Source organism: Phoca vitulina, unplaced genomic scaffold (assembly GCF_004348235.1).
Source record: "Phoca vitulina isolate PV1807 unplaced genomic scaffold, GSC_HSeal_1.0 scaffold13, whole genome shotgun sequence".
Classification (NCBI taxonomy): Eukaryota; Metazoa; Chordata; class Mammalia; order Carnivora; family Phocidae; genus Phoca; species Phoca vitulina.
The window spans coordinates 10,770,134-10,914,312 of NW_022589716.1; the positions used below are offsets into that span (position 1 = coordinate 10,770,134).

Consider the following 144,179-nt stretch of genomic DNA (forward strand, 5'->3'; position numbering starts at 1 on the left):
GTCTGGGTGACCCCCTTTCTCTGGAGTGGACAGTGGGAGCAGGAGACCTGGCCTGGGGGGCCCCACTGAGCTGCCACTTGGGGCAGGGGAAGGAGCCTTAGGATTGTGCCTTCTTCCCACTTCCTGTGCTTAGTTATTTTCTGTGATCTGTACTTCCAATCCGCAGATCCATAACCCCCAGATTCCCGAGGGTCAGTGATTTCTGGAATCCTGCCCAGGGCACTTGCCCAGTGTCCCCTTGATCTTCTATTACCTCTCTCCGTTCCCAGAGGGGGACAGAGAGGGCACAAGGGAGCCCCAGGCAGGCCATCCTCTGGTGGGGGGTGTAGCTGGAGACTGCCTCTGAAATGCTTCAGTTATTAAAGTAATACCTTCCAAAACCCTGGAGCCTGGAGCCTGGGAAGCAGGAGAGGCTGTTTGAGGTGGTGGTTTTCCTTATAATGGGACCTGAGTCCCTACCTACAACACGCCATCTGGTAGGGAATCTTCGGAGGGATCCAGGGGTACCGCTATGACCCCAGCTCTGCAGCAGGAGGTGTCTGTGTGATCTTAGGCCCAGGAAGCACAGGGTCTTCACTGGGGGGAAGGAGCATGCGGCCCCCCCAGCTGCCGTGATGCACCTCACAGCCCTGTCTTCCCATCCTCCTCACAGCAGAGAGGAGAAGGGAAAAGCTTCAGGCCCCATGAATGAGAAAGGCATGAACGCTGGTGAAAGCTGGGAAAGTCTGCAGTCACCTGAGACATTGTGAAAATGTCTATTTCCCGGTTTGGAAATGGGCTAGTTCTGTAAGATGCCACCATTGGGGGAAGCGGGGCGACGGGTCAGGAGACCACTACACTTTCCTTGTAACTTCTTGTAAGTCTGTAATCCAGAAGAAAAAAAGATTTTTAAAAATGACAGACCCAGAGGATGGGATAAAATATTTGCAGACCATAAATCTAATAAGGGACTTGTATCCCGAATATATATAGAGCTCCTACAATTGGCCAGTTTGGGTTACCATAACATAGGACCATAGACTGGCTGGTTTGAACAAACATTTCTTTCTCCTGGTTCTGGGAAGTCCAAGATGGGGCTGTTGGCAGATTTGGTATCTGGTGAGTGTCCTCCGTGTTGCATGGCTCTCTAGTTACATCTTCACATCGCCTTTTCCTGACGGGTGCTTGCAGGAGGGTGACGTCAGCCCTTCCCCTTTTAAAAGGGCATTAATCCCGTCCTGAGAGCCCCACCCTCATGACCTTATTGAGTTGTAATTACCTCTAAAATTCCCCACCTCCAAATCCGTCACCCTGGGGATTTTCAGAGTTTCAACATACACATTTTGAGGGGACACAAACAACCGAATAATAAAAAGAAAAATGACCCACAAATGTTGGCGGTGAGGATGTAGACGAAGTGGGCCCCTCACGCGTTGCCGGCGGGAATGCAAAAGGGTGCAGCCACCGAACCAGTCCTCAAAAAGTTAAACAGAGGGTCACCGGCAATTCCACTCCTAAGTATATAGAATCTAGTTTATATATAATTCTACCGTTAGAGAAGTGAAAACCCCCCACCACAAATACTTACAGCAGCATTATTTATAATAGCCGGAAGGGGGAAGCAACTCACGCGTCCACTAACTGGTGGATGCAGCAATAAAATCTGGCCTCGCCGACGACAGAGTAGTATTGAGATGAGGAAACTGAGGTTTGGGGAGATGAGCCCCGGGGGGAGCAGAACACTGGCAGGGCTTCGGCCAGGCTTTGTCACCCTTAGTTAGGCTCTGTGAGTTGCAGCCTCCTTCGAGGTTGGGGACTGTGGAAAGGACCCCCCACGCCCCCTCCAGCCACGTCATGTGGTGACTGTGTGGTGTGAGGTAATGGGTCCCCCGCCTCCCGCCTCCGCCAGCTGGTTGGGGAGGGCCTTTCACTGGGACCAGGAGTGTGTCCTGCGGCAGGTGTGGGGCCAGCTGACCTCAGCCAGTACCGGGCAGCGTGGTACCAGGCGGTGCGGTACCAGGCATGGCCACCAGGTGGCGCACCCACCGCCGCTGTGCATTTCCTCGTTCTATGGTTTTACTGTTCTTAGTTGGATTATACAAGAAGGGGTATTAGAATTGTGTCAGGACCCAGAGCTCTGGCTGTGAACTGTCCTCCCCTCTACCTCACTTTCCCATGCAAGAAGAGCGGGCTTGACAGCTGCCCCCCAGCCCCACGTGGGCCTTGTGCGGCGCCTGGCACCCTGGGCCCGCCTGGCGCTTGCCTCGACCCCCCTGCCTAGTGCTGGTCACCTCCAGCTAATGCTAGCGGGCTGGGAAGCCCTGGCCCCGAGGTGGACAACAGGCCAGCCCTGCTCTTGGCTCCTTCTGGAACCGGTGGTGTTGAAGGCGGGCACATGGCCCCCAGTACAGCCGCACCAGGCTGAGGGGCTCTGTGAGGGGCTGTTCACCCTCTGTGGGTTTGACTGGTTCATATTGCTGGAGCAGATAGCTGGACGGGCAAGCGGACATGTCTACAAATGCGTCTCCTCCTCCCCAAGGGTGCTAATTTCCTGGCTCCCCCCCCCCCCCCCCCCCCCGCCGGGGTCCTCCCCCCCCCCCCCCCCCCCCCCCACCAGTGGCCGGGAGCATCCAGTCTTTCCCCAGCGTTGGTGCGTCCTGGGCCGGGTTCTGTGCGTCTGGCCACAAGCGAGGCCTCCGGCGGCGGAGCGCGGCCAGCAGAGGGCGCTATAATCCTGCGGTCACAGGAGTGAGACCCGGCGGCGTCCAGCCCCTCTCGGTGTGACAAGCTCCTGGGCCAGCTGTCCAGGCAGCAGAGGCAAGGCCCGGGGACCTGCGCTTTAGCAAATCGAGGGGAGGCAGTTCTGCACACGGGATTGAGAACTTCTGGGTGGTGGTGCCAGGCGGGAGCCGGGCCTCCCGGTTTCCCTCGCCCCCTGCCGCTCTGATGCCACCCAACCTGAGGGTCCCCTTCCCCAGGATGGGGACTGCCGTTTCCCTCTGCTCCTCTGAGGTCACTGGTTCGGGAGGCTATGGGGAGGAGCTGGGCCTATAAGCAAATGCACTTCCCTGCCCGGGGGGGACCTCTGACCACAGGGCTGTGGGGCCTTGAGGAAGGGGAGGCGGGGGCCAGCCGGCTGAGGGTGAGGCCAGAGTGGGTTCCAGCCTCTGCGGCCGAAGGTCTCCCGGTGGTGCTTGGGGGGGAGCAGCAGGTCTGGTGGTTGAGGGCAGACGCTGGGCCCAGGGGAGGTGACCGCCCAAGACTCGGACGTCTCACCTCTGCCTCTTCCAGCACCGGCTGCGTTCTCCTCAAAGAAACACTTCCGGGCCAATTCATTTTTCTCAAAACATATATTTTATCACTCCTCTCCGTACATCTTTGAGCACCTTTGCCAGAATTTCAGGAATGTGGAGATTCCCCCCTCTCGATCCCCCTACCCTCCCTAGGCCTTGGCGACAAGGTCCCTCACAGCCTGTGCGATGGCGTCCCTGTCGATGCCAAACATCTTCAGCAGCTCGGCCGGCTTCCCGCTCCTCGGGACCTCGCCCACAGCGAGGCGGGAGACGGTGACGCCAGGCTCGCCCACTAAGGCAGAGCACACCGCCTCGCCTATGCCGCCTGCGTAAAGGAAAGGAGACGAGTCAGGTGACGCGGCCGCAGGGTGGGCAGTGGGTGCGGCGTCCTCGGCCCTTTGCCAACCCGAGTTTCTTCCCTTACCCAAGGGGGGCGGACACAGCACATCCACCACCCTCCCCCGTGCCCGCAGCCAGAGCAGACATCATCAATCGATCATGATACTTATGCGTCCTCCTAAGCCCAAATGTGGCCTCTGAATCATTCTGAACCCCAAGCTCTGGGAAGCTGTCCTGGATGAATGAGCATTTGTACCTGACCCCACAGTCTGAGCCCATCTCTCTCCCCAGATCCTGCCCTGGAGGAGGGGCGGTGTGTGCTTGCGGAGGGCTGCTTTGCGAAGGACCCGTAGAAGACAGAATTTCTGCACAACGGACTGAACGCTCAACTCTGTCAGGCACACAAGCTGCCCTTCTCCTCTTAGCAGCCAAGTCACGATCCTTCTGGGCTCCCAGGGCAGCAGGGGCTCCAAGGAGCCATGCCAGCAGCCAAGTTTGCTGGGTCCCCGGCCAAGCCTGGGGCCAACAGGAGGCCAGGTCCCAGCTGCCGTCCTGGGGCAGGATGGAGGAGGGACGTCCAGCCCTCTGCGGCCCTTTGCCTGTGGCCCTGTGCCCCCAGCCCTTCCCTGACCCGTCTGCCCCTGGCTCTCTGGCCCACGGCCTGTTACCTTCGTAGTAATGGTCCTCCACGGTGAGGATCCTGCCCTTGGTAGCACGGGCGCTTTCAAGAATGAGATTCCTGTCCAGGGGCTTGATGGTGAAGGGGTCCAACACACGGATGTTGATCTTCTCTGTGAGAGCAGAAAACACAGGGGCGTGGCTGAGGGGGAGGCGCTGGGTGCCGTGGGGGTGTCCTTGATGGGTGAGGTCGGTGGGGGTGTCCCAAGAGTTGTCACACAGTTAAATGCCTGGGCCTATCCCTATCCTGGGGAGACCAGCTGTCGTTCTGTTCCCATCATCTGGGTGGTGTTGGGCAGCCCCCCCAGTGGCTTGCCCCCTCCCTCTGCCTATCTGTGATGCCCATGTCCTCCAGCATCCTGCACCCACTGATTCTGGTCTCAAAGAGAAATGCCCTTCTCTCTCCCCTCACATCCGGGGCCAGAGGATCTCAGCCTTTGGACCATCAAAGAACACTGCGTGGCCTGGCAGGGGCCCACACAGCTTCACTTCATCTTCCCAGACGCCTTTGAAGATGCAGGGGAAGCCGGAGGACAGTTCCCAGTGTCTGATGTGAGACAGGGCCAGGGGCTCGCCGGAGGAGGGGAGGGGAGCTGCGGCTACAGGTACAGGGGCCAGGTCGGGCGAGGACCCAGCCGAACGGCCTCAGAAGGACGAGTCCGTCTCTGCCATGCCTCCTCAAGCCCTCCCCCGGGATCTCCATCCCTGACAGGGCTGGGCCTCCCCTGGCTTCTCTCCAGCTCCCTGGAGCTCTGGACACGTGGTTCCTTCTGCCCGGGCCTCTGCTTATCATTCCTACTCGCATCTGAGGTCATTTTCCCAAGGACACCCCTGTCTGCCTTCTCCTTCCTGCTCAGCACGGCTACACCGTGGCGGCCGCTGTGACTCTGTGGAGCTCCTACATCCCCTACCGTGTCAGTACGTGACGTTTGTGAGCCTGCAATGCTGATGATAATAATAATAATGCTAGGTCACATGGATTAAATCCTCAGGACAGCCCTCCTGGGAAGGTGACATTATCTCCACTTTATGGATGGGGAAACTGAGGCATGGAGATGCTGCATAATCAGTTCAGGCCTACTGGCAGGCTCTAGGACCGCTGATCGGACCACCGTGCTGGGGCACCTCAACCCCAGGGCCATGGGGCAGGGGCAGGGCCTGTGGCCACCGCAGCCCCGGCTCTCCCCATCACACTGGCCGCACAGTCAAAAGTGCTCAAAAGGTGGCTTCAGTGGGGCGCCTGAGTGGCTCAGTCAGTTAAGCGTCCAACTCTTGATCTCAGAGTCGTGAGTTCACGCCCTGTGTTGATACAAGGTGCCCTTTATTACTATCAGCATTTAATCGAATGAAATTCCTTCTCACTCCCAGGACCGTGTACGCCATCGGCCCCTGATCTAAGACCGGCTGGGTCCCCCCTCACCTTTCTTCAGCAGGTCGGCAGCAGCCAAGGCCTCGTGCAGGGTCACTCCGGCCCCGATCACAGTCACCTGGTCATCCTTGCTCTTCAGGACCACCTGGGGAGGACACCGGGGCCAGTGAGGCTCAGGGACTGGTGGCCGGGGGCGGGCCCTGGCTTCAGACGTGCTTTGGGGTCTCACTGGGGCGAGAGCAGGACTGACCTTGGCTTGCTTGACTTGGAAGTCCTCATTGTTGTTATAGATGATGGCGTTTTCTGGGCGGCTGGTCCGGATGAAGCAGATGCCCTAGAATGAAACACAGTGACAAAGGATGACAGGACATGGCATGCATGGGCAGCCTTGGGCAGTGGATTCTTTCTAGAAAGGCCACTGCTTCTCACTCGCAAACGTCCACCACGCCAGCGTCCCCACCTCATGCCGGCTACCCCCCCCCCGGAAAAGGGACAGTCTTGTCCTCTGTAGCGTGCACCCCCTCCGGACACTCGTCCTGAGGGAGAGCAGCCCCGCGGCTTTGCCAGCCCCAAGCCCCACACGGAAAACGGCTTTTCTTTCAGGTACACTGGTCTCTCAGTGGGGCTGCGCCCCGCACGGTGCTCTGGTCTGTGACATTGTGGCTCATAGTTCCCAGCTCATTCTCTGTCTTGGAGAACCCAACTCCGGGAGGAGATAGGCATCAACAGCCAGACAGACACGGGCTGCCAGGATCCTCATGGGCTCAGCGATCGGTCGGCAACGTCTGCCACGCAGCAGAAAGCGTGGCGTGTGTTTTGTGTTTCCTGGTCTAACTTCCACAAGCCACAGGCACCAGCGGCGAGGTCAGGAGACACCCCGTGGGGCAGTGAACGGCCAGCGCCGCGCCAGCATGCTGACCCCCAGCCCCACGTCGCGAACGGCCATGTGACCAACCTTTGTATTGGCTGCTAATTCCACCGCCTTCTCTGTAGACACCCCGTCACTTGGGTAAAAGACCGTTGCAGTGGGGATTGACCGGAACATGGCCAGGTCTTCCAGAGCCATCTGAGAGGGCCCATCTTCCCCTGGGGTACGGGACAGGACACAGCGGAAGTAAGCCCCTCACCCATGGAATGGAATCCGGCCCGCCCCCACCCCCCCAACCTCCTGGTCCAGAAGCCTGGAGAAGTTACAGGTGCAAGCCTCCTGGCCCCGTTCAACTCACCGATGGACACACCGCAGTGCGAACCACAGAAGTTGATGCTGCTCCCAGAGATGGCCGCCATGCGAATCTGATCGAAGGTCCGTGTGAAGAAGGCCCCAAAAGTGCTGCAGAAGGGCACCGTCCTGTTGCGCGTGGCACAGCCCACCGCGACACTGACCTGGGGAGCAGACGGGGACAGCGTCAGCCCCAAAGAGGAGGGAGAGGGTGGCCGGGGAGCCCAGGAGCTCACGCCCCTCCTGAGGGTTGGGGGATTCCGTCATCCTAGGGACTAAATTCTCCTCTTCCCATGCGGGGGATTCCTGTGCATGCATGGATTCCACAGTCTGTCTGATCTCAAACTCCTTTGATTTGAAATGACCACTTCAAAAATTCTTTAAAATTATATTCCTGGGGATCATTTTTTTTCCTAGCAAACAAGGAAGGCCTTTCACAGAGTAGGCTAGGAGGCTCGGACATAGATGTTCCATCCTTCCCAGGCTTCTGCAAACCCTGTCCCCATCGTCCTCGCCAACCCCAGCCCTCTGTGGAGACCAGTCCTCCCTCTGCACTTCTATGCCTGAGGAAGCTCCAGACCCAAATCCCGGCAGGCCATGGCTCCAAATCAGCTCTGGAACCTGCCACCTGACGTGAGCCACCTGCTGCGGCCTCCCCAGCCCACACACCGTGCCCATTTAGTCTGAACCCTCCAGCTGCCAGGACCAGAAGCCCCAGAGAGACAAGTTCAAGTACAGCTGGAGAAGGAACTCTGGATATGGTAGGGCCCAGCGGCCTCCAGAGAGAGGAAGCTCCAGGTGCTAGGGGCCTGCAGGCCAGGCTGGGCTCCTCGGTGAGACGACCATGGCTGCTGGACCCATTATGTTCCAGCCTTGTGACTGGGGCTGCCCTACCACCTGGAAGGCCTTTACCCCAAGAGACAGCCCACCGACCACCACACGTGGCCTACAGACAGCACTTCCGGTGTGCACGTGCAGCCCATTCAGCTCTCCTGTCTGTACACTCATCTAGTACGTCTGCTCCGAGCATCACACATACACGCCTCTCCGTCGCCGCTGCAGTGACTTGGGGTCAGTGCCGGGTCCCAGCTGTTCCTGGGGTCTCCCCGGGCTCGCCTCCACCACACACCTGGCATTGCCAACAGAGCCCAGAGGAGCAGGAGGACTTTAGCCCTGCCACGCACCCATCGGACCTCAGCCCCAGGCTGTGGCTGGCCCTGTGCCCACCTGCCCACCCCTCGCACCCACCATGTTCTGTTCAGCAATGTAGCACTCAATGAAGCGGTCTGGGTGCTCCTTTCTGAAGATGTCTGAGAAGGTGGAATTCTTGGTGTCCCCATCGAGGGCGATGATGCGGTCGTGGGCACGGCCCAGCTTGGCCAGGGCCTGTCCATAGGCCTTGCGGGTGGCTATCTGTGGGGAGGAGAGCATGGGAAGTGCCCTGAGCACTGGGGTAGGCATGTGGCCTGAAGCCTGGGTCAGCCCCTGGAGGTCACAGCTTTTAGGGAGGAAAAGGATTAAAAGAAGGGTAGAAAAGGGCAGTTCAACAACACCCAGTCCCGGGGAAATTTAAGTTCTGTAAGGTTGCCAGTGGGAACTTCTACGCTGGATGTCTCCGAAGTCCCTAGAGGCCCTGATTCCCAGCCCAGCTGTGAGCCACTGGAGCTGCAGAAGATGTTCTAACACCCCTGTGACAGAGGTCCGAGCTCACCCCGCCCTGCACAGGAATACACAGAGGGCCAGGCAGTCCGGAAGCCTGGTGTGGGTTCATATGGGGGAGGGCCCTGGAGCAGGACAGGCCTGCCTAGGCTCTGCTAGGCCAGACACGGGGCAGTCCTGAGCTCAGACCTAGGGACTCAGGCTACAGGGCCAGAGATAAAGGGATAAGATCAGGTGCTGTGGGCTTTGATCCCAGCGCTGCCAGTAGCTTGCTGTGTGACTGTGGGCCAGTCTCTTGCCCTCTCTGAGCCTCTGCAGGTATATAATTTCACAGTTGGCTGTCCCCACGGAGGAGATGGCAGGATCAACACCTAGGATTCCTCCTCTCCCTGAACTAATGTCTCCTCTCTCCCTTTCCCAGCCCCCCAGAGACACATCTCGGCCCCAGCCTCAGGGAACCAGAGAATCATGGCCACTCCAGCCAGACCAGAAAAGCAAGGCCCAACTCTGTACCTTCTCCCCAACTTTGTAGCTGGGTGGGCTGGGCATGTGGATGTTGGTGATGTTCACTGAAGGGGCATCCTCTTGCGGAGGAGTCACGAGGATCTTCTTTTTGCTCTGGATCTGGTTGTGTATTTCCTGGACAATCTGATCAGCCATGTTTTTGGGGAGGGGCTTCCCATGCCAAGCCTCCTTATCCTCTATCCCTGCGGGTACGACAGAGGAGGGCAGAGGGCCCGGTAAGACCGTAGCTCCCGAGGACCAGGAAACTGCTCTGTGGGGCTGACTCTCCAACAGTTGAGGGCAAGCCAGGAGGCCTCGGCCAGGGCAGGAATGCTGTGAAGCAGAGCCCTGTGTTGGGTGACCCTGGTCGGGTGACCAGGAGTCTGTGTGCCCGGCACCCACCGAACAGCTTCCAGGTCTCCAGGAGCTGGCTCACAGCCAAGTGTGGGGGGGGGAGGGGGGCACGCACGAGCCTCTGCACCACCTCCCCACCTGCAGGGAGGGACCCGCTGAAGAAATCCCGCTCAGTTTGTTGAATGGGTTGGTCAGGAGGGAGCCTGGCCATTAGAGGGGAAGCTGAGGCCCAGAGCGGGGTGAGCACTATCCAGGTCCCCCAGTGCACTGGTGTGCAGCAGAATGGCATCCAGGGGCATCCCTCACCACGCTGCCTTGCTGTGTTGGGACCAGCAAGCCCCCTCCTCTGAGGTCACCTCAGCCCAGGCAGAGCCGAGGACTGACTCTCCCACATAGCACCCAGCCCCCCTATAGGCCCCCAGGAGCCCCCAGAAGCTTTGAGGTTTCCAGACCCTACCTGGCGCTAACACCTGAGGCATCCGTGCCAGGTGGTGACAATACCCCAGAGTCCTCTCCTCGACGTCCGCCCCCTCCCTGGAAGGTTCCAGAGCCATGTACCTTCCCCCACACAGCAGTGCATGTCCTCATTTGCCCCAAGTCCACGTGGGCAGGTGGGCCAGAGGGGGGCGTGTGGCACAGAGAAGCTGGGTCTGCACGTGCCTGACCCCTTCTAGCCATGTTTTCCCATGTGTAACGGGCTGGGGCCGCCTCCGCCCGAGGGGTTCGGAGTCCAAGGGGCCTGCGTGCTGGGCGGCAGCACCACTCTCAGGCCCAGCCAGGAACCACCCTCCAGACCCTTCAGGGCTCTCTGCCCAACAGGACCTTGGAAGCCCCTTACCACGGTGTGCAGGGTACCCCGCTTATCTCTTCGGGGAGAACCCGGTCTTCCCAGGTTCTCCGGACTCTGTGTCAGCCCTTCCGCTCAGGGCAGACAGCTGGATGCGGTGCAGAGGACACCGAGGAGGGTGTGGGGGACTGTGTCACACCTGTCCTTTCTCCTTACCCGCGGGTCCTCCCGCCCAACCTGGGCTCCAATCCTGGCTCAGCCACGCGGACCGCTGAGTTACCTCACGGGGCACAGCGTCCCCGGCCCCCCCTTCCCCAGCCCAGTGCACCTGGTGTAAGGTGCCAAAGGCCTGGCACTTCCCCAGACATGGGACCTCAGAGACGCGCCCCCCAGGGACACCCCCACCACCTCGGTTGGCCACAGGGCCCAGTGGCAGGGGTCGGGTGGGGGAGGAAGGGCATGGGGACGAACCTGGGAGCCCCCGGCCCTTGAAGGTCTTGGCAATGATGGCCGTTGGCTGGTGCTTGGCCTGGCCGAAGGCCTTGCACAGTTCCTCCACGCTGTGTCCGTCCACGATGACGGTGTGCCAGCTGCGGACAGATGGGTGAGAGTGAGCGGCAGGGGCCGGGCCCCCGGGAAGGGCTGCCCTCGCTCTGCCACACGGCTGTGGCCTGGGAAACACTAAAGGGGCGCCTGGGGGGCTCAGTCGGTGAAGCGTCTGCCTTCAGCTCAGGTCATGATCCCGGGGTCCTGGGATCAAGCCCCGCATCGGGCTCCCTGCTCAGCGGGAAGCCTGCCTCTCCCTCTGCTGCTCCCCCCACTTGTGCTCTCTGGCTCGCTCTCTCTGTCAAATAAATAAATAAAATCTTAAAAAAAAAAAAACAAAACACTGAAGACTTTGTTTCCACTTTTGGTTTTATTTTTTCTTTATCCTTTTTAAATTATTTTACTTCCTCCTACTTGCCTCTGAACAGATTTTCTTTCTCTTTCTTAAGATTTTCTTCTCTTTCAAAGCTTGGTTCATTTATTTTCTCTTTTGCTCCTGATCTACTTGTGTTTCCTGAATGCTGCACTGGGGACAATGCCCTGGGTCTGGAATCTGTCTGCTGTTAGATTCTTCAAGAACGTTTTGGCCTGACTTTTGTTGAGGGAACGCATCTGGTCACTCCACAGATGCTGGATGTGAGGTGCTAGAAACATTTATCAAATGGCCCAGGGTGCCTGGGTGGCTCAGTCGGTTAGGCGTCTGCCTTCGGCTCAGGTCATGATCCCAGGGTCCTGGGATTGAGCTCCGCATCGGGCTACTTGCTCAGCAGGGAGTCTCCCTCTCCCTCTGCCTGCCGCTCCCCCTGCTTGTACTCTCACTCTCACTCACTCTCTCTCAAATAAATAAATAAAATCTTAAAAAAAAGAAAAGAAAAAAACAAGCCAGGCCGCCAAACATGTAAGGGAAGGAGCCGGGGCAGGGCACACTTTCTCTTTAAGGCAGTCCTTTCTGGGCCTCGGTCACATCCAAGAGTAATAAAGTAGCAGCTACTGTGTACTGAGCGCCCGCTCTGTGCAGGCCCCGGGCCGAGCGCCACACACACACACACGAACCCACCGAAGCCTCAGTACGACCCCTGGGGCGCTGTGGCTGCCCCCATTTTATAGACACGTAAACGGAGACTGACACTGAGGTTGGGATAACCTGCCCAAGAACACAAGGCAAGCTGGTGACACAACCAGGACTTCAGGACACAGGTTACAGACCCAGGGACGCTGCCAGGGTTATGCTCCAGGTCCCCAACCGGTGTGGCCTGAGGAGGCTCCTGGGACACCGGGCGGCCCAGTTTCCTCCCCTGTCGACAGAGTATTTCCTCTCCTCGCTTTCCCTATCAGGTCAGTCATCAGAGATAACAAACCCGCGGCTGCTGTGTAACCAGGGACCGCAACCCCGCCTCGACCTTCTCCAGGCAGACTCATCTACAAAGGGTGGCCCCGGAGGCCCAGGGTCTTTCAGACTCCTCAGCTGAGGCTGAGCATGGGGGCCCAGGTGCCCTGGAGCCCCAAGAGCAGCTAGGCTTTTATTTGGGGCAGGAGAGGGACACTGAGGTGAGGGCCCCTCTGGCTAACACCCACCTAGATGACCTCCCTGCTTTGTAACATGGGACTCTGAGTTCTCAACCACTCACGCCCCACAGCGAAGGTCGGAAAACCCCGTGTCCCACTTAGAGAGGCGGCCTGTTCTGCCCCCTCAGGCTGGCACAGGGGGCGGCCCCCAGACGGAGGCTCAAACCCTCAAGAGCCACATGTCCCTTAGCCTCACGGAGCTGGACCGGTTCACATTGGGCCCCTCGTCCCACCTCAGCCAAGGACCAAGCGAGGAAGGGTGCAGTCACGTTACGTGGATGTGGATGCTCTGAGGACTATCCTGTCCCACAGCCTCACCAGTAAAGGAACTCACTCACACTGGCTCCGCCCACAGCTCCAGGCTGGTGGCCTGGGTCGCCACTTTTAAGTCTGAAATTATGAGCCAAACGCTGAAGAACAGACCCCTTCTTTAGACAGGGTGTGGCCTCCTGCTGACTCAGGCCCTGAACCTGAAAAGCTCCCAGCTCGGGGCACAGCCCCGGACTTACCCGAAGGCCTCGCAACGCTTCTGGTAGACGTCCACCTGGTGCTGCAGGGGGGTGGGGTCGCTCTGGCCCAGGCGGTTGATGTCAAGAATGGCAATCAGGTTGTCCAGCTTGTAGATGCTGGCGAAGGCCATGGCCTCCCACACGGAGCCCTCGGACAGCTCCCCGTCTCCCAGCATGCAGTAGACGCGGTAGCTGTGGAGAGGCGGCGGGTCAGGGGCTAGCCCCCCTCACCCGGGGCACCGTGCTGCCAGACTGTCCCTCCCGGAGAGCCTGTCCCCCTGGGGACGGGAGTAGCAGTGACATGTGACACGCAACAGTGCCGTCAGTCAGGTCCCTGCTGCCCACCCCGCGTCCACATCCAGGGTTCTGCTCTCTAAGATCCAGAGAACAGGGGTTATTAGGGCGCTAGTAAAATGAGCAAGAACTGGTGGCGGGAGGGGGCGACTACTCTCACTGTGGGGACAGGGCTTGAGCCACCTGCATGGGGTGGGTCTGCTTCTCTCCACCCATGTAGGAACTAGGAGTACTGGGGAGCCCTGGGAACTTGATCCCAGGAGTGGGCTGGGGGGGCCAAGATGTGCCACCAGGGGCAACCCAGGGTAAGCTGTCAGTTGGGAGATGGGTCACTAACAAGGGCAGCTGAGGACCGGGATCATGGTGGGGACGGTGCCTCATAGGATGGGCTGTCCCCAAGGTTCCAAGGCTGCCTCTCACCCCAAGATTCATGCCCAGCCCTACTTCCACCCCAGGGGCCTTGTCCTGGGTCAACAAGGCAACCACGATGGCTTCAAAGGCAGTGGGACCTGGTAAAAAGAGCACTGAACTTGGGGCAAGTTACCCAGTGAACAGAGCCTGCTCTGGACCCTAGGGAGGGTGTCAGACATGGCCCCATCATCCCCAGGCCGGCGCGTGGCACCCAGGGGCTCCCTGAGCCGAGCGGCCCTGTCCTTGAGGTAAGTACAGTTGTTACTCCCAAATCACAGAGATAAGAAAAGAGGCTCAAAGGTCAAGGGACTTGTCTAAAGGTCACACAGCTGGGGAGGAGCTGAGCGGGGATTCAAACACAGGTCGGACCGCCTGGCCCGCGCGGTCCACTCCTTGCTGTCCAGGAACGCACACAGCTGGGGCAGTGCAGGGCCTGGCCGTTCTCCCCCTCCCGGCCCAGCGTCCAGCTGTGTGGCCCCACGGGGTGAGGCTCGTGCAGGGACAGGGACAGGCTCAGAGGGGACACAGCCGCCTTGCCGCTGCAGCAGGCAACAGCCCTGGAGCTGGGGAAGAGGCGGGAGGGACCGCCAGGGCACGCCGTCAGCATGACTCAGCACTTCTGCGGCTGCCAGGTCAGGGAGGTTCCTGCATCCTCCCTCCGCCCTGCCCTCCCTTCTGTGGCCTCCAGCAGGCCAGGCCCCCGGGGCCTGGGCCGAGAGCAGGGGTCTCGGGGCCCGCACTCGCAGGGGCCTGTCCCCGCGGCTGGTCTCCTCTCCCCTCTGCACGCCGCAGTGGGGGCCCAGGGACGCTGCAGGGGGTTGCGTCTGGCACAGCAGCTCCCCAAAGTGAGCCGCCTAACGGCACCAAGGCCAGAGAGACTGGAGGGAATCCGATTTACCTGGGAAGAGATTCCAGGGAAACACACGGCCGCCTTCCCAAGCCCGCACCCCCTGCTGCGGAAGGCAGACTGGGGCCAAGGGTGGACACAGCCTCAGGCTCCGGTCAGGAGGGCGTGCTAGGGTCCCCGAGGAGACGCCGGGGAGGCCTGCAGAAGCTGTGTATTAAAGCTGCTGGATTTGGAGCGGGGGCTGCCAAGGCCCACAGTCATGAACTACCCTGAAGACAAGGGACCCTAACGTGTGCCCCAGACGTGTTTGGAAAGCACCTCAAAGTCCCACCACAACAGGCCTGCCCAACGGGTTATAGCAGATCCATAAAACAGAAAGACCATCACGCAATCGTTAAAACCAGCTCTTGACAGTTAGGGGAGAAAATGTGCACCATGTTTAGACTTTTCTATTTTTCTAAAAAGAAGAATGTACAATTGTATACATACTAAGCGCTTCGTCAGACCATGGGGCCATGGGGCCCAAGAGGAGGTACCTGGCGGCAATGGTTAAGGCTTGGCCACTGAGGAGTTCACGAGGTTACCAATCCGTAAGTTTCTTCTCACAATAACACGGAGGAAATAGGATATGTTAAGTGAGATTCAAATGGCAGGTAGTTGAGAATAGGAAAACGTTCATTTCCTTTTAATGCGTTTCCGTATTTTTCACACGAGCTGGTATTCGATAATTCAAACAAAATTATTTCAAAGAGAAAAGAAAGAGAGCCAGCTTGACCTACGCTCCTGGTAGGTGGACAGGAGAGACGTGACCAGAGGCCAGATCTAGCCTATCGGGCCCCCAGCTCCGGGAGCAGGTGGTTCCCCGGACAGCCCCGCCCCCTCCTCCCTGCAAGGTAGTCCAAGGGCCTGAGCCTTAGCCAACCCTGGCTGCTGGGAACCCAGCTAAACTCCTCCCTACACTGGCTTGTTCCATTATGTTAGGGTCAGGAAATGACCCTTCACAGGGAATTACTTCAAGCATCTGTAGGGAATAATTAACTCACATCTCTGGTTCTGTGCCAAATAAAATACTCTTAAACATACATCCCATTCTTTGTGCCTTTCTTCACTTCACGGTGAATCACTTCTGGTGGAGCTGAGCTTGGCCCCAAGAGGGTCTGGAAGGCCTCACAGCCTCAGCTCCACTCCTAGAGAGCGGTCTCAGGATTCCCTCCCCCCCCCCCCCCATAAAGTAGGTGCTCACTGTGGTCCCTCTCTTCTCTGGGCCCACGGTCACCACCACACCATCATGACTGCCCTGCCTACGGCCCTTCTCTTGCCAGTGGGGTGGACTGTAGGGCACTGGGGAAGCCCAGCTGCAGAGCTGGGTCCTTCCTGCCACCTGTAGGCCAGGCTTCACTAGCCCCTCTTCCAGGAATCCTCCTACTCACGGGTCCCTCAGAGCAACCTGGGGACTCTTATTATACTCTGGATACACACCCTGGGTTCAAATCCTGCCTCCACCACGAGGCAAGCATTTTACCTTAGTTTCCCATCTGTGAGAGGGGTACGTGTACTCATGTCACCACCCAGCCCTCAGGGGGCTTATCGGGGTGAAACCCTATAAAACACTGAGCGCGGGGTCCCAGTCAGTAAAGGAATGAAGGAGCCATCTGACGCATGCTTTCCTTAAGAGTCTGCGGCCAACTCTTCTCCCCTCCTTACCAATAAAGATCCCTGTCTGCAGGCCAAATCTTGCCACACCACACAGCCTCGTGACTGAGATCTGCCACAACAGGGTTCTCTTCCAAACTGCCCCGTGCTGGACCAGGCTGCCTGCCCACCCTCTGCTGGTCCTTCTCCCCAATGTTTGTCTCTTCTCTGACTGACAGGTGGGGCTCGGGGATGCCCAGAACCCTGCAGAACACATAATCTCCTTCCCCAAGATAAAGGCAAGTGGCTCGAGCCCGGGCATGTGGCGCTTCGTTAGACAACGGGGCCATGGGGCCCAAAAGGAGGTACCTGGGGGGCAATGGTTAAGGCTTGGTCACTGAGGACCCCTCCCAAAACTACTGAGGGTAGGGTTGGGGAGTGGAAGCCTTACCTGGCTTTGTCGAAGTATTTGCCCGTGTAGGCCATCCCACAAGCAGCCCCAAGGCCCTGGCCCAGGGAGCCAGTGGCCACGTCGGTGAAGGCTTGTTTCTGTCATAGCAAGAGGGCCACAGTTAGTCACAGCCAAGAGCAGGCAGGAGCATTGACCCACCCACCCCCGCAGGTGATCCAGGTGCGGGCTGGGTGTGCAGAAGGCCCAGCCCCAGGGCAGCCTGCACCCGGACTGTGAGCTCTCACCCTCCAGGAACGGTCTCGGTGGGTGCGGTTCACATACCAGCAGTGCTCACAAGGGAGCTGGGTGACCTCAGGCTCCCACATCACCCACTCACCCCCATCCATGACAAGACTCACGAAACATCTAGCCCCACCGGGTGCCCAGATGGAGGGTGAGTTTTCATGGTAACCTATGAACTCCAAACACTTGCAGGCGGCAGCACCTCAGGGAGTAAGCTGGGCCCCTTCCCCGGGGTGTCCCCAGCACCTGCTGCGACCCCCTTGCTGACCTCGCGGCGAACCTCTTCTCCCCAGCTGTGCTGACGAGGCCAGGGCGGCCCCGTGGGGGCAGGGAGGCTGGGCGTGTGGGGCTGGGGAGAGGTCTTCTCTGCAGCTGACCCCTGGGCTGGGGCCTCCAAAGGCCTTGCCCTTAAGCACCAGCTTGGGGTGAAGAGTGTGCCCTGGAGACACCGACTTCCTTCCTTCTTCACCTCAACGCCCTCTTCTCCCACTTTCAACACCCTCAGTTTCTCAGCGGGCACCCCGCCTCCCTTCCCACATGCCCTGAAAAATAGGAAGTGGACACAGAGGGCTGTGCTGCCCCTGGTGGGGTGTGCTCACCGGGACGGGGTGCCCGTCCAAGTCAGAGGTGATCTTCCTCAGGTTCAGCAGCTCCTCCTCGGGCAGGAAGCCGGCCTCGGCCCAGACGGCGTACAGGATGGGAGCCGCGTGGCCCTGTCGGGGGGGGGGGGGGGGGGGCGGGGGGGGGGGCGTCAGCTGGGGCGCCGATACTGGGGGCACACTGAAAGTGGGGTCTGGATGAGCCCGTCAGCCCTTTCAGGGAGGTGGCAAGTGAAGGCCACATCCCCCTTCCGTCCCTCTGCAGCCCGAAGCTAACCACAGCCAAGGCCGAATGGGCCCTGGGACAGGTGCGGGGGGCGCACAGCTGTGAGGCCCGCCGATGCCAAAACCCCAGCAGGCAGCCGGCCGCCCTAATCCCCGGTTTCTGGCATGGGAGCAGACTTGGACAGACTTCTAAGCTCTCATGCCTGCCCCGGGAGCCCAGAGGCCACGGGGCCAGGCCTGGGCGCAGGTGGATTTCAGGGGTCCGTGGCATGGTTTTTGGCTGGGAGTCTCATGCATGAGCGGTGGGACCGGGCGCCTCGGCCCAAAGCCTGCTACAGTGCTCCCCCACTCCCCAGCCAGCAAGCGCGGGCCCTGGGGTGCCGGCCCGGCCCAGAAACACATGTGCACCAAGCCTCAAAGCTGTACCCCAGACCTGCACTTGAGTCCTGCCTATTCATATGAAACAGGGGCAGAAGATCTGGCAGATCAGTCTCACAGTCCCCGGTGGATTCAGCTGTTTATTTCCTAAGTATAGCGGCTGGGTCAGCACAGAGTAAGGCACCAAGGAGTGGGGCCGGGCCGGGCCGGCAGACAGGGAGTGCGGGTGGAAAGGGAGGGCTGGGGCCAGGCTGACACCAGGGGGGAGGTCCCCTCAGAGATCCCTCGCTGCCAGCACCTTCTCACTGCTCCAGGCCCATGCGCCACCTGGGCCAGGTGAAGGGGGGCCGGCTGGGCTCCTACCTTGGAGAGCACAAAGCGGTCGTTGTGGGGGTTCCGGGGGTCCTGGGGCTTGTAGCGCATGGTGTGGAAAAAGAGAACAGCCATGATCTCCGCGGCACTGCAGCATGACGTGGGGTGGCTGTGGGCCAGGAAAGAGACAAGATCCATGCATCACGGCCCCGAGCCTTGGGGAGACAGGGCTCACCCCAGGCCCACATACGGGGACCTAGGGGTGCATATGCCAAGGAGCCACAGGCCTGGCTAATCAGAGAGCCACACACTCCTGCTCCTGGGACGGCTGCGTGGGGTCCTAAGGACGCTACTATGGGTAGCACGGGGCCACCCTCTCCCAGAGCCCAGAACGGACCCCGTGCAAGGCAGCGCGGAGGCTAGAGGTTAGAGCCTAGATCCTAGGCTTCTAGCAGCAGCCGAGGAGCGGGGGCCCCGCTCTGTCTGACCAGCAAGCTACGTCCCAGGGGCCCTGCTCAGGACGCTGCCCACTCGCGAGGGGCACCCTGCCTTCCCAGCCGCCAGAGGTGCTGGTTCTCTCAGGCCATGGGCAGGCGGCAAGGGGGAAGGCTCATGGAATGGCCACAAAGCTCCCAGCAGCCTCAGTACCTGGAGTTGGCAGCCGGGAAAGTGGGGCTTTGGACTCTCCGAGGCATCACTGAGCTACTTGGCCGTTTTTCAACTGGCATGGGAAAGGCTAGCCATTAGGAGCCAAGCTTTTGTGCAGAATTTAAAAGGCAACACATATTATCTCATCTTCCACAAAGGCTCCGATCATGGAAAAACAACAACCCTTTCTGCCTGTCACAAGGGCAGAGGGGCTGCTGACAAAAGCAAGAGGCTGCCCTTCCAGCCCTGGAGTGGTGGGGTCAAGGGGTCTCCTCCTTTTTTTTTTTTTTTTGCCTTTTGCTCTACTAAATGCAGTTCCTTGCAAATAACAATTTGCATGAGCAACAGAAAATGCAAGGGTCACACCTTAGCGGAGACTCGATGAAGTCTCTTAGGACCCTTGTGAGTCAGCCAGTCGGGGGGCCAGGACATGCTGGAATTCCTGGTCCACAGTTCTGTGAACAGGTACAGCCTCGGGGCACGGGCCTCCCAGCCGCCCGCTCCATGCAGCTTAGTGCAGCCCTCGGCGCTGCTCGGGGGTCTGACACGGAAACATGCCCGATGCCAAACCCAAGGGCACATGCAGCACCTGGAGTTCACGCGCCTCCCTCCTCCCCTGCCAGTCGGCCCCCCATACTGGGTTAGGGGGTGAGTCACTCCCAGCGCAGACACATTAGTAGAGAAACCCAGAACTGTCCATGCTGGTTTAGTACCACGTTCCCAGCACACACTCAGCTTATACTTAGCCATCTCTATGAACTCCCGGTCATGGGGAAAAGACACTAGGCCTGAAAGAGGGAGGTGAGGACACATAAATAGAAAACCTTGCTCTGCGGGGCTGGGACCCCTCCCCTCGTCCCTCGTGCTGAACTTAGCTGGAGGACAGCCCAGTCAACACCAGTCAGGCTGACCTCCTGCCTCCCCGGCCTCCCAGGGCAGCCCAGTCTCTGAGGCTCCTGTCTCAGAAATGTGCTGACCCCATAAGGAGAAGTTGGGGAAGGGGGTGGGTGGAGAGTGGGCCAACCTGCACAGGGGAGAAGGCGGGCAGACAGACGGCAGACAGACGCAGGAGCTCCCCTGCCCCGCCCACCCGGTGAGCCCAGGGCAACATTCCCCCACAGGGGCTTCAAGGATCGATGATGTGGCACAAGCCCTTTCTACACGTGGTGGAAGCATGCCCAGGCCTGGCCAGAGATGTGGTGGGAGGGAGAAGGTCAGGTAGGAAGAGACACCAGAAGCTGAAGAGTAACCCATCCCTGCTAGGCCCATGAGGGGCGAGCCTACAAGGTTATTCCCTCCAGAGCCCGCATCCTGGCCTCACTGCTTGCCTGTCCTCATACCCACAGAGACAAGTCATACAGACCAAGTGCTTCACCTCCCTGAGGCTCAGCTCCTTCATTTGTAAATGGGGATGCTAGGTGGGGGCATGGGGAGGCCCTCTAAGATAATGCATCTGAAGCCAGTTCATCACTGGCCACCACCATCTCCTGGAAGACCAGATGCCAAACCGCTCGGTGCTTCCAACTCTTCATGTGCTGGTGGGAACCGTGAGGCCCTGAGGATGGGAGGGAGGGAAGAACCGAGCCAAAGACTGAGATGGTTACTTGTAAGCTCAACCTACTACAGGGCCTTCAGGGCCGAGAGCGCATGGGGCCTGTGGCTTCCCCTGCGACCCCAACTTGTCTGGGGGGAGGGGGACATCTGTGGGTGGAGCCCCCCCCCCCCGGGGTTGTGGCACCCCCCCGGGTGCAAACAGGCGCCCCAGCGGGGGGGGGGGGGGGGGGGGGACGCAGCACGGGGGATGTAGGACACTTTCCGTCCTACCCTTTGTGATGTGCAGGGGGCTACAAGTTTGTCCCAAACCTGCACTGGCCCGAACAGTACACTCCCAGTCCCAGCTTAGTCAGTCTGTGAAGGGGGCACTGATGGGGAGAGCAAGGCCTAAGTGTCTCAAAGGTCTCACCTAGCGGAAGACACATTCTTCCAGGCGTTCCCACTCTCCTCCCTTTAGCACACACTCCACCTGCTCAACAGCTTCACTGCAGGAGTAGAGAGAAGGTCCCTTACCCCTTGGCGAGGCTGCTCTCCATTACCAGGACATATGGCTGCTAGCTCCATAAAATGACCCCTCTCCTGCCATACTCTAGCTGGGCCCACATCGCAAGGAGCCACAAGGCTCCTCGGCAAATGAACAAACCAGGGAGGCCAAGCACCTACAACAGCCTCACGGAGGCAAGCCTCAGTGTGTAGAAGCACAAAGAGAAATAATCTGCTGTGAAAAAGAAATATGTAGTACCCAACGAAGAAAGTAAAAACCACAAGAATTGAAAACCCATAGCTAAGAAACAACTTAAAAAGACAGTAGAAAGATAATAAAGAATAGAAACTCATGGAATGGGAAGCAAACATACAAAAAAAAAAAAAAAAAAAAGCAAAGAGTTAGCTCCTAAAGAAAAAAAAAAGAGAGTATAAATTTAGTAAACTTCTGATAAGGCAGGATCTAGAAAAAGAAAGGGCAAGTCCCAAAAATGGAAGGACAGGCCTAACAGATGATAGGCTACTCCAAACAACCTGATGCAAATAAATTTCAAAACAGAAAAATGTCTAGGAAAAAATAACTTACCAAAAAAAATAATAATAATAATAACTTATCAAAACTGAATCAAGAAGAAATAGAAAACCCGAGTCATCTTTTAACGGTTACAAAGAAACCAATCAGCAGGGGCAGATGCACATTCCCTAAGGCCCAGCAACTGCATCACAGAAACCCTCCCCCAGCCAAATGTGCACGTGCCTCGCTTCAGATGTGCTCCAGGAAGGACAGGGGCCGTCCTTGCATTGTCTGCAGTGGCCACACCGGGAGGCACCCACGTGTGCATCAGCACAATAGGGTAATCACACTCCGCTCACAGAACAGAATGCTCTGCAGGGCAGTGACAATGAGTGAACTACACAGATCCAACACCAGCCTTCTCTCACAACTACACCATGTGAGCAAAGTGCACTGCAGAAGATCTGCAGACCGGAGAAGACCATCCTATTTATGGAAATATACAAATGTTATAAAATGAGAAGGAAAACAATGGAATGAAAATGCACAGTTCAGGGTGTAGCTCTTTCTGGAGGAGGAGGGACACCCAGGAGTTTTAACGCACTGCAATGTCCTAGTTCTTAAGCTTGGTGGTAGGCACATCCAGGTGTATTATTTATAACATACGTGCATCATTTACACTCTTTTTGAGGTATATATTTATTTAAACAAAAATACTCAGCAGGGAATCCCAGCATGCAGGGTGGAAGTGACCCTTGGAAGCAGTCCTTGTTCTTCCTGTTCCCGGAACTGCCCTAGCTGGAAAGACTCTGCCTCCAGACCTCACAGCGATTCTTCCGAGGTTTAACCCCCATGCCACCTCCTCTGAGAAGCCCTCCCTGACCACACTATCTACAAATACCTCTTCTTCCTCTCACTTACACTTGCCACCACCTGACATGACATGGCTATTTACTGCCTGTTTATCCTACTGCAACACAAGCCCCACAAAGGTAGGGACTTTGAGCCTTTCCATTGTTGTAGTCTTGGGCCTGAACAGCACCTGGCACAAAGTGCACAAATGAATAAATGATGTATCTTGGCTCTGAGATCCTAGGGATGTGACCTCTCTGAGCCTCAGTGAACTTGGGAATACTAACAGAACCTTGCCGAATGAGGGAGTGTGTGTGTGTAAAGAGCTTGGCACAGTTCCCAGAAAAATGGCAGTTGTTCAGTATTTTCGTTTAATGTATCAGAGATTAAGTCTAACCTCTTCCTCATTTTGAAGATGGAACCTCTAAGGCCCACAGAAGGGAAGTGACTTGCCCAAGGTCACAAATTCTACCATTAGAAGAGCGAGGACACAAGCAAAATGCTAAGAGAAACTGATGAGCACATAAAATGAGGTATATCCACACAATGGAATATTCAGGAATAAAAATTAAGTACTGCCACATGACCATATGCAGGACCTTCCAAACATGCTAAGTGAAAAAAGTCAGACCCCAAAAATCCCATTCTGTATGATTCCACTGATATGAAACGTCCGGAAGAATTAGATTTACAAAAAGTAGATTAGTGGTTGCCTGGGAGCTGGGGATGGTACAAATGAGCACGAGGGACCTTTCAGGAGTGATGAAGTGTCCTAAAAATTGGATGTGGTAAATTCCCTAAAACTTATTGTAAATAACTGTTAATTTACTAAATTTATGGGGCACCTGGGTGGCTCAGTCAGTTAAGCGTCTGCCTTCAGCTCAGGTCATGATCTCAAGGTCCTGGGATCGAGTCAGGTCTCTGCTCAGCAGGGAGCCTGCTTCTCCCTCTCCCTGCTCGCACTCGATCTCTCTTTCAAAAAAATAAAATCTTTAAAAAATTTACTAAGTTTACTAAAAGCCCCTGAACTGTACACGTAAAATATTATGATTTGCATATTATACCTCAACAGAGCTGTTGCAGATTTGTTTTTCAAAGGAGGATAAAAGATGGGGAGCAGCCAGCAGAGGAAGTTCTCAAATGTCCACATTCCCCCGTCCAGTTGTGCAGCCCTCAGAGATTCATTCAGGCTCCAAGTGCAACTTCTGAGCAAGAAGCCCAAACAGTGCACGCCCTAGTCAGCCAGACCCACCTGCTGCTGGAGTCTATCACCTCGGCCCCCACAGGCCCCCCTCAACTCTGAGCAGACCCTGCCTCATCGTTCAGGACAAGAGCACAGAGACCGCCTAAGGACCCACCTCTGGGCAGGTCCCAGCCCTCAGAGTGCCCCGGACATCCAGGGCAGATAGCGGTGGTCTGTGGCAACAAGAAAGTTCCGGGTTTTGTGGGACGAGGCTCTAGTGACCACAGGCCTGCCTAACGAAGTCCAGGGATCAGCGCTCTGACAGGGGCCACGATGCAGGCAGGGCTGATGAGAAACCATGAAAACATCTCAGCCAGACCCTAAGCAGATTTCCGGTTTCAAGAAACACGGACCACCAGCCCTGCTGAGTTCAGAGGTCACTCAGGCAAAGAACTGAGTCACTCTAGGACAGCCTCGTGTTTTCACACCGAGTTGGGAAATGCTGCTGCTGGGGCAATCTCAACGGGCTGTACTCTTGCCTCAGTCAGCACCAAGCTGGGGTAGAAAGCAGCCCCAAAGGAGAAGGAGGCCCTGGCAGAGCTTTCTGACCAGAAAGACAGGGCTTCCATGGGGCCAGAGACTCAAAGGGGCCTGAGCCATGAAGGGGCCCTCTGAGCACTCAGCCAAAGCATCCCCAAAAGCCAGAGCTGGGGAGCAGGTGCTTCCAGCCCCTTCAAAGTCACATGGGCCTCCAGGATGTGAAGCCCATAAGAGCAGGTGGCAGGACCCCAGAGCTTGCTCATTCCACTCCCCCAGTCCCACTCCTGAGGGATCCACTTGGAAAAATCACCTATCTATGGACTTCTCCTTTAAAGATGGAGAAACTTCCCTGGGATGGGAAGGGCCTTCCTGACAAGGGCACAGTCACTCAGAACAGAGCTGGGGTTAGGTTCCTGTCTCCTGGTGCCCACCAGCCAGGTCTGGCCAGACATGACAGCCCCGGGCAGCCCTCCCAACACTGTGGGTCAGAGCCCTGGGGACTCGTTAAAGGCACGGCCCCCACGGCCATTCAGGCCTAACTCTGAAGGGGTCCACAGCCAACACTTAGCGCTGTCTGGACAACGCCACAGCCGAGCCCGGGTGGATGAGAACTAGAAAAGCTTCATCACCAGCCTCAGCAGCCGGGCCACTTCTGACGAGGCCACCAGGTTTCACTTTTGTGAAGCCTGGACGAGCTGGCCCCTGCCACCGTTCCCGCAACACGTGGAGGGACAGGACCCCGGAGCAGCTCCGGCCATTGTCAGTGCTGCCCCCACAAAGGGCTCTCTGTAAGGGCTTTGTCCCTCAGCTCCTCCGACACAGAGGCCGGTGTCCTCACTGCCGAGGGCCTGCGGAGCTCCACGGACATCGGGTCAGCGATGGCACAGGAACGGGAAAGCTACCAAGAAATCGGGACCTCCCCGCATCCTGAACCCGGAATGTGTGAGCGCAGCCCCTGGGGGGGACCACGGAAAGACCCCAGGGCGTCAGCTCCCCACAAAAGGGGCATCCTAGGGGAGGCTCACTTTGGCTGTGGCTACTGCCCAGACTGGGCCAGGGCCTCAAGGTGAACACCCAGGGACCGGAAGAGCGCCCTGCCCCCAAGTCCTCTGTGGCCATCTCGGGCGCGCACACACCCCTAACCACCCCTCTTGTGACACTGGTTGTGTAGCAGCATTACTTCCTACTGGAAAAACAAGGTTGTTCTCTAAGTCTCTCCTGCGTCTTTATACACTGGCAAACACACAGGAATCAGTCTCAGACACTCTCTTTCTTTTGGCGACTGGACACTTTTGAGCTCAGGGAGCTCCTCCAAAGGCATTACAATGTAAACCTGCATGTAACTCTCAGCCAATACAAACTGTATCTTTTGCCTGTAGGTTTTTAACTACCTAACAAAGTCCCAGGAGACCCACTCCACACCCCTTTCTTTGGGAGCCTCCCCACAGCTGTAATGTTGCGTTATTTCTCTCCGAGTGCCCCCAGACTGACTGACATCTGCTATTGCTGCACCTGGTCGTCCCCTCTCCAACTTCCCTTTGGGAGTCCCCTAAGGTTGTAATGTTAGGTCATTTCTCCGAGTGCCTTCAAGCTGACCCGACTGATACCCTCCATCACTGCACCTGTCTTCTCCTTTCCAACTTCTGTTGTCCAGCCTGGCCCTGCCTGGCCAGCTCCAGAAGTCTTACAATCAAGACAAGCCCCTCGCTGGGCAGCGCGGAACAGACAGCCACCAAAGACCAGCTTGGGCAACTCGCCGAACACCCTGGTCTCAGGAAATGTAATAGCATCTCCCTCAAACAGTTATTCTCAAAATGCACGAGGCAAGATTAGCAATAAAGGATGCTCTGTGTCACGCCAGGGATACCTATTTGGGTGCTTGGTGACCCTGTAATTGTCTGTAGGTCATGTCTAGCCCTGCAAGATGCTCAGATATGTAACACTACTTAATCAGGTAACCGCTGTCTCTCCAGCTAGATCCCCAAGAGCCTGGCTAGACAGTTCCTAGCACACAGTAGGGCTCAATAAAGCCCTTCGGGGTGAGTGACCCCCTGAAATGGTCAAGGGAAGGGGACCCAGTAGTACCCAGGAAGCAATACAAGGTATGCGGACCTACTGTGTGCCAGGCTATGGAGAGGGCACCGCGAGTAAGCCAAATCCCTGCCTAAGCAAGCGACGCCACAAAGAATGGGTAAGTTTGACAAAATCCCAATGGAGATAATGGATCCAAAGCATTCATGGGGTTGGGGTGGGAGAGAAGCCGCCTGCCAGGAGAGGTCTAACCCCTTCTGAGAACTGGATGTCTTAAAGGCACAAATGGTGAGTGAGTACCCATCCTGAAAGTCAAAAAGGATTTACTCATTAATAATATATCCTGTATGACACTGGCCAGAAGCTAGAATTTTGTCATTGTTCCAAGGACACAGCTTGGTTGGAAGGATTCCTGGAAATCACCCCCTACCCCCTATCACTTCAGTCCCACACAGTGCAGTCTCCCAGGCCTCATGCCAGGGCCCAAGGGTGGCGCTGGAACCCTTGAAACCATCCAGTGCATGGGAGCTACTATTGTTCCCATTTTACAGAGTGGGAAACAGCCTCTGAAGTAACTCACTGGCTCACCCTCCCAACCACCTCCCCAACAGCGTCCCTGCTACCTTCAGAAGAGGCTCCTCGGGATCAGGAGCTGCCTTTCTGCACCTTCTGAGCCAGAAAGGCTGGCGGGAAAGGATGTTGGGGGATGGGCCTCCTGTCCCTCCTTTGGGGAAAGTGCATCTGGCAGCGGGCCCGGCCCTGGAACTCGGTCCTCGGTTCTCTTAGCCTTGCAAGTCTCCCCTCCCACTCCTCCCGCCTCCAGCCGCAGGTCACATCTTCGACCTCCCCTGCACGCCGCGTGCCCGGGTTCTGCACCCACATGGCCACCTTCCTCCCCACTCCCCAAGCCTGGCATCTCAGCAGAGGCCCTGCTCCAGACTCGGACCCCAAACCAAGGCTGGCAGGAACGTGAAGCGGCGAAGGGGCGGAGTCGTGTGAGGTGGGGAGAGGACCGGGCCCCAGTCTCCCTGCAAAATGAGGGATTAAAACAGGCGCTCTCGCGTCGAGCAGCTTGCATTTCAATTCCAGCTCTCGCTGTGTGTCACACTGGGCAACTGACTCAAACTCGGGGCCACGGTTTCCCTCCCCATCCGCAAGGTGGAACGTTGGCAGTGGCGCCCACACAGGGCCGCGCGTGCAGAGCGCACCGCGCAGGGCCGGGCTCTCGGCGACAGCGCAGTCACGGTGGGCCTCCCCGCCCGGGATTCCCGAGCCCCGTCCCCGCGCCGCGGAGCAGCTGGGGAGCCGGCGCCCGGCGAGGGGCAGGGCCGGCCCGAGGCGCAGCGGGAGCCCCGCGGCCCACCGGACGGAAGCCCGGCGAGAGCGCGCGCCGCAGCGGAAGGCGCCTCCGGCCCAGGCCAGAAGGGGCGCGCGTCCCCGCCACCTGACCGCGCCCCGGCCGCCTCCCTCGAGGAGGCTTCGTGCAGCGCGACACGGAGCCGGCGCGCCCGCAGTGACCGCGGCCTCCGGAACAGCGCCCTCCCGGGCTCCGCGGCGGGCACTCACCCCGAGCCGGCCGCCGTGGTGGCCTGGATGGAGCCGATGCGCAGGCGGTTGGCCATGTCCTTCAGGGCCTGCAGCTTCTGCTGGTCAGGCTTGTGGTAGCCCTCCATGGCGCGACCGGGAGGGCAGGAGGATGGGGAGGACGAGGACGCGGAGACGGACAGGCGGCGCGGCGGCTCCGGGGGCGACTGGCGGCGGCCGAGGCCCGGCACCGCGCGGGGGCGCGTTAAGACTCCCCGGGCCCGCCCACGGGGGGCGGGGCGCCGGCATCACCCCAGGCCTCCGAGCAGCGGCGGGCCGCCCTCGGCCCGCCCCCGCCCCGCCCCGCCCCGCCCCCCGGCCGCCCGAGCTGCGCCAGAGCCTTCCGGCGCGCGGTTCCGGGAAGCCCAGGCCCGGGCGCGCCTAGGGACCCAGCCCGAGTCTATCCACCTGCCTAACTTTCCCTTCCCCCGGCCCGTCCCCCGGCATTTGCTGGGCCCGTCCCCCGGGCTGCCAGGCTCCTGAAGCAGAACTGCCCTGCTGGAATTGACTACACATACAAGTAATAATAATAGTCACTCCAGGTTCTAGGCTGGGCTCAGAGTTTGCCTGACTTGCATCTTCACTGCCTTCTTCCCCTCCACGCAGCCCTGGGTGGAATTGAGACGGGGAAAACCCTCATTGGTAACCCATTTTACAGATGAGCAAATTGAGACCTGCAGGATCAATCAAGGTCACAGAGCTGGTGGATGTGGGGCTCTGTCCTAGCAGAATGGCTCCATCTACAAGCCCCAGCCCCAAGAGAGCAAGCCCAGGGCTTTAGGGGCCTGTAAGAGGGATGGGGATTATGAAAATGAGAATCACAGCAGTGGTAATGATACTACCAGCTGACGTTAACTGAGAAATTACAAGTGGTAGGCCTTTCACAAATTATTAGGGCCTAATAACACTGCTGACCCTTAGGGAGACTATTGGGTTTGGATCCAAGTCTGTAGGGACAGGTGCACCCACCTCTGCTCTTACCAGACCCTTTGACCCCCAGGGCAATGGGGCTCCCCATAGTGGCGGGTAGGGAGGGGACTGCCATCACAGACACTGTTTATGCCCAACACCCATGCCCCATGAGGTTGATACCTTTTAGGGTGGATGCCTTACACAGAAGGAAGCTCCATTTTACAGAGAGATAAAGAGGGGCCCCTCAAATTGGTGGCTGGGCAGGGGCGTGCACCAGAACTGCCTGATGCTGAGCCTCTGAGAGAGCCAAGGCAGGTACCAGTGGACACGCCCTGCCTGTGTCCCCTCTGTGGCCTTTGCCTAGTCCACATTCAGAGCTCTGGGTCATGGGGGACAATGAGTCCCCCACCCCACCCCAGATGCTCGTTGGCTGCTCCTCGACTGGTCTGGTTCCCAGATGCCTCGTCAGACCCCAAGAGGGGCATGTCACGGCAGCTAGCCTGCACAGGTCCACCCACCCAAGGCTGGCCCCATCGCTGGTGAGGGCTGCAGAATCAGGGTGAGGTATCCCCAGGGTGTACCATGGTCAGAGGCCTGGAAGGGGCCACCTTTGCCCTCAGGCTGCTCACAGTTTGTTAAAAGAAGACACAGCTTTGAAACCACTTGAGAGGGCTGTGTCTTCTAATTCTATTTTCCGTAGAGCACTGATTTCCAATCCCAAACCTCAGTTTCCCCATCTGGCCGAGGGGGACTAATCCTTGCCAATCTGCACCCACCCTGGTCTCTGATGGTGGCAGGAAACTCAAAGTGGCTCTGGAGACCCAGGAGTGATGGAGCCCCTCCCTCCCCCCGGGGACAGCTTCTTCTCATCCTGGGTCCATATGAATGAGACCCATTCATCCTGGCTTCAACCATATTTCAGGGGCTCTGGGCCCTCCCCAGGGTCCACTTCAGAACCAGAATCCTAGGCCGACTGGAGGTGTTTCCAACACTCTGCATCTCCAAGGTGGTACTCCTGACCCCAGGTCCCGAGTCAGCTCACTCCACTGAGAGTCTTTTGCATGTGTTATTTCCTGAGCTGGTAATGCCATTCCTGAACCCTTCACATGGCCTGGATCCACAGCAGTCCTCCTTCTCATCCGCCTTGTCCTCTGCCACCTCCAGGAAATCTCTATCCCAGAGACTTTGACCGTGTCTCCTACAGTAGGTGCTCAGTAAATGCGGGATGGAAATATAATGTTGCAGCATTTGCCCAAGGTCACACAGCCAGCAACTGCCCTAGCTACACCCAGGGCGAGAGCAGCAGGGGGACCGCAGGGGAGGGAATCTGGCTGCTGAGGCCCACGCCCTCTATCCAGCCTTTTCAGGAGTTGAGACACAAAGGGGCTCTGTTGGAGGCCAGAAGGTGGTGCAGACATCCTCCTGCCAGCAACAGGTGTCAGCAAAAGGCCATAGTGACCTGAAAGCAGAGCCCTGTACAGGAGGCTGGGCCAGCATCCCCAGGACCCACACAGCGCCCAGCGAGAAGGCACCCTCGGGGCAGCCAGGGCAGAGCAAGTCCTCATAGGAGTCCCCACAGCCGGCTCCCCAGGGACCTCCAGGATCACCAGAAGGGGCTTGAGAGGGAACCTGGCGTGCTGAGGGATAACGTAGAGCCTAGCCCTATCATCGAGGCTAGTAGCTTTTGGTCACGGTGACAGTGCTGATGGATTGTAACGGCTGCCTGGAGCTGAATGCTGACCACAGAGTTCTGAGCTGCATTTCAGAAGGAAATCCCAGGACCCATCAGCAATGCTGGGCAGAGGCGCTTGGTATGGGAGCCTGGCCGTGTGGGGCCAAGCATTTCCCACCTCGGCTGGGTACTGCGGGAGCCGGGCCAGGCATGAGGGAGCTGTAGTTGCCAGAACCATGTGACTCACACACACACACACACACACACACACACACACTGAGCTCCCTCACACTCTTTCCCTCCTATCTTGCCTGCCCTGGAGCGTGCGGGCAGCATCATCACAGCACCTTCGTGGACCCCTGTAAAACCTGTGTGCCTTGGCCAAGGTCCAGGTCCAGGTCCTCCAGCTGCTCAGCCCGTGGCACGCAGCAGGACCTTCTAGGACAAAGGCCCCCCCACAATGCTCATGCCCTTAGACTTTGAACTCCGTGCCTGGAAGCTGATCCCGAGGGAAACCCCGGCTACAAACAGGTCTGGAGGCAGAGGGCAGGGGTTGGCAGGGGCCCGAGTGGTCATTTTCCCAGATCAGTGAAGACTTGACCTCCTGAGCAATGGGCTCACTCATTTACTCAAACTATATTGACTGGGGGCCGAAATTGGCAGCACCTTGTGAGGAAATGTAGCTCCTTAATGGCCCCAATGACTGGACACGACAGTCCCCCAGCTAGCGAGGTCATCTGAGTCGCCTGACGTAGTTATTCCGAACGCAGATCCCCTGGGTACCACATCTCACCTTCTGAATCAGAGGCTCTGGGGTGGGGCCTGCAATTCTAAGACTCTCAGGCAATGCTGTTTGGGGGTTCTAAGACTCTCAGAGGCAAACATGGGGAAGACCATTAGGACTTGGGTTCCGGAGCAGGACAGACCTGGGGTCCATGCCTTGCTGGGTGCCCTCCCCACTGCCCCCGCGCTGGTGTGTTACAGCCGGCCACACACTGAAAGCTCAGCACGGGGTGGGAAGATGTTGTGATGCGGAGGAGAAGCAAGGTAGAGAACAGCAGGTAGAGCGTGATCCTATTTCCGTCAAAGATAAATAAAAAGCATGCCCGTGCACGCATTTGTGGGTGCATGCATGCCCCCGTCCGTGTGTGTTTGCAGGTTTGTGTGGGTGAAGCGAAGAGCCTATAAGGACAGACCCGTCGGGGATTTTGCGGCATGGGACTGAGGAGGACTCTCAGTTTCTACTTTACAGATTTCTCTTCTGTTGGAATTTAGTGCCAGTGAACATGGTCGACTCTTACAAACCAAAGAAGGCAAAACAAAATTCCATCTTGAGAAAAATACCGTCGAGGTGGGGGGGATGCATTTTTAGGAAGGCACTTTTTCTCATGATTTCCCATGATTATGTAAAGCTGCCCCCGTGTTTCATAAGCCTGGCTGCCACCCTGGGATGTTTTTGGGTTGGGAGCGAACCCCCAGGCGTTGGGTGCTCCCCCTCCTGTCCTAGCTTTGCTCTCCGTGTGACGTTGAGGGCAGAGCTCCCCTGAGGTGCTCCTGCACGTCCCCTGAGCGGGCACTGATGAGGCGTGAACGGCCGCGAGCAGTTGTGTTCCTGAGTGACAGCGTTGGGCATCGCTTTGGCAGGGCCAGGCCTGCGGGTGTCTCCTGGGGCACGCCTGGCCCGGGCATGGAGGGCCACAAGCCAGCACTGGGCTTGCAGTGGAACCGGCATCCCAGTCTGGGTCCTCGGGACACATTCCTTGACTGCAGTCCAGGGCTGTGGCCTTCAGGGACCTGGGATAATTCCTGTGTGAGTTTGAGTCCAGCCTTACGCCCCCCAATGTCAAGTAGAGGGCCCACTCATGGGCACTCTCTACAGGCTTGGACCTTTTTTTTTTTTTTAAGATTTTATCTATTCATTTGAGGTAGAGAGTAAGAGCAAGAGTGAGAGGTGGGGAGGGGCAGAGGGAGAAGCAGACTCTCCCCTGAGCATCAGGGAGCCCGACTTGGGACTCGATCCCAGGACCCCGGGATTATGACCTGAAGGCAGACGCTTAACCAACTGAGCCACCCAGGCGCGCCTACAGGCTTATAAATTGATTAAGTTTTAATAAATCCATCTCTTCTCTCAATGCCCAAAATTTCCTTCGGCATTTTTGGGAAAATGCTTCTTTCAATAATGTTGCCCCCCAGGAAGGTTCAACTCACTCACGAGAACTCTGAGGGTTTTTTTTAGTTGACTTTTGTTTTTGCTTTTGCTTTTAAAAACAGTTTTTTCCCCTCCTAAATATAAAAGTAAAACATGCTTTACCTGGAAGGTATAGAAAATTTAAAAGTAAACTAAAATCATGTGTAATCCCACCCAAAGAGGACCACTGTTGGAGTGGTTCGTTCCTTTGACAAATACTGATTTATGAGGATTGTTATGAAGAAAATAAAACAGGGTCAAGGGTGAAGATCTGGAGAGGGGCTGGAAAATGGGAGCAGGGCACATCTGGACCTCAGGTATCAGGTGAGGCTGAAAATAGGTAGTCATTGCTCAATATATGTTTGCTCTTGTGGGTTCTTTTTAAAACATTATTATTTTTTTTATTTAAATTTTTTATTGTTATGTTAATCCCCATACATTACATCATTAGTTTTAGATATAGTGTTCCATGATTCATTGTTTGTGCATAACACCCAGTGCTCCATGCAGAACGTGCCCTCCTCAATACCCATCACCAGGCTAACCCATCCTCCCACCCCCCTCCCCTCTAGAACCCTCAGTTTGTTTTTCAGAGTCCATTGTCTCTCATGGTTCTTCTCCCCCTCCGATTTCCCCCCCTAAAACATTATTATTTTTAACACATTGTCAGGATCATATACAATTTGCCATTTTCTCCTACATTTTCCCACTAGCATTCTAAAATTCTTCCAAGACATCATTTTTACTAGCTGTGTATTGTCCTATCATAGAGCTAAGTCCCCATTTACTAGCCATCCCTCAGTGATGGATGTTTGGAGTGTCTCCATTTTTCACCATTATGTATTATCCTGCAGGAAACATTTTGGCACCTAACCTTTGCCCTCCTGGCAGGTTGTCTCCAGAACCAGAGTTCTAAATGGGAAAGTGCTGGGTCAGAGGGTGGTAACTCTTCTAGAGCTCTTGATACATATTTGGCAAAGAGCTCTCTAGGAAGTGGTTCTGTGACTCAAGTCACCTTTGTCTCTCACTGGAGAGGTCCCAGGGTGTGATCAGGGGAGAGAGTGGAGGAGGGAATCGGAGACCTTCATGGCCTTGGGTGGATCCCCGCCCTTCTCAGGCCTGTGGTTTCCAAATATCTAGAAAATGGGCTCATTCTTGCAACACAGAGGTTGAGTTCTCCCTTTGCGCCAGGCTCTGAGAGCTGGGTCAGAGCCCCGTGGGGCTACTCTCTGCCTGGAGGACGCCAATTCGACTGAGTTGAGCAGGGCTGGACAGCTACTGTCATTTTCACAGGCTTGTGAGCTCCTCCTGGCAGTGTTGTGCTGGCGCTGAGAGGTGTTGGACCCTCGTGGCCCGGATGCCAAGGGAAGATCGATGAGAAGAGAGGATTCTGAATTGAATTTTGCAGATGGCTTTCTCCAGGACATCTGCAGAGCCTGGGGTCCTGGGCACTGGGGGAGAGCACCACGTGAGGGAGGCACCTGTGGGGAAGGGAACTTGGAGACAGGAGGTAACTCACCCAGCACGTGTGGCTCCTTCCTTTCTCATGTATGTAATGCTTCTTTTTAAAAAATCATAGCTTCCCTGAGATATAGTTAACACATCACAAAATTCGCCCTTTTAAAGTGTACAGGTTTGTGATTTTTGGAACTGTGCAATCACAGAATTCTAGAATTGTGCAATCATTACCACCATCTAGTTTTAGGACATTTTTTATCACCGCAAGTAGAAGCCCACACCTATTAGTAGTTGCTCCCTACGTTCCCCTCCCCGCCAGGCCAGGGCTACCTCTAAGCTACTTTCTGAACCCATGAACTGGCCTATTCTGGACATTTCAGATAGAAGGACTCCTACGATATGTGGTTTAGGGGGACTGACTCCTTTCACTTAATGTGATCAAGGCTCATCCGTGTTGTAGTCCATAGTGGTGCTTTATCCCCGTTTTATTGAGGAGTCATTTTCCATTGTAGGGATCCACCACGTTTGGTTTATCCATTTATGGGTTGATGGACATTTGGGTTGCTTCCACATTTTTGCTGTTATGAATAAACGCTGTTTTGAATGGTGATGTAAAAACGTCTGTGGATATGGGTTTTCAATTCTCTGGGTTTACACCTAGGAGTAGGTTATATAGCAATTCTGTGCTTACCTGTGTTAAAAAACAAAATTCACCTGAGTAAATTCGAAGATCTAACTGGCTCTATTCAACGAGTCATGAGTTGGGCAGTGTCCCACCCAGCAAGTAGAAAAGAGCAGAAGGCTCTTATAGGAAGGTGGGGACAGAGACAAGGAAGTCATAAACAAAACAAAGGATCATTTCAGGCAAGGTCACCCTTTTGGTGGAAGGGGGTGAAGGAGTTTATTTCACAGACTACCTCACTAGTGCTGATCAGGAAATTCCAGACGGATTGGTTTAAAATTCCACTCGTGAGGGAGGCTGACTCTGCAATTAAGTTAGGTGTCAAGTCTTGGTTTGCTTATATGGGGTTTAGCACAAATGACTCCTTTTTGAGTCTATTGTGTCTTTTTTAAACAAATATTTGAGGAACCACCAGACTGTTTTCCAAAGTGGTTACACCATTTTGTGGTGGATGAGGGTGGATGAGGGTTCCAATGTCCCCATATCCTTGTCAACATTTGTTATCATCTGTCTTTTTTTATTTTAACCATCTGGTAGATGCCAAGTGGTATCTTGTGGTAGTTTAGTGATTTATTGCTTAAAAAAATTATATAAGTAACACATGTTCTGTATAGAAAATGAGGAAATTTAACAGAAATACTGTGATGGTTGGGGCGCCTGGGTGGCTCAATCGTTAAGTGTCTGCCTTCGGCTCAGGTCACGATCCCGGGGTCCTGGGATCGAGCCCCGCATTGGGCTCCCTGCTCCGCGGGAAGCCTGCTTCTCCCTCTCCCACTCCCCCTGCTTGTGTTCCCTCTCTCACTGTGTCTCCCTCTGTCAAATAAATAAATAAAATCTTAAAAAAAAAATACAGTGATGGTCCGTTTTATGTTCAGTTTGGCTAGGCCACCGTCTCCCACTTATTCAAACAGTAACCTAGGTATTGCTGTGAAGGTGTTTTATAGATGTGATTAAAGTCTGTGATCAGTTGACTCTCAGTAAAGGAGATTATTCTAGATATAACCTGGGGTGGATCTGATGCAGTCAGTTGAAAGGCTGAAGAAAACAAGTGGGGCACTTGGCTGGCTCAGTCAGTAGAGCATAAGACTCTTGATCTCAGGATTGAGTTCGAGCCCCACAGTGGGAGTAGAGATTACTTAAAAATAAAATCTTAAGGAGCACCTGGGTGGCTCAGTTGGTTAAGTGTCCCAATTTCATTTCGGCTCAGGTCATGGTCTCAGGGTTGTGAGATTGAACCTTGTCCACGCTGAGCATGGAGCCTGCTTAAGAGTCTCTCTCTCTCTCAGGGCGCCTGGGTGGCTCAGTCGTTAAGCGTCTGCCTTCGGCTCAGGTCATGATCCCAGGGTCCCGGGATCGAGCCCCGCATCGGGCTCCCTGCTCAGCGGGAAGCCTGCTCCTCCCTCTCCCACTCCCCCTGCTTGTGTTCCCTCTCTCGCTGTGTCTCTCTCTATCAAATAAATAAAATCTTTTAAAAAAAAAGATTCTCTCTCTCTCTTTCTCTCTCTCTCTGCCCCTCCCCCACCCCACTCTTACGCACTGGCATGCTCTCTCTCTCTCTCTCTCTCTCTCTCTCAAAAATAATTACATAAAATAGGGGCGCCTGGGTGGCTCAGTCGTTAAGCGTCTGCCTTCGGCTCAGGTCATGGTCCTGGGGTCCTGGGATCGAGTTCCGCATCCGGCTCCTTGCTCAGCGGGAGCCTGCTTCTCTCTCTGCCTGCAGCTTCCCCTGCTTGTACTCACTCTCTCTGACAAATAAATAAAATCTTAAAAAAAATAACATAAAAATAAAATAAAATCTTAAAACAAAGTGGTTGCACCGGGAGCAGCAAAGCCTCTGGTGCCTGAGAGCCCAGCCGCCCTTCTGGATGCCTGCCCGCATGTTTCCTACCTGCCTAGCCAGCGCCCACGACGGATGAGCCAGTCCCTTGCAACAAAGCCCTTAATATAGGTCTCCTTCGAGTTCTGCTTCTCTGGACCCTGACTGATACACACACAGAAGGAAACCTCAGGCCCCCATAATCTCACCATCCAGAGATCACCACAATCAACATATTCTGTTTATTTCCTTCCAGTCTTCCCCCACCCACCTCTTTTCTACCCATGAACATAAATATTTAAAATAAGGTCTCAGGCTGCCTGGCTGGCTCAGTCAGTGGAACATGCGACTCTTGATCTTGGGGTTGTGAGTTCGAGCCCCACGTTGGGGATAGAGATTACTTAATAAAAAAACACAATTAAAAAAAAATGAAATAAGGGGGGCGCCTGGGTAGCTCAGTCGGTTAAGCGTCTGCCTTCGTTTGGCTCAGGTCATGATCCCAGTGTCCTGGGATTGAGTCCCGCATCGGGCTCCCGGCTCAGCCGGGAGTCTGCTTCTCCCTCTTCCTCTCCCCCTGCTTGTGCTCTCTCTCTCTCTCAAAAATAAATATAACCTTTAAAAAAAATTAAATAAGGTCTCAAACCCTTCATACATCTTGCTTTTGTTTTCATCACTGTGCATCTTAAATCTTCCCGCACAGTCTGTGTGCTTTCCTCCCTGGTGTGGAGGAAGGTCAGCTGCTGTCCCCTTTGGGTGGACACTTGCATTGCTCCTGGGTTTACGCTGGAACAGGCCATAGTGGTGCTTTTGCTTCAGCCAGCACTGTGCTTCTGGGAGAGAGGCCTTTGTTTGGGCTGCCACTGCAGACGGGATCCTGGGTCTCCTTGGCCAATCCCAGGACCAAAATGGTGGTGGTGGTGGGGGGTGGGGGGGTTGACCCTCGGCGTCACCCCAGAAGGCCTGGGGCTGGAGAGACCTGGCACTAATGAAAGGTGAGCACTGGTGTGGCTCCCGGCCAAGTGCCGCCAGGCCTGCTTTCCTTGTGCACAAAGAAAAGGTGCCTCGTCATTGCAGCTTGCGGTCTGAGCAGCAGGGCCCGGGCACCTCCCTGGGTGGGGAGCAGGGAGCTGCCTCGACAGCCCTGTCAGCTCCTTCCCAGGGGTGCCGTGCCAGGCCGGGCTTGGGCGGTTGTGAGCACTCAGGGCGTGTTTAGGGCAGTTGGGCCCCGCCTTGCATGGTCTGCAGGGTGGAGTGGGGAGAACCTTGTCCTTTTCTGGGCCAGCCCCTGGTTTCCCTGAGCAAGCCAGGCTGGTGGAGGCACCGTATTGTTCCCGTGGATATTCAAGATGAACGTTTTTGTTTAACGGTGGAGCGATTAAGTGGATTTTCCCCTGGGCGGTTGGGGGATAGCTGAAGTGAATGGTTACTTAGGGCAGGACTAAAGCTCTCTGGAGAAAGGCATGGAGAGCTATAGCTTTCCATCCTGAACCACAGCTCCTCCTGGGACACGGGACACCCTAACAGTGCCTCCCTCGGAGTGGGGGGGCAGGAGGGAAGATTCGTGAGGAGATACATAAAGCCCCAAGCCCCCCAGACACAAAGGCTTTTACCATGTCTCTCCTCACCCCGCCCCCAGGATCAGCAGTGGCACCCAGTTAGCTGCCCTGTTCTGGTGACTTAGCTGAGACCTCGGGAAGGCATGTGCTCTGTAGAAAACACGAGTGCTGCCGCAACCGGTCACCCAGTCGGGACAGGGAAGTGTTGTGTCATCCCTGGCCCTCGATTCACTCACCAATTCATTCCCTCATTCCATTTACCCAGGCCTGTGTGCAGCTGCTGTGCGAGATGCTCGGGGAAGGAAGGCAATCCTGTCTCTGTTCTTGGCTCTGAGGATGTCACGAGTCAGCGGGGGCCATGCGCGCACCTTGCACTGCGTCGTGATCTGGACAAGAGTTGCCTGCTGAGGCTGCGGATCAAGGAAGCCTCCAAGGAAGAGATGAGCATGGAGATCAGGTTTTGAAATAGCAGCTTTCCCTGCAACAAAACTGTACCCGTGTCGAGCTGGTGTTTGTTAAAAAACAAAATTCAGCTAAATTTGGAGATCTAATTGGCTGTATTCAATGAGTCAGGAATCAGGCCGCTTCCCATCTCGCAAGTCATAAGGAGCTCTAAAGAGCTGTACAAAGTGGAAGGCTTTGGTAGGCCGAAGGGGGCAGGGACAAGGAAGTCACGGACAAAAGCAAGGATTATTGCAGGAAAGGTACTTTCCTTTGCAGGAAAGGGGAAGGCTAGGGGTCTGTCATTACGGTGACCTCCCTAATGCTGGTCAGAAAATTCCAGGCTGCTTTAAAATGCCACTCCTGCGAGAGGCTGGATCTGCAGCGAGGTTAGGTGCTCAGCTGGGGTTTGCTCATGGGAAGCTTCGTATAGACGACTCCATCTGGGGCCTGTTCTTTCTTTTCTTAACAATTCCCTCCTCCTTTTGATCCGAACCTCAGCCTGAGGGAGATGTGATCCAAATTTATGGCTTTAGAGCTGATCTCGGCTACTGCTCAGCCATCTGACAGCGTTTACTGATCCTCGGGGGCGACATTCATCGGTCACGACGTGTCTGTCTGTCTGTTTGCTGGATCTTCGTAGTGTTCACAGGTTACAACCTTAAGCTCACCAGTTTTTAGTCCATTATTCTCTTTAGTCCTTTCATGACATTCCAGTTTTAGGGGAGGTCGCTGGCTTGGTGGTTAGCAGCTGCGGACACGCGTTTACAGTTTTCGAGAGACTACAGTATGCCAGGGAGATAACTATGACTACTCTAAACAGATAATTCCCAATGAGTGGACTTAGGTGCCAAGACCCAAACCAATCAAATTAAGATAAGTCAGCTCCCTTGAAGGAGTTATTTTTAAATTTTTATTTATTTATTATTATTTTTTAAAAGATTTTATTTATTTATTTGTCAGAGAGAGAGAGAGAGAGAGAGCCCAAGCAGGGGGAGCGGCAGAGGGAGAAGCCGGCTCCCCGCTGAGCAGGGAGCCCCGACACAGGACTCCATCCCAGGACCCCAAGATCACGACCCGAGCCGAAGGCAGTCGCCTAACGGGCTGAGCCACCCGGGCATCCCAGGAGTTACCTTTTTTAAACTGAGTGGCTCGCTAAGTGATCTTATGTAACTGAGTTTCAACTTCCCCGGAAGTGTGAATCCATGTGCAGGAGGTGGGCCTGGCCCCCACGTAGACACCTCCTTGCTCAGCTGAAAGGTGATCAAGGGCTCTCCCGTAATCAAGAACAACTTTGGCCAGAGTGTCTAAGGATTTTTGCCGGCCAGCTGTTGCCTTAGCAGCAGATTCTGCAATATTTTCAAGACTGAAGGGGAGCTGATGATAGCCTCATTTACGTTGACTCCTGACTAGGGAAGCAGGACTCTGCCAAAGGAAGCGAAAGCGGACTCATGAATGCCTCCTGGCAATTCCCACTTGACTCGGTGGGTCAGGACTAGAAAGCTGCCGGCCACGGAGCCCAGTATAATTTAAAGTGTCAGTAGACTACACAGGCAGTTTTATTTCGGTTATCCTTGCCTTGTGTCCTTTTTTTTTTGCATAGAGCCTGGACACAGTGCTCCCCAAGTTTGCGGTGGTTAACCAGAGATAGGGAAACAGACCAGGGGGTCTCTAACATCATGGACAGATCAGAATTTTTGATGACAAATCCAGCAGTCTGAACGGTGACCTCCTCCTAAGCCATGACCTGGAAGATACAGGGTTCGTACAGGACCAGGAGTCAGGTGGAGCTCCTTCAGCTGTGAGAAGTATGCCCGAGGGGGGGCGCCCGGCTGGCTTAGTCAGTGGAGGGTGTAACTGTTGATCTCGGGGTTATGAGTTCGAGCCCCACGTTAGGTGTAGAGATTACTTAAAATTTTTTTTTAAATCTTAAAAAAAAAAAAAAGTCCCTGAAGTTTGGCTACCATCTGGGTGGTGAGGAGAACCTGATAGACTCCGTGCTAAGGAGCTCTAAGGGCAGTTTTTGTTTTTAGTGATTCCAAATTCGAAGGATGGGAGAAAACTAATGGAAACATTAGTTTGGGACTTGGAACCAGATAGAAGAAATTAGAAGCGTTCAGGACTCAGTCTAATTATAGGCGTGTCATAACAACTGTAACCATGCCCACCAGTTCAGTCAGTCTCATGTTATTAACTCTTGTTCTGCTTGGATCCAGGCATTCCATCCCTTCTGGAAATTCTTACCAGTTCGGTTTTACGATCTGCAAGTTACCAGAACCTGTATTCTAGAGCACGTTCCATGAGTCTCCCTGAAGAGGGAGCACTTCCGCAGGCACACTTTAGTAAAAGCATCAGAGTAAATGACAAAGACTTAAAAATGTCCGTTGTTAAAGATCTGATGAGAATTCATTCTCACAGAGTTGAGAAAGAAATTTCTGTGACACACAATATTTTAAAATAACTGAAATTATGATAGTAACATTATGCCAGGATGTATCAGACTTGAGGAATTTCATGTAACACTTGCAACATATAGCAATACAAAGACAACATCTGACCTTTAGTAAACTGAGGTAGAAAAAAAGTATATTTAATGCTGATAACTCTAGACATGCCTGTTTTAATTAAACCAATGAATTTAAACTAGCTTTAATACCAAATATTTCCCCAGATCATGTGAACCAGAAATTCACTTGGATTATGTTTCTCTTATATTTGTTTTTTTAAATTAAAAAAAATTTTTAAAAATTTTTTGGAGAGGGAGAGAACGAGAGCAAGAGTGAGAGCATATGCAGGGCTGGGGAGAGAGAGAATCTTAAGCAGGCTCCACACCCAGCGTGAAGCCCCACGTGGGGCTCGATCTCATGACCCTGAGATCATGAACTGAGCTGAAATCAAGAGTCAGACGCTCAACCGACTGAGCCACCCAGGCACCCCTCTCTTATGTTTCTGAGAGTTGAATTTATATAAACCCTTAATTTTCTTTGAGCCAATTAAATAGAGCTCTTTTACAAATTAATTTTGGCAATACTACCTGGAGGTATAAAATTCCACACATCTCCAACACATTTGTGTTGGACACACGTGAACATAGACGGAGAAGACCAAGTAGGACATTTACATCTCAAAGGCACAGGGGGACAAGCCTTTTGAGATAAACAGGTGAAGTTTCGGGACTGCTCTAAAGGATTGATAGACTCTGAATTTGTTTCTGGAGCCACATCTCTGGTCCTGTAAATACTAGATTGATAAAACAAGTATTGCTGCTTTTACTTCCTCAAAAAATTGTGTTACTGTCTTCATCGTATGACAGGACTGACGCACCCACCCACCTACATGGGGATGTTTTTATACCCACCTCAGATACATTTAGCTTAGGGGAGAATGCCTACTTAAAAGAGTTATTATCAGACTCTGAATATCAGCTCCCCACCTGGCTAACCTCCGACCACAGAGCTACTTAAAAATTCTTTTAAATATCTTGTCAGTATTTAGCTGGGACAAACAGTGACAGGGAGAAACTTAGCATGTCTGACTCCATGTTGCTTCGATTCCCCTTGTTGCTGTGACCTATAGTTTAGAAACCTCTGCTTAGTCCCACACACGGGCATGGTAATCATCAAAGGAATTTTGCTTACAGCTGAGATTTGCAGAAAGTGCTTTTTACCAGAAATCAGTCTCATTCCAGGAAATAAGGAAGTACAGAAATGATTATGTTATGTTTAATATTTACAGGAGTGACACCACCAGATTCCTGTACACAAAGATCAAATGAACAGGCATGGAGAAGTTATAGGACCTTCCTTGGATGCCTACAGACATCATTCACCTTTTGACTCCAGCGCCCTCCTGCTCCCTCCTTTTGCTAACATAAAAGAAGCTCAGAGTTCACGCCCAAGGGAGATGGTCCTTGGGACAGTAGTCTGCCATCTCCTTGTTTGGCTGGCTTTGGGAACCTAGTTGCTTTCCTTAACCCTCGTATCTCGCCTCTTGACTTCCTGGCCTGTCGTGGGATGAGCATAATGAGGCTGGACTCGGTTACAAAACAGCAAGTATTTTTGGCCGTATTAAACAGGGCCATGGGCCCAAGAGGCAGCCTCAAAGAGGGTGCAGAAGATATCATCTTTATGAGCTCTAGAGTCACTCCCCAAGATCAATAACCAGTGGCCTGGATCTGGAAAGAAAGGGACAACGTAACTATGGCCCTTAGGTTGGCCTTTGAGGAGTGAAAGATGCCTCAGAGCATCGTCTGTAGCATGAGGTGGTCTAATTTCAGAAGATAACTGTTGAATAGACTCTTTGGAGTGGAAAGGCCCTTCAGAAAGAGGATTACTAGACTGAGCACTCAAAGGAGGACAGAGGGGAACAGGAGGAGTTATGTCACCTTGAACCAGCAGACCCCAACAACAGGGGATGATGGGTCAGGAGCTGTGCATGGATGGGTGAAATAGTTCCTGGTGGATCTTTGGACAGAACTACCACCTGGGGGTCTTCCATTCAGAAACCTGGGAGTTTGGGTCTGAAAGGCTAGGGGTTTGGTTCCAGGCAGAACCGTCTGCAGTTCCAGCTGACCTGGTCTGTACTGGAAAGCCAGTTAGATCAAGGGCTCAACGCAAAGAGAGCAGAGCTCAGGACCAAGAGGAACTTACCCACGGCCCTCGGAAACGGCAAGAAAGACCAAGAATGCACAATGGGGTTTGTGTTTCTCATCCCCCAAATGCCGATGGAAGTACACTCCAGATCCCACTGCTGCCACCACATCTGTTTAAAAAAAACCAAACAAACAGCAGAATTCAATGGAGTACATTTGAAGACCTAATTGGTTTTATTCAATGAGTTATGAATGGGGCAGCATCCCACCTAGCAAGTAGAAGGTGCTCTGAGGAGCGGTACAAAGTGAAAGGCTTTTATAGGCAGAAATGGGCAGGGACAAGAAGGTCACTAACAAAACAAAGGATTATTTCAGGCAAGGTCACCTTCCTTTGGGGAAAGGGCCGGGTCTCTCATGAAGATTACTTCACTAGTGTTGATCAGGAAATTCCAGACTGATTGGTTTAAAATTCCACTCCTGGGAGAAGCTAAATCTGCAGGTAGGTTGGGTACTAAATCCTGGTTTGCTGACTTGGGGCTTGTTCTAAACAAGTAACTCCGTTTTGGGCCTGTTTTCTTTTGTTTCTTTTCTCTTTCTTCCTTCCTTCCTCCCTCCCTCCCTCCTTCCCCCCATCCCTCCCTCCCTCCCTCCATTCCTTCCTTCCTTCCTTTCTTCCCACAATAAACCCATTTCAAATTCTAAAACACTGAACTGGAAAGCAGCAATGGCTGTGAAGGGGAAAAGCAGGCCGTGTCTACACCTGCCTCCTGCCCTGGACCTCAGTTTCCCCGCTCGGCTCGGGCAGTGTCCTGACAAGATGCCTCTGAGCCTCCCCTGTCCCCTTCTGGCCTAGGGCTGAGAAAGCCCTCTGAGAGCCACGTCTGTGAGGGTAATTGGCAATAATCACCGTAGGTGAAGCAGTCCTTTAACCGATTAATGGCCCCGTCAGGGGGAGCAATGCTACTGTCATTTCAAAACGCTCTTCAAAATGCTCCAGGAACCCACAGGCTCTCTCCACAAACCTCAAACCCGGAGGGAGGTGGCATGAACAAGCCCAGTTCAGCCCTTGCTTCTGCTGCCCTCTATCTGGGTGAACTTGGGCGGATTCCCTGAGGCACATTCCTCAGTCACCAGTTCCCTCATCTGACAAATAAGGTAACAACCTGTATCTCCCAGGTGGTCCTGAGGGTACAGTTCACTTTATCCCACAAAGAGGGACGCGCACCTCTACCATGTGCCATACTGTGGGCACAGCCGGGCTCGAGCAGTCCCAGCTCCCAGGGAGCACGGTGTAAGGGCACAGGCACGCGTGGGTGTGTGCGCTACACGTGTGTGTGTCAAGCACGGCGTCCGGGACCGCACAGGCGATGCCCCCGCCCCCCCAAGGGTCAGATGAGGACTAACGAGTAGCGTCTGTGTCTCTCCTCCCAACTTTCCGACTCCCTTCCCTGGGAGGGAGATGCTGCTTGATTGGGAGAGCACCAGCCAGGCACCGACCCATCATTTAAGGACCGCTGAGTCCTGGGGGGGAGTGGGGGGTGCTAATCAATGACCTCGCTCTCTCCAGCTGGAAGAGAAACGGCTCTCTGGCCTCCTCTTGGGCAGAAGCACAGTGAGTCAGGGCACTGCGGGTGATGGAGGGGTGGAGGAGGCTGGCTCCTGGCGTGCTGGGCCCTGGACAGGCCCTTTGCTCTCCCTTTGTGGGAGGGAGGCCATCATTCAGAGTGGGGTGCGGCGGGGCGAAGCGTCAGAGTGAAGCCCGGGCTTCTCTACAAACTTTGAGAATTTGTGTCGTTGTGCCCAAACATTTACATATTTAATAGGGAGCATTTCATTGCAACTTAAGATTCCTCCTTTCTATCACAATTAGGATTTTTTTTTTTAAAGATTTTATTTATTTGACAGAGAGAGACACGACTAAAGAGGGAACACAAGCAGGGGGAGTGGGAGAAGGAGCAGCAAGCTTCCCGCGGAGCAGGGAGCCCGATGCGGGGCTCGATCCCAGGACCCCGGGATCAGGACTGAGCCGAAGGCAGACGCTTAACGCCTGAGCCACCCAGGCGCCCCACAATTAGGATATTTTTAGAAATTGTGTGTGCGGGCCGAGGTCACATTCTCTGTGAATTCCAGGTCAGGAGAGTCAAGGAGTTACAAAATATTTGTTGAAAAACGGGGCGAGCTGCCTGCTGAGGTGGAGGCCCTGGCGCAGACACACATTAAAGGGGGGCGACGGCCCGCCCACCGCTGCTGACTCCTCCCCCCCAGAGGCCCGCTGCGGGGGGCGGGGGGTCCGACCTCCATCTGGAGGTCTCTCACGAGTCGGGGCCAGCAGGACAGAGGGGCTGTCAGGCAGCTCTGCTCAGGGGGCGAGCCCCGCCTGGGGGAGGTCTGGCAGGGGGCAGTCTCTGGGGGCAGGGACACCTCAGAGACACCACAACAAAGCATGGCTTGGGTAGCAAGTTTTGGGGTCCAGGTTTTGCACCTGTTTCGGAAGCCAGGGCCCCGGCAGCGCCACTCATTTTTCTGGAATGACAGAGACCAGGTAGGAAAACAGTTCCTGTGGACTGCGGCTGCCTTCTGGGCTCTGCCTTCTGGCGCCTGTTTCAGAGCGATGGACTGACGTCAGGGTCACCACACCCCCTGCCCGGGGCGACAGGGAGTCCCCGGGGTCACCGTGGGGCTGCGCTCTGAGCCAGCTGCGGCGCTTGGGCTGGGGAGAGGCTCACGTGTGCGGACAGAGCACACGGCAGGGACACACTCGTGGAGTCCCAAAGAGACGCTGCTGGAGCTTGAGGCCTGTCGCGCTGACTTCGTGTCGGCTCCTTTGAGCCCATTCCACCTCTGCGGCTGCAGGAGCCCTTACACGGAGCTGCCAGCTGATGTCGCCTGGCCAACCCAGAGGAGCCGCGGAGGGCTGGCTGGCGCTGGTGTGTGGCCGGCCCAGGTTCACCGCAGGCCCGGGCTGAGGGAGCCTGGCAGCTGCCCTCTCGCCTAACTCCGTCTCGCAAGCTCGAAGAGGTCGAGGATCTTGGACCCTGCCAGGCCTCCTCACGTTGCCTGTAATAGACAGCCCAGGAGGTACTGTCCGAAAGGTGACAGGGAGGGTGAGCTTCAGGGCGTGAGCCAGTCCTTCGGGCCCTTCCCTTCCGCCCTCCAAGGACCCGGCTTCATGGAAAGTTGGCCTTCCCTTGCAGGGACGGCACAGCTGCTGGATTTCTAGCTTCTCCTCCTCGGGCTGGTTCCAGAGAGCTCTCCGAGACAAACTGCTTCCCGGAAGCCTCAGGATGCTTATTCACACAAGCCTTTCTCAAAGATCGGGTTTTTAGCGACCCGATCCTTGAGATGGAACCAGGATCTACAGAACCAGGTTCCATAAACAGTGAGTGAAAACGTCGTTAGAGACAACCAAGAAACCTAAACCCCATCGGCTACAGCTCTTATTCAGGACCCACTGACTTTCATTCTCCATGAAATTCATGAAATTCCAATGAACCCACTTAGCTGGTTTCTTAGGTGCCGGCACACGCGAACCAGCGGGTGAGCAGACCCTGCTAGCTTTTAATAAACAGTGGTAACCTAAGAAACTACGAAAGAGCAATCCAGGACCATCCATCATGGAGACAGCAGAATCAAGAACGGAATTCTAGACCAGCTCTCTGGCCTGCTTGGCTTCAGGTCTGTGACCCCACGCTGGCTTAAGAAGCAACCTTTGGCACAGACCTCAGTCGCTCTCGGCTTCAACTTCCTTCTCCCTAAAATGGCTTGCTGCAAAGATCAAAAAAGTAATGGGACAGCAACCCTTCAAGTACTGAATGAGCATGCAGCTGTAATGATGACTGTCCTAAAGCCTGGGTTAGCTTAAGCTCTGCCCTAAGGAAGCAGGCAGATATAACAAACATGTCGAATTTTGTTTGGATTATTAACATGTCAACAGTTGTTAGGGAGAGAGATGATTAACCATTTTTTTCCCCTTGAAACTTTTCTCTATTTCCCATAATGATCAGATTTTAGTTTCCTCCCTCTTTCTTTTCTTCCTTCTCATCCTAGATGCCTGGCCCGTGATAGCCCGATACACATGAATTGCGAGACTGTGGGAACTGGCCCAGACCGTAGTCTCCTACAGAACAGTGTTTTTGGCCATGATTAGACATGCACCGTCTGTCTGGGGAAACCACAGAAGAGTCAATGAAGCTCTTTAGCTGTCCACTCACAGCAGTTACACACTCAATGTTTAGCTACCAGGGAAGGAAGTGCTCAGTCATTCAGACGCCAGGCCTCAGGGGCTTCAGACCCAGGAATCCGTGTGGCCTGTGGCCCGGGCCCAGGCTGGAAACAGGCAGACAAGGGCCTTCTCCAGCAGCTTTGTTCTCTCACCTCACCCCATCTCACCAGTGTGAGGTTCTGGCAAAGCGTAGCTATGCATTTAGAAGTTCCGTTTCTCTAAATTAAATAAAAACACAATTAAAATTTAGTAGGTGCTAAAACTTGGTTTTGAACTTTTATTAAAAAAATATATTTGCAAACATATAAAATTTAGGATGAAAAATGCTCATTTGAAAACATGTAATAACTTAATATTTGCAAACATACACAGATGGTATAAAATCCATACCATTAAAAATGTTAATGATGCAGTATTGCGCTCATGGAACAAAAATCTTGCGGTAATTCCAGAGCTTCTCAGCCCCATACTTCAGGGAGCTGAGAATCCAGTACACTGAAAGTCATGAGAGCCACACGGCCAAAGCAGTAATACAGAATAAAAAACCACTGAGAACACATATTGTAAAAACACATTTCTTAAGGAATCACACAGATAAAAGGGAAACACAATTTTGCATTTTCCCCATTCAAAGTGAACGATATTGCATCTTAGCATTTCAAATGAAGATGTCAAATAGAAAACCGAGTGAAACATTGCACACCTCTCTCCTGCTGAATTTGCTGGAAAACAGGCTCCTTGAGGCCCCGGCCCACTCAGGGAAATTTTCTCAAACACAGCTTTTAAAAAGCCCAGTGTAAGTTGCCTTCCTTGATTTAGATCTTAACATTTTACACACCTGAAAATGCAGGGCACTATTGGTTCCAGAAGGTACTTTGAACACAACCGAAGAAAACCAAAGATAGGTAAGAACGAAACACGTGCTCAGCAGCAAATACACAGCAAGAAGGCAGGACCCATGTCCCTGTGATCCCTTGTCTTCACTCCCGTGGACTGGGCCCCCTTGTGCCTGTTGCCCCCTCTCATTCCTCTGTTTCTATGTTTTGCCCAGTTACTGTGTGATGGCTGATTTTGTTTTTTAAGCAGTTAGGCACCTTCAAATTCATGTTGCATTATTAGTTAACACAATGGCGGTTATGGCCTCTACTACCCGAATGAGAAAACTTCAAACTACATTCTTGGAGGAGGGGTGGGGAGAGAAATAAAGCTGCATGGTTTAAACATATTACCTAGTACAGGATTCGATAGGGTTTCCGATTTTTACAAGGAAAGCTAGGCAGAAAAAGAACAGATGCTTGACATGCAAAATTGGGCCAGACACATTCTAAATGAGGCCTGTGTGGCCTTCAGCAGAGAAGGATCCATCAATTTGGGCTCTTTGAAAAACCCCACTCTGTGATGGCCACCCCAAAGGCTCGCACGGTGAGCTGAGGACACTCCCATGCACACAGTATGAAATGCTTCTTCTAACACTGACAGTCGCTTGAAAACTTAAGGATTCAAAGTCCCACCTTACAAATCTCTGGAAGAATGCCCTTGTTCCTGCAGGAACAGGGCTGTCTGGGAGGTGCGGGAGTCTATCCAAAGACGTCACGTTAACTACAACAAAAGAGCAGTGCTACCCACTGCGGTTGGGGGTGGGCCCACGGACACACACGGTGGTCTAACTGCAAAACCTGGCAAGAACCATCTGCGTCTTGGTGTCCACTTTGATTTAACTAAGATTTGAAACAAAGGTTCCAGTAAAAGTCATGGCAGCTATGGACACATGCAACCTAAGCTAGCGTGAGGTTCTGAATAGGAAGTCTGACCGAGGAATAAGGCAACTGAACTGTGACTTTCGGGCCAGGGTCATCCGACTGCGACGAGTCAGGCTTGGCCTGACTTTTCAGGGACTCATTCTGGCCCAAACCTCCTGGAAATCATGATGGTGAACTTCTGGCTTCTGAATTTTAAGTAAATCCCTTGAATACATAAATTTGGGAGTTGAAACAGGTTGACCCTTTTCAAGTCTCCATGACTTGGGCACTTCAAAGTTTATTTTCCCACTAAAGAAAACTTATCATAGATTCTCCTTCCTGTCTATCATATTCATTCCTTGGATGAAAGGGCGAAAATTAACAGATTTGATTACAGACCCTCTTGAGGATATTCTCTCTTAACTCTCTCATAATATTACACATACTCAAATCATTTCAAGTCAAATGTCTATTACAACAAGAATCCCTTGATTCTTCCATGTACCAAAGCCCACCGAAACCACACTAGGGGTGCGATCAAACCTGTTTTCTGAGAACAGTCACGTGGCTCCCCCAACACCATCTCCTGGTGTAAGCAACACTCTGGATCTTACTTCAACATTCTCCTTCCTGGGTGATGTACGAGCAATTCATTTTTGGTTGCTGGATTTACACACTACCTTTGAAAACAAACTCTTCCCCATCAACTATGAGAACTTATAAGCTTCCCTGACTGCTGCACAATTCACAAATAACTACATAGACAGCAAGAGAAAACTGCCCAGGAAGCATGTTTAGATTAACAAAAGCCAATCAAAGTATTCTTTATGCTAAAAAAACTAAGGCCAAACTAAAACAAGCATGTAATTCACAAGTAATTTTCTAAAATCTCAGCTAGAAAAAAAAAAAAAATCTATGGATTTATGATTGAGTTACCATTAAAGCTTAAATGATTGTTCCCGAGGAACCACCACATCCATCAGCATTATTCACAGCTAATCCTTATGCTAGCTGGTTGAGCCAACTGGGGTTTTTACCCCATCATTAAATAGTGCTCAGAAAAGTAAGCAGTGCATCTTAATTGGTTAAATACTACAAAATGATCTGTATCATAGAAACGAAGACACTTTCATTCAAAGAGTATCTTAAAATTACTATTGCTGAAATAAATCAAAATCTACATTAAAATATTACTAATCACCATTACATGCCATAAAAGAATAAATATAAATCATGGCAGGTCAATAGCAGCATAACAAAGCATCTTTACATATTTTCACACTTTGGGCTGCAAAAGTACTCACAGCCTAGGAATACATTGGTAAAGTATTTCTGATTTTCACACTTTGTTTTAAACTCCATATTCTATAATAAAGTAAGGGCAGTGTGAATAACAGCTCCCTTTTCTGCATAGCTTTAAAACTACTCTCAGTAGACTCGAGGAATGGAACCAGAATGGCTTTGTTAGATTGGTCCACCGGTCCTTTTGTCAAAGTGTTAAGGAAAACAATCAACAAGGACTTCTGTGTTTAGACAGAAAAGGAAAGTAAGGCTATACTTCACACAAAACATTTTCAAAACCACTCAAGAGTTTAACTTAAAGTGAAGGTTTCTGATGGAATTCAGTCTTCACCAGCCCCAGCCTTTGCTTCAAAGATGCTACTCCCATACCATCACAGAGCCTGGCGGGGCCCTAGTCACATGGTACCACTGCCCTGGGAGCCTGCTGCGTGGCAGCACTGGGGACACTTAAGAACAAGACACAATTGAGAAATTTCAGAACTCTTAAGGCCCAAAAGGGGCATTCATAAAAATACACCTCACTTGAACAAATCAGTCCTAATTTGCCAACTTAAACTCTGATCCTTAAAACTCAAAGCTACTTTGCGCAGAGCTGACTTCTGCTCTGTTCAGAACTTGACTATCAGCCTAAGGCTCAAATTTCTAGGAGGGAGGAGCAAGGGAAGGGTTGCGGGCTGGGCTGAACTCTGCTGCAAGGCTGGTGACCTCTCCTCCCTAAGACCTTGAGGGTGAAAGCAAGCTGAAAACCAGACTCCTTATTTCACATCCTTTCTAAGAGCTGATGAAAACACCCACACAACTTAACACAATGTTTTTTTTTTTTTTCTTGTCAAAACAAAGGTCTGCTGGTGATGCTTCACAGTGAAACCTCCATTATCACTGAGAACGTCACTTGGAAAACATTCTTAAGGAATGAGTCTATTTCTCATAGGCTCAATTTCAGGATTCTCAAAACTCAATGTTCTGTTTAGAAGTTTCCATGATGAGGCCTATTTGTTTCTGAGGTCGACATTCTGCCTTCGGATTTATTCTGCTCCAGTCATAAGTTGTGGTTGTCTTTGTTCTTGGTCAGAACCTGCAAGTAGACTTCGTGAAGTGTACTGAGGAAGCTGGAATCATTCTGGAAGAGATGGTAATGTTTCATTTACCTCAGTAGAACTTACTTCCTTGACAAAAGCTTAGGAAAAAAGCTGTATAAGTGATCTGTGTAACTAATTAGCCAAAGAATCCCACCACCCAGAGACAACTGCAATCAGTATTTTGGAATTCACTCAGATACTTTTCCATTGGGAGTGTATGCTCAGAAAGAGAGAAACATTAGTCCCGGCTAGTCTTGAATTCACTTTATGAACTGATTTTCTAAGAACTCATACGTTCCTTAAAATTAAAGAACAAAAGTTTATAGACTCAACTGCTGGGATGGCCTGCATACCTTTATTAGATGTATTAATGTATCCTGGAGCTGAGACTTGCTGAGAATAATGGAAGGCTTTCTCTGATTTTCTGATGTTCCAACAGTCAGTGGAGAAGGGGCGCTTGTTTTCCTCTCGAGGTCTGCGGACCTTGTAACTGTCTGCTGGAAAACACTTGGGGACAACAGGACTGAAGACACTGCCATGGTTGTTGCAGTAACCAGTGTGGGGCCTGCGACCTGCAGGGGAACAATGGTCATGAATGAAGCTTGTTAGCTAAAGGATGAAGGGCCCATTTATTGGGAAGCCAAGTCTGGTCATCACAGAAAGGAAGTATCACAGCAGGGTATACACAATAAGAACAATCCTATGATAAATTAAAAATGTAAAGTTCTATATGGAGAGCAGGGAAATGACTGGAAGAGGGCATGAGGGAACTTTCTGGGGTGACAGAAATGTTACATATCTTGACTGTCACCCAAGGGATGTTATGTATGTTAAAACTCATGAAACACCTGCATTTTATTATATTTATTTCACTTCAATAAAATTTTACTTAAAAAAAAAAAGAGAAGGGGTGCCTGAGTGGCTCAGTCTTTTACACATCCAACTCTTGGTTTTGGCTCAGGTCATGATTTTGGGGTCGTGAGATCGAACCCTGCCTCAGGCTCATGCTCAGCACAGAGTCTGCTTGAGATTCTCTCTCCTTCTCCCTCTGCCCCCACCCCACCCCCGCTCTCTCGCTAATAAATAAAATCTTAAAAGAATTAAAAAATCCAGTCACGTGAAGCATTAGTTTCTTTCGTAGTGTTCAATATATTTATTATACCACTACAGGTATCAGGGCACAACTTCTCACAAATGGAACTAACACCTACCTCCTTCCCCCACTGAGTTGTGCTTCTCCGCTAACAACAGCTAACCATCAGAATACACGAAACCAGAAATACTAGCATTTTTAATAATTCCCACATTTGATACAATCAACAGACATCTTGATTTCTTTCTCCTGGCCCCCTCTTCATTTACAAACACCACGGCGTTGAGGGTGTGGCTTCCGGGGTCTGAGCCTTCCGGTCGGCTTGGTGCTGGCGCCGTGCCAGGCTGAGCTACGGGGAGACCAGTTACCGCCACCAGGCGGGAGATGGTGCGGGCTCAGTTCTGAGACTGGAGGAGAGGCGTGAAGGCTCAAAAGTAAATGGGCGGGTCAAAGTTCAGGAACTGAAAAAACTAAGTGTGCACTTGAAGGCTGGTAGGTAATGGAGGGTGGGGACATCTCTGAAAAGAGTGAGGCCGGGGAGAACAAGCAAGGGGCAGAGTGCAGGCCCGGAGCCCGAGGACCGCAGTGCTTCTTAACCAGGCATCACAGCTCTTGCAGGGCAAAGAGTATTTCCTCCTCACGGAAACCAGGCTGACACGCTCTCAGCTGACAAACACTGAGCGAGCGCCCAGCCCTCGGTACGCTCAGGGAAGGCGTTGTTCCAGAGAGGATGACCGGAAGCCCACAGGGGCCGCAGCAACGAACTCTGCCGGGGGAGCAGGCGGCCTGGCCTAGGAGGCGCATCTGCGAGGGCTCTGGGCTTGGAAGCTCCAACTTTCCACTCAAGCGACAATGTTTTACTTCACACCCAGCGGTGTGAAGAGAATGTGTTCTTCAGAAAAAGGGAGTCCTTACCGGGATGGCACTGGATAACACCTTAGGCTGGGCAAAGACTTCAGGATCCTGGTTTTGCTGCATAGACTGCAATGTTTAAAAAGAAAAGATGAACAGACCTAGCAAGTTTCAATGAAGATTGCCTAGCTACTGGGGTAAATCCACTTTAGCAATAAGGAATAGTTTAGACACTAACTAGTTCTGCCTCAACTGCAGGGTGAAGGCCCTGGGACAGCCTCCGACCCCCTCAGTCTCCCCAAGAACAGGGCTGTGTGCAGAACCTTTAAGGCATCTCTAAGGATAGAGCAGGGACAGCCCACGCACAGTTTTGCTGTTGAATCTGTAGAGACGCCATATCCTGGCAGCACGACACCTCAATAAGGTGGTGTGAACTCCGGACAGGTAGCGCTAAACTGTCTTCGTCTAGGCTCACACCTCCACATGCTAAATTTTGTCCTTATTTGTTGGGAGACAAATAACTTCTTGTTGTAGAGCAAATATATTTCATTTAAAATTCAGTGAAGCCCCAGATCCTAAAGGAAATGGAATGTAAATAAAAATGCACATGTACATAAGTGTCCCCTGGAAGGAGGCACAGTGGAGAGCAGAGGGCGGGGAAGTTCAGACTGCTGGCTGGGGTGTGATACTCATCTGTTAGAACCTTCTCTCTCCTTATACTGCAGAAAACCTCAACAGAAATGGCCCCAAATGACAATTTCATGATATAACCAAAATACTAAGTTTTCTGTCTTTCTGTACAGAACTTTAAAGGAACAGAACAAAACTGTCCATTAATTATGAAATCACATACAATTATTATGATGGACTCTTCTGTACGATATTATTTGGTGAAATGTTAAGATTGCAGATTATTATTAAAGGGCATGGAGCTGAAATCCTGGAAGGCAAACAACACTGTTGTTGTGATCAGCTGTGTGATCTTGCAAACATCACTGCAATCTGAGCTGACTCATCTGTAAACTCGCCAGCCTCTCCATCACTGAGGGACAAGCCTCTTCTTCACGCCTCACCCCCAACTGACCAGTAGGTCCCACCGCTCGCACTTGTTAACAAACCCACTTGTCCATACTCCCAAAGTCAGGCCCCCACCAGCTCAAGAATGGGTAACTGCCTGGCCTCCTTCCTGAGGGTGGTCCTGCTTCCATTTTCTCCTTGCCCTGCTCACCACCTCAGCTCAAAGCCCTTAAAAGACAGCACCGCACCGCAACCCCCCCCCCGCCCAGGACTCTGAGAACAAGCCTCAGACTCCTTCACACAGTTTTCAAAGCCCTGCTCATTGGCCAGCACCTTTGCCCCCAAGCACCTTCCACAGGAGATCCAGCCACACTACAGGTCTTTACGTTTAGCAAATGCCACTCATCCCCAGGCCTCTGCACACAGTACTTTCCTTGTCTCAAACACTTTTCTCTACCTCTAGGAAAGGTCTGGCTAACTTCTGCCGAGTCTTCAGATCTCAGCTGAACATGAGATTCACCAGGAAGCTTTACTTGACCCATATCTCCAAATCTGGGATGCTGTTACGGTACCCCAAGTGTCTCTGGCCCAAGGTGGGCCCCAAGGGAGCTGGGGATGGGACAAAGCTGGGGATAATCTGGATCTATGGTCCTGGTCAAATGAGGACTCCTGGACTTGTCAGGCAGAAACAAACAAAACCCACTACAATGCATGCCCTGATAGGAAAATACTGGTATTGTTTCTTGGCTTGTATCCAGTTGAGATACCTGGGGCAGTGGAACTGAGTAACACCACCACGTACCAATGATCTGGCTGTTCACTACAGGGTTTCTTACCTCCTGTCTTCTGGCCCCGGATGTACCTAACAGCTGTCCCTTTGAAGGGACTGCCTCCTGGCAGTCACCATCAAGGCCTCCGAAGCTTCACCCCACCCAGTTAGAGCCACCCAGCCTCCTGCCAGTACCTGAAGGGGAGCAAGCACCATGTTGCTCAGCGATGCTGAGGCTCGAGCTGCTGCAGTCTTAGAGGGGGGCTCTATGAAGCTCTCGGGTGTGGCCAGCTGGCCAGCTGCTGGGGAAAAGCTGGGTGCCACGGCACCTTTCCCAAGTGACTGTGTCTGTATTTGGTCATGCTGTGGGGTCAACCTGAGTTTCTGGAGAAGATCCACGCTTGGGAGGGATGTACCAGCTGTGTTTGTCACGCTCAGGGGGGCCCTGAAGGGGCTCTGGGTGGCAGTCAGATTGGCGTGGCTCAGCTCAGGGACTGGCTGGCTCAGGAGTGGAGACCTCTGTCTCGGCGTGGTCTTCACCGCCTGCATCATGGTGGTGTTTCGGGGTAAGCTGGGGGGAACCTGTGCCGTAGGAGCTTCTGCTGGTAGAGTGGGACTGAGCACAGGGCGCAGTGGGATGGCATAGCCTGGGGCCTGTTTGTCACCGGACTGTGTGATGGAGGCAGGAGTGATCAGCACCGGGGTGGGGACTTCAGGTGGGACTGAGTGGTGGGCAGCAGGATGGACACCCAGGTTTTCCGACTGAGGGGCTCCTCCTGACTGCTCGAAGGAAAATGGTAGGAATGAGCTGGACTCTTTCTGGGAGGCATCTCCTGGCAGCTTCTCCACTTCTTCTGAATCCAGACCCACAACAGCTGGCTGTTCCTTTGGCAAAGAGGTTCCAAATAATTCTTCCACTGTCAGATGTTTGTGTCCAGATGGAGTAGACTGAAAAAACAAATCAAACCACCCAATGAAAGAAATCTCTTGCAAACCAGAGTCACCAAACTTCTTTCCCATCAACCAAAACAGTTTGCAGAAGCAGGGATGGATGGAGTCTGAAAATAAGGAACCAACAAACTGAAGACATGCTAGGGACTAGGCAGAAATCTGTATTCGTAATAAAATTCAAGTTCTAGGGAATCCCAGTATAGTGTTAGAATTCACCTTTTTCCTTGGCAAACGGATATAAGGTAAAGGGGCGAGTATCTTATTACAAAGTTAATAGTGCTTAATTGCCCTACGTCAGTAACGCGTATAAGGAAATAATACTCAAGAGGACAGAGGCAGCAAATGCTGAGTAAGCAATCCTACCTTCGTTTTCATACTTCATAGTTCTTTTTTTTTTTTTTTTTTTTTTTTTTAAAGATTTTTTATTTATTTATTTGAGAGAGAGAGAATGAGAGAGAGCAAGCACATGAGAGGGGGGAGGGTCAGAGGGAGAAGCAGACTCCCTGCCAAGCAGGGAGCCCGATGCGGGACTCGATCCAGGGACTCCAGGATCATGACCTGAGCCGAAGGCAGTCGCTTAACCAACTGAGCCACCCAGGCGCCCCATACTTCATAGTTCTTGATAAAAAGCTAGGCATTGCACCTTAGGGACTAAGTTCCAGAAAACAAAATTAACCATTTTGTAAATTGCAGGCCATTCCTTCCTACTACCAAATCACAGAATCCTTAAGAAAAAGCAAAGCACTTAAGTCTGAAAATGTTAAAGTTCCATCTATGATAGTGATCTGGCTTACTGCTACCACTGCAACGATCTGAAGGAGAAATACTGATGCTTGTCCCTCCTGAGCTTTCCCGTCCCTGTACTGCAAGCAGCACGGCCACACGCACCTACTCGTCACTTTCTGAGCACCTACAGAGTGCCGGGGCCTGCGCTGACCTGGGCCCAGAAGACACCGCAGGAGTAACAAAAATAGTCTAACCCCCAAAAGGACTTGTGTTCTAGTGGCACACTAACCTAAGTACTTTGAAAACACAAGCAACCTCAAAATATGGGTTTTGTTTTTGTTTTTGTTTTGCAGTAAGCTCCACGCCCAGTGTGGAGCCCAACGCAGGGCTTGAACTCGCAACCCTGAGAGCAAGACCTGCACTGAGATCAAGAGTCAGATGTTTAACCAACTGAGCCACCCAGGTGCCCCTTGATATATGGTTTTATTTCTAAAGTGTGTGGACTACTTAGTTGCTCGGATATATGTTTATGTGGGAAAAGACAATTCACTGAAACACATGGCTTTCAGTACCTCAGAAGGCCTATAAAGACCTGAAACTACACTGCATCTGAAGCACAAGCACAACAGCAGTATAGTACGACATGGGAAAAGAGCGCAGTTTTCCTCAGGCAAATGTTTGTTTCACTCGTGTGATCAACAATTACAGGTTTCCGGGGGGAGGGGCAGAGGGAGAGGGAAAGAATCTCAAACAGACTCCTCCTCGCTGAGCATGGAGCCTGACATGGCTTGATCCCATGACCCTGAGATCATGACCTGAGCTGAAACCAAGAGTTGGACAATCAACTGACTGAGCACCCAGGTGCCCCTCTCTTCGGCTTTTCTGATACTTTAGCACACATCTTGCTAACAGATGCACAGAATAAACCGAGACAAAGCGTAGGTGCTCACAGACCAAGGGATGCTGACTGCGGTTCCTGGGACAGGGGCTCGGCAGGCCATCCTCTCTGTGCAGGGTGCTGCTGCCACACAAACGCCAAATGCTATTTTTACTTTTTACCTTTTTTCATAAAAGCAAAAATCCTCTTTAGATTTCTTTCGGTCAGCAAGATAGGTACTGATACAGGTCTTCCCTAAAAGCAAAAGTGGCTTCATGAGAACTTTTGAAAAGGGTGGGGGTGGGGGTGGGGACACCTGTATGGGGTTTAGCAGGTGCCCCAGGTACTGTGCTGGGATGGGCAGGGTGGAGAAAGAAGGCCAGCACCCAGGACTGAGGATGCAGGGGAGCTTACTTGTGAGGGACGGAAAGGTGAGGGAGTGCCCCTGTGTAGTCTCTCTCGAATCACCTGCTGGGTAAGCGGGGCCAGTGGGGCTGGTGGGGCTGAGCAGAATGTAGGCGGGGCAAAGTTAACAGTGGGGAAGAGGCGGAAGCCTCCTCTAGTTGTAAAAAATTGTAATTTCATACCAAACCATTTCTTCTTAGAAAATATTCAATAAAGAGAATTAATGTAATATATCTTGGCAAGTTAATGTGACAAGAGGCTTTATTTAAGTGAGGGAATTCTCAAATGGCAGATTCAGACCCCCCATTAACAATGCTGTAGTGAGACTAGTAAGACTACCTTGTCACAACACTTCCTAGCACCTGAAGGGATTTTCCGGATTCAGGATCTTGCTTCAAATACAAGGCAGCACTAAACTCTATTATAAACTGTGGCGGTAAAAAAGAGCGAAAGAATGTATATGGTTTAATTTCTTTATGTTTTTACTTCTGAAAAAGTTGTAGAGCTTTGGATCTGAAATCAAAGATACCTAGGTTCAATTCCCAGCTGTTAATTGGAGAAATGACAGTCTCGCTATTGAGTGCCCTTATCTGAAAAATGGGGACAATTGTGGCAATTACCTCACAGAGCTGCTGTGAAAATGAAATTCTCAACATGATGTCTGGTGCCCAATAAGCATTCAATAAGTGGAAGTTGGCTGTTATCATCATTACACGAACCCCATATAGTCTTAACAGCAATCATGATAAAGCTGTTTGCATATGTTTTAGGAAACATCAAATAATACATTGGGATATTAAAAATTCATCAAATCCGGGACACCTGGGTGGCTCAGTCGGTTAAGCGGCTGCCTTTGGCTCAGGTCATGATCCCAGGGTCCTGGGATCGAGTCCCACATCAGGCTCCTTGCTCAGCGGGAGCCTGCTTCTCCCTCTCCCTCTGCTTGCCTGCCCCTCCCCCTACTTGTGCTCTCATCTCTATGTCAAATAAATAAAGTCTTTAAAAAAATTTCATCAAATCCTTCCGGAATATCATAGCCCCATAATGTAAAATAATAACACAGTATCACCTGATGGGCTATCAAGGCCATCAGGTATTATAAATCACCCTGTCGTTCCCTGATGCAAAGAGTCACTGAAGACACAGTTGTTTAACATTTCAAATCCATTCCGTGTAACTCAAAATAGACAGTGAATTCTTATTTGGGACACACTTCTTCTCTGTCCAGGCCACATAACTAGAGTAATATGCATGGGTTTCATCTCCCCAGTCGAACACTATGTTTTATTCACTTCTGGATCTCTGGCATCATGAAGGTCTACTGATGAGCACAAACATAATTCCTTCCCCCCGCCCCCCGATTTCTAAAAGTTATGGTAGGGGTGCCTAGGTGGCTCAGCCAGTTAAGAGTCCAACTCTTGATTTTGGCTTGGGTTAGGATTTCAGGGTCGTGAGACAGAGCTCTGTCGAGCTCTGCACTCAGCAGAGAGTCTGCTTAAGATTCTCTCTCTCCCTCTGCCCCTCCCCCCACTTGAGGGTATGTTCTCTCAAATAAATAAATCTTAAAAAAAAAGGTTATGGTAAATCATATGTACCAAAATTTAGCACTGTAACCACATGGAAGTGTAGAACTCAGCGGCATTCAGGACACTCACAATGCTGTGTAACCACCATGTTCTTTCCCTTACCCACAACCTTGGTAATCTCCATTTGACTTTCCGTTCCAATGAATCTGCCTACTCTAGGTACCCCATGCAAGTGCCATCCTATCATATCTGTCCTTTTGTGACTGGCTTCCTTCGCCCAGCATCACGTCTTTGAGGTTCATCAATGCTACAGCACGTGTCAGAGTCTCCTTCCTTTTACAAATGCTGACTGGTACTCCATCATGTGCACACCCCACATCTTGTTTATCCATTCATCTCAGGATTGATACTTGGGTTGTTCCCACCTTTTGGCTATTGTGAATAATGCTGCTGTGAATATTAGTGTAAAAGTATTTGTCTTTATCCTTGTTTTCAATTCTTTTGGGTATATACCCAGGAATAGAACTGCTGGGTCATATGGTAATTCCATGTTAAACTTTTTGAGGAACTGCCAGACTGTTTTCCAAAGCTGCTGCTGCACCACTTTACATTCTCACCAGTGATGCAAGAGGGTTCTGGTTTCTCCATATTCTGCCATTTCTAGATCTTTTTTGAGAAGATGACTATTCAAGTCCTTTGCCCATTTTTGAGTTGGGTTAACTCTTTTATACACATTATGTTTAGAACAAAATGGTCAAGATTGTCTGAAAACTATGCTAATTGTTATTCATTAATACAAATTATGTAGATCTTTACCACCACATTCTATTTCATATAGATGTATATACATACAAAAAACGTTTGGATAGACATACTTTGAAAAATATGGACCATATTGAGGCTATTTTGCAGAAACTTGAGTCTTTCCCAGGTAAGAATACAAGTATTTTTATGTTTTAAGAAAAGGATGGGGGCACCTGAGTGGCTCAGTCGGTTAAATGTCCGACTTTTGATTTTGGCTCAGGTGGTGAACTTGGGGTAGTGGGATCCAGAGCCCCGAATTGGGCTCTGTGCTGAGTGTGGAGCCTGCTTGGGATTCTCCCTCTCCCTCTGCCCTTCAATTCCCCCCATTCCCTGCTCAAGCGCACATGCATGCTCTCCCTCAAAAAAAAAAAAAAAGTAAACAACGGGACATGGAGAAAATTCAGTATGAAATATACCTTAGGCTTCAAAAAATGGCAATGATTCAAGTAGCAATTTTTACCTGCCCAGTGGAACATAAATCGACTTTTGAACAATTAAAACTACCTATGTGTACACTTGGAATGTTTTTACACTTAAAAAAAGGTTATTTCTAATGGTTTAAAATTGACCTCACATTAAAAAATGAATCCATATGGTAGAGCCCTGAACCCTGACTGCAAAAGCAGCAGAGAGTTTCCAGATTTCTCCATGGGGCCTCCCTACAACTTCTGCTAGGCCAGAAATATTCTCAGACCTTCTCTGGAATAGGATGCGTGGTAAGGCATTAGGGTTTCAGGGGAATCTCACATAAGGGATAAATGAAGTTACGATGGCAAGCAGAGTGACCAGAGACAGAACACTCACCATGTGGGAAGCCCTGTGCTAAGCACCTCACACGCATTACTCTATTATAATAATCAGTGAGGGCCGTATTATTATCACTGCCATCTTGTAGGTGACACTCAAGTATAACAGAACCAGACTCAACCTAGTCCTAACGGTAAGTCCACGTTCTTAACCATTACGCCCCTGTACTGACGCGTCAAGTAAATATATCCTAGGTTACCTAATCAACTGGATGGTGATAATGGCTTCTGGAAAACAGAGATGTGTACATCTATGGCTTGAATAACCAAGAGGCAGCAATAGGTCAAAATGTACCCACTTTTGGAAATATGTATAACTGGCTGAATCAGTCACGAGAGGGAAGTGAACAGAGCGTGCTTCTCCACATAAAAGCTTTAGTCTCTGCATTTGAGAGGACCCTCTCTCCCTTCTCTACCCACGACAAGAAAAAATGCCACACTGCTCTAGTAGTTGGCCTTATTTATTCATGGATTCATCTTCCCTCATCCATAGAAAAGGTGAATTTTATTCTTCCTTCAGGTCTGAATTCTATGTTTTGCAATGCCCCACTTACATCAAGTGTTAGTCTCACCATTCCCCTTGTGGAATGGAATTCGGGGAGCAACAGTTATGTATGGTGCACAACAAAATTCTAGTACACTCTATCAGGCTTCACACTGCTCCTTCTTCACCCCACAGCACTTGCCATTTAGGGAATTTCCTATTTCTGTCTGGATCTATGGTGTCCATGTCAAATTTCCTACCTGGTCAGTGTAACCAGGCACACCAGGAGCTATGTATTCTTCTTTTCTTTTCTTTTTTAAGAACTTATTTATTTGAGAGACCGAGAACATGAGCAGGGGAAGGGCAGAGGGAGAGGGAGAAGAAGACTCCCTGCTGAGCAGGGAGCCCAACATGGGGCTCAATTCCAGGACCCCAAGATCATGACCTGAGCCAAAGTCAGACACTTAACCACCTGAGCCACCCAGACACCCGTATGCATTATTCTTAACCTCGGGAACAAAAACAAAAACAAAAAAACCCCACAACAAACCACATACTAGGGAAATAGTCCCAAGGGAATTTTAGCAAGTGAACTATGACACTGAAAGGGGATTTGGTACGACGAAGACTTGACAGCATTACTCGCTCCTCAGCACCAGATGGCAGTGTTGCCAAACAAGCGTACTACCTGTGCGTAGGGACTGATTATGGATTTAAGCTATTTTAGTCAATCACAGGGCTTCTGACAATATCCAGATCCCAATATTCTACAAAATTCTGTCACCATGGCCTATAAAATGGACTTTCAGAAGGATGTGTGAATGAAGGAGTAACAAACATCAGCACTCTGCTCGTTAGAGGGTCTAATTCTCCACGTGCCCACTTCAATACTGTGCGTCCACAGATCCATCACTGGCACTTCTGCTGAAAGGCCGAGCATGCACAGCTCATCACACCCTTCATCTTTCAATGGACACTGCTTTATGGCTCTTAAGGCTTTCTTCTGGGTCCATTTCTCCACCCCCGCCCCCACCGTCTATTATTAACTTGGCTTGAAAGCTTATTACACAAAGTCTTTAATGTATAATACAATGGAATCTGTACATAAAAATAATTGTCTTTCAACTTAATGATTAAGATTTCTTTTCCTTTCTGTTGCAGTTGCCCTATTTGTGACAAATGAACTCAGTTTTTATTGCATTTAAGATGGTGGAAATTTTGTATCTCTTGATCTGGGTGGTAGTTACAATGTTTAAAAGTTACATCTACAGAAAGTTACAGTGTTAATTACACCCCAGTAAGAAAATGCTCCCATCCTAAAGCAGCTAGATTTTTACAAAATTACCCTGGGTCTCCGTTTTCACACACATACAATAATGATATTGATGCTACCTTCATCTCACTGTGTTATCATGTGAAGAGCTATTTTCTGTACAATAAAAATGATGCTAACACCAGGTGTCACGGAACTTAAGAAACACAGCCTAAGAGCATTTTTGCCTGTTTTCAGTTGCCTGGAAACCCGCCCAGTTATCACTCCCTCCCTGCCCTTCCTCCTCTCCCCTGGCCGCAGCAACAGGCATTGCCCAACCTACTCCAGCACCCATTTAGCCAAGCAGCGCACGGCCTGCCACCTGTCGTGCTCTCGAGACGTGAGGCTGCTCTGCTGCGGTGCTGAGGGAGGCCAGACTCGGAATCCTGGGTACGGTGCTGGGGACTTTCTTACTGGTCTTTTCAGAAAGCAGGCACTGATGCCCTGAGCCTAGTTTTGACTGCAATATGGGTTTGTAACAGGAAACCTCTTCTATCCCAAGGTCTATGTTCTAAATGGTTCTCTGGGGGCGCCTGGGTGGCTCAGTCGTTCAGCGTCTGCCTTCGGCTCAGGTCATGGTCCCAGGGTCCTGGGATCGAGCCCCGCATCGGGCTCCCTGCTCCGCGGGAAGCCTGCTTCTCCCTCTTCCACTCCCCCTGCTTGTGTTCCCTCTCTCGCTGTGTCTCTCTCTGTCAAACAAATAAATCTTTGGAAAAAAAAAAAAAAATGGTTCTCTGGGTCTTGGGTCTGCTCCTTCATTTGGTTCTCACAATCGCCCCGGGAGTTAGGCAGTACAAGAATCCTCAACCCCAGGATTCAGAAAGGAAAGGGGAAGTGACTCATGAATCAGAAAGGGGATGTGATTGGCCCACTGAACACTTGGGGCTGATACACCAGACAAGAAGGAACACAGGGATGCTGTTCCTTCTCTCCCTCAACATTTATTTTGTAAAAATTACATTTTACATAGCACCACTCTTAATATATGCTTGACCTTCAGGCCTCTAAATGCAAATACGGTAAAAATGGAGCATGGGAAAGCAGTATACAAAATCTGGCTATCACCTAAATACTTAAAAACATTATGGATACATTGCTGATGGGAATGTTAATGGTATAGCCTCTTTGGAAAACTCTATGGCAGTTTCTTAATATAACTAAAACATGGAATTACCAAGTGACCCAACATTTGCATGACTTAGCATTTATCCCAGAGAAATGGAAATCTGTGTACAAAAACCTATGCACAAATGTTCACAGAAGCTTTACTTGTAATAGCTAAAAACTGAAAACAACCCAGATGTTCTGTCAACAGGCAAATGGTTAGAAATGGTTAAACAAATCTTGGTACTCCTACTTGACTGGGCGGCAGAAAAAAAGAGAACACAGTACTGATAAACCCAATAATTTCAATGACATCTCCAGGAATCATGCTGAGTGAAGAAAGACACTCCCAAAAGGTTATATATTATATAATTCCATTTACGTAACTTTCTTGAAAGGACATTATAGAATGGGGGACAGATTAGCGCCTGCCAGGGTTAGGGATGGGAGGAGGGGAAAGACAGGAAGGTGTGATAGGGGAGTCGGTGTGACAATACAAAGGCAACATGAAGAACCCTTGTGTTGATGTGTTTGTTACCTTGACCGTGGGGGTGGATACACAGAGCTATACAGGACATAAAATCGCACAGAGATACATACCTGCACATACACACAGAAATGAATGTGAATACAACTGAGGAAATGTGAACCACATGGGTAGATTTTGTCAATATCCTGGTTGTGATATTGTACTTTATTTTGCAAGTTGTCATCAGTGGGGAAATGGGCAAAGGGTACATGGGATCTTTCTGTATTATTTTTTTGTAATTGCATGTTTATCTATAATTATCTCAAAGTAAAAAGATTAGTTAAAAAACTATGGGTTTTATACTTGGTATCTGTTCATTTATTAAACCATCGGCTATAAAGAAATCTAATTCAGTCAACAAATATTTACAGATGCTAGGTGCTGAGAATACGGCAATGAACAAGGCAGATAAAACTGCCTGTCCCTATGGAGCTTACACTTAGGTGGGGAGGAGACACAGTGTGCCTAGTAAAAAAAATCATAAACCATGTTGGCTGGTGAAGCCGTAGGGAGAAAGTAAGACAGAGCAGGACAGGGGTAAGGAAGGACTGTTACTTAAAACAGGGTGACCACACAAGGCCTCACCTGTATGGAGGACGCTCGAGACTCGAAAGAAGTAATAGAGAAAACCCTATCTGGGAGGAAAGTATTCCACGCAAAGGGAACAGCAAGTGCAAAGGCCTGTCCCGAGGCAGGGGTGAGTCCGGCACATTTGTGGAAAGGCAGAAGAGCCAACGAGGCTGGGGCCAAGTGAGCAAGGCAGGGAGAGAAAAGATGAGGCAGGGGGCAGGGGCCAGAGCAGGTCAGGGCTGGTGGACCACTGGCATGGCCTCCTTGGCTTTGATTCGAGTGAGAGGGGGCACCACTGAACATTTTAAGCAGAGGAACGCCATGACCTAACTTATGTTGAATCAGGATTACTCCGGCTGCTGGGTGAAGAAGAGGTAAGGGGGTGGCAAGGGCAAAAGCTCTAAAACCAAAGTGGAGGCTCCTGCAAAATCCAGATGGAAAGACGGGGCAAATGGCAAGAGTGGATGTTAGCATGTTGCTGCCTGTATGCACCTTGACAGATAAATAACAAATCATATTTGTACTGCGTTAATATCTTTACAAAATACTACTCTGTGTTTTGTTACCCTGGACAAAGCTAGAGCTTTAGCTGTACAGACCTTATCTTGTGACCCCGATGGCATCTCTTCTAGAGTCTCAGTGCTTCCCAGATTGGAGAGCTGAGTACTTGGCTGTAACCCAGGGCTGGAGATATTGGAGTCGCCCATCTGATTCTGAAATTAAAAGGAAAAGTATATCATGTGAAAAGTTTGCTGACTATTATTTGGTTAGCAAAACATCGTATGTACTATGCTATCAAAATTAACACGTCCCTGGACTGAAGTTGGGGCTTTTTTTTTTTTTTTTTTTTTAAATCTGGTCTCCTGAGTGTTCTGAACTGTTTGTGGTGTCTGTTTTGACATGGATAATGCTCACTAGATGCTGGATCAGATAGCCCAAATATAACTTTAGATTTCTAAAATTTATAATTCCACGTCCATCTAGTGATCTTTTTTTAGCGTTTTTTTTTTTTTTTTTAGCACAGTGTTAGGCACTCCAATGTTAAAGGAATGGCAAAGAGGCATTTTTTTCTATTCAAGTGACTTAATCCTTATTTCAGAACACCTTTTACTCAGTGTTACCCATTTACATAGAGGTGAAAGAGCCTGGGGAAGTCTATGAAATATCTTTTGAAAACATCTGAAAACTACTGAAGCATTAGACAATTCTCCACATCACATGGTGCCTAGGAGGGTAAGTGTGGCCAGCAGACAGTCACTACATTACTGACTATATTCCCTGTGCGGTACTGTTCATCCCTGTAACTCACTCGTTTTCTAACTGGCAGTCTGTACCTCTTAACCCCCTTCAACTATTTTACCTGCTTATGAAATATCTTATTTTCCACCTCTTTATGCACCACCATCAATCTATATTAACACATTATGGAGAGTGCCTGGAATTAAACTGTATTAGAGAAAAGCTCAAAACACTGTTCACAAGTTCCTAGAACAGAAGGTATAAAATGTTCAGAAACATTTTAAAAATTGAGCGTTTGCACATAAAAATCCCAGCTTCTTATTTTCAGAGAGAAGCTGGATACCTTGGCAACAACGGCTGGAGCTGAGCTGCAAGTGACCCTCTGATGCAGGGCCAGGCTCTGTCCTCATCGGGTCCACCCTGACCCACTGCATGCACTCCCGTGGCCCATGTGGTTTTGGGGGTAGTTGAGTCTCCTATACTTAACATGAGCTACAAGATAGGTTATGCTTTAAAAGGTCTCTAGAACTTCAGACATTTTTTTATACATGTGTAGGGCCGTTCTTGGAAGGTTTCCTCTGAGTTTGTTTTTTGATGACACTCTAGTATTTATTTGTATGGATTGGGGGAAGTGAACAATCACAAACTTCCCGGAAGGTAATTTTACAATATCTGGTAAAAACCTTAAAAATATCAAAATCCTTTGATCTACCAATTCTATTTCAAGTAATTTATCTTAAGAGAAAATACTGAACATGAAAACTTAGCTACAGGATATATTTCTGAATTCTTAAGAGAATCAGAAAAAAACAGCATATTGTTTATGTAAGGCACGGAAGGAAAAATATGTAGCTATTAATATCACTGTTCTCTTTTTCAAAGACTTTTCATTCTACCAAAAGAAATCTCACAGGGACTCCCTATGAGATGAACAGCCACTGTCATAAAGATACTGCTCTTTGGGAAAAAACTGGTTACAAAAGAGTTAATAAAAGCGACTTTTAAGACTAGTTAATAAAACTAATGTAGAAAAATGTACCACACACACTGGGACATATTTATACATATATTTGGAAGGATACATAATGAAGTATTAACAGTGATCATTTCTAGGTGGTGGGATTATGTCTTTTTCTTCTACTCTAATCTTTAAATATAAAATAAAAATAGCCCCTACAAAAATCCAGGATTATATCCTGTGACTAGAAGTAACTCAGCAAGGAGCAACTGTAAAGGACTGTGGGTTTAGCTATCTTTCTTTACATTAAAAAAGGTACGCTGGTTAAAACAAACTATAGGACTCAGGGAGAAAATGTTTATATAGGCAGTTCTTATTTCCAAGTAGTCTCTACTATAAATCCTGCACCCCAAAGTCTGGAATTTCATTCATTATATGACACACAGTGGACGGGGGAGATTTAGGGTTGGGAGTACATCCCATTGCTGAGGTGTGGTTTGTACCCCTGCCCTTGACTCTGTCAATCTAAGTCTCTACCTAAAGATAAACAAAGGAGCCATCTGGAACCATGCGGCAGCTGAGAGCACCCACGCAAACACTGAGATATGAATTCATGGGTCACTGCTAATACCAACTCCATTTGGTTAGATGACAGGCAAGTGCAGACAAGAAACAAAACTGTTCTTTCAGGAAGCTCCGCCTATTTACAGATAGTTTTCAAAAACTTTAGAAAGAACACATTATAAAGTAAGTACCAAAGATTTTACTAAGTTCCCAAAGATTTTAGTTCTAGACATCATTTTATTTATTCCACACCATTGGGAACATTTTCTTTACAACAGTTATTTACTGTGCTCTCCATATTCTTACTTTCACAATGCATTAACTAGAAATCAGGTCAGATTTTCAGATTGCCTGTTTGACCTAAAGCTCCTTTATAGCTTTGTGTACAAAAACTAAGCTTCAGTTCCTGCTTTCGTTTTGCAGTCACTCGCTACTTAGCCTGAGGAGTAAGCGGGCCACCTCCTAGAGCGCCAGCTCTGGTGTACAGCCCCTACACTTTCTGTCCCGTGTGGCACCACCACGATCTAGTCATCACTAGGCATATGTGACAGAGCCCTGGGTTTATTAGTTACCTGCTATCAGAACACAGAAAGGCCTCTATAAAAACTGAACAAGGCATCTATAGATAATCCAGATCTCATTAAGGATATGAGGGAGTCTGGGGGAATATAAGGTGACCTAAAAGTACAAAAAATGATTCTTAAAGTAAATGATTATTAAAATTTATTCTCATCCAGTTTCCTAAAAATCAATAAATCTACTATAGAGATGACTGCTTCTCCTATATTAATTTTCACAGATCCAGAAATTCCTCCTAATTCTCTATGAGACACTGAGGAATTTGGTATAATTTGAAACTTCTCATGGACTCTAATGTATACTTCTCTACCCTGGGTGGGACTTCCTTTGGTGTCTAAATATGACTTCCTTTGTTAGAGGAAACTACCTTCCAGAGCACTGTTTCCAAAGTTTGTTTCCTAAACTCTAGATTCTTGAGATGCTAAAGGGGAATATGTGAAAAACGGTCCTGTGGTTAAATCAACTTGGGAATTACAGGGCCCCTCAGAGTCTTGAGCATTGCAAAGCCCTAAGAGGATGGGGGAGGAGGAGCCACGTAAACAATGTTTCCTTAACTCACTTGACCAACTGGAACTTTTCCTTAAGGATCACTTGCTAACCATGTAGAGACTAGTGACAGAGCAGAACTGTTTGGGAAACACATCAGAGAGTGCTTTTCATACCTTGCTCCTTAAATTTTTGGTGAGGTGAGCATCACATAGAAAATAAAAGAAAGTACTTAATCAAACATGAGTAAAGAGTAAGGTGACAATTACAATGCCACTAAAACAAGGTGCAGCGGTGGGAACCTTTGGTCTTGCTCCTAGAAGTGTAGGGCTCTGAAGTGCCCATGTCAAGTGAAAAGCCAGGACAGTTTCACAGCCACACGGTTTGACGATCACCAAGGAAATGTCCACTGCTTGACCCACAGTGGACAGTTCATAAGTGTGTATTAAATAAATTAACAAATGCCCTACAACTTCCATTTTATTCAACCTTGGGGAGAAAATATTATCATTTAACTTTTAAACTAACACACAAAAGAGAAAAAAAAAAAGAATTCTAGAAAAGCTTCACATGTGGGTAAAATCCAAATCAAAGGCTGTGAACCTACCACCAATTACAGACCATAAATATCCCCTTTGGTATTAGCGGGTGCAAATGCTCAGACTACATAAATTCCTAAGCCCTAGCAGAGACTGCAGGGGTGAACAACAGTCAAGAAGCTTTTTCGGAACTACCTGCTGCAGGCTCACTTCTGCACCCTGAAACCATTTTCTCCCATAGTCATTTTACAGGAATAGAAAAAGAGCATTCTAAATTTTCCTGCCAAGTCAAGGACTCTGAGATAAGCAAATTTCTTTCCCCATCTTTTAGGCTAAAAACAGTAAGACACACTTTCTTTTTGGACTAATTATCTCTACTGGCCTTGAGGTAACTTCCCCAGCACAGGAGTCCCCTGCAGGCCTCCCCCTCCCCTCTCGGTGCTCCCAGTCGGCATCTCACCCTCTCATATTCATCCTTGGCTCTGCTTAGCATCTCCAGGATGTCAATGGGCCTGTGGTCACTGCAGCCGTTGGCCTGGCTAGGACTCTGCTTGTCCCGAGCCGCTTGCTGGGACCGCCGTGTCTCCTCTTCTACAACACTAGTGGAAGAGAACCAGGTTTCAGAAAGACTTCTTTAGACATAACCTGACGTATGAACCCTCCTGGTGCTCGTCTTCTGTGGATACGGGAAGAATGTCATAGGATACACTGGCCTCCCAATATAAACACGGGGCCTCGGTTACCTCATCCCGGGAATACATGACTAACCACTTCACCAGCTCATGCACAGCGATGCCAACTGATGGTGTCTCACTGTTAGGACAGAAGTGCAGAATTCTTTTCTAGAGTTGGTGGGAGCAGATAAGTTAAAATGACTAAATTCTTTCTTTCTCTTTTTTGAAGTATCTCAGACTCAGTCAAAGTACCAGGTAAATTACATTTTCAAATGGACGTGGCCAGCAAGACAAAGGCAGGCTGCACAGTGGAGCAACCCACTGTGCAGTTTGTACCAACACCGGACTAGTGGTGGGTGGGGGGTGGGGGGGTGGAGAGAACCTTCGTGAGAAGAGAGGTCTCAGGGAATCTTCAAAGGTTTCCCTTATTCTCTCCTTAGAAATCACTGAGTGGGTGGCTGAGGTCAGGGTGATTGTGGCAAGGCTCTTTATTCTGGTTGGTGCTTAGGCTAATTCTGCACTTGAAAAGACCTAAAGCAAGAAAAGTTGAGCGTTAAGAATGCCACTGATAGGGTTGAGGTCTTTTTTCTTTTTAAGATTCATATAGGTTTTAATCTCAACTGTAATGAATAGGCTTATCTACCATAGGTTATTAGGGGCACAGACCCAGCTTGTTAATTGTATGAACTAAGAACTTTCTGGACAGTGAAAAGGATAGGCAATAAAATAATTCAGTAGCAAAAGGTTTTTCTTTTTTGAATAAAAGGAGTAGGACAAGAATAGGCTGCTCAGTGTCTTGTTCACTGCTTTAAGACAGCCCACCTAGGAGCTCCCATTAACGTGTGTGGGATGGTTCTTATATTTGAAAACATTGGGTTAAACAATATTAAACAGACCTTTTTTAAATTTTAAATAGTAGAATCATTCTGAGTTTTTAACATGCTAAAATGTATTTGATTCTCCAAGAAGGGTGGGCTTATAAATTTTCCTAAATTTATGTGACCATACAGAATCTTCTCCTGAGGAGGGATTTGTTTGGAAAATCCTGCTTTAAGATAATATTGTCATTTCTCTATCTAAATTCTTACAGCTCTGAATAGGATAATTGATTGATGAGTTTTTTTTTTTTAAGATTTTATTTATTTGACAGAGAGAGAGCAAGAGAGCATAAGCAGGGGGAGCTACAGAAGGAAGGGGAGAAGCAGGCTCCCTGCTGAGCAGGAGCCTGATGCGGGGTTCAATCCTATGACCCTGGGATTATGATGTGAGCTGAAGGCAGATGCTTAACTGCATCTAGTTTTTTTTTTTTTTTAAAGATTTATTCTAGAGAGAAAGTGAGCAGGGGGAGGGGCAGAGGGAGAGAGAGAATCTCAGGCAGACTCCCTGCTGAGCGTGGAGCCCAACACAGGGCTTGATCCCAGGAGCCTGAGATCATGACCTGAGCTGAAACCAAGAGTCGGACGCTTAACCGACCAAGCCACCAGGCGCCCCTGGGATGATTATTTCTAAAATGAATGTACACTCATAGACTTTACAGTAGAGTGAAAGAAGACTGATATGTGATATGAGCATGAGACCAGTTAGAATCAATATTGTTTCTCTTATATCCACACTGGGAAAGAAAGACTGTACTGTCACAGCTGGGAGGCCTGTTGCAAAGGACAAAAAGACTGGAGAGACATATTGGTTGTTTCTTGATGGTGGGTCACAAGCAATTTCACTTTCCTTTTTTGTACTTTTCTTCATTTTCCATAATTAACAGGTGCTCCTTTAATAATCAGGAGAAAAAAAGAATGCTATTTCAAGTGACTTGTATTTACACTCAGTTATAGGCTGCACCAGCCTGAATCCACCTTTACTGAGGATTCTGGTCACGCAGCCTATTTCTCCTACCTCCTGCCATGCTGCCCGGCTTGCCCAGGCTGGTATTCCGCTCTCCCCTGACCCACACTGGATCTGAAATTTTGATTTAAAAGAAGAACATTTCTTTTCTTTCTTTCTTTTGTTTGGTTTTCTTTTTTTTTAAAGTAAGCTTTACGCCTGAATGGGGCCTGAACTCCTGACCCTGAGATCGAGAGCTGCATGCTCTACTGACTGCGCCAGCCAGGCGCCCCCAAAGAGAAGCACATTTCTAGTGGTCACCACTGCTCACCGGTGGAACAGGCCACCTTACAACGCTCACCACGGCTGCAAGTAGAAGCTGTCCAGATGGCATGGAAGGGACAGGAATGATGCTTGGACTCTGTAAGGCCTCTTCCAATCCAAACTCTGTGAGGAACGCCCTTGCCTCTTGCCCTCCTCTCAAATATGCCCCAAGCCTATCTGTAAAATCAGGAATAAAGCTCACTTCCATGAGTTCTCCAAATTTCATAGTCTATATAGGCAACCATTTAAACAAGTGTTTATTGTTAAGAAAAGTTTCTGGCAGAGTGGATTTTCTCTTTAGGAGAGTCAGCATTTCCCAAGTTTAGTGGATTTTCAACTTCGCCACTGACCAAAGAGGATTTCCAAATTCGGGTATGTACAGGTCTAGAAATTTGCTTGCTCTCCCACATAGCTTCTCAGTTTTTATAAACATCTTTTGGAATAAATCAATTTCTTTACTTGGAGAATTTTTATTATATTGCAGCTGTTGAAACAGTGATTTAACAGGATGGGCACTGACAGGCACAGTTATTGAGACACACAATATGCCAGAAAGAATTTTACCTGTATTTCTGGTTAGCAGAGATGATATTCTGAAATATGGGGCAAATAGAGGCTGTACACAGGCAAAGTCAGAGCAAGGAAAGATAAAGTAGTCTTTTTTTATCTTTGGTGACCAGAACACCATTTATCACAAAGTTAATGTTAACATATAAGGTATTCTCTTCGGCCATAAATAGTCCAGACACTTAAAACTCATTATCAACAATTTCATGAGGGCACTCTCTAATCACTTTCAATACCTCCTCTGCCTCTAGTAAAACCAGCTGAAAGTGTAAGCAAATGTGCTTCTTTTGGGCATTTCTCACGAAAGAACCTGAAGGCTCTTCTCTTCCCTTCTGCTTTCTGTTTCTACTTCCTCACCCTATTTTTGGGTTCCATACAATATTTTCAGATAGGCCTTCAGTCTTCTGCCTCATTTACCATCTGAAGTCTTATATGAGGGGTACCGCTGGCCCTGATAGTTTAGAAAAAAGCTCAAAATGGTTTCCTGTAAGTAGCTATTAAAGCTAAGAGACAGATTTCTCACGTGGGGCCCAAAAGCTCTCAATCTGCAGGAGAAAGTCTATATATTAATATATTCCAAAGTTTGGATATTTAAGGAAAATATTCTGGATTTCAGGATAACCAAGAATTAGCAAATCTGTGTCTTCTAAGTAATCAGAAGTAAAGTGCCTTTGCTGTAACTTTCAAAACTACAAAAAAGTAGGGGCACCTGGGTGGCTCAGTTGGTTAAGCGACTGCCTTCGGCTCAGGTCATGATCCTGGAGTCCCAGGATCGAGTCCCGCATCGGGCTCCCTGCTCGGCAGGGAGTCTGCTTCTCCCTCTGACCCTCCCCCCTCTCATGCTCTCTCTCAAATAAATAAATAAAATCTTTAAAAAAAAAAAACTACAAAAAAGTAGTCATCAAATAAGCAAATGGCTTTGTAAAAAAGCAGCTTTAATTAATTAATTTCCAGAGAAAAGGTGTTGTAAAAAGAAAAGTGTGGTTCTTCAAGCCTGAGTGATCCAAGTTCATTTGGAACACTGTCTGCAGGGGTGTGTGCCCACAGTAATAAACATGGCCTCCCCTGTGAGCTCACAGCCAAAGCAAATAAAGCAGGAGGCTGACGAACATCGCATCAGGACATGTGAGCGGTCCTGGATTAAAACGTCGCCTTAGCCATGTGTGCTTCTTTTAAAATGCAAATATACTTGAACTGAGGTTTGGGGGTTAATTATTTACTTACACATTTACAGAAATTAGTGTAAAATTGGCCTGTTTCTTAAAAAATGAAGACTGTTTTCTTCCACAGATGCAGGTAAGAACCTTGCAGGAGAGCAAAGGGAATTTTGATTTGACAGAGGGGGCTCCACATCTCTGAGGAGATTCAGGCAAAAACTGTGCAAGGGCAACACAGGCGGGCCACAACACACTGCCCGCCGTAACGCTCTGCCCAGAGCTGTGTGGCACCGCAGGCCCCCTCAGCACCAGTGTCCTGGGCTCCTAGGATCTGGACCAGCAGCACAGGTAAGCCAGGTGGCTCCCGCAGGCTAACCTAAGAAAGCACAGTGAACCCCCCCTTCAGAACATTAATTCAATAAAATTACTCTCCCAATTCTAAGATTCTGACATACAAAACATTTACTGGAACACAACCCAGTGGTGAACTGGGGACTACCAAACCTAGAATCGGTGTCAAAACAAAGTTCACTTCAGGGAAGCATGTGCAGGAGTTCTCTATCAGCTGCTGAGCGCGGCATCACTCGTCAGAGCAGAAACCTGGAGGGAGCCTGAAGTAAAAGCCCCTTAGGAAAGCCCCTGCAGGTGGTGGGAAGGCTGTGCCCTGGTGTCGATGGTATCCTCTGGAGTTAGGCAGTTTGACAGCCCTAAGCATATCACCCCAACCTAATGTACAAATAAAGAAAAAGACTAGAAGGAAACAGACTAAAACACTAACAATGGGAATAGTAGGATTACAGACGATTCTAGAGTTCTTTAAGCTTTTCTGCCTCTTACAAATTTTTGACAATAAGCAGGAAATCAGGTGAGAAATAAATGAGTTAGTAGACTCAGTAACAAAGAGAAGTAAGGGGGAAAGTAATTTTTTCATCTCTCATATATCACTAATTGAATCTATGTCGTGATATAAATACTTACTCGGCCATGAGTTTGGCTATGCGGTGACAGTCATTCTTGTCGTAAAACCAGATGCTGTATATTGACACTTGAAAAACAAAGGAGAAAAAAGAGGGGAAATGAGGTTTCAATATTTGGGTGTATGTAAGTACTGCATTACCATGGAATATCACAGAATTTACCATGAAACCCTCAAACTGTTAGGAGTTCCTCTAAAGAAAAAAAAAAGCCTCTCCCCTAAACTGTTTAATAAAATTATTAAAATTAGGATCGGTAAAGTATCTAGATGAAAACTGGAAAGTCTGTTTTTAGACAGGATTACTAGATCTCACTGAGCCTGAGGAGCCAGTAAGTGTAAGCAGCACCATTATTTTATGTATTAGAAAGAAAAAGAACTTTTTCTTAAAAAGAAAAACACTGCCAGTTACACTAAGAATCAACATTGTAAGATGCATTCCAAATGGATAGCAAAATGTGAAAAAAAAGTGTCTCATTGAAAACCAAGTTCACCCATCAGCTAACCAAGCACAGAACCTCTACCATCTCTTGAAGCCTGAACGGAATTAGGAGCTCCAGCTCCAGACCCAGTGCATGACCGATACTATGCGCACAGGAACCGGAGGTGCTGGGGCTGGGCTCTGTCACACTTCTTACTTTTCCTTTTTCATTCCTAGCATGGATGGTGTGATCAACACTAAGAAAACCCTCACAAGATATTTGGTAAATAGGTATATGAACCTTATTATTAAAGGTAACAATACATAAAAATGACTGTAAATACTTTTTGAATAAGGTGGAGTAGAAATACTGAATACATAAGTCAAAATAAACATAAGGCTAGTTAGGGCTCACTGTTTCCATGTGCACCCACGGCACTCACAGCCTGGCCCAGGCTGTACCTCCCTTCACACTTACGATGACTGGTACAGGAAGTGCAGGTATCATTAGGCCTTTTTTTAAAATTAAACTTTTTTTTTTTTTTTAAACACAGGAAGTAGGATTTATTGGTGGGCATGAATAAGGAGGGGGCAGTGCCGGTTCTCCTGAGTGCAGAGCCTGCCATTTGTCCAAGGGGCCGCTATCAGGGATGTATCTGACCCACAGCAGTCTGGGATGAGCTGCTTTTCAGCCATCATGTCTTCAAATTCGTCCACATTAAACTTAGTAAAGCCCTACTTCTTGGAAATGTGGATCTTCCGATGGCCAGGGAACTTGAACTTGGCCCTTTGTGTGGCCTTAATCACATGCTCCTTGCTCTGCAATTTGGTAAGGATGGACATGATGATTTGGCCAATGTGGACCCTGGCCACTGTGCCCTGGGCCTTTCCAAAGGAGCTCTGCCTATCTGCCTGGAGCCCGTCAACCCCAGCACAGGACAGTTGGTACAGTTGACAGTCTTACGGATACGGATGACGTGGAAGGGGTAGAGCCACACCCGGATGTGAAACCACCTTTGCTACAGCTTTTCACCATGTACCTGTTGGCACAAATATGGGTAGCCTCCAGGGCTTCAGAGGAGAGCTGCTCATATTCATCTGATACTATGTAGCCACATAGTAGGTACTCATCCATTTCTGCCTTCTTCTGCCTCCGGTCAAAGATGCAGGGACACCTCTGCAGAAGTGAGACTTTGGATACGGCATGCTCTTACAATACCAGTAACACTGGGTTGCATGGTGGCCCATGGTGACACCGGATCTTCGGTGGCACCCCAAAGGAAAAGAGCTAAACTTTTAATTTTGAAGTAATTGTAGCCTCACACACAATTGTAAAACATAGACAGAGAATGTATGCCCTTTAATTTGTTTCTTCCAATGGTAACATTCTGTAAAGTTATAATATCATAGACAGGCTTCTGACATTGATACCGTCCAGATCCCTGGTGCCCTTCTATAGTCACACCCTCCTCCCTTGGTCCCTCTCCCCTGTCTCTGACCCCTAGCAAACACGCTAATCTGTTCTCCATTTCTTTAACATTGTATTTCAAGAATGTTATATAATATAAATGGAATTACACAGTATGCAACTTTCTGAGATTGACTTTTCTGACTCAACATAATTCTCTGGATATTGATCCAAGTTGTTGCTCGCATCAATAGTTCATTCCCCCTACTCTCACCTCCCCCCTTTTTTTTTGCTGAGTAGTGTATTTCATGGTATGGATGTACCTGTTCAACCATTTATCCATTTGAGGATATGTGGTGTGTTTCCAGTTTTTTGCTATTATGAATAAAGCAGCTATAAATGTTCATTCGAAGGTTTTTGTGTGAACGTAAGTTTTCCTCTCTGGGCTAAATGCCCCAAAGTACAATGACTGCATCATAGTAGTTGCATGTTCAGTTTAATAAGAAACTCTTAACCTGTTCCCCAGAGTGTTTGTGCTAGTTTATATTCCTACCAGCAATGTATGAGCAATCCAGTTTCTTTGCAACCTTGCCAGCATTTGTTGTTCTATTTTTAACTTCCTCCATTCTGATAGGTGTATAGTGGCATCTCATGGTGGTTTTAGTTTATATCTCCCTAATAGCTAAAAACGCTGACATCTTTTCATGTACTTCTTTGTCATCCATATATCCTATTTAGTCAAATGGCTGCTCATGTCTTTTGTCCCTTCTAATTGATTTTTAAAAAAATATTTATTTATTTACTTGAGAGAGGGAGCGAGAGAGCATGAGTGGGAGGGGCAGAAGGAGAGGGAGAGAGAATCTGAAGTAGACCCTGAGCTGAGCGTGGAGCCTGATGTGAGGCTCAATTCCACGACCCTGAGACCACTACTTGAGTCGAAACCAAGAGTCTGACGCCCAACTGACTGTGCCACCCAGGAGCCCCCTAACTGATTTTTTTTACTGTTGAATTTTATGACTTCTTTATATATTCAAGATACTAGTCCTTTGTTGGATATGTGGTCTGAAGATATTTTCTCCCTGTCTGTAGCTTGTTTTTCATCCTCTTAATAAGGTCCTTCCAGAGCAAAAGTTTTTAATTTTGACAGGTCCAATTTATCAATTTTTCCTTTTATGGATCATGCTTTTGGTGTCAAGTTGAAGAATTTTTTGCTGATGGACCCCTAGTTCCAAAATTTTCTCCTATGATTTTTCCTAAGGGTTTATAGTTTTACATTTCAGTCAGTGATCCATTTTGAGTTAACTTTTGTATAAAAACGTTTAGGTTAAGGTCTTTTTTTTTTTTTTTTTTTGGTCTAATTGTTCCAGCATTGTTGTTGAAAATGCGCTCTTCTTTTTTTAAAGATTTATTTATTTTAGAGAGAGAGAAACTTTAGCAGACTCCTTGCTGAGCTTGGAGCCCGACTGGGGGCTCAATCTCACGACCCTGAGATCAGGACCTGAGCTGAAACCAGGAGTCGGACGCTCAACCGACTGTGCCACCCAGAGGCCCCTGCTCTCCTCTCATCTTTTGTACCTTTGTCAAATAGCAGCTGGGCATATTTGTGTGGGTCTATTTCCAGATTTATTTTATCCTATTTATTTATGCGTTTATCCTTCCACCAATGCCACACTGTCTTGATTACTGCTGCTATATAATAGGCCTTAATATTGGGTAGAATAATTTCCCCACTTTATGCATCTTTTCCAAATTGTTTTAGCTTCTAGGGCCTATGCCTTTCCATATAAATTTTAGAATAAGTTTGTTTATGCCTACAAAAATCTTTGCTGGTATTTTGATAGAAAGTGCTTTAAGCCTACAGGCCAATTTGGAAATAGGTGAATTTGTACCATGTGGAGTCCTTCAATACACAAGTACAGTCTAGCTTTCCATTTAGTTTTTTTTTTTTATTTCTTTCATTAGTATTTTGTAATTTTCAGCACACAGATCCTTGTACATGTTTTGTTAACTTTAGGCCTAGGTACTTAATTTTCTTTGTAAGGATTATAAGTGGTAGGGTTTTTAAAAAAAAAGTTTATTTTTTTTTAAATTAATCTCTACACTCGATGTGTGGCTCAAACTCACAACTCCGAAATCAAGAGTCACATGCTCTTCTGACTGAGCCAGCTAGGCACCCCTAAATGGTAGTTTTTAATTGTGACTGATAATTTTGAGTGTTGATCTTGTATCCTCATACCTTATACCAAACTCATTTTATTAGTTCTAGAAATTTGTACCTAGACAGTCCTCTTATCTGTGAATAACATTTTTATTATTTCTTTCTCTCCCCTTTCTATTCCAGTATGTAAGCCTATTTTTCTTTCTTGCCTTCCTGCAGTGGTTAGAACTTTCAGTGCTGTGTCACAGTCAACACTGTGGACATCCTTGCCTTGTTCTCAAACTTAGAAGGAAAACATTCACTCTTTCACTATAAATATAACGTTGGCTGTAAGTTTGTTGTAGATGCTCTTTATTAAGATGACATAGTTCACTTCTATTCCCAACTTGAGAATGGACATATGATTTTTTTTCCTGCATCAAAAAACACAAAATATGATTAGTGATATTTCTATTTCATATTTAGTCTGTTGATATGATGGATTAAACTGATTGATTTTCAATACTGAACCAGCTTTGCAGATCTGGAATAAAGCCCATTTGGCATCATTTATATTTCTTTTCTCTATATTGTTGGGTTTGCTACTATTTGGTTGAGAACTTTTTTTTACCTAGCTCATGAGAGAGATTGCTTTGTGGTTTTCTTTTTTTTGTACTGTCTTCGTCTTGTTTGGGTATCAGAGTAATACTGGCTCTGTAAAATCAGTTGACAACTGTTCCCTCCTTGTCTGTCTTCTGGAAGAAACTGTAAAATTAGTGTTAATTCTTTGAATTTTCCAGTAAAACCATCTGAGCCTGGAGATTTTTCTTTTAAATTATTAATTTAATTTCTTCAAAGGCTAAAGGATTATTCATGTCATCTATTTTATCTTGGTTGAGTTTTGTAGTTTGGGCTTTCAAGGTCCATTTCTTCTAAGTTATCAAGTTTGAGTGTAAAGTTGTTCATAGCATTAGCTTATTACCCTTTTAATGTCTGGAGAATCTACAGTGATATCCACTATTCTATTCCTGATACTGGTACTTTGTGTCTTCTTATTTTTGTTAGTATTGCTAAAGGTTTATCAATTTTATTGACCTTTTTTAAAATTTAAAAAACCTAGTTTTTTGCTTCATTAATTTTTCTGTTTTCATATTTTCAAGATCATTGATTTCTTCTGCTCTCATTTTTATTCTTTCTTCTGTAGGCTTTGAGCTTATTTTGCTCTTCTTTTTAAAATTTCTTGAAGTGAGAATTTAGTAGGCTCTCAGCCAGTGTCACTTGAAAGGATGGGAGGAATTCCCCCTGGCTAGGCCACCTGGTGTGCCTCTCCTGGAGAAGGGAGCCTCTAACCTTCACAGATACAAACTGCTTCCCAGGCTAGGTTGATGATATGACTCCTCTTCTACCCCTCCACCTCCCCTTCATGGAAGGGAGGGAAAGCACTCCCTTGGTGGCCACTTATTGTCAGTAGGGCTTCTAATTCTTCCTGTCAGTTTTTCTGGGCTCACCTGATATTGTTGGAAGGACTCCCACTCGATCCAGGAGGGGAATGAGCCTACCTGATCTGCCTTGTGTTGCTAGACTGGAAGTCAACAAATATCAGACCTGGGTCCCCTTCTTCTGTTGGGTGAGAGGGTTTTAAGACCCTCCTGCTGGGTTGTTTTGCCAGTTCTGGGTCTTCCTCTTTCTACCTTTCAGAGTTCGCCCAATTGTCTCTTGTGTTATTTCTGGGTTTTTATAGTTATATTTAACAAGGAGAGCAAGGAGAGAGAAGTCTGTGCCATCTTGTTTGGATGAGAAGTCTCATTATGCATTTTCATGAAAAGACTAAGTGGCTTATTAAATATCAGAGAAAAAAAGTCTTAGAACTGTAGCTAGAACTCAGGTATTCCCATTCCTAGGCCAGTAGTCTTGACATCACACAGCCACTGCCTCATTACATGAAATAACATAAAATTTTTTATAGAAACAAAAAGTTAATGAGCTTCAATTATGCTTGAAGACTAAAGTAACACATAAGAGTATAAATAATTAAAAATTATACAATAAAAGGATGACAGAATATAGGAAATATAATGCTAGAACAAGAAACTTTAAATAGGAGCAACTGTGTGGCTCAGTTGGTTAAGCTTCTGCATTTGACTCGGGTCATGGGATCAAGCCCTGCATCGTGCTCCCTGCTCGGTGGGGAGCCTGCTTGTCCCTCTCCCTATGCCCCTTCCCCCCACTCATGCTCTCTCAAATAAACAAACAAACAAACAAACAAACAAAACAAGAAACCTTAAAGATCCTTTTCATAGCTATTATTTGAACTCTATCAACATACATTAATATGTATTGATATATTAATATACATTAATTGAGAAAGCCAATTAGCTTTTTTAAAATTGAGGTATAATTGACATAACATTATTAGTTTCAAGTATATGATGTAATGATTTATTATTTGTATATATTGTAAAATGATCACCACAGTAAGTCCAGTTAACACTCATCACCATACAGTCACAAAATTTTTTTTTCTTGTAATGAGAACTTTCAAGATCCACTCTTAGCTACTTTCAAATATGCAATACAGTATTATTAACTACAGTGACCATGCTGTACATCACACCCCATGACTTACTCATTCTGTAACTGGAAATTTGTACCTTTTGACTCCCCTTCACCCATTTTACCTCCCCTCCCCTGACTCAGGCAACCATAAATCTGTTCTCCATATCCATGAGCTTGTTTTTTTTGTTTGTTTGTTTTTGGGTTTTTTTGCTTAAAGATTCCACATATATTGGGGCACCTGAGTGGCACAGCTGGTTAAGTGTCCAACTCTTGGTTTCGGCTCAGGTTGTCATCTCAGGGTTGTGGGATGGAGGCCCGTGTTGGGCTCCGTGCTCAGTGCCGAGTCTGCTAAGGATTCTCTCCCCCTCTCCCTCACTCTAAAAATAAATAAATAAATAAATCTAAAAAAAAAAAGATTCCACATATAAGTAAGATCATAAAGCATTTATCTTTTTCTTTTTAAAGATTTTGTTTATTTATTTGAGAGAGAGAGAAGGGGAGATAGTGAGAGAGTACAAGCAGGTAGGAGAAGGAGAAGCAGGCTCCCTGCAGAGCAAGGAGCCCGATGCAGGGCTCAATCCCAGGACCCTGGGCTCATGACCTAAGCCGAAGGCAGACGCTTAACCGACTGGGCCACCCAAGCGCCCCTATTTATCTTTTTCTATTTTATTTAGCATAATGCCTCAAGATGCATCCATGTTATTGCAAAAGGTTAAGAATTCATTCTTTTTTATGGCTGCATAATATTGCATTCTGTATATATACATTTTCTTTATCAATTCATCCATTGATGGACTCTTGTGTATACATATTCTGGCTGTTGTAAATAATGCTACAATAAACATGGGGGTGCATATATCTCTTCAAATTAGTGTTTTCATTTTTTTCTTCAGATAAATACCCCAAAGTAGAATTGCCAGATCACATGGCGGTTCCATTTTTAATTTTTTGAGGAAACTCCATACTGTTTTCCATAGTTGATGCAACAATTTACAGTCCCAGCAACAGTGCATGAGGGTTTACTTTTCCCCACATTGTCACCAACACTTGTTCTTTCTTGTCTTTTTGATAACAGCCATTCTAACATATATGAGGTGATATCTCACTGTGGTTTTAATTTGTATTTCCCTGATATTAGTGATGTTGAGCATCTTTTCATGTACCTGTTGGCCATCTGTATGTCTTCTTTGGAAAGATGTCTATTGAGAACCTCTGCCCACTTTAAATCAGATTATTTGTTCTTTTGTTATTAATTGTAAGAGTTCTTTATATAATTTGGATATTAGCCCCATATTAGATATATGACTTGCAAACATTATCTCCCATTTGGTAGGGCCTTTCCATTTTGTTGATGGCTTCCTCTGTTGTGCAGAAGCTTTTTAGTTTGATATAGTCTCACTTGTTTATTTTTGCTCTCGCTACTTTTGGTGTCAAATCCAAAAAATCACTGCCAAAACCAATGTCCAGGAGCTCACTATCTATGTTTTCTTCTAGGAGTTTCATGGTTATCAGGTCTTACATTAAAGTCTTTAATCTATTTTGAATTTATTTTTGTATGATGTAAGATAGTAGCCCATTTTCATTCTTTTGCATGTAGCTGTCCAGTTTCCCCAACATCATTTATTGAAGACTGTCTCTTCCCTATGGTATATTCTTGGCTCCCCTGTTGTAAATTAACTTGACCATATACCTGTGAGTTTATTGCTTGGCACTCTATTCTGTTCCATTGATCTATGTGTCTATTTTTGTGCCAGTAACCACACTGTTTTGGCTACTAAAGCTCCGTAGTATATCTTGAAATCTGAGATTGTGATACCTCTAGCTTTTTTTTCTTTCTCAAGTATGCTTTGAGGGGCTCTTTTGTGGTTCCATACGAATTTTAGGACTGTTTGTTCTATTTCTGTGAAAAATGTCATGGCAATTTTGATACAAATTGTACTCAATCTGTAGATTGCTTTAGGTGGTACAGACATTTTACCAGTATTAATTCTTCCAATCCAGGAGCATGGAATATTTTTTCATTTATTTGTGTTTTCTTCAGTTTCTTTCATTATGTCTTAAAGTTCTCAGTGTACAATAAAAGCTATTTTAATGGCAAATATTTTGTTTCACTCTGAATTAAGGTCATTTTATTCTACAAAAAACTTCAGGGCCAATCACAACCTTAAAGTTCCCTTTTTGATGGAAATAAAAGTTTAACTGGATTTTTTCAATTGTCATTGTAGAGGGAGTGAAAGCATCGATATACAGAGTTAGTGAATTAGCTTCATTTTATGAACGAAGATGATGAATGTGAATTTTTTTCCTACCCTGTTCATAAGGGGACTTCTCTGCTGGAGAAACCCTCCGGTTTCACTAAAACTGTCCTTGACTGTTGGGTTCCATGTCTGGTTATGTGTCCTGCAGGTGACTGTGCACACTACCACCAGGCACCCAGGCTGGCTTCTGCTTTCTGAGTGGTCATTCAGCCTGCTGTGAAGAGTTTTCCATGTTTGGATCCAGGTTCACAGCCCCTCTTCCATTCACAGAACTTCAAAACACCACCAATGTTTCAAACAGAATCAATGTCTAATGAGAAACAAGTAATTTTGGAATATCTCACACGGTATAAGTAAATAGACTGAATTTAGCTTTGACAGCCCTTTGACAAGGAACACAGAGGAGGCTTTGTTACGGAGGAGATATTTATTAAACATTATCTTCTGCAGGGTCTTAGTTATGTTCCTATTCCTTTCAGCTAAGGATTGCTCCTACATAGAGTAAATCAGATTGGGCTCTGAAAAGACTCCATATATGGCAATTAAACACAACCATCTTTCTTTAAATATGCCTCTTTCAACTCTGGCTAAAGAACATACAAAACACAAGAGTCTGAATACAAGATTCCAGTTTTCCTCTAATGGACACACCTCTACAACTTACAGTGATGAGAAAGTTTATGGTATGCACTAAGTACATCAGGCTCAGAGAAGAACACACAACATTTTCTGGGCTAAACAGGGGCATTTAGTAATGTTTTCATAGGGGGTTGCAAACCCAGCTCTTAAGAAAGAATTTCATATTGATAATCAAACTAAGCCCAACAGAGCCGTCAACTTATGTTGACAATACTTCACTTACATCCTCCCCTTTTCCTTTGAAGAAATACACTATAATTTAGAAATAAGACACATGCCTTCCACTCTTGTACATTATCAAATAAACTGCCAAAAAAGAGCCAAACACTTACAAAGGCATGTTTGCAGAAGAAATAAAGATAAGGAAGCCATAACGATAGCTTAATGGGTAAAGGATAAGAGTCACACTCGATTCTGCCAAAAGCAGACCTGTAGAGGTTCAGACACGCATCCAAGAATCAGCTCTGTCTGCCAACATATCAAATGCTCAGTGCATGCAACTGGCAAGGAGGCCCTGGGAGCTGCCCCTAAGCCTGTCACTGTCACCAGTGAGGAAAGACAGACAAGTTCCCAGATGGCTAAGATCACGGAGGCCCTGTCTTCAAGCCAAAGCCAAGTATTCTTCCCTCAAGAGAACTTCCACTCTATGGCCCAACACATTCATTTGCTGAAACATCCTGAAATAATTTTCCTTTATTAACTATAGCACAGAGGATTTAAGGATTTGACAATACAGTATTATTGTGCACATAATGATGGCATCCTGATTTGTAAATGACTTTTCTCAAGATGAAAGCAAACTGTTTAGTTACTGGACCCCCACCACATAGTGTGGCTGCTAACAGCTGTCCCAAGTAAGTCGTGCTGTCCAGGCAAGTCACTGACGAGTTAGGTGGTGTGGTAGGGCATTTGATTACCTTAAGGTTGTACTTCCATGAAAAATACAAAAATTCAGAAAAGAATATCCAAAATTAAATGTTTCCTTTGCTTTTTAAATGATGGCATCTTTTGAAAGTGTGAAAAACGAGACTGACAAAGATTAAAGGTATTAGGTCATTTAATATTGAGAATTTTGAAAAAGCTGAGGGGCAAGGGTTTTCCATTTCCCCAGAGCCCTGTTTGAAGATCTAGCAGCCTAACATGATTTGCTGTTACACCTCACGCTGCTTCTCATCTGGAATGGTGTATGGCACACAGAAGATCAAGAAAACCCAAATTAATTTGGAGCCTTTGTAAAATCCCTTGAGACTTCTTGAGATGCTGTGAAATGTCACAAAAACAGAGCTGGGAATCACTCTCATGCACATGTTGTCTTTTTGATTCATTTATTATTTAGATCTGACCTACTTTCTAAAAGGATTTGAGGAGGTTGGAGATTTTCTCAGTATGGTGCCAAGCAGAAAAGGGGCTTCAATATAAGCTTTTTGGCAATGATGTTAAGAATTATAAAATTTCTAAAGATGAGACTGACAAAGATGCCCTACACCAGGAAAGAAAAACAAGAAAATGTGCTTTGAATACAGCCAAAAACATTTATTCTGGACATAGGGAAAATCCTTCTGATTATAAAAGTAATGTAAAAATGGAATAGATTATATAAACACCTGCCCTGGCTAGTGAAAAAGCAAATGCCCCTGCCTGGACAGATCATTTCCTTTAAGACAAGAATAAGCCTGATGGCTCCATGTCAACATTGAAAGGTTTGGAAAGAGAAAGAAGAAAAAGGCTCTGGAGTGGAAAGTAGAACACACACATACAGGAAAAAGGGTATGGAGCCAAAGCCTGCCCGACCTAGGATTCTGATAGGAGATTATGGTAGGTGGCAAACAGGCAGGCAAGGAAACTCCACGAATCTGTACAAATGGCTGGTAAATGTGATTCAGTTACCTCAGCAGCACATCTATTCTGGCCAAAACACACAGCTTAAAACACCAATGAACACTAACACGGTAGAGAAAGAGTACACTTTCTAAAATTTAAATTGCAATGTCTATTTATTGAACACTGATTAAAAGACATAGGCCAGGACATTTTAAACTGCTATTCTGCAAGCTCGCTGGTTTATTATTTTAAAATTTGGTACCCTTCTCTAAATTAAATCAAGTCTGAAACTATTTACCGGCAATACCGCTTCCACAGTCCCTTTTAACACTGTAGTTTTAGTATAGGATTCAGACACATGAAATGATCATTGAATTTTTGGAGTGAAATTACGAAAATAAACCCAAGAATATCACAACTGTTCATTCCTAATTACAAACTTTCTATTCTTAAATAATGGGCACCCCAAATAAAACAGAGAGTCACACTAGGGTTTTACGTGTGCTGCTAGGGCTGGTTGCCATGATTGCCACACAGTACTCACCACTCCTTATGGCAGAGTCTCTCCTAGGTGTGTGCTGCAAGTGATTATGGGTATGCCAAATGCTGGACCTGTCCATCCCCAGTGGTCTATCCATCCCAGCGTCCCACACAGAAATGATCATTTTTATGTATCATAAGGGACAATAAAGGGTGGGAAGCATGGTCCCTGGCCTCCACGGAATCTTGTGGGCTCCCCAAAATCTACACGTAGGGCTTTGGGAAATAGCTCAGATAGTGGTGTAGGAAAAGGGGGACCTTCTTTTCTCTCCTTTCCCTAATTAACTTCTCTGCTACATATTTTTCTACCATTTTACTAAGAGATCATCCAAACCAGGGCTATAAGGCAAATGTCCACGAGCATCACCCAAACCAGGGTGTAGTGGGATCTGAGAGGCTGTGGTGCACATGCCCCACCCAGAGCTCCTGCTGACTCCCAGTGCTTGCAGGGATGCAGGTGCTGTGTGGCCTTCACAAGAAGGAAAGCTAGAAATCCGTGTGTGTGTGTGTGTGTGTGTAAAATATCCTTATTTTTAAATGTTGGTAGCAAATGCTTATCCCTTGCCTTTCTTTTAATAAAAAAAAAAAAAATGCTGCGCATGCCTGAAGTAGTGACTCTGTAAGTAGCTCAGAGCTGCCTGGATCCTCCAGGGGATTGAACCCCAAGGGCTCAGTCTTAAGGTTTCTTCCGCCCACTCCAGAGTGGCTTCAAATCTTCTTGGACTAGTGGCTACTCTGTTTTAATTTTTACCTCCACAGTGAACTTCACTTTGTAAACACAAGATGAAAACCCATATACATACATACTAAGAACACATTTCTGCCACTTAGCTATAAAGTAATGGTTGCTTTCCTTTGTGAGTTCTCAAAAGAGAAAACAATTATTTAAAAGAGATAAATGGTGCATGCACTGTTAACTTTTAAAACATTTACAATTAGGATAACACCACATACACACAAAAAAGTTAAAACTGCTTTTTACCTGACAACACTATTTTAGGGGGGAAAAAAGCCAGTACTTAGTGAGACACACTGGAAAGAATCTCCTTTGGAAATCTGGAAATGTTCATGGACTTAGGAACAAAGTTAACCAGAAGGTACCTGGGGAGGCTCCACTAGAGGTCTCCTAGAAGACTCAACAGTGGCCTACGATAGATAGAAAGCCATACAGACATTTGAAACTTGTGACCTGACAGCACCACCAGGTCAGTCCTGGAGTCTAAGTCACTCTTTGTTTTCATGGTGTTTTTACCTCTTCAGTCTACTAACGTGGCAACAGCAAGGCTCTTTCCTTATCTTTGTCCAGAAGGCCAGATTAATGCAGTTGCCACAGATCCTTTCTCCTTCCCTGATAACAGAGTCACACCAACCATAGTGGTGCTGCTGCTGATGGTGGAAGACTGTCTTTCTCCAGGCTGGTCAAGAAGCACCGTGCTGAATTCAAAGATCACAGAGAATGGACTGTGGAGCTTCTAAAATTGTTTATAAATTCCTCTTTTAGTTTGGAGGTAGAAGTCACATTTTTTGACTTGACAAATTGTAAACTTCTCTTGCAAGGACATTTCCTGCACTGTGCTTTAAGTCTGAAGATTTGTGCAAATGCCAATAGCCACCTACCATCTCTACTGTTCTGAGCCTTGCCCTTGAACTGAGAAAGGGCAAGCAGAGACAAAAAAAACTACAGTATTTCTTCTACTAAAACTTTCCATTTGGCAGCTGCATTTTCAACACTATGGAAATGAATCACCCTGCCTTTTCTAGTGATCTAATTTTAATTAAAAATGTTCTCTATCAAGAGACTGATGCCCGATATAAAGGAAAAGTTGTAAGTGAAGCGGAAACAAAGGGGTACTTCTCACAGGCTTTTGGAGGTAAGTTCTTAAAAATATTAAATAGTAATTATATTTTTATTTTCAATTGCTTGTTACAGTGATTTGTTGTTGTTAAGCAGGTTATAGGGCAACACACTTTGTTCATTTTGTCAAAAGTACTTTGGGGTTATAGAAAACATTTGAAAATACGAAAAGTGGTATTCATTGGGAGATCTATGCCTTAAGGTGCTGGATGGAGGAAATATAACAATTGTCCTTGTTTCTTTCAGTAAAAAAAAAAAAAAAAGCCAAGTCTAATGTGCACATAAAGTAAAATAATGTTATTTTTTTGGCTAAAACCACAATCACACACTGGTCTAAGGAGGGAATAAAGTTAGGTCTGAGAAAAGAAAATCTAGACTGTATACTCCTTCTAATTAATGGATCAGTGTTGCTGCTAAAAATGATCAGGAGAAGAAAAAAAACCAACAATGTAAATACCCCCCCAGTCTCTCTGGTGGATCAGATTTTCACTAGTACTGGCCTAATCATTCATATTTACAGCTGATAATTTTCTAATCATAAATCTTAAATAATTAATTTTTATCATTAATTAACAGAGCTGTTTTAGGAATAAATATTCATAGCACTGGGATTAAATAGTAACATATTTCATTAAGAATCTTCACCCTTACCAGAAAGGTAGAGTTCTGACACTAAAAGTTCTAACATAATTTAATGACTTCTGCTTATAATTCTCTAAGAAAATACAACAGAACCTCAGGACTAAAGAGATAACTAAAATTCTTTAAAAGTACACAACAGTTTTATCAAAATGGTATAGTGCTTGGTAGAGTACTTGGTAAATGACAGATGTTCAATAAATATCACTGAATAAGATGTACGTCTGAGTTAATCAGACTGTTTGTTTAAAAACAATGTAAAAGACAATACTGAAATAGTTTTTGCAAAAGGAAATCATTAAATGCCAGAATTTACTTTAGAGAGCTTAATGGGACCACAAACCTTTACTTTAATATTTTCAATTAACCAAGTTACAATGTAGACTGCCTAGCTGTAACAAAGACAAAAACCAGTTTTGCTTGGTTTTACTTTTTTGATTCATGTACCAAATTTTGGATTAAAAAAACCTGCTCAGAACCCTTTACAGAGGGGCGCCTGGGTGGCTCAGTCGTTAAGCGTCTGCCTTCGGCTCAGGTCATGATCCCAGGGTCCTGGGATCGAGCCCCGCATTGGGCTCCCTGCTCGGCGGGAAGCCTGCTTCTCCCTCTCCCACTCCCCCTGCTTGTGTTCCCTCTCTCGCTGTGTCTCTGTCAAATAAATAAATAAAATCTTTTTTTTTTTTTAAAAAAAGAACCCTTTACAGAAGCAACCCTCTCAGGTCCCCACCCTCTTTGGGAGCTTTGTACTAACACTGTACACAGTGCTCAATCAACTTTGCTTTGCTGCCCACCCCAAAAAAACCAAAACCAAAAAAAACCCTTTACAGAATATTCTTGGGGCATTTTAGAATTAAGTCATAAAGAGGTGCCCACAGAAGTAGAAATCAAAGGGAAAGCACCTTCTAGGAGAAACATACTTAGTAAGGTACGTTGCTTGTAGCAGGTGCTTGTCAAATGCTTGCTCAAAGAATGAATAGTGGATAATAGAAGCATGGTCTCCTCACTGCACAAGTCCCTGTGGAGATAAGTGTCCTGTGATAAAGTCAGAAATGTAGAGATCCTACATCTGCTTTTTCAGAGGCCAGTCTCTATATGGAGAATAACTGTCCTGATACCATTTTCTGAATAGGACATTCCTCTTAGCATTTTCTTTAGATGTGATGGGAAAGATTTTAAACTACTGACCTAACATTTTATTGTTTGTGAGTGTATTCAGATATATTTATTCCTGAAGAAGTTTTGTTATACTATGTTTTTTTCCTCGGAAACTGTATATATAATCTAAGTTTTAAATGTATAGGCAAAAAGTTCTTCATAGTGATTTGTTTTTAAAAAATGTGTATTCCCTATATTTAGTTGCAATACATAAAAAATATATACATTATTCCTAATATTGCCCATTATGCTCCTCCCCTTTTGTTGTTGTTGGATCAATCAGGTCATATGGGAGTTTTTGTTGTTGATTGTGTTCTGTTGTTCTACTGCAATTTCTATGTTCTGCAGTTAATTGCTACTCATCTGTATTTTCCTTCAACTTAACCCAGATTTCTCTTTTTTCTTAACTTCTTGGGCTGGGAGGCCTACATATGGTAATTTTTATAAAATTCTAGTATGTATTTGAAAAAAAATGCAAATTCTCAAACTGCTGGAAGCAGGGCTCTTTATATGCTCATTAGACCAAATTTAACTATACTGTTTAAATATCTCATAATCAACTGCTTTATCTGTCACTTACTGAGGTGGCCTGTTAAAATCTCCCATGATGATTGGAATTTTTAACTTTTGATATGTATTTCTGACATATACTAGGTATGTACTAGTTTGGAATAATTTTATCTTCTAGGTAATTCATTCCTCTTATCATTATGCGGCAACTTTCACCCCGATGTCTTTCACCTGAAATCTATCAAGTGTGACTAACAGCTACGGCAGCCTTGTTTGGTTAACAGTTGCCTGACACGCTGCATTCTATCTCTTTACTTTCAATCTTCCCAGGTTTTTGAGTTTTAAGTTTTTTGAAAACATTATTCACAAATTCTGTATCTTCATCCAGTCCCAGAATCTCTTTTAACTGGCAATTTTAGTACACTTAACATTTTGTTCTAGTTATTGACTTCTTTATTCCTGCCATTTTATGTTGGGCTTTCTATTTCCCGTGGTGTTCATTCACTTTTTTCCCACCCTGGTTTGTACTGGTTTAAAAGACCCCTATGTTTGTTTTGCAGTGGTTATCCTGAATCATTTGAACACACACAGATTGATTTAAATCTATGGTTAATCAATTTATCTCTTCTCATCCCAGTTGTGGGATGCTTTAGGTCTGAAGAGCACCTGATGCTCTTGGTGTCTAGTATTTTTGCTTCACCTTTTTAACTAGTCATTTCACTGTCTTATATAGTCCATGCTTATTTTGATTTACTTCCTTTACTTTGTTCATTAGTTTGTAAAGTTCACTTCTTTCTTCTGTGCTCAATTTTCTTCTTTTTTTCCTTTAAGGAGCCTCCACGCCCAGTGTGGAGTCCAATGCGGAGCTTGAACTCAGAACCCTGAGATCAAGACCCGAGCTAAGATCAAGTCGGCTGCTTAACCGACTGAACAACCCAGGCATCCCACAATTTTTTTTTTTTTTTAAAGATTTTATTTATTCATTTGAGACACAGAAATAGAGAGTATGAGCAGGGGGAGAGGCAGAGGGAGAGGGAGAAGCAGGCTCCCCACAGAGCCAGGAACCTGATGTGGGGCTCGATCCCAGGACCCTGGGATCATGACCTGAGCCAAAGGCAGATGCTTAACCATCTGAGCCACCCAGGCGCCCCACCCCACAATTTTCTTATTTCTGAGCCAAATTAAATACAATTAAGAATTCAGTTGCTTTAGGAGCATTTCAAGAGCTCAACAGCCACATGTGCCTAGTGGCTACTGTACTGGACAGCGCTGCTTTAGAAGCACCTACAGCAAGGGGCCGCTAAAGGCAAAAGCTCTGTTTTTGTTGAAAAATGTCTTTATTTTGTTCTCCTGAATTACTGAAGTATGGGTTGTTTTTTCCTCAGTACTCTTATTCCTTTGTCTTCCAAACTCAGTAGCTGCAACTAAATATGCTGGCAGTCTAACTGGTGCTCTTTGTAAATAATCAATCTCAAGTAGCCTTTGGTTGCTTCTGTCTCTTTGTGTTATTTCTTTCTACTTACTATGCCTGGTGTCTTATTCTACTGCCTATATCTGAGATTTATGACTTTTGAATATTCTAGAAAATTCTTAGTTATAATCTCTTCAAATAGTCTCTCTCAAATCTATTTTATCTTTCTGAAATTCTTCTCTGTTATGTTTTAGACTTTCCAATTCTATCCTCCTGGCCATATTTTCCATTTCCTTTCCTTTCTTGGATGAATTCTGGGTAATTCCCTCAGATGTCTCTTCCAGTTCCCCACTTCTCCTTTCTGTTGTTACAAATTAACTGCTGAGTCCAGTAGAGAGTTTATTTCAATAATAATTAAAATTTTAATTTCTAGAAATTCAACTTTGTTATTTTTCAAATCTGTCACTTTTTAAATAATCTACATCTGACATTTACATCCATTAAAGTCTCTATCTGATCATTTCATTAACTAAAATTTTGGGGAAGGGCTGGCTAATCCTGCTGTTTGTTGTATTCTACCTTTCACTGAGTGTGAATTATTTCCTTGTATATTTAGTAATTTTGGACCATGAGGCTTGTCGATGAGATCCCTGGGCAATCTGGGTGTCTCTCCAGAAGGATTTTGCATTTGCTTTTGCCAGGTGTCCTAGAGTACTCACCAGCTGAGAAGCAATCTTTATGTTAATATTTTGGCCTGGGTAAGAAATTTTACCAAGTGAATGGTACAACCTGAACTCCAAATCCGTATGAGAAAGCTCATGGTTACAATTATTCAGGGGAAACACTTTCCCTGTTACCCAGAGCCCACACTGAGATAGATAAGCTTGCCTTGTCCTTCTCCTCGGTTGGTGGGCTGATATTTTTCTAATTAATTCATATGGAGCTCATTAGGGGACCTGGCTGTATGTATGTATGGGTGTCTCAGCTCAACCTCTCCAGCCGTGAGAGCTCAAGGCCCTGTCTCCTGACTCCATGTAATTGTCATGGGACTCTTATATGAAGGAGAGCTCCATACCTAAGAACCCCTGACAGCTGGCAGCCAGCGCTGGTTTATAAGCTTCTCACTTCCACTTTCAGCCTTCACTCTGATGTTGGCCCACTGAAATGTCCCCTATTCTCTTTTTGGCTAAGCTATGCATTTAGTATTTTATACAGCATTTCTAAATGTTCGTAGGAGAAAGATTTCCTGTCATGACATTGCTGGACAGGGGTTGAAGGATTATTTTCTTTGATGTGCCTATGCCATAGAAGTCCTAGAAGTTCACAGTCTCCCAAGAATGATTTTATAAGGCAGTGAGTAGAATGGATTTTCTTTACAAATGGAAACAGAAGATCAGCAGATTGATAGCAATACCTATGTTTAAACAGCAAAAAAACTGTTTCTTCAACTAATCAAAGATAAAATTAAAACTATCATCAATGTTTTTTAGGGAGAGGTGTCCACAAATTAAACATCATTACATTAATACAAAGTTTTAGCTGGGAGGGTGCTATGTATTCCAGTATATGCTCAAAATAAACACCATGACCCACTCACTGATCAGAACTGCTGCTGTTGAGAGTTTTAAAAAAATCTGTACACTGTAAGATTTCTCATTTTTAACATGTATATATTTTCAACTTATCATACCTCAGGCTGCCCAGTAATGGCCCCTATAACATCTGAAAATAGTATCTATAAAGATAAACAGAGTCTCCAGCTTGTCATGGTGCTAGTCAGAAGGGACAGGAAGGACACTATGAGCCTGTGTTATAAGAGAACCTGGATAATATTAAAATCCTCATGACTCTCTCACTACAAAGATAATTTGGCTTGGGTCCACGATGGAGACATAGTCTGTAATATTTTATATTTGTAAGTGCCTGACAAAATACCTTCATGTATATGATGCCCTTTTAAGATAAGTAGGTCAGATCAGTGGTTTACGTGATTTATCCAAGGTTACAGCCCGAAAATGGCAAAGCCTAGAATAGAATTCTTTTCTGAAAATTAAATTGCATGCCAAAAGAGTGTTACCATGGCAAAGCCCCCCTCAGGGATATCTTCTGCAGCTTTTGTATCTAGAAATCATTTATAAATTTTAAAAAAGAATGACTAAATGAAAGGCCTAAAAATCGAATCCAAAGCTCCCCTACCCTAGTGCTTGTTCAATTCAGGTATGGCACAACAAAAGGGAGTGTGTGAGCAGGGGTTCATACTTTAGACTTCTGCTGTCCAATATGGTAGCCACTAGCCACATATGGCTACTTAAAATGCAAACTAATTAAATTAAATAAACTAAAAAAGAAAAGAAAATTTCTTGGTTGCACTAGCCACACTTTGAGTGCTCAACGGTCACATGTAGCTGCTCTTTGGGATGGGACTGATACAGAGAATTTCCATTATCGCAGAGTAGTACGGGTCAGCCTCACGCTAGAATGTGGATTGATGAAGTAAGTAATTTTACTGTGGCAGCCTAGTAGAAAGAACACGGGCTTCGAAGATTTGAATTCTGCCTATGTCACTTACAACCTCTGTGATTCCTGAGCAAGTTTCTTAACTTCTCTGGGACTCCTGTTTCCTCAATATAAGTCAGAAATAAGGTGTTAGGAACTACGCTTTTGCTTAATTAACTACAGAATGTGCAGTCTTCCCAACCCTCACTGCAGCCCTATAAGGGTCTCCTGGCTGCCCAAAGGCCCTTGATCAGTATAGAAATATACTGCTTCCAAAAAATAGAATCACCAAACCTAAGCCCTTGGCTAGTGTAAGCATTTTCTCTGTAAGATTTTACCTTTCCCTTCGGGGGGAAAGGTGTATAAATAAATAATATACTTATAGTATATAAAATAAACTAAAAAATGAAATCAAATGAAACAATTAGAACTAGAAAAAATTATAGTTCAATATTCCATTAACTCTAAAAAGTGATTTGAGTGAAAGAAGCTGGATCTGAAGGTGCAGTGAGCAAAATGGGTCAGCTGTCTTAGTGGTATTTCCCACAAGAAAACAACAGAAGGGCAGCTACGGAATCAGGTATAATTACCTGCATACACACTCAGACACTAATTAACTTTTTGTTTAAAGAACAAATCCCTTAACAACTCACTAGCTTGCAGACCTGACAAGACTATTTTCCACATTTAAGACTAGGTAGACAAAACACATACTCGAGAGAGGCCCTCACACTCCCAGAATCACTTTATGCTGCCTTGTCACTTCTCCCCGATACAGCTGTTCCTTTAAATACCTTCCCCAAGCTTCTCTTGTAGACTGTTTCTAATACACCCACAGTAAAAGCAAACTGATGTGCTCTTGAATACCAGAAACTGTATGGCCTCTTAGAAGATGATTCAGTGTCTCAATTAACCAGGAAACTGGACAACCTTGGTTCTAAGGAAACCTTTGTTTTAACTTCTTGTTGAAAATCTTCCTAAAATAAAATGTATTAGTGTGCTGTTCTGCTCAAGAATATTCCGATTAACATAATAAACACTCCTGATGATTTCAGGTCTTATCATGACAACAAATTAACCTATGACACTATAGTGGGGTTAAAGTTACAGAAAATTGACACTTTTATGCTGACCCCAGGTTACACTTGAGATATTTGCTAGAGTCTCACAAAATGAAACCTAATATTAGCTTGTTTTCTTATAATTTGCTTTCATTTCTTCCACACATGGACTATAGAAATGTTTCCAGATAACTGAGGCTCTGATTAGTTAAATTTTGGTTAGTCGTGATTTAATTATATTTGTGTTATGTTGCACTTTCAACTCCACAGCAACCTTTGCTTGTGAAAGAAATACTATGATTCACATCAGGTTTATGCTAAATAGTAATTGAATCCATGGGTCTCTGATAACTTTCCTGACTACTTTAATAATCAAACTTTTCTTAGAAGCAATAGCTAGATTAAGTTTCAAGGTAGTAAAGAGCAGAATTAAATCAATTTCCCTTAAAAAAAACCTGGAACTGTGTTCCTCTGCAGAATTTCCCCTTCAACAGAATTTCAGCACAAAGAAAACTGCCATCTGAAGTAATTCTACCGTGAACATTAGTTTAAATAAATCCATCTGAACTTACAGGTATTAAAAAGCATTTCCAATATGCCCCCAGAAATTAAATCTCAGAAAGGAATTATCTGGACAAACAGTTCACTAAAAAAAAAAATCAAGAGACTATTTCACTTAGATACTTAAAAGTGAGCTGTGGAGAAGAATTTGGGGCTTCTGGCTCTGAAACAGACCTTGCCATTCCTCATTCAGGGAATTAAGAGAGGCATAATTTCCAAAGCTTTTTATATTTACACCAAAGACATTCCTCTGGTACCAGTTACCTTCTAGTCAAGTGAAATCCAAACAGTAACTTTTCCTTTTTTTATTTTTATTTTTTGTAGTAACTTCCTTTTTAAGTGAGAAGTAACATTTCTCCAGCAATCTCCTTGGATGATAGTTACAATCACTCTACGACTATAACTAGTTCTGATCTACCCACAGTCAGTGCCAAACAAACAGTCTCTCTTCTGTCCTCAAACACTCATACCTTCAACACCCTACTGAAACACAGGATTGAGGATACTTTTTAGAATCTTAACTTCTTCTTCTTTTTTTTTTTTATTAATATCTTAACTTTTTCAAAGGGCAACTCTAGTTTTGTGGACTGCATGCAACCATACTCAAGAGCTGTACATGCCTGAAAGGACCCTGGAACTAGGGAGCAGAGAAAAGGGTTATGATTCTTGCTCTCCAACTGGGGAGCTGCCACTCACCTCTGAGTCTCAGCTCCCTTAACTGCTTGCCTGCCCCATATAGGTTACTGTATCATTAACATTAAGGTAAAGTAGCTCTTAGAACTTGTACCCAGAAGACACTCAATAAACAGACTGAAAAATACACTACCAGGGCAAAGATAGTACTTTCTTTGTGGACAGAAATATCGGTCCCCATCCTGTACCTCTCAAACTAAGTTCTGTTGCTCAGGGGCATGGGCAGCCAATAATTCAGTGTCCAACCAAAACAAAGGGTGAAGCTTATTTTCGTAAAACAAACAACAGGAATATGATGTAATGCTATTATATAGAAGGATATATTTAATTAAAATAATATAAAAAGCTACTGTATATAAGAGTGTTTCAATTTTAGAAGCCCAATTTAAAAGGTTCGATCTTACTAAGAGACTCATTTATAACCTGAGTACAGATTATATATATATTTTTAAAGATTTTATTTATTTGTCAGAGAGAGCACACAAGCAGGGGGAGCGGCAGGCAGAGGGGGAAGCAGGCTCCCAGCTGAGCAAGGAGCCTGATGTGGGACTCATCCCAGGACCCTGGGATCATGACCTGAGCTGAAGACAGATGCTTAACTGACTGAGCCACCCAGGCGTTCCCATATTTTTTACTGTAACTTGAAACTCCAAAAATAACGTGATGATAGAAACTAAAGTCACTCAATTTAAACTGTAAATATATGAACCGTAATAAAACAGATATACTCACAGCTTGCATTTCTATATAGAAGAAATGGTTCATGGAGCTGAAATTCCAAATCTTTATTCACTGGTTCAACCAGATTGTGCATATTCAGTCGATTCACAATGGTAAAACCATGGTAAGGTGAGGCTGACCTTAGATTTAACAGAAGAAAAACACCTGTAGTCACTGTTTAATTTGTAGAAATGTTATCTCCTTCTTTATTTCCATTTCAAAGAATAACTACATTACCGCATTATACAATATTGTTGGCACTTAAAATTGTAAACAAAAAATTCAAGTCAGATCATACCCCTCCTCTTCTCAGAAGTTTCTAAGGACTTAGTTCCCCACAGTAAAGGCCAATGCCCTTACTAAGGCCAACAAGGCCTTGGCTGATGATAGGTGCCCTCCTTGCCTTTACCTCCTGTGCCTCTTCCCTTGCTTCTGCTCCAGCCACACTGAGCTCATTACTCTCCCTACAGGTATGCTTCCACCTAAAGACCTCTGCCTGGACCACTTGCCCAGAATCTAGTTATCTTACCCCTCACAGGCTTTTCCTCAAATGTCACTTTCTCAATGACACTTAGTGGAGAACTACCCTTTCTCAGGCTCCCAGCCTGCTCTCAAGTTCAATACCTCCAACTCTCTTCTCTTTTTTTCCATACCATTTACTTATTTTTCATATTTGTCTTTCTCCACTAGAATGTAAACTCCATGCAAACTGGGAGTCTTGGCTCATTTTTTTCAGATATATCCCAAGACAGACACCTAGTAGATGTTTAATAAACATTTGCTCAATAAAAATATCACTTATTTTAAACACGGTACAGACTTGGTTTTAATAATGACTGTCCACCATTATAATCATGATTTTTTTCTTTCACCAAATAAGTCTTTCTATAGTTCTCCTGAGTTAGAGAGAAAATGCCTTGAATCCTGATAACAAACATCCTTGGTTCTCATATCAGGGTGATTCAGTACATGATTCTTGGTTCTCATATCAGGGTGATTTAGTACATGATCTTCACATGTATATAATACTTCTAGTTTCTCAATCATTTCTCTGTGTACACAGGAGAGATTTTAGAATCCTACTCTACAGATAAGGAAATAAACTCAGAATGATTAAGGCCTTTACCCAAAATCACACAAATAATGTGACCAGAATTCAGCTTTAGATTTTCAGACTCCAAATCCAGGCTTCTTCTACACTAAGGTCTCTGCAAAACAATATTCTGACATTGTGGCACACCTTTATCCAAGGTACATAAAATGTTCTCACATTTCCCAAAGAGTTTCTTTGGTTTCCTTTTATTAGGATCAATACTATGTAAGCCTCCATGAATTTAATCAAGCCAAATCATTTATTATACTAAATTTTGTATTTTCTACAACCAGTGGATATGTACTATACTGTAACAACAAGGCCAGGAAAATATTTTCCAAATATCATAGATACCAAGATTCTGACAACAACTGATGAGTTTCTACAGCTTATTATAGAGATAATAAAGAACAATGAAGCAGGTGAAGGGTAAAGGCACCCCCTCCCCCCCTTTTAAAGGAGAAAGATGAAGGATAGGGAACAAAGTGGCTAAGAATGATGAGCTGCTAGAGTTACTATGTAATATCAAAGCACTTACATATAAAGGAAGAAAAAGATCAGTGTTTTTAGACAAGAACTCAAAGTTGCACGCCAAAATTTAGAGGAATATTTGACAAATTTTTGCTAATTACCATCAATGGAGAAAGGCAATCCTTAAAAGATAACTCATAATACAAAAAAAAAAGTGGGGAGGACCAGATGTGAGTAATAATTCCTGCTGAATCTCTACACTTAGAAGCCATGGGAAGGAACCTACCATAGTCAGAGCAAGACCTAAGGGAGATCCTAAGACCAAGGAACTCCATGACTATCCCTTCCCGTCAATTGCAAGTTAGGAGACAAAGTTGCCTAACAAAACAAAAGCTGCAATTCGCAAACCAATCACGTTTTAGATAATTAACTCACAGAAAAGTTGAAAATAAAAAATGTGCAATTGAATAATCCAGGCTTTCTAAAGGACTCTCAAACTAAGATGACACATTACTAGACACTGTATACAATCCAGAACTTTTTTTGTGGGGAGGGGTTCAGAAAAGGGACAGAACCAGAGTCATAAGAAGATGACTCATTTAGTTAAGTACAGAATAGAGGGACTGACCTTTCAACTACATTATTTTATATAGTTTATGTATTATACTTTTCTCTCTTTATATATGTTTAATACAAGGGGAGGGAAGAAGGCATCTGTTTTAGACTCATTCATTACTAGAAAATGTTTTCTATTTTGAGACAGTTTTGCTAGGTTCCTAAGTAAGTTCCAGCTCTGTTTATTCTGAATCACAGGAAGGCTCAAAGAAGGGACATAACTTGGTTTGGATCTCACAGCCAGAAATGGATGAAGAAGGTCAGGCAGAAAGGTTCCAACGACAATAGGGCTGAACCACTTTATATAACACTGTTCACCATTAGATTAAAAATACATATGTATCATTTTTTTAAAGCTTACCTTCGATATACAAATAAGGTCCCTTCTATATCAGTCTTCTCCTATAATAGACAATGAGTTGATTAGTTTTTCCTCCCTATAATCCAACCCCAAATGGTCCTAATGGAGAAGTAATACTTCATGTTTAAGATAAAATTACTTATTTTTAAAATTAGTCCCTTTAGAACAGGTCAAGTAAGTCTCTTACTCCACAAACTACTGTTACCAGTTTCTTTTGTATCCTTCCTATGCTCTGGTTGCATACTAATGTATATACAATGTTCAATCCAGCAACATGTCTGTTATCTGCAGCATTTTTCTTTTTAAAATTTTAGGGTGAAAATCTTAGAATTAGCTCCCCCCCCCCCAGTTTCTAAAGACTATTTATTTCAGAGAGAGAGTGAGCGCGCGCACACCTGCGGGAAGGGCAGAAGGGGAGGAAGAAGGAGAGAATCTCAAGCAGATTCTCACAACCCTGAAATCATAACCAGAGCCTAAACCAAGAGTTCGACGCTTAACCAACTGAGCCACCGAGGCGCCCCACTTTCCCTTTATAAAGCTAAAATGTCTTATCCAGATTTTTTAATTTTAAAGCCAAGCTTCTGTGTACAGCAATTCCTTCACTTTTAAAGTTTATCAAAGTTAGTACAGGGAAAAAAAAGAAAGAAAATGTTATGTTCTAGGATAGTCTGTTTCATCATTGAGGATTTTGGTGTATTTTTATGAATAGCGAATTTTGTGGTTTGTTAAGAAATACTGTCAAACACAATTAGTTTTTTATTCTTAGAACTTTGTTGAAGAATCTTGAAAACTGAAGCTATACTCTGCCTTAAGGTAATTATTGTAGGACATATAAATAATTAAAAATTTTAAGCATAAAATGAAATGTCTTGATTAAAAGTACAACTCATATCATCTTTTGTTTGCTGTGACAAGTGGACTTAGGTTTTAAACACATACAATATTTTAAAAAACCCCAAATAACCACAGCAGCTCACAGCTTGGATAGAACCTACTTTTTTTTTTTTTTTTAAAGATTTTATTTATTTATTTGACAGAGAGATGGACAGCGAGAGAGGGAACACAAGCAGGGGGGAGTGGGAGAGGGAGAAGCAGACTTCCCGCAGAGCAGGGAGCCCGATGTGGGGGCTCAAGCCCAGGACCCTGGGATCATGACCTGAGCCGAAGGCAGTAGCTAAGCCACCCAGGTGCCCAGAACCTACATATTTTAATGCAATCAACAAACTGTTGTAAAACTTTAAATGCTAGTCATTCCAAATTGGGTTTGTTGGGATATAAACGTTTAAAAAATATTTATCATATTAAGAGTATTGCTCTACCTTAAAAATATCATCATAAAATTTTCCTTCCTAAAGATTCATAGGCTTTTTCTTGCCTTTCAAATGTTAATTAGTATAAAAAATTGGCAATCAACGGTCTCACAGTGAAAGAAAACTTGCTCAAACACAACACTGTGCAAAGTTACAACTCACTGTAAAATAAAGATACAAAAGATTTTGGTTATGCTCTATGTGCCATTATCCAAATGAACAAAAAATGGCAGCTTATTTTTCAATTCAGATTATTATATCTATTCATAGTTATATGATCACAGATCATTAGAACTATTTCATATTTAAGGCAGGACTCTACAATTTAAATTCCACAATATTCAAAGTCTGTGAAAAACTAGAAATAAAAGTCTGTTAGTCCTAAGTTCCTGCTCCGAAGTCTTCACCATTTATCTGCAATTCACATCTCACAAATTTATATGCAGACCAAATAAAAATTATTCAGAACAATTCAAACTAAGGCAATGTCTAAAACAGCTACACTAAAAAAAAAAAATCTAAAATTTTGTCCTTTGTGGCTTTCCATACCTCCTTCTCTTCCAGGAGGTGAAAGAAAGAAGATAAAGCAAGAGGATTCTGAGAGCTCTCTTCATCTGAATTAATTGTTTATAAACGTCAAATGATTTTCACAAAATTACTGATTAAATATACGTATCTGTTTTATACCGTAAAGGACATATTACAATAATCTTTCAGGGTTTTGTTAGTATAAGGATTTCATTTTTTTACTGAAATGTGAATGTTACTCATTTATGAACTTAATCCAACAAACATTTGCGGATTATTTGCCGAAAGTAAAGCCTAAAGCTGAATGAGTAAATTATGGAGGGTCAATTACTAGAAAACTGGAAATTATGTTACTCTCAAACAGGGGCCAACAAGTCAGAGAACAAACCCAACGTAACTTTTCGGACCCCCTCCCGTGCAAAAAAAGCCAAAAAGTACTTAGTCGGAAGGGAGGATTCAGAGGTGACATCACCAGCAGCACGGCTGGTACGAAACACATTTACAGGGTCTCTTTTCCAAAGGTTTCAAGGGAACCCAATTAACATGGAAGCCCTTTCCCTAAGTGCCTTGAAATCTTTTCTAAAACTCTGGAAATACTGTGTAGTTAAGATAAAAGCCAGACTTATCCCCACCACCTCTCTTCCAAGAATTGAAACTAATTGGATTTCAAGCTTTAAATCCAAGTGACCTCTATGAAGGGGGCTCTTATTTATTACGTGCTTGTTGAGGGGAGAGGACGGGTGTTTACTTTATAGATTACGTACAGGTAGTTTATCTAATAACCCAAACAGATTCAAACACAATCTTTCAGGTATCTTTCTGACCCCACCGTTCTCATCCTCCCAACACGTCTGCAAAGAAGGCAGATCGCCCAGGTCTCCGGACCCGACCCCAAGGGACTGATCCTTCTCCAATCCTCTCCTCTATCGGCTTTCCCCCCAGACGTTCTGAGCCTACTTCTCTCGCTCCTCTCCCCAATTCCCGGCGCCCCTGACACCCTTCAGGGACCGGCCAGTCTCTTCTCCAGTCCCTGGCCTCCCCCGTGCCGCCCTGGCCTCCCGAATCGCCCCCAACCCAGGACAGTCCGCACGGCCCCTTTAAGAGGCGGCGGCAGGGCGGACGACCTCAGCGGCCTGGCCGCACTCACCCACTGGTTGGCCTTGGGGCAGAAGGTGTACAGAGCGACCTGGCCCGTGAGGTCTGCGATGCTGGTGATGTAGGGGTCGTGTTGCTTCAGGGCCGCTAAGCTCATCTCCTGCCCAGCTCTACTCAGCGACTCCATCTTGAATTCCCGAGCCGAGCCCCTCCGGCGGGGGCGGAGTCGCGGACAGGAAGGTGCCATCGAGGCAAAGTTCCCCCAGCTGCGTCAGCACCTTCAACTTCCGCCTCTCCGCGGGGCCTCGCGGCGGGGCGGTACAACAGCTATTGTGCTCCGCTGCGTCCACGCCCACGGGCTCCGGGTTCCGGGAGCGTCAGGTTCCTGAAGTTCAAGGGTCTGGGTTGGCGTCGGCGACCGAGCTGGCAGGCGGGGGCGCAGGCCCTTCCTGTCCTCGGGGTAAAAAATGTCCTGACGGCGGGATCGAGGCTGTCCGCGAGCTTTCTCCGGGCTCATGCTCGACGCGGGGTCGCCTCGGCTTGCGCAACTGCAAGCCGGGCCGCAGAAGAATAGCCCGCTGTACCGGTGCGGGCTCCACGGTCGTGGGGGGAAAGCGCAGAGAAGCGGGGAGGGGCAGCACCCCGAAAGTCACCCCAGATCTCCGATCTCACTAGATCACCTACGTCAGCAATTGGGTGGTTTTTTTCTGAAGGAACATTTTGGAAAAAGCCAAACTAGCCCTCCTGTAACTGCACAGGGGTGTCTTGTGCTATCCACAGTTGCTCCTTACTTGCCCTGACTCTTGCATAAGTCCTTCCATCCAGTCTTGGCAGGAGCCCGCGAAGGCGTGAATTTGTGGTGCAGCGTTTAAATTAAAAAGATAGCTCCTTCTTTTAGCAAACACGTGTTAAGCATTTTAACACATTTTTAAAGAGCCGGGTACTAGCTAAAGAGTGAAACAAGGCACGGAGACTATAGGGAACTCTGTTCACCACCACTCGACTTATTAAAAGAACATTTTCTTATGTGGAAAAGATACCTCAATGGAATCGAATTTTTGAAAGGGAAAAAAACCCGTCATATTTGTATTGTTTTTGATTTTTACATCCCAGGACCGTTTGTTAATGGAAAGAATATAATGTCTTAGATTCTTTGCAGTATCACCTAAGAAGCTTGTATAAATGCAGATTAGGAAATGTGCCATTTATTTGCTGTGCATTAAGCAAGTATTTATTGAACCTTTAGGGGTGAGTAGGAGTTCATCAGAGAAGAAAGGCAAGGGCACTCTTTCATTTTACAGTCTAATGGTGAGGTAGGGAAGGTGTGGTCATCCTCATTTGATGGATGATTTAATTGAAGCTGGGTGGAGACATCACTGGCTCAGAGTCCCATACTAGTCTGGGTGGTGGGGGAACCTAGTATTAGAATCCAGAGACTCCTTCCTTCCCCCAGAGTCCTTTCCTCTACACCGTGGCTACCTTTCTTCATCCTTGAGAATGAGTCTTACTCCCCTCCACCTACTTTCAATCCAATATTTAAAAATCTATACCCTAATTTAAAAAATTATGTATTTTTTGAATACATAATACGAGCCCTTGGAATAAAATTCGAAGACACAACTGAAACTAAGAAAAGTAGGTTTTTCTTCTTTTAAAAATTATTATTTTATTAAGGTATAGTTGACATATAACATTGTATTAGTTTCAGGTGTACAGTATAATGATTTGATATTTGTATATATTGCAAAATGATCAAACTATAGTCCAGCTAACCTCTATCACCATACATAGTTACAAAAATTTTTTTTCTTGTGGTAAGAATTTTCAAGATCCACTCTCCCAGCTGCTTTCAAATACGCAATACTATTATTAGCTATAGTCATCAGGCTATATGATACATCCCCAGGACTTATTCATTAGTTTTTTTCTTACATAGATTTACTAAAATCTAAGACATTTCCTTTTTATTTATTACTTTCGATTGAACAGGGCTAGACTCGTGAAAAACAAGCTATTTTAGGGAGTTTTCATATTCAGAATAGAAAATTGCTTCAAAATGCGTGTTTGCGTGGCCCAAAACATGTTAATGTTGACTGCAATACTCTGTACGGCTCTCAAGATCTATTAAAGAGGGGCGCCCGGGTGGCTCAGTTGTTGGGCGTCTGCCTTCGGCTCAGGTCATGATCCCAGGGTCCTGGAATCCAGCCCCGCGTAGGGCTCCTTGCTCCGCGGGAGGCCTGCTTCTCCCTCTCCCACTCCCCCTGCTTGTGTTCCCTCTCTCGCTGTGTCTCTCTCCGTCAAATAAATAAAATCTTTAAAAAAAAAGGATCTATTAAAGAGAATGTGAGGGGCGCCTGGGTGGCTCAGTTGGTTAAGCAACTGCCTTCGGCTCAGGTCAGGATCCTGGAGTCCCTGGATCGACTCCTGCATCGGGCTCCCTGCTTGGCAGGAAGTCTGCTTCTCCCTCTGACCCTCCCCCCTCTCATGTGCTCTCTCTCTCTCAAATGAATAAATAAAATCTTTAAAAAAAAAATAAAGAGAATGTGAATATTTTGGAATTGAAACTCTTCCTCATTTACTTTGAAGCCTAATTTTTCCTTGTATTTCGCTTGGCTAGCTTTCTGCCTATAGCCACTTTCTATGAACTGCCCTTTCAATGATTCCACCCCAGCCCACTGGCCTCCTTGCTATTCCTGTACATGTGCCAAATGAGTCTTGCCTCAGGGCCTTTGCACTTGTCAATCTCCCTTTCTGGAACATTCTTCTCTCTGATATCCCTGGGATATCCTTATGGCTCATTTCTTCATGTTGTTCATAGTGCTCATCTACAAGTGGTAATTATTTTATTTACTTCTGTTTCGTCTGTATCATCAGCTCAATGAAGCAGGACCCATGTCTGTCTTCTTTATCACACAGAGACAAGTCCTAATACATGTTTGTTGGATTAATCGGAATGTCAGGGTATTCTCTTTATCACATAAACCTGAGAGAAGGAATGATTGTTTCAACTCCACATCTAAGAAAACATTTGTTTCTCCTAAGTGCTGAACAAATAATGATGCCTGATTTTCTTGTATTCCTATATTTTGATTCTTAGGCTCGAGGCTTCCTGAAGCAAACATACTGTGTTTAGCATAGCCCAGAACAGTCACTGGGGACATTTTCAGTCTGGCACCTTTTCCCAAGTCCATTTTCTCTCCAACCCTCTGTCTCCCCTCTTTTCTTCTCCTTCCTCTCCCTTTCTCTAGAGAGTATTCTAGAAGTATCTGCTTACTGTTTGCCTTTTTAGGCAGAGAAACCAAGCTAACTTTCCCAAGGTCATATGATGATTCATTTGCAGAGTTGGATTATCATCTTCTAGTTTGGGCTTCCAGGTAGATCACGTATCTTGCTACCATTCTGTCTGGCACACTCTTAAATTACACTGCCTACACACGAGTGAAACTTGTTCTCCTCATGCTGCTGTTTCACCACTGATATTTATTTTACATGGTTGATAGGCAAACGGTTGTGGATTTACTATACAATCCATTACCTGGTGCTTACCAGATGCTTGGGATGGTAGTTCTTTCCTTCAGTTTCTCCAGAAAGGTCGGAGACCTCTGTATTTTAAAATGTGACTTTATGAAAGTATTTTAAAAAGGTCTAGATACTTTCTAGAACTGCATTTCTGACTTGTGAATTAGTTTAGTCCATCAGTTGTGGAACAGAAACACTAATGCTTTCAACCTGGAAGAAAGAAAGCTGCTCCATGTGGAGTAACGTAACTAGAATAAAAGAACATGGGATCAGCACACTATTTAGTTCATCTGTTTATTGCATCTAACGGAGTTCTTTGGTAGAAAGTTCTAAATCATTTAGTTACTTAACCCAATGTAACGTTCCAAATTAACACTAGCATAGCAGGGGTATATTCACAACTGATACACAGTGCTTCTCCGTGGAACACAAAGTGCTTCAGTATATAGACTCACAGACTCTCCAGATTGGTCTGAGGATGTGAGTAATTGTTACCCATTTGTAAATGAAGGTGCCCAGAGGCACAAGATGAGTTGACTTGCCTGTGGCAGAAATTGTTCACTGTTCGCCGGCAACCTTTTTATCCTTTTCTATTGCCTTCACCACACAGCCAGGCTTCATTTCCCAAACTCTTTTGGCTTAGGCATGGCTCTCTGACCCAGTTTTGGCCAATGGAATGTTGGCAGAAGTGATGTGTGCCTTCCCCAGGCCACGGCCGTAATGAGCATGTTCCCCCTTGACTTGCTTTTCTCCCTTCTGTTGTCTGGGGGCAGGCAACTGTGAGGCCATGGAGAATGACAGAGACCCAAGATGGAAAGAGTTGGGACCTTGTCATCACAGACAGAAATGTTGCTTGCTGTCCAGGGTATCCTTCTCAGACTATTACGTGAAGAGTGGACTCTGTTGGGTTTGAGAAATTATGTACTTCGGGGTCTTTTTGTTACCTCAGCCTAGCCTATCCCAGCTAATTACACCGCTCTAGATTGTTTAGGAAGTCAGCAATAAAACTTCAGCCTTCTGAAGTAGAATTAAAATTAAACATATGATTTACCAGAACACTGCTTAGTGCTTTGACAATAAGTCAAGATTTTAAAAGAACTCCAGCCAGAGCTCTACATTTGCAGTCAGTTATAAGCACAGATTTGCAGAGTCACAAAGTGGCTAAAGACCACAAATATTTTTGCCTATACCATTAGGCGATTGATTTTGCAATTGTATCATGAAATAACCCTACTAAGCCAAAATGGGAGACTGTCATTTAAACTCCACTTTCTCCATGAGAATTTCCACAGATTCTCTCGGACTTCTTTTAATTCTTCCTTTCATTTCCCCTTGGGCATATTAAAATACAAGTACAGTTGACTCTTGAACAACATGAGTGAACTGTGCGGGTCTCCCTGTGGGAATTTTTTTTTTTTTTTTTGGTAAATACAGTAACAGCACTGTAAATGTATTTTTCTCTTCCTTATGATTTTCTTAATAACATTTTCTTTTCTCTAGTTTACTTTACTGTAAGAATGTAGTACATAATACATATAACATACAAAATATGTGTTAATCAACTGTTTATATTACTGGTAAAGCTTTGTCAGCAGTAGGCTATTAAAAGCAGTTATGTTTTTAGGAAGTCAAAAATTATACATGGATTTTCTACTGTGCTGGGGTTTATTTATTTATTAAAGATTTTATTTAAGGGCACCTGGGTGGCTCAGTCGTTAAGCGTCTGCCTTCGGCTCAGGTCATGGTCCCGGGGTCCTGGGATCGAGCCCCGCGTCAGGCTCCCTGCTCAGCGGGGAGCCTTCTTCTCCCTCTCCCACTCCCCCTGTTTCTGTTCCCTCTCTCGCTGTCTCTCTCCCTCTCTCTGTCAAATAAATAAATAAAATCTTAAAAAAAAATAAAGATTTTATTTATTTGTCAGAAAGAGAGATCACGAGCAGGAGGAGGGGAAGAGGGAGAAGCAGGCTCCCTGCTGAGCAAGGAACCTGATGTGGGACTCGATCCCAGGACCCTGTGCCACCCAGGCGTCCCTGTGCTGGGGTTTAGTGCCCCAACCTGAGTGTTGTTCAAGAATCAGCTCTATTTCCTTTGTTCCTACTACAAAAACACCTTTATTTTATTATTATTATATTATTCTTTTCTTTATTGAAGTATAGTTGACACACAATCTTACAATATTTTAAGTGTACAACATAGCGATTTGACAAGTTTATACACTATGCTGTGCTCACAAGTGTAGCTACCATTTGTCCCCATACAACACTATTACAGTACCATTGTCTATATTCTCTATGCTGTGACTTTTATTCCTGTGATTTATTCATTCTATAACTGGAGTCCTATATCTCCCACTCCCCTTCACCCATTTTGCCCATCCTCCCACCCCTCCCCCGACAACCATCAATTTGTTCTCTGTATTTATGGATCTGTTTCTGCTTTTTGTCTATTCATTTGCATTATTTCTTTTAGATTTCACATATAAATGAAATCATATAGTATGTGTCTCTCTCTGACTTATTTCACTTAGCAAAATACCCTCTAGGTCCCTCCATGTTGTCACAAATGGCAAGACCTTATTCCTTTTTTTTAAAGGGTAATATATATATCACAGCTTCTTTATCCATTCATCTAAAGGATCAACTGTATTTCTTAAGCCAACCCAATAAGAAGAGTTTAAGTAAAGTCATCTATCTGCTGTGTTAACTGTGTAACCTGAAATCTTCCTCATTGACTCTCAGATTTACATGAAAATATAACAAGTACTGGTGACAAAACCTATGGACTATTTCCGTTCATGGATTCTTTTCTGTATATTCCCAGTTTTAGTTCTGGGTTGCTTCTAGTCTTATATTACCATTATTCATTTACTAATATTTATCTGGCAAAATTAACATCGTAATCACTTTTACATATGCCTTTAATTCATTTAATGAGTTTTAGCTCCCTTCAATCTGCAATTTGATTATTCAGTGGCTAGAGCATATAAAAAAATTGTTGAGCTCTTATGGGTTGAATTTGCACAGAGATACCCTTAAGAATGAATATGTATCTTCACTGTATCTTCCAACTCTGAGGTAAAACCACAGTGTTACATACTTAAAGGGTTCAATGCTTTCTGTTTTCTGCTTACATATTGTCTTGATTTGGGTATCCAATATGTGATCCAATAAGTGAGCTTGAGGCAAAACTGACACAGGATTCATTGTGAGTCTTTCTTGTGTAAACCAATTATTATATGATTTGTGGAATAATAAACATGGTCCAGATACAGTTTATGTTATCTTGAATTCATTTATCCTGAAGGCACACGTATTAGGAAATTCTATCTTTCCCCTCTCAATTGCACTCATAACATAGAAAATAATGTTAAACAGGATACATTAAAAATCAGTCCGAATTACTGAAATGCCATAATTTAATGGAGATTAACTGTCACAGTGTGAAAAACCATTCACTTATCTGTATGTTGCCTGCAGCCTTGAATTTAAGGACTATTACCTGTTCTGGACCTTAAAGGAGATCTCAATATTCATTATCTAAGGAAAAGAGCATAAATTACACTTAGCCATCCAATAAACATTAACTCAAAAGATAATAGAAAAACCCATTTCTCTTGCACAATAAAATTATTGCCACGACTGTGATAAAAGAGGTTGAACTAGGTCAGGAGCAGTCCTTTTTACATTGCTCAAGAACACTAGAAGGATTAAAAATTTATGGATTACCTCCTAGAAACAATGATCTGGTACAGAAATGTAATAAAACACCCACTCTCTTGTATCTTCCTAAGCTGCTCTGTGCCATTTCATTTTCTGATTGTATTAGTGTGACAACTTTCCAAAGCTCTAGAAACTGTCCTTGGCAAAGATGAAGATTTTCAAACCAAAGGAATTGTTACTGAAAACCCAGAGGCAGCTGGTGTAAAAAGGTAATGTTAAAATGTGAACCAAATAGAATCTCATCTTGTGTATAGTTGGTATATTTGCAATTTTGTTTCACTTAGGTCGCTGATAAGTACTAGCAAAAGAAAAAAAAAGTGAAGTAAAAGGATATGTTATCAAAATATTATACAATATTAATAGTCCTTCTGGATAAAATTGTGTGAAAAACACGATATAGTTATTTTTACGTGAAATCTTCCAGAACCAAAAGCTGGCAAAATTACTTCTTAAAAGAGCTATATCTAGTTCTGGAAAGTTATTTGTTAATGTGTCTAAAACCTTTCAGACTCTTCTAAGTGTTGTGCTTTTTAAGAGTATTTTAGAGTGTGCATATTTGAATATTTAATGCCGGAAAATAATCTGAGTGGGACTAGTTGGATATAAATGTAACTTAGTTTTAAGGGATTTGGTGATATGGAGCTTTTTATTTGTAAATGTCTAAAAGTCATGTTTTTCCTAAGTATTGATGGATGTTTTCATATAGAAGGGTTTTTGTTTTCTTTCTCAGTGACCCTTTTCCTTTCTTTTTTTTTTCCCCATTGATGGCCTTTTATTCTTCAATAATGAAACACAGGAGAACATACAGAGTTTCAAACTTTCCCTTTATTTGTTTTTGAGCTAAATTGCCTTGAGGTTAAGTAAAGGTAATGGAGATATGATTACTCAGGTGAAGCATTACCATATGGGCATTTTCTGCCTTTTTTTTTTTTTTACAGATGCTTGTATTTATTTTTATTTTATTTTTTTAAAGATTTTATTCATTTATTCATGAGAGACAGAGAGAGAGGCAGAGGGAGAAACAGGGTCCCCACAGAGCAGGGAGCCCAATGTGGGGCTCGATCCGAGGACTCTGGGATCACCACCTGAGCTGAAGGCAGACGCTTAATTGACTGAGCCACCCAGGCTTCCCTACAGATGCCTGCATTTAAAGTAATCTAGAAACTGAGGCGTGGGTGGGAAAAATGCCCACCCAAAGCTTATACTAATGGCATATATTCAAATAAAACTCTCACACTCTTTAGTCCGTGAATCCCTGAGGATTGCAGTACATCATCTGTAGGGAAGCAGCCAAGAGATCTGTTGAAAGGCATATCACACCAAAGAAATGAACCGTGTAGCTTGCAATTGCTAGAAATACATCAGCTGAACCAAACTTACAGGTAATCTTAATGTCATATTTTGGTGTGTCTTCTCAGAATAAGCAGGGAGTTTTTTCTTCCCTGCCAAAAAAGTTGACTAATTTTTAAAGTTATAATGGCATAGATCTTTCCTTACGTGAGCTAGAAAGGTCTTTTAAAAAGGTAACACAGACTATAAAAAAGGAGCAGTCTTTGGATTTTGTCCTTCAAACCGGAGACTTGGTTTCAGAGGCAATAGGTTTCAGAGGCAAAGCCAATGAGTTTATGTCATTCTTATTAAGTCTGGCAGAGGGGAAATGTATTAACATTGTGAAACAAAAGAGAACTGACCTTTTATGAAAATATTGGTTAAGCCTGCATCTATCAGCCCCACGCCTTTCAAAGACTGAGCCGAGTGAAGGGATCTGCTGACGGCACAGTCTCTTGGTGGTGGCCATGCCTTCTGCTTTAGGGTCACCTGCCCTCCAAAATGCAGATAAGGAGAAAAGAGCATTTTAAAAGCTGAGGGAAAAACACAGACATGGCTTTCTTTTGATCTTCTACCCAGCTTTTGAATCTAGTTGTATTTAAAACCATCACCATCAGTTGTATGTATACTAAAATGTTTTACTTTTAACTTTATTTTTTTTGAGATTTTATTTATTTATTTATTTAGAGAGTGTGAGTGGGGGGAGGGGCAGCGGGAGAGGGAGAGAGGGAATCTCAAGCATACTCCTTGCTGAGTGCAGAGTCTGGTGTGGGGCTCCATCCTACAACCCTGAGGTCATGACCTGAGCCAAAATCAAGAGTTGGACGCTTAATTGGCTGAGCCACCCAGGTGCCCCTACTTTTAACTTTACACCAAAAACATAGCAACAAACCTTTGAGGACTCAGTGGCATTTCTTCCAATAAATATTAGGCAGTTCAATTTTGCATAGAATTAATTGACCAAACAGTCTTGACCCCAACAGTTCCAGGATAAGAACATTGATAAATTACATCCGAACTCTGCCATGATGACAAAGCACCACTCTCCCGACACTTTGATCTTTTAATATGCTACCTGCCATAGGGGAGGAAAAAGTTTTCCTCAACCATATTAGGGTCTCTAATAGGCTGAGTCTGAAATTTAAACTGACAAAGATAGTAGGAGAGGAACGTACACATTTGTTTTTAAAGATTTTATTTATTTATTTTACAGAGAGAGAGAGAGAGAGAGTGAGACAGCACGAGCTGGAGGGGCAGAGGGAGAGGGAGAGAATCTCAGACTCCATGCTGAGCGTGGAGTCTGATATGGGGCTCGATCCCAGGACCCCGAGATCACGACCTGAGTCGAAACCAAGAGTCGGGCACTTAACCAATCTTGCCACCCAGGCGCCCTCATACACATTTATTTAATACAAGTTTTCTGTGACACAAGACTTCTTTCCTTCATAAGGAAATGAAGATCTAAAAAATGGTTAAGTGTGAGTGTTTTTATGCTGGGTTTGATAAGAATGGGAAGTTGCAGAAAGACATGATAGGGTGAAGAGTATGAGCTAAGTGTAGTAAACTGAGGGGAAGTCAGCAAGGTCTGTTGGTTTAAGTTCCTCTCTGTGTCCCTTTGTCTTCTGAAATAAGAAAGCTGCTTTCCTCTGGGTCTAAGGAGGGCACCTGTCATGTGAGGGTCTTATAACCTGCTTCGGGGGAAGGTCAGAAAGTCCTTCCTGCACCTGCCGTTTCTCAAGTTCCTTCAGCCTGAAATACTCAATGTACCAAAATGCCATATTTTGGGGTAATGTGTCCTGAACCCCATCACTGCCATAGAAATATTTATCTCTTTCACTGAACATTCATGCCTATTCCCTTCTTTAATACTCAAAACAGGGCAAGGATGTTTAGCCTTGTTTTATTTAGGGGAGAATAGGTGCTCTGGTAGATAAAATAATAGAGCCAGCACCCACAACCACAGTGCCCATCCCACAGTGCTCTGTCTCACTATCCATGGACTCATCTGGAATCTCAGCCCTTCAGCATCCAAAAAATCATGTATCAAAACTGATAAACAAATGCTAATGTGCCAATGGTGGTCTAGCAGACCAGTGCCAGGTAATATGCATTTTCCCGAAGCCATCCCACTAGCAGCTTTTCTGGTGGACGTTTCAGAAAGTATTGCAGATGGTTTTGTTCTAGAAACATAATGAACCTGGGCTGTGAAGCAAGAAAGGAGAAACACATAAAAATTCTGGTGTCCATAAAATTTCATTAGATAGCATAAAAATGTTGGGAACTATTTTTGGAAAGCACTCATGATTGACCTAACTCTTAGTTTTGTGACTGGAGTTTTCTCTGCGTTGGAGCTGGGCACCGGCTTCCTTGTCTCTTGCTCCTTCATCGCTGAACAGCTCTGACATTCACTCCGACAGGACTGGACTTTGGAGGATCCCCTCCTTCTCTGCAGATGGGACACCACAATGCTATGGTGCTCTTGCTGGAATAGAGTCAACTCTGGCTATCAGGGGCTGGTGATCCAATCTGTGGGATGTCCAGGGTCTTAACTTTTTAGAACATTTTTAAAAATTGAGATATAATTAGCATATAACATCCTCTTAGTTTCAGGTTACAACATAATGATTTGATTTTTGTATGCATTGTGAAATGATCACCACAATCTGTCTAGCTAATGTTCATCACCACGCAGCTACAAAATTTTTTTTCTTGTGGTAAGAACTTTTAAGATCTACTCTCTTAATGACTTTCAAATATACAACATGGTATTATTAACTGTAGTCACCATACATTACATCCTGTACATTACATTCCCATGACTTATTTATTTTATAATTGGAAATTTGTACCTTTTGACCACTTTCACCCACTTCGCTCACCCTTCACCCCCTGCCTTGGGCAGCCACCAATCTGTTCTCTGTGTTGATGGTTCTTTATTTTTTGTTTTTGTTTTTTATGATTCCACATATAAGTGAGGTCAGAGAGTATTTCTCTTTCTCTGTATGACTTCCCTCACTCAGCATAATGCCCTGAAGGTCTATCCATATTGTCATGAATGGCAAGATTTCCTTCTTTTTTTTTTTTTTTTTTAAGATTTTATTTATTTATTTGACAGAGAGAGTGAGAGAGCACAAGCAGGGGGAACGTTAGAGGGAGAGGGAGAAGCAGGCTCCCTGCCAAGCAGGGAGCCCGATGTGGGGCTCGATCCCAGTATGCTGGGATTGTGACCTGAGCCGAAGGCAGACGCTTAGCCATCTGAGCCACCCAGGTGCCCCAAGATTTCTTTCTTTTTTATGGCTGAATAATATTCCATTTTAAGCATACACCACATCTTCTTTATCCATTCATCCATCAATCGATACTTAGGTTGCTTCCTTTACTCTTTTCTTTCTTAGCATTTCTCTGCTTATTAGAATTTCCATCAGGTAATTAGGAGCTGGGAAGGCAAATTAGGGGCAGGGAAATTAGCAACATAGAACGGTATATGGTAAGTGCCAAGCCAATAGAGCTGTTAGCCAGAGCTGAGCCCCAGGTGAAGGACATACAGAGAAGCCATCATGGAGGAGAAGGAACTGGAATTTAGCCTCAGTGATGGGTAGAATTAGGATAGGCTGAGAGGAGAGAAGATGCCAACTCCTTTTCTTTCCTGTATGTTTTGTTACAGAGAAAACCGTACGGATTCTCTTCGGGGTTACATTCTTGAGTAATATTTCTTGGAACATTCTTTCCAAGAAATATTCTCCTATTTGCCGTGATATGCTAAAGCAGTATCTCACCAATGGCTTTTTTAAAAAAAGATATTATTTATTTATTTAGAGAGCGAGTACTCATGTGCAAGCAGGGGGAGGGGCAGAGGGAGAGGGAGAGAAAGAATCTCTAGCAGATACCCCACTCAGCACAGAACCTGATGTGGGGCTCGATCCCACGGCCCTGAGACCATGACCTGAGCCAAAATCAAGAGTTGGATGCTTAACCAACTGAGCCATGAGGCGCTCCTCACCAATGGATTTAAGACACCCAACATGTGAGCATTCTACATCAGAAAGTCAAACGAGAACCCCAGTCTTCGCTCCACCACCTGATGGCTGGCTCCTCAGGAGAAGTCATTTAACTTCTTTGGATCTGTTTTCTCATCTTAAAAAAAAATAGGGTTAATAATACCTACCTCCTAGGCTTGTAGAAATTTGCCCGTACTGAGAAAATGTGGGCAAATGAACTAACATGGTGTCTTCACCATGATTGAACCCTGCATAGTAAGGGTTCAATCAATAACAAGGCTCTTTTCCCTTCTCATAGTTCTTTTTTTTTTTGGAACGACCTTTGTTTTTCTATAAGTAGGGGACAACCAACATGGTTCCTGGCAGCATGTAAAGAATGTGGTTCCTCTGCTGAAATGCTTGTCTCTGGAATGCAGGTCAATCTTCCTGGAAACCCAAGCCTGTCCTCTCAGTGGTGGCCACCCACAGACCCTCATCCCTGTCCGGGAAATGGATGGTGGCACCATGCTTCACACTTCCTGGTACATTGCCATCCACAACCCTCAAGAGCCCTAGAACACACACTAGCTGTCAAGAGGATTAAAGCACCCCAGAGTTTAGGACTGAGAAGTGCTGAGCCCAGGCATATATGTTACAAAGTGAGGACATTTGTTAACCAAGGGCAAGTGCATACTGCTAGGTAATCAGAAGTTTCCCAGTGAGCTAGTCCAGCACAGAGCTACAGTAATTTTTTTTGCATATATTTTCCCGGGTGGCCTTCCAAAATCCTATAGTAGTGCAATCAGAGAGACCGGACATGCTGGTTAAACCTGCTCTTTACCAGCAGATGGAGGGAGAAATAGCTTCTGTGCTCTATTTCATTGACCAAAACAACTTACTGAGAAAGTGGCCACGACGACGGGGAGAATCTGGTTTTGGAGCTGGTTGTAAGACTAGGAATTGAAGAAAGTGGGAGGTTGCATTATCACAGGCATCCCCTCCCCCTGCCCCCCTCAAGCTGAATAATACCCCTTTAAAAGCTAAACGTAATTTTGGAGTGAATCAGGTACACACCTATAAGTCTTGTGTCCCTATGCTCCAGGGTTTCTGTTGAATTAACAACAACAAAACCAATAACACAAAGAACAAAGTATTTCCAGTCAGAGAAATGGATCTAAGGCAAAAAACTCCCCAAAACGCCCAAAGGTAAAACCACCTGTTTTAACATGTGCTACCACCACTGGAAGGGAGGAGCTCTGTGGCTCTGGGGAGTGGCTTCCACTGGGCATCCAGTCTCGGGGAGAGCAAGCTCACCATCTTCCGAGTCTGTAGGGGCCTCTGGTCTCTCTTGCTCAGACACGCAACAAGTCCATAGAAAGGAATTGAATTTGTGTTGAAGAAAGTGTTTATTCTCTGGGAGATGAGGTGTTAGGGACAGGGTCTTAGGAGAAGCTCTTAGAGGTAAGAAAATTATGTTACTATTATTTTTTTAAAGATTTTCATTTTTAAATTTTTATTTTTTATTTTATTTTATTTTATTTTATTTTATTTTTAGTTTTCTTTCTTTATTTGACAGAGAGAGAGAGGGAGCACAAGCAGGGGGAGCTATAGAGGGAGAGGGAGAAACAGGCTCCCTGTTGAGTGTGATCCCCGGATGCTGGGATCATGACCTGAGCTGAAGACAGACACTTAACCTACTGAGCCACCCACGTGCCCCTAGATTTTTATTTTTTTTTAAAGTAATCTCTACATCCAATGCAGGGCTCAAACTCACAACCCTGAAATCATGAGTTGCATGCTCCACTGACTGAGCCAGCCGGGTGCCCTGAAAATAATGTTATTATTACCACCCTCTTTTACTTTTTCTTGCCTTATCATTAAATAGTGAAAAAAAAAAAGGATCATTTAAAAGCATATTCGAAGATAGCCTTCTAATGTTTTAGACAGATGACTAAACTCTTGTTTAGAATGGCTTTTGGACTGGAAAGTTGGACAGTCACCGGGTAGAAAAGAGAAGTTAAAGGTAGTTTTAAGTATGTGAAGAAAAAATTGATACAATCTTTCATTGTTATTTAATGACAGTGTTATATGCAGACTCCATTCCAATGGGGACCCGAACCTTCCTAAGGTGATGTCCTCAGACATCTCAGAAAAGTATGCCCTAATTAGAGGAGAGGATTTTAAAGGTAGTAGAAAAAAGGATTTTCTTTAGGGAGTGTTTTTGCCATTCAAAAGCCAAAGGACAAATTACTCTGTCCCTGAGCTTCTTTATATTTCTGAAGTCCATGATTAATTGATGTTATGAGGAATTCTCTATCCCATCGACCCCTTCCCTCCCTGTTCAAAGCCTGGATTTTTGTTTTGTTCGGTTTTGTCCTCAGTGTAATTAAAGACCAAACATCAACTCATCACTATGTAATCTAGGTCAAATCTTAATTTGAATATCTTTTTAGTTGAAAACCTTTTTCAAAGGAAATTGAAATTTAATTCCACCCCTTTTAAAACATTTGAAACAGGGCGCCTGGGTGGCTCAGTTGGTTAAGCGACTGCCTTCGGCTCAGGTCATGATCCTGGAGTCCCGGGATCGAGTCCCGCATCGGGCTCCCTGCTGTCAGCAGGGAGTCTGCTTCTCCCTCTGACCCTCCCCCCTCATGCTCTCTCTCTCTATCTCATTCTCTCTCTCAAATAAATAAATAAAATCTTTAAAAAAAAAAAAAAAAAAAAAAAACAACATTTGAAACAAAATATTTCAGGGTGTTCAGATTACCTGTGATAGTTGAGTTTATACTGAGATTTCCCTAAACAACCAGTCAGGCTGAGAAGATGCGCACATATGCTAGAAGTTAGAATGAATTAAAAGCAGGGAGTGATACTGATGAAAATGTTGTAGACAGACCCAGGTGTAGCAAAAATGGGAGGTGGTTTTTAAACTGGTGTCTGTGGATAGCCCTTAGAAATTCTGTGAATGCCCTGGGGTTAAAAGCAAGATTTTGTGTGTGCTTTTGTCTCAGGAGAGGATTGGTGGCTTTCATGAGATCCTCAAAAAGGTCCATGTCTCCCCACCCCCAAAAGATTAGGAACCTCAAACATTTGAAAATGCTCAGTACATTGGACTAAATTAAAAAAATTGATAAACAGAAACTTCTCTTTTGGGGCACCTGAGTGGCTCAGTTGGTTAAACGCCTGCTTTCAGCTCAGGTCATGATCTCAGGGTCCTGGGATGGAGTCCTGCATTGGGCTCCCTGCTTGGTGGGGAGCCTGCTTCGCCCTCTCCCTCTGCCCCCCCACCGCTCATGCTCTCTCTCTCTCTCTCTCTCAAATAAATAAATAAAATCTTAAAAAAAAGGAAACTTCTCTTTCTACTTGAAAGGCTTTGAATGTTAGATATTGGATCTACACCTTAACATTCTATTAAGAATTCCAAATCTAAATGTCATGGTTATAAAAATTATTTAACAGAGAAACTAGATTTAAGAAGGGGACACCCGTCTTCTGGTGTGGGATGGTCTTAATTCAAATGAAAAATTTCCTGAGAACTGGTGGATCTGTCAGGAGGCTGGAAGCTGGGTGCTGTGGGTGGAAAAATGCCACCTGAATGCCACTAGGGGGCGTTGTGGCACAGGGAGAGAAAGGAATCCCGGGTCGACTATTCCTCAGCTTCCAACCCCGGTGAGACCTTGGGCAGGTCATTTAATTTCTCTTGGGGTCAGCTTTGTTATCTGCAAAATTAGATCTGGTCTCAATATGTTTCAATGAGACTAAGGTATGACAGACAGCAAAGCGCTTTTAAAAAAGTACACTATGGCCATTAAAAGGAAATACGTTGATAAAGGTTGCTAAGATACATGACTAAAAAGTTGAGATACAATTCCCATGCGGTAATCAGAGTCACTCTTTTAAAGGGTACAAATGCAGTGGTTTTCAGTTTATTCACAAAGCTGTGCCGTCATCAGCGCTCTCTAATCCCAGAGCATTTTCATCAGCTCCCGAAAGGAAGCGTCATACTCATTGGCAGTTTCTCCCCGGTTCTCCCTCCCCCAGCTTCTGGTAACCACTAATCTACTTTCTGTCTCTATGGATATGTCTATTCTGGACATTTCTGACATTCCATATATAATGTTCATATTCCGGACATTCCATAAATGGAATCCTATAATATGTGGCCTTTTGTGACTGGTTTCTTTTATTTATCATCATGTTTTCAAGGTTCCTCCATGTTGCAGTGTGAATCATGAGTCCTCATCCTGACCCATCAGGGGCACTTTACATGATAATCACTTCTCTTTTTCTTTTGATTTCTGGAGCACCCTCCCTTTTTTGTCCCTCCTGCTCACTGGCTACAACTCTCAGCCTCCTTAGATGCTTCCTCCTTATCTTTCAGTCCTCTTAATGTTAGTAAACCCCGGGGCTCAGACATCAGACGTCTTCTCTTCTTTATTCCTGCTCTCATGGGGCCCTCATTCAGTCTCATGGGTTTATATCCCATATGTGCCATCAACTCCTAAATTGGTATCCCCAGCCCAGACTGTCCTCTGAATTCCAGAGCTGTATCTTCCTCTCTCCTTGGGTCTCCAATATGCATTGCAAAAGCAGCATGTCACCTCACCTCCTGCCTTCCAATTTCTCCCACAGCCTTCCTTCTAGTTGCTCAGACCAAACATTTTGTAGTCACGCTTGAGTTTTTCTTCCTTCCACACTCCATCTATGAGCAAATCCTGCTGGCCTTTTCTTCAAAACCCATCCAGAATCCAGCCCCTTCTCATTACTTTCATTGCTAAGCTCCTGGTCTAAGCCCCTTTCACCTCCTGTTGGATAATTGCAATAAACTCCTGACTAGTGTCCCTGCTACCACCCCTCACAGTATATTCTTAGAGGCTCGAGAGATCATCTTAAAGATTTATTTATTTATTTGAGGGAGAGAGAGAGAGAGCAGGGGGAGGGGCAGAGGGAGAGAGAGAGAAAAATCCTCAAGAAGACTCCCTGCTGAGCATGGAGCCCAATACAGGGCTCGATCACAGGACCCTGAGATGGTGACCTGAGCCAAAATCAAGAGTTGGTCGTGTAACCGACCGAGCCACCCAGGCGCCCTTTCTGTTCAAAATTGTCTCTTCTGTTCAAAATTGTTCAGTGGATCCCCATGTTGATTAGAATAAAAGCCAAACTTCTTACAGTGTCTTACAAGCCCTAGATGATGAGCGCTCCCCTAACCCCATCACGCTAACCACCTGCTGCGCTCCACCTTGATTTCTTGGATTCAGCTGCACTGGATTCCTCGCTCTCCTTCACAGACAACACACATGTTCTCACCTCAAGGCTTCTACACGGACTGTTCTTTCTGCCTAGAATGCTCTTCCTCCAGATATCTCAGTTCCTCATCTTTTAGGTCTGTGTTCATATGTCACCTAATCAATGAAGCCCACTCTGACCACGCTGTATAAAGCAGCAACTTGCACCCAGCCCCGTCCCCACATTCCCAATGCCAATTTCTCTGCTTTTCTTTTTCCTACAATACTTGCCTACTGACAAACACGTATACACAGAAGTATATGCAGTCACAGGTGCACGCATTCTCCACCCGTATAGACCTATAGCACACGTGTGTACACATTGTTGCACCTCTGCACCCATGTGTGCACATACCTACACCTAATTGTTTGTCTCTTGCCTGTCTTCCCCACTAGAATATAGGCTTTGTGGATATAGGAACTTAATTTTATTCCCTGTTGTATTCCCAGGGCCTAGAATCGTGCTCAGCACATTGCAGGCTCTCAAAATATTTTCTTTGAATGAATGAATGAACGGTCTATATACTTCATCTCCCCGCAGAGACAAGTTGCAAGAGCAGAAACTTACAGCATTATTTGGATTGCCTTCTGCTTGGTGTGAAGTGGTAGGGGCCTTCTGTTTCCTTGCCAAACTTAGGCTGGTCAGAGACGACACAGCCCCTCTGAGCTCTGGGCTACCAGTGACTTCTACTGGATGTTTAAGCAGCACCACATTTCCCCTCTTTGATCTCCTGAAGTCCTTGGGGAGTCAACATTTATGCCCATCTGTGAGCCTGGCACAGAGCCTTCCTTCCCTCCAGATGTGCGGATGCTTGGTTTTTGGGTAGAGATGCCAAACAGAGAAAGGAAGATTATTTTGGGGATGAGGGATTACTTCCAAAAGCCAAATGTGATAGAAGTGTTATCACAAAGGCTAGCACACATAAGCAGCTTGAAAACTGGTTTGAACAATTCTGCTGGCTACAAGTAGAGATGAAAAGAAATTCTAAATGTAGTCCCAAACAATCAGACTTTCAGAATCAGAGGGGCATGCCTTGTCCTCACTCCTTCCCTCCTTTCATTCCTCTCTCTTTCCTTCTTTTCTTCCTCAAATAGGACACCGAGGGCCAAAGAAATGAGGCAAATCTCCAGGGTCACACAGTTAACGGCAGAGCCAGAGCCAAATTCAGGTTTCCTGATTCTCATTCTTTGGAATTCATTGTGCCTCCCAGTAAAGAAGGAAATAGTCAAGAAAATGCTCAACTAAATATCTTGGAAAAGTTGACTGCCTAGCTCTCAAAATGCTCAGTGCCAGTGGGCAAGTAGCTAGAGTATCACCCAAGAGATGGAGAAATGAACATTTCTTGGTCTAAAGTTTCCAGTTTCTCTCTCTAATTTTGTAGATTTCTTCAAAGGCAATTTATCTTTAGCTCAAATCATCATCGGCTCATTTGCTTGCATAGAGCTTATATTCTTCTATGGGCAAGAGGGAACGGAGAGCATCCCAAGGAAAATGCATAGTTTAAAAAATTACTACAAAAAATGTAATGCACATGAAACATAGTAAAAATAATAACAGCCAACATCTGTTGAGCATATTACGTGTAACCGATGTTATTATTACTTTTCATACATTATCGTACCTAATCTTCATAACCTGTGAGGTAGGTTATCTCCATATTACAGAGGCAAAAGCTGAGGCTAGAGGAGGTTAGCTAACTGGGATTGAGTTTTTGTTTAAGCCTTAAAATATGCCATTTATTTATTTGAGAGAGAGAGAGAGCACGAGTGGGAGGGAGGGGCAGAGGAAGAGGGAGAAGCAGACTGCCCACCAAGCAGCAAGTCCAACGAGGCCGGGGGCTCCATCCCAGGACCCCAGGATCATGACCTGAGCTGAAGGCAGGCGCTTAACTGACTGAACCCCCGGCGCCCCTTAAAATATGCTATTAATATTGTATCAACACATAGTTCTTCTACCATTCACATACCCTTTGTCTTTCTCTGGTTTGGGGGGTTATGGGAATCGCTCTCTCTCTCTCTCTATATATATATATATATACACACAGTTTCTGGGTTTTTTTCCCCCACATTAGTGGTTTCTGGTGGTAGGACAATATATTATAGTTATGTAGACTTGGATATACAGATCATTATAGATAAGCATATAGAATAGAACACATACATAATTTGGAACACTCATTCTCAATCACAGTGCATAGATCCTCCGAAAGAGCTCCTTACGCATGCTGAATCTAGGATTTAACTCCAGTGGCTACATTCTAAACCACTATGTTATAGAAGGTAAAACTAAAATATATTTTGTGTGCTTTCTTTGTATTTTTATAACACTTATAATAAAAGAGCTTTAGCATGACAGTTGTCTTATATAAATCAAAGGATCATTTAATACAATGACATTTTACAACGCTATACAACTCTTAGCAGGAAATATATATGTAAACCTTCGTGACGGTGGAGTAAGCAATGGTTTCTTAAATATGATACCAAAAGCATAAGTAACCAAAGAAAAAACAGATAAATTGAACTTTTTAAAAATTAAAAAACTTCTGTGCATCCAAGGACGCTTTACTGAGAAAGTGAGAAGATTATCCCCAGAGTGAGAGAAAACATTTGCAAATCTTGTATCGGATGAGTCTAGTATCTAGAATGTATAAAGAACTCTTACAACTCAATAATGAAAAGACAAACAAGCCAGTTTAAAAATAAAGGAGGGGCGCCTGGATGACTCGATTGGTTAAGCAGCCGATCCTTGACTTCGGCTCAGGTCATGATCTCGGGGTCCTGGGATCGAGCCCCACATCAGTCTCCATGCTCAGCAGGGAGTCTGCTTGAGGATTCTCTCTTCCTCTCCCCCTCCCCCATCTCATGCACATGTGCATGCACGCTCTCTCTCTAAAAATAAATAAATCTTTTTTTTTTTTTTAAAGATTTTATTTTATTTATTCATGAGAGACAGAGAGAGAGAGAGGCAGAGGGAGAAGCAGGCTCCCCGCTGAGCAAGGAACCCAACGCGGGACTCGATCCCAGGACCCTGGGATCATGACCTGAGCCGAAGGCAGACGCTTAACCGACTGAGCCACCCAGGCGTCCCAAAATAAATAAATCTTAAAAAAATAAAAATAAGCAAAGGATTGGAATAGACATTTCTCCACAATAGACATACCAATGGCCAATGAGAGCAGGAAAAGGTGCTCAATGTCGTTAGTCATTAAGGAAATAAGTCGAAAACACAATGAGATACCATTTCATACCCACCACCACCAAGAAAAGAACACGGGACAATAGCTGGTGAGGATGTGGAGAAATTGGAAGCTTCCTGTGCTGCTGGGGGAGATGTAAAATGGTGCAGCCACTTTGGAAAAAGCAGACTGAAAGCTTCTCAAAACGAGAGCTACCACAGGACCCAGCAATTCCATTCCTATGTGTATAACAAAGAGGATTGAAAACATATGTTTTCATATGAAAACAAGCACACGAGTGAACTTGTACATGAATGTCCATTGCAGCATTATTACTAGCCAAAGGGTGCAAACAACCCAAACGTCCATCACCCGATGAGTGCATAAACAAAATGTGGTGTATCTCTATGATGTAATATTATGAAACCAAAAAAGGAACGAAGAACTGACTCATGGGACAAGTGGATGAACCTTGAAAACATCGTGTTAAATGGGAGAAGCCAGACACAAAAGGTTACCTATTGTCTGATGCCATTTATATGAAGTGTCCAGAATAGGCAAATCCATAGAGACTGAAAGTAGATTTGTGGTTGCCAGAGGCTGGGAGGAAGGGGGAGTTGCGAGTAACTGCTAACAGACCAGGGCTTTCTTTTTGGCGTACTACACCAGTCCTGTAGTTACATAGTGTTAATGGTTGTACAACTCTGCGAGGATGCCACTGAATTATACGTTTTAAAATGGTGATTTTTATCTCAATAAAAAATGGCATTTTGCAGGCTTTAAGTGATACATATATTTGAATCATCTTATTTAAATTAGGTTTCTGTGCTCTTTATTGCAAGCAAGCTTTGCTTTTTTTTTTTTAATATTCAGTTAGGGTTTGGTTTTGAGGCACGGCCAAGGTGGGGTGAGAGCACGTGCTTTCTGAGTTGTATCAGGACGTGTACCATGGTTATTTTGCTTCCACTCCTGCCCAGCTCATTTTATAGAAGAGAGGGAGGAGACCAGTTAATCACCCAAGCTGGGTCCCCTAATGGCAAAACGTTGGATGAATAGAATGTAAGAATCAAGCAAGAGAAAGTGGACTCTTGGCAGTCAGGATTGTGGTTGCCTTTGGTGGGGATGATTATGACCTGGAAGGAAACATGAGGGACATTTCTGCAGTTCTGGGCATATTCTATTTTTTGATCCAGACACTGTTTACAAGAGTGTGTTCAATTTGTGAAAGTTCATCCAGTAGTGTGCACTGTTCTGCATGTTTGTTATACTTCAATAACAAGGACGCAATTCAGTTCAACCTTCAGATATGTGTCTATGACATCAACAAACTGGGATGGTGAGCTGGGGACCAGAATTCACCGAATCGGCCTGCTGCTTTGGAGGTGGCACCCAGCCATGGCCATTGCACAAGGTCCGTTTGCATGGACAGGGTTTTGTAGGTGCTCTCTGAGCTCTGCTTCAGGGCCCTGTCTCTGAGGCAGTGAGACTGTCCTATCTCCTAATGACCATTTTCAAGTGCAAGGTCATGGCTAACCTGTGTTCCTATGCATTGGGGCTGCTGGACCAGGTGATGCTCTGAGTCAGGCGGATGTGACCCACTCCCTGCTCGGTCATCCGTGTCAGATACCCAGATGCCACCTACCATGTCCTTGCTCTTCCCACCTGGACCCAGAAATGTTCTGGGCTTGACTGGCCTTCTAGTGGGCTCAGGCCCACAGTCCCATATCCAAAATATTTGGTGCCAGATGTCCTTGGGCATCTAGATGTGTTTGGATTTGAGAAAGGTGTTATGTTTGCGTATACTGGATAGTATGTAATACTGCGAGCACAGCCCGAGGCTGCTCTCTCTAATCAGACAATGATGAATATTTACAACGAAGCATGATAAAGACTACAAATGGTCTCAAGTCAGTTCAGGCCTGGGCATGCTGTCAAGTGAGTTTGCATCAAACTCCAAAAAGCTTTTCTGGCTTTCAGAGTTTTGGGATTTGAGTTGCCTAAGAGAGAACATGGACCTGTAACAGTCACTATTACCATGGAGTCAATGAGTCTCAGTTCTTTCTTGACAGAGATTTTCATGGTGCAGGTGCTGCGTGGGAAAGGTAGTGGGGAAATGCATCAGGTGGGGAGGAATTTCAGTGTGCCTGGGCTGTGCCACTGGGTCAGTAAATGCAGGTGGAGGAGTGGCAAGAAGATAACCTTGATGAGGTGCGGCTGAGACGCCTGCCTGGTGTAGCGCAATCCTGTTTGGGATTCTACTCTCCTCCATGACACCTGCGAAACTGTCAGTGCTTGTTAACATTTCATGGATTCCCGCAGCACAGTGGAGCCTTCCTGGAGCGCTCAACCAGAGCCACAGTTATAATGTAAAATTTCAGGAGACTAATATTTATCTAAATGAAGTTAATTATAGGCATGCTAAAGCTCATTTAGACATGTGTTTTGAAGAGATTAGAATTGAATTCCCTGAACAAGAAGCAGGGAAATCCATTCTTGGAAAACTGATTTGCCATCATTCCTGCTAATCATTCAACAGGACGTAAGTTCATTGTAGGAATGACTTCTAAACGTCTCTCTTTAAGACTGTCTACAGGGGTAGGAGGGGAATAAACAGACAAATCTCCCATCACATGGGGAAGGTGTCCCCCACAACCCCACATGTATCAATTGATCTTGGTGTAAACTGTTTAAAAGGAACAGCAAAGAAAGTGATGGTGAGGGATTGTTTATACGGGATGGAAGATGGTAGCCAACGGTGGGCGTGGTTTGTAAGCTGATTCTAATTGTGGTTGGTGATTACATTTTACTAAAATGTAACATTTTGGGGGGTTGTAGTACAACCTCAGAAATCTCTTCCTGTCTCTCTATTGCCACCTCTGTCACCTGCCCATCCATATATTTCATTTTGATCCATTCAATAGATATTTGTTTAATAAGTGCTTTTTGCGGTGCTGGAAATGCCACACAGGTTTAGCAGGTGCTAGGGAAATAAAGCTGTTAGAACATGGTCCTGGCCCTCTAAAGCTTATTGTCTGGTGAGGCAGATAAACAAATTCGATAGGTGTGTGCGCAGTGGGGGAAGTTAAGTCCTGTGATGGACATATTTGTCGAGTGTTATAGGGGCCCAGAGGAGGGGTATCTAAATCAGCCTGGGCTAGAAGTGGTGCTCAGGGAAAACTTATGGGAAACGAAACATTGAATGAATCTTTTTCATGCTGCCTACCAGTATAAAAAATTTAAATAAAATGCACAGATTGCGATATAGTTCACTGAATTTTGACAAATGCATACATCTATGTAAATACCACCCAATCAAGATATAAATCATTTTCATCACCACAGAAATTCCCTTTGTGCTTCCTTCCAGCCAGCACCCCAACCCCATCCACCACTGCAGAAGCAGTCAGATGCATTGCCCTTGATCTAGGCATTGACAATAGGAAGAGGAGGAGGAAGGGCAATTCCATAGGGAGGAACATTGTGCAAAGGCGTGGACATGTGAGAAATTGTGGCATAATATAAGGGGCCTCCAGTCCTCTGGTATCGTACTGCTGGGGCTGAGGGCGTGTCCTCTCTGTTGGGTGGAAGTGTCACAGAGATGACACTAGGAGCAAGTTCACCAAGGGATGGGGAGCCAAGCAACTTGACTTTCATCCTTTAAGACGAAGCGGAGGTGGAATGGTTTAGGGCAGGGGAGTGGTACTGGTACTATGACCAGTGTACTTATTATTATTATTTTTGATCATTAAAAAAAGCATTTTCCCCCTTTTTTATTGTGGTGAAATACACACAATGTAAAATTTACTTTCTTAACCATTTTTAAACATACAGTTCAGTGGTATTAAATACATTTATATTATTGTGCAACCATCACCACCACCCATCTCCATCTCCAGAACTCTTTTTATCTTATAAAACTGAAACTGTACCTATTAAACAATAACTCCCCATTTCCCCTTACCCCCAGTCCCTGGAAACCACCATCCTACTTTCCTTCCCTATGAAGTTGACTACTTTAGATACCTCATCTAAGTGGATGCCTGGCTGGCTCAGTCAGTAGAGCATGCGACCCTTGATCTTGGGCTTGTAAGATCAAGCCCCACATTAGGTGTAGAGATTACTTCAAAAAATAAAATCCTAAAAAAAAAAAAAAATAGATGCCCTGTGTAGTTTGGAATCATAGGATATTTGTCTTTTTGTGACTGATGTACTTCACTTAGCATAATGTCCTTAAGGCTCATCTGTGTTGTAGAATATGACAGAATTTTCCTTTTTAAGGCTGAATCCTTTATATGTATATACACACATTTTGCTTATGCATTCATCCATGAATGGACTTTCGAGTTGCTTCCACATTTTACCTATTGTGAATAATGCTGTTATGAATTTGAGTGTACAAATATCTGTTGGAGACTCTGCTTTCAGTTCTTTCGAGTATATACCCAGAAGTGGAATGGCTGGATCATATGGTAATTCTATGTTTAATTTTTTGAGGAACCACCCAACTGTTTTCCACAGCAGCTCTCCTATGTTACACTCCCACCAGCAGAGCACAGGGTTCCAAATTGTCCATATTTTTGCTAACACTTGTTGTTTTCTGTCCTTTTTTTTTTTTTTTTGATAATAATCACTCAAATGGGTATGAGTGGTTTCTCATTGTAGTTTTGATTTGCATTTTCCTGATAATTGAGACCTTAATTTCAAAGAGATCACTCTGGCAGCAGTGAGACCAGAGAAATGGATGGACACCACAGTGGAGGAAGAGAGACCCTGACAGATGTGATTACAGCAATTCAGAAGTGATGGAGGCCTGCGGCAAGATGGTAGATGGTGGAAATAGCAAAGCAAGTGGATGGGAGAGGAGTTAAGGAGATAGACTCTCCACGACTTGGTGATTAGGTAGAGGTTGAAGGAAAGGGATGAATTTACAAACTAAGGCACCTACAAAGCAGAACACACATGTTTTTTTCCCTCGGCAACACCAGATTTTGTGCACCCCCCACCCCACCATATTTCAAGATTTTGCTTATTCAGTTACCAGCTAGTTGGTGGAGGACGCTAGAACTCAGAACCATGGCTCCCAGCCCAGGTGGGGAGATGTTTTCTACCATATTTTTAGGGCCCCTTAAATGTCTCAGGAACGGGCCAATTGTTATGCTTAAGCAAATCAGTCTTGGACTCCTTTCCTTAAAAAGTGACTAGTATTTTCAATCTATAACTTTTATTTATTTATTTATTTTTTTTAAAGATTTTATTTATTTATTTGAGAGAGAGAGAACGAGAGACAGAGAGCATGAGAGGGAGGAGGGTCAGAGGGAGAAGCAGACTCCCCGCCGAGCAGGGAGCCTGATGTGGGACTCGATCCCGGGACTCCAGGACCATGACCTGAGCCGAAGGCAGTCGCTTAACCAACTGAGCCACCCAGGCGCCCTCAATCTATAACTTTTTTAAAAAAGATTTATTTATTTATTTGAGAGAGAGAGAGAGAGAGCATGAGCAGGAGGGGCAGAGAGAGAAGGAGAGAGAACCGCAAGCAGACTCTGCACTGAGCACAGAGCCAGAGGTGGGGCCTCATCCCAGGACCCTGAGATCATGACCTGAGCAGAAACAGAATCCTCATCTCAACTAACTGTGCCATCCAGCTGCCCCAATCAATGACTTTTTAAAAACAGCTTTATAAAGATATGATTCACATGCTCTGTAATTCATCCCTTTGAAGTGTATAATTCAGTGGTTTTAACATATTTACAGGTTGTGCAGCCACCACCACAATCAATATTAGAATATTTTTACCACCCAAAAAAGAAACCCTGTATTCATGAGCATCATTCCCCAATACCACCTCCCCTACTAGCCCTAGGAAACCACTAATCTGTTTCTGTTCCTATGGATTTGTCGATTCTGTAATGTTTACATAAATGGAATCATACAATATGTGGTCTTTTATAATAAACTTCTTCCTTTTAGCGTTTTTTCAAGGTTTATCTATGCTGTAGCATGTATTAGTACTTCATTTCTTCTTCTTAATGAATAATATTCCATTGTATGGATATGCCAAATTTTGTTTATGCATTCATCAGTTGATGGACATTTGGGTTGTTTCCACTTTTTGCCTAGTATGAACAGTGGTGCCATGAACACTCATGTACAAATCAATCTATGATTTTCAATGGGAATGGCTACCTTGGGGGGTTTTTGCAAAAATAAAGCGAGAGAGTGCACGCAAAGCACCAAATACAGGGCTTGATATACAGCAAGTGCAAATTAATGGTGATTCCATATGAGGTTGGTGATAATGATGACAGGAGTCTCTTTTAGGAGCAAGAGGTTTTTTTTTTTTAATTGAAATATAATTGGCATATCACATTGTATTAGTTTCAGGCGTACAACATGATTTGATATTTGTATACATTATGAAATGATCACCACAATAAGTTCAATTGGCATCCATCACCACATATAGTTACAAATTATCTTTTTCTTGTGATGAGAACTTTTAAGATCTATTCTCTTAGCAAGTTTTGACTATGCAATACAGTATTCTTTTTTTTTTTTTTTTTTTAGAGAGAGAGAGTGTGTGAGCTGGGGGAGGGGCAAAGGGAGAGGGAGGGAATCCCGAGCAGACTCCCTGCTTAGTGTGGAGCCCAACATGGGGCTCGATCTCATAACCCCAAGACCATGACCCAAGCCAGAACCAAGAGTCAGATGCTCAACTGACTGAGCCACTCCTACAGTAATCTTAACTACAGTCACCATGCTGTACATTCCTAGAGGTGATTATTGATGGATGCCTAGCATTTCTTTCTTTCCTTTTGTCCTATTCCCCAGCTCACGTTCACCTTTCCCTTTTAAGTTTCTCCTTCTTTTCTTTTGTCTTTTTTCCCTTTTCTGTCCAAGTTATACTTTAACATTATCAATGATTCCCTTATGTAATTCTTTGTGCCTGGTAGCCTGAGCATGGGGCTGTAGCCTTTGTTACACTTTGGGAATGACCTGACCAAGTCTTGGGTGCAAGTAGGGAAGTGCACGGGAAATTATTGCTGGGAAAGTCTAGAAGGATTTTTATGGACTCAAGAGGTTCTATTTAGGTGGCCAGACCTAATGCAAGGTTTTCATAATTACCCAAGTTTTATAACTCCTTTTTATATGCAAATGCTCAGAGATTTTGGTCCTTAATCAAAGGAGTGCTTGGGTGTTTCTATACTTCCAAAGCAAGATAATTATTTTTCATAGGCATTTATCTTAATATTAAATAAATTATTTTTATCAATCCAAAGAAAATGGCAAATAACCATGGAGACAACTTGCATTTCAAAGTTCAAGTGGTTAAAACATTGCAAGGGCAAAGTTCTATTTTATTGATAGGAAATTGTTAAATTTGTTCCTCTGTAAAATCTAGCAATCTGTCCTCTTATGTGAAGAGAGACAAATATCTAATTAAATAAATATTGCTTGGCATCAAACAATTGATCAAATATTTCAATGAAGACAGTTTTATGCTCAGCGTTGGTGTTGGATGGTGCCTGAATTTGAAACTCCCTTTCATATTAATTCATATTCATTCAATATGTCACTGATCTCTCTCTTTGATTCACACAAAGGAACAGACATGATTCTTTTCTGTGGGACCTCAAAAGCAGAAGCTGAACTGACACAGCAGACGAAATGAAACAAGATTCATTAGGTCTTTTTGAAAGCATGTGATGTGGGTGCGCTTTCTTCTGACTAAACTGTATGAAAAGGGAAACTATGAAAGGGGAAAACAGTTACCTGAAAGAAGCACCAACCCCTGAAGCAAGGATGGCCTGCCTTTGGGAGTTCTCAGTCCCTTGTGGACTGTTTGCTTTTGTGAACCGCTTCTCTGAAGAAAACAATAGAATGCAAATTTGTTTGAAAAATTAAGTTATTTTTCATGCTCTAAAAAGTGAACTGGTATGAGTAAATACTCTCTGGGCTTGCTCTTCCTTCCTTCCTTCCTTCCTTCCTTCCTTTCTTCCTTCCTTCCTTCCTTCCTTCCTTCCTTCCTTCCTTCCTTCCTTCCTTCATTTTATTTATTTATTTGAGAGAGAGCGAGAGTGCATGCGAAAGAGCACAAGCAGGGGGAGGGGCAGAGGGAGAGGGAGAAGCAGACTCCCTGCTGAGGAGAGACTGGATCCCAGGACCCTGGGATCATGACCCGAACTGAAGGCAGACACTTAACTGACTGAGCCACCCAGGCACCCCTGGGCTTACTGTTTTTGTGTGAAAATTAAACAAGTTGTAGACCATGAAAGCATGCCAGAAAGACCTGACGGGAAAGAGCTAGATGCAGTGATATACTATTTCAAAAGAGCTACAAGACAATAAGAAAATGATAAAAGATACAAATGACAGAATTTAAGAAAGAACTAGAATTAAAAGGAGAAAAATCATTTTAGAAAAGAAGGCCAAACCAGAAGGAATGGTAGAGCAGACATAATAGAAGGTAAAAAGAACTATAATTTAAAAATCAAAAAGAAATGAAGAAATAAAAAAGATTTGAGAGATGCGACAAATAGGAATGATAAGAAAGGTCTGAAATATGGATAATTGGAGCCTGTGGAGAGGAAGAAGAGCAAAGAAGTGGAACTGGAACTGTGTTAGAACTGAAAATTAAGAAAAGTTATCTGAATTATTTTCTGGAATGTTTTGTCCTACAGATTGAAAAAACACACTTGACCCAGAACTACCAATACCAGCACATTTTCTAGAACAATTGCTGGACTTTAAAGAGACAGCAAATTTTCTTGGAGCAGGTAGGCACAAAAAGCATGTGACTCATGAAGGAAAGAAAATCAGCTTCTTATCAGAGTTTTGACAGTAAAGCTTTATTCCAGAGGAAAGTGGAATAATATATTAAAGACGCTCAAGGAAAGAAAATGTGATTGACACAGACTTGATCAACAAGCAAGAACTCGGGGAATACTGTTCTCATGGGCCCTTATTAGAATATCTGCTGGAGATCAAGTCCACCATGAAGATTAGGGAGACATTGACACAAGACTGGTGGTGAACATGAGGTACATGGTTGCTTGTAGAGCTAATACTTAATGAGGGTTACAAGAGGGAGATTATAATATGTAGAGGTAATATGATCTATCAACATAGATCTGGCACAACCATTGAAAAAGAGGAGAGAGGGGCGCCTGGGTGGTGCAGTTGGTTGAGCATCCAACTCTTGGTTTCGGCTCAGGTCATGATCTCATGGGTTGTGAGATCGAGCCCCCTGTCCTCCAAGCTCAATGGTGAGTCTGCTTGAGATTCTCTTTCTCCCTCTCCCTCTGCCCTTCCCCCCCACTCTCTCTCTTTCTCAAGTAAATAAATAAATCTTAAAAAGAAAGAGAGAGAAAGAGGTTCACCTGAGAAAAAAAATTTTAAACTATTTAATCATAATTTGTGGTGGCTTTATTATGATTCTGAGACCACTGTATAATTACTATAAGTTAGAGCAAATGATGGGATATTCTGTTCTATCATCCTCTGGGTCCTTGAGAAGTAAGATTCTTAGTATGGAAGAAAGGAAACGCCATTCCCTAGGAACAATGAGTGGTTCTCGTGCCCAGATTATGATCTTGAAATACTATGTTTTGTTAAAAGAAACTAGGGCTTCTTGGCAAAATGGCTGATTCTAGGTCTGCAGTGGGAAATGTATAGATGAACTGGAGCATCTTGACCTATCACGTAGCAGGGAGGCTTTCAAAGGGCACCAGAGATACGGACAAAAGCCTCAGCAGCCATTTTGAAGAAGCCTCCACAGGTCAAAGGTGAAACAGTTTGAGCCTTAACAAGGATAATGTTTAAATATGTTTAAATCCATTATTTCATAATAATATCTAAAAAGAAAACTAACTGCTCACCTTCTGAAGATGACAGATAACCAACTTATTATTGTGAAAACTGAATAAAAACAAAGAATTGACTGTTTTTCCTGCCTATCCTTTATCAGCCTTGCAACTGGGGAACCAACATGGTAGATGAGGGGAAACATCTTTTCATAAAATTATTCCAGCCAACTGAAGAAAACAATGTGATAAAATTAGAATACCACCATCTTATCTATCTCAAATGAATTCACAAACCTAGGCACTGAGCACGAACAACTGCCAACATTAAAGAGTAAAAAGCAGACATTACGTACCTCGTGGTGCAAGAACACACCACCACTTCGTCTTGCCCAAAGGATGGAATCTGTGTGTCATCAATCCTCTGGATCCAGTGGCCAATGTGCAGGGAATACAGAGGATGGAGGAACATGCTGGCCTGCACCATGAGCATGCAGTCATCGAAGTCTAGATCAGAGGAAGCTCCACAGGTGAAAGAATGTAGGTCCTTCCACAGATACGTTATAAGGGAGAGGAAGAGACAGAGTGGGGGTATACCAAGGGAGCAAACTGAACTGTGCACACCTGGGTGATAAAACCATAACATAACACAAGAAGGTGATTATCATTTTAGATGGAGAGGTGGAGGCTGTGATTAGTATGGGGCACATGGAGGCTAGTTCACCAAGTTGTTCTATCATTAACACATTACTATGCTTCTTGATCACATACATGGCCATCCATCTATCCCTCCTTCCATCCATCAATCCATCTTATTTTTTGATGCATTTCAATGTAAATTTCAGACATTTGTAAATTTCCTTTTCAGTACATCAGCACTTCAATATCATTAGCTAGAGTTCAATATTTACTTACAGTGTCTTTTGATGTAAAATTTACATAAAATGAAATTCACAAATTTGAGTTTTAACCATTGCATACACCCATGCAACCCAGACTCCTATCAAGATATACATTACACGGAGGTTAAAATGTACAAAATTCCAGGTATAAAATAAAGACGTCATGAGGATGCAAAGTACAGCATAAGTAAGATAATCAATAATATTATAATAATGTTGCATGGTGACAGATGGTAACTACATTTATCTTGGTGAACACTGCTTAATGTATAGAATTACTGAATCACTGTTTGTGCCACTGAAACTAATATAACATTTTATGTCAACTATACTTCAATAATAAATGTTTTAAAAAGATATACATTATCATCACTCCAAAAATTACCCTCATGTTCCTTCCCGTTCTCTAAATCTGAATGTGTTTTTCTCAAATGATCAAATTCAAGAATGAAATTGATTTCCTTTTGAGTAAAATGAAAAAAAAATGCATGTTTTACCTCCTCTCTTGATCCCCTGATATTGCCAATTTTTGTAGATCTACTCCAGGAACCTCACTCTGGAGTATTATTAATAATAGTACTGAAAGGCAATGTAGAATGGTGGTTAAGATTATGGAACCAGACTGCCTGGAATCCCAGCTCTTTCCCTTACCAACAGTGAGATCTTGCTTACTTAACTCTTCTGCCTCAGTTTCCTTCTTTGCAAGTTGGGGATAATAGTAATATCTTCATCAAAGGATGGTTGTGAGGATTAAGTGAGGTAATACAGGTAAAGCACTTACAACAGTACCTGGCACACAGTAAACAAGATAGAAATGCTTGCTATTTATGTTATTAAATTACCATTTTACTTTGTGTATTATTTCTTTCAAGACTACTTGAGAGGGCGCCTGGGTGGCTCAGTCGTTAAGCGGCTGCCTTCGGCTCGGGTCATGATCCCAGGGTCCTGGGATCGAGCCCCGCATCGGGCTCCCTGCTTCTCCCTCTCCCACTCCCGCCGCTTGTGTTCCTGCTCTCACTATCTCCGTCTCTGTCAAATAAATAAATAAAATCTTAAAAAAAAAAAAAAGAACTACTTGAGGATTGCCTTCAGATTTAAGATTACATTAACAAAAATTATATTCACAACAATTATTCAGACTCAACTAGATTTGAGGGTCGATTGGAGGCATCCAGTGACTTAACTCTGGGTCGTCCATGTAATCTGGAACGATTTGTTCTAGAATCCTCCGGAGACCATCATCTAGTATGGATCCCATGTGGTCTTGGGGAAGCCATGTACCTTCTCTCTTTAGTTTCCTCTTCTATGAGATGTAGGGAATACTATAGACTCACACAGGAGATTCATCAGACTCATCATAGGAACTGCTTGGTTATAAATTAGATTAGTCATGTGAAAACCTGTGGAAGTCTCGGGGAAATCAATACTCTACAAATGCCTGTGATTGTTACTATTTATCATTCCGTGAGTCAGTCCTTTTCGTGACACGGGCTTACCACCGGGTCAGTCTGCAGAAGATCCATTACCGGTGTCTCCTTTTTCCTTCTTCCTTGAGTCATCCTCCCCCAAAATGCCCCCTGTCTCCACCACCACCTTCCAGCCACCTCTCCTGTACCACGTGGTCAGCAGCCGTTACAACAGTTCCAGCCCACCCAGGGCTCTTACAGAGGCCAGATCAATCTTTTCTTGGTGAGAGAGTAGGAAAACTTGTATCATTTTTTTCAAAATACTTAGCTTTGCAGCTATGGAACTTAGTGTAGACATTTGGAATTCTGTTTGATTTTTACCTTGTGCATTTTTACTCCTATGTGATCAAAACCTCTGAGGTTTACTGACAGGATATGCAACAGATACTTTATCTCATCAAGATGGACTTTTTGGATAATGTGAAAAAAACTTTTTTTCTGTCTTTTGAGGCTCCTTAATTTTTCCTTTCTCTCAGATGAGAGAACCTACCGTTATAGTTGAAAAACACATCAAAACTGTCAATATCTATTGTCTTACTAATTAATAAATCAGATTTTAGATCAGAACTTGTTTCATTTTATATCTCATATGTTCTCTGCATAGGTCATGTTAAAATTTCAAAGATTCAGTAGAATCTTATATATCCTATTACATTAAAGTTTTAAAAATATCTAATATATGAATTAATGCCTAATGTCAGAATACGGATTCATAGTAATTCTAGCAAACTGGAAGGGAGCAAGCCATTATAGAAGGGACTCTCAAAACACAGCTGGGATGGTTGTCAGTCCACAAAAGTTCAAGTACGTCATTTCTGCAGGAGGGTTACACTTTTCCCATCCTTTCTGTTGTTCTTCTCCAAATAGTCTGTCCTTTGTCTCTACTGTGTTCCTTATTACCATCTATACCCATGAGATTCTCCGGGTTATGGTCTCATGGCTGGCCACACTTACGTGAGAGAAAAGCAGCTGGATTGTCAGTTATGCTTGCTTATCAGTTATGCTTGCTTATCTTCTGCTCTCATGGGCTCACACACACGGACTCGTATGTTTCTTGAAGCAGAGATTACCTTATCCTTAAAGATACACGGAAAACTCATCTGCCCCCCTAGCTTTCATCTGGTCTGTGAATTTCTGGGCACTTATATTCTTATGGTCGCCTCTAGAACTAACTTATTGTTCTTTTGAACTATAGATTTCACTCAGGTCTCACTGCTGTTCAGAAGTTCTTCTCTCTCTCTCCTTGACACTTGCCTTGACATGGAACACGACGCTTTTTCTTTGCACATCCCAAAACACCTAATGCAAAAGGCATTGTGAATAACAGATTGATCACTGCACGGCAAAGAATTTTAAAAAGTAGTTACCAGAGCCTCCTGTCCTTCATCTATGGATCTCCGTGGGAGTCTCCTCCCTGCTGTCACATTATCCTTCTCTACCACTTCTTTCTTACGTCTCCACTCAATCTCATCACCCAGTTCCTCTCTGTGTCTTGGGCAGAGGAGTTTAGCTATCTCTTGGCTTCCCAGTTTTCTTCCAAGTCATGACTCAGGCCTCACTCTTGGGCGCCTAAATCAGTGTGTACTGCTACACAACAGTCCATGGTTCTGGACAGGAGTGTGCCACTTCCATCGGGTCAGAAGTGATTGTAGTCAAAAGTATTTTTAAGTATTAGTGTTTTATTTTTTCCCTCTACCACTTACTCCAGAACCCAGAAGTTGGCTAAGATCATGTTGGAATTTTGCTAGCAATTGATCTGTTCGTAACTGATTCTTCAATTCTAAAATAAAGTGCTACAGAACGCCTTGCTTCTACCTTATGGCAATCAGAAAACACTAGCTCGACTTCATGTAGTTGTTGCTTTTTGTTATACATGGTGTGTCCGTGTCGATATTTATGCATATAACCCAATCACTCCTTTATATAATTGAGAGGTGATAGCTTGACTTGATCATACAGATTTATTAAAATTGATTTGGGCTGCTGGGTCTGGAACGAGGTGGAGTAGATGCACTTTCCCCTGGTCCCTTTCTCTAAATACAGCTAAACACACTTGGAATTATCGAGCAGACAATGATAAAGGGACTCTGAAGGCTAGACTGAAGAAGCACACTGGTAGGAGAGTTTAGGACCCGAGGAACTACAACAGGGTGAGTTCCCTGGGTTCTCTTGTCTCCCACATACCCCCGGACCAGAGAGGCCTGCAATCTGGAACCACCAATAGGCATAGACAAAAGAACCCAAGAAAAGCCTGCTCTCTCTCGCCAAACGACCAGGAGAGGAGAAGCCCACAGAGACTCAGTGGGGAGCTGCAACCTCGGTTTTATATCCTGGGCCAGTAGGCAGCCCTATCTGCTGGTCACAGTTGCAGCTGCAAAACCCCGGGCCATCTCAGACACTGCTCCACAAGCCGGACTCAGGCGGGCAGTGTGATCTGAACACGTGGCAGGTGCAGTAAAGCCCTGTGTCTCTCTGCCCTCCACGCTCTGACAAAAGAAGACACAAACTCAGTGGTTTCTGCTCCATCTTCCTCCCCCAGAAGATCACCCAGTGACAGCAGGTGGCTGAAGGAAGTGCTTTCTACCCCCACAGATGGCACCAATGGGAACTGAATGGGAACCCTGGCAGCGCCAGAAGAATGAAGGAGACCAGAACAGCACCGGAAGGGCTCTGAAAACTAAACTCTCATTGGAACTAAAGCCCACAAAGTAGGCCAGAACTTATAGGCTAAACCTGAACAGAGAGACAGCCTGCTAAAAGAGAAGGCTTAAATAGGATCAGGAGTCTCCTGCCATAATAATCAAATGTCCAACAAAAAAAGAAATCACTCATCATACCAAGAACCAGGAAAACTGCAATTTGAATGAGAAAAGACAATCAAGTGAAGCTAATACTGAGATGAGTCAGATGCTGGAATTATATAACATGGATTTTAAAGGTTTTTTTTTTTTTTTTTTAGAGAGGTGGGGGAGGGGCAGAGGGAGAGAGAGAATCCCAAACAGGCTTCATGGCCAGCACAGAGCCTGATGCGGGGTTTAATCTCACGATCCCGAGATCATGACCTGAGCTGAAATCAAGAGTTGGACGCTTAATCGACTGAACCACCCAGGTGCTGCTATATGATATGGATTTTAAAGCAGCCATCATAAAAATGCTTCAGTAACCCATTACAAATTCTCTTGAAACAAGGGAGAAAAGAGAAAACATCAGCAAAGCAATATAAGTTATAACAAAGAACCAAAGGGAAATCATAGAATTGAAAAATTCAATAACTGAAATAAAAGCTCACTAGAAAGACTCCATTGTGGAGTGGAGATAAGAGAAGACTGAACCAGTGAACTCTAAGGCAGATCAATAGAATTTACTCAGTCTGAGCAACAGAAAGGAAATGAGCATGGCCTCGGGGATCTGGGGGTCACTGACAAAAGAGCTAACATTCCTATCATGGGAGTTGCAGAAGGAGAAGAGGAACTCAAAGATGCTGAAAGAGTATTTGAAGAATTCAAATGGTTGAAAACTTCCTAAACTTTATGTTGGTGAAAGACATAGACTTACATATTCAAGAAGTGAGTGAACCCCAAATCAGACAAAAAAGAAATCTTCACCAACTTCTGAAATCTACCCACTTCGAAAAACTAAGAGAAAAAAGATCTCTAAAGTAGCCAAAGAGAAGCAGCATAGTATCTATAAAAGAACACTAACTTAAGTAACAGCAGATTTCTCCTCTGAGACCATAGGGTTCGGGGGAAGCAGCACAGCATTTTTCAAGTGCTGAGAAAAAGGAATTGCCAAGCCCAGATCCTATATTGAGACTGATTACCCTTCAGGAATGAAAGGGAAATAAACACATCCTCGAACAAAGAAAAACTAAGAGAGCTTGTTGCTAGCAGATCGATCTTTAAAGAATGGACAATGAAAGCTCTAGACATACACACACGGTAATAGAAGGCTGGGGCCCTCACAAAAGATAGAAGAACAACAGAATGGGTAAAAATACATGTGACTATAATAGAATACCCTATAACACCATCTGAGGTGGTGCCCAATATATAGAGGAAATAATATTTTGAAATGGGGGGTAGCAAAGCAACCTCAATGGGCATGTGTTTGCTATACTTCATTTTTCACTTGAAAATGTCAGCCCAAGGAGGCTGTGATAAGTTACGCATATCTGTGTGGCAAAGCCTACAGAGACCAATGTGAAACTGCAAAATAGTGTATTAGAAAACATCATGAAACAAATAAAAATGGAACTCTAAAGAAATGTACCCCAAGAATGAAATACATACCCAGAAGAATTGAAAGCAAGGACTCAAATAGGTCTTTGTACACCAGTGCTCACAGCATTAGTCACATAACCAAAAGGTGGGAACAACCCGGGTGTCCATCAGTGGATGAGCCAATAAACAAAATGTGGTCCATACACACAATGGAACACTATTCGGCCTTAAAAAGGAAGGAAAATCTGACGTGTGCTACAACATGGATGAACCATGAAGACATGATGTCGAGGGAAATAAGCCAGATACCAAAGAACCAATGTTGTATGATTCTCCTTCTACGTGGTACTTAGAAGAGTCAAATTCATAGAGACAGAAAGGAGAACAGTGCGTCCCAGGGGATGGGGGAGGGGTCATTGGGAGTTACTGCTTAATGGTTAGAGAGTTTTTGTTTGAAATGATGAAAGGGTTTTGGAAGTAGATAGTATGATGGTTGCACAAGATTGTGAATGTACTTAATGCCACTGAATCGTACATTAAAAGTGACTAAAATGTCAAATTCTATGGTATAGATATTTTTTACTACAATGAAAGGAATGTGGTTGGGATATGTAGTTCCCGTGGCCCACTGGCAAGGACTGGTAAGGGGGGAAGAAACAGGTGGCCTACCACTATCCTCTAGGGGCCCATAGGAGAGGGGCTGTACTCCGGGTAGGTCAATGGAGCCCTAAGCTGTTAAGACAAGGCATGGAAAGAAAAGCTACCTTCTGAATAGTGAGGCTCTTTGAGTAGAACTTCAGTTCTCAGCCACTAAGTCAGCTGAATGAGTGGGGACAGCTTTGCATCCCTTAATTTCCCTTAATGGTGTTTTTCAGAATACAAATCTGATGATCAGATGTGCTGATCTAGAGAAGAGAGAAAGAGCCCAGGGTTTTCAGCCAGGGTTACTGGAAACCCTCGAGGTGACCTTATCTGACTCCACTCCCTTTGTGCTCGCTCATTCATTCATTGTGTCCCTGAGCCATCTGCCATCTCGGGAAAGTGAAATGCTCAGGCTTCACCTCACCATGGGGTCAGAGTGTCACACCCTCTGTGACTGGGGATGCCGGGGAAGTGGCCTAACATATGAAGTGAGTTCCTTCCCCAAGACCCGGATTCCCGAGGCCCCTTAGGTTGTTTTTACGGGTTTTTGGCTGAGTTATCTCCAAAGTTTGGCTGTTGAAAGATTCATTTGGCCTTAGCCTCCTAATAAAGAAACCAAGAGAACATAATATAATGGGTGAAACATAAAAATACTGTGTTCGAGAACAAGATCCTACATATAGACATTTGGGGCACATTTTGCATATGGTTATGTTGACCCACTCAATGTGCCAATTAAGTTCTTAGACATTACTTATTGTTTTAATATATCCGGGTGTGTTGAATCCCACGCAATTTGTATCTGAGGAATCATCTGATCCTGTGCATTGCTAGCTGGCCGATCATTCATTCATTCATTAAGCATTTAATCGATTAGTATGTGTGAGGTCCTCTGCTCTATTTTGGAGCCAGATGTAAAGCCCTCTCCCTATCGTCCTGACTGCCATCAGTATGCCAGAAACAGGGGACTAACTCGGGCAGCCGTGGGCAGGAGCCCTCACGCTGAACAAAAGTTGCTGTTCTCTAGCAAAGCCTAGGGTTTTGCTCTGCTGACTTCTCAGGAATGTAGAGAACAAGGTGACTAGGTGTCGGTGTTTGGTGAATGGTGTTCTTTTTCCTATTAATCATATCAATAAAGGGTTTTGTTAATTTCGCACTTTCTCCTAACTATCCCTGGAAAGCAGATGGGCTTTATCTCCTCCCCAGAAAGTAGAACCTGAGAATGGACATGAACTGGCCTGCTCAAATCACGCAGGAGGTCATTGGCAGCCTGGGGACCCCAGGTGCTAGGAAAGGAAGGCATCTCATCCACCCTTCCAGGTCCTGACTGCCTCCTCTCCTTTGAGACCTTCCTTTACTTCTTGGGTGGGTCCCGATTCCTCCCACCTCTTTCCTACAGAACCCACTCTCCAGACTCTCCTGTTGCACACTGGATACTGTGGGCTCCTGGAGTCTCCCAAGCAGAGCGGAGCACCCAGTGGGCCTCTATGGCAATGCTTCTGTATCTTTGTCATCTCTGCTAACCCTTCAAAATGTATCTGTCTTTTCTACGTCTCATCCTGTACGGGAGAGAGTGATGTTCTCAAAACACATTTTGTCTCTATTACAGTTAAGATAGGCCGTTCTTGGGACAAAGCCTCCTGTTTATGTCTCCTAATCTGAAGGGGGTGGTTTTCCCCTTGAAATACCTAATGGAAAGACAGAGAATTAAGATACAACTGGAAAGCATGGTTTTATTTTTTTTAAACTAATTATTGTAAAAATTATGATGCATAGCTAAGTATGTGTATGTGTACACACAAATATGTAAGTCATGAAGGTTAATAATAAAATGAATACCATTGAAGCTGATACTCAACTTAACTAAACCAATACTGGTGAAACTACCTTTGAATTTCTCCTTAATTTCATTCCTCTGCTTCCCCATCCTCACCTCAGGGAACCGAGAGCTGGAATTTTGTGTTTATCATTTCCTTACTTTTCTTTATAATCTTAATGCATAGGTATATACCACAAAATAATGTGTTGTTTACTTCTACATTTTTGGACTTCAGATAAATTATATCAGTATATTTTTTGGTATCTTGATTTTTTTTTACTTAGCATTATATTTTTCCAATTTAAATGTGACCATGTGTAGCTGTAGTTCATTTCTTCTCCCTGCTGTGTACCATTCCATTGTGTGAATATTCTGCGGTGTTTTGATCATTCTCCTGTTGGTTGACACTTCGGTTGTTTCCAGTTTTTTTCCTGAGAAACCTGCTAGAGCATTCTTATCCATGTCTCTTGGTGCAGATCTGCAAGAGTTTCTCTAAGATACTTGGCAGTTCTTGGTTCGGTTTACCCTCGGATCTAGCTCTTGCCCTTCTGCTGCCGGCTTTGTATCACAGGAGACTGACTCCTTATGTTTCAGACTTTTTGTCAGCTGGGTTTGGCAAGGGGGAGGCACTGGGGGGAGATTGGAGGGGACAAGGAAGAGAGAAGCCAGGTATTTCTCCTCTCTCTTTGATTCGAGCAGTGTTTCTAGAAGGGGCAGTGCCTGAGTGTCATCCTAGACAGGCCGCTGTGGTTCTAGCTTCTGTTAGGTGACTGTTGTCCACATATTTCTATAACATTCCTTCCTCCCATTGTCCCTCTTGCCTAAGTCATCAAACTCTTCCTACAAAAGGCCAGATAGTAAATATTTTAGGCTTTGCAGGCCGAACAGTCTCTGTTAGAACTACTCAACTCTGTGAATGGGTGTGGCTGTGTTCTAATAAAACTTAATTTCCAAAAACTGGACAACACATATGTAGACTATTTGATCATTGTTTTATAAATTCCTGAGGCTCAGTTCACTTCTC

General features: G+C 45.6%; 2 protein-coding genes and 1 pseudogene across 4 annotated transcripts; all 3 read right to left on the minus strand.

Moving 5' to 3' along the window:
- Nucleotides 1–3,310: 3,310 nt before the first annotated feature.
- On the minus strand, nucleotides 3,311–27,767 carry TKT (transketolase). Its single transcript, XM_032411473.1, has 14 exons — nucleotides 27,566–27,767; nucleotides 18,246–18,363; nucleotides 17,280–17,393; nucleotides 16,438–16,535; nucleotides 12,803–12,994; nucleotides 10,653–10,771; nucleotides 9,050–9,243; nucleotides 8,126–8,290; nucleotides 6,885–7,041; nucleotides 6,614–6,744; nucleotides 5,909–5,992; nucleotides 5,710–5,803; nucleotides 4,280–4,402; nucleotides 3,311–3,597 (listed from the first exon to the last, which is right to left on the minus strand). Exons 1-14 carry the CDS (start codon nucleotides 27,670–27,672, stop codon nucleotides 3,422–3,424), a joined length of 1,872 nt encoding a protein of 623 aa, XP_032267364.1. The 5' UTR covers nucleotides 27,673–27,767; the 3' UTR covers nucleotides 3,311–3,421.
- Nucleotides 27,768–47,379: 19,612 nt separating this feature from the next.
- On the minus strand, nucleotides 47,380–103,603 carry DCP1A (decapping mRNA 1A). 2 transcript variants are annotated; one of them, XM_032411474.1, is made up of 10 exons: nucleotides 103,354–103,603; nucleotides 100,369–100,409; nucleotides 97,841–97,968; nucleotides 74,953–75,019; nucleotides 69,892–70,030; nucleotides 65,666–65,779; nucleotides 55,168–55,920; nucleotides 53,250–53,315; nucleotides 51,595–51,813; nucleotides 50,989–51,282 (listed from the first exon to the last, which is right to left on the minus strand). In XM_032411474.1, exons 1-10 carry the CDS (start codon nucleotides 103,546–103,548, stop codon nucleotides 51,202–51,204), a joined length of 1,803 nt encoding a protein of 600 aa, XP_032267365.1. In that variant the 5' UTR covers nucleotides 103,549–103,603; the 3' UTR covers nucleotides 50,989–51,201. The 2 variants fall into 2 exon arrangements, with proteins under 2 accessions (XP_032267366.1, XP_032267365.1); XM_032411475.1 differs by lacking the exon at nucleotides 100,369–100,409 and having other exon boundaries at nucleotides 47,380–51,282; nucleotides 103,354–103,431.
- Nucleotides 75,116–77,562, minus strand: LOC116636645 (annotated as a pseudogene). Its single transcript, XR_004300375.1, has one exon. The product of XR_004300375.1 is annotated as a 60S ribosomal protein L10-like (transcript).
- Nucleotides 103,604–144,179: the final 40,576 nt, after the last annotated feature.

What these genes read in the sequence shown, in the direction of transcription:
- TKT (XM_032411473.1), bottom strand. Translation starts at nt 27,672, where the DNA reads ATGGAGGGCTACCACAAGCCTGACCAGCAGAAGCTGCAGGCCCTGAAG. An exon ending in TGGACGGGCACCCCGTCCCG is followed by an intron (nt 16,536 to 17,279) that starts GTGAGCACACCC and finishes TTGCTATGACAG; the next exon opens with AAACAAGCCTTCACCGACGT. An exon ending in GCACTGCGGTGTGTCCATCG is followed by an intron (nt 6,745 to 6,884) that starts GTGAGTTGAACG and finishes CCCGTACCCCAG; the next exon opens with GGGAAGATGGGCCCTCTCAG.
- DCP1A (XM_032411474.1), bottom strand. Translation starts at nt 103,548, where the DNA reads ATGGCACCTTCCTGTCCGCGACTCCGCCCCCGCCGGAGGGGCTCGGCT. An exon ending in CATCGGGGTCACAAGATAAG is followed by an intron (nt 55,921 to 65,665) that starts GTCTGTACAGCT and finishes TTGTTTTTTCAG; the next exon opens with TCTACTCCATCTGGACACAA. An exon ending in TGTTATCCAGTGCCATCCCG is followed by an intron (nt 51,814 to 53,249) that starts GTAAGGACTCCC and finishes GTTCCCCTGCAG; the next exon opens with GTCGCAGGCCCCACACTGGT.